Raw genomic sequence first — 144,179 nt, 5'->3', positions numbered from 1 at the left:
GCAGCTATCCAAAAACATCTGCAGTATTCCTGCTCTGGAAAACAAAACAAAACAAAACAACAACAACAACAAAACAATAACAAAAACACATTTCCAGACTGAGAAAGACTGGTAATCATATGTTACCAATTCTTACCATTTGCAACTGATGCCACAACCCAGACCGTATATTTGGCAAAGTCTGATCAATGCATATTGAGTAGTATCAAAAATGTCTCGATTATTTGTCAGTAAGGATGTAACGTGACATGCAATTCAGTGTCACTAAAGACTTGTCACATAGGGCTGTTCCTGTTTCGGGATCCTTCTGGACCAACCACTGTGGTGCACTATTTACTTTGCAGAGAGAGATTTTTCATTTCCCTGGCAAACCACATGGGATAAAGATGCTGTTGTTCACAGGGAAATTTTCATATGCGAATTCCAGTTAATTGTGTTGTTTTCTATAGATATTAAAAATAAATAAATAAATAAATAAAATAAATCAGAATGAAGAACATTTCCAGCCTCCATCAGTAGCTTCTGTTTGATTTTGCACAGTTACCTTAATTAAAAAAAGAACAGATTCTGGTATTTTTGTTTCATCTACAGTAGGTCTGAAGATCCAAGCACTGTCACATTCAGCATATGTCCCACCTGAAGGACTTGCAGCTGAGTTTAAGACAGCATGCAGGCAGGAGCAAATAACAGGGAAGAGTAAAGATGTAGAGATAGCAGTCAGACTGCACAGGGAGTGCACATTCTAGAAAGCTAAACTGTTGAATACGTTACTCAGAGAATAGTCAAGCTGCAGGAATAGTAGGAGTATTTGTTATGTTTGCTATGTTAATGTATTTATAGACAAGATCTGGCATTTGAGGAAAGCTGAAGATGCTGTAGGTGTACATGGAACAGTTGTGTATTGTCTGACTGAGAACTAGAATAGTGTAGGAATGGAGGCTGTAGGAGTTATTCAACCTGGGAGTAGTCCTCAAAGGGATTGTAGTTCTTGTAGGTCTTCCAGTACCTAAAGGAGGCCTACAAAAAAGCAATAGAGGGACTGTTTGTCAGAGACTATAGTGATATGACAAGGATTAAAGTTTTTAAAATAAAAAAGGTTAGATTTAGATTAGATATTTGGAAATAATTCTTTACTGTGAGGGTGGTGAGTCAGTGGAAAAGGTTGCCCAGAGAAGCTATGGATGCCCCATCCCTGGAGGTGTTCAAGGTCAGGTTAGGTGGGGCTTTGAGCAACCTGGTCTGGTGGAAGGTGTCCCTGCCCATGGCAGGGGGATGATCTTTAAGGTCCCTTCCAACCCAAACCATTCTGTGATTCTATGAAATACTTTCCAAGGTTAAAATCTTTGCCAAATCTTCCTGGCATCAGGGAATAACCACTTCCCTCAATGGGAATGTAGCATCTCCCCCAAGTATCTGGGAAGCTGTTCCAGGCATGCCTCCTCCCATCTGCACCATTGTTTGGCTTGCTACTTTCTAGTCATAGAATTATATGGAATCATAGAATCATAGAATGGCTTAGGTTGGAAGGGATGTTAAAGATCATCCAGTTCCAACCCCCTGCCATGGGCAGGGATGTCACCCCCTAGATCAGGACCCCATCCAACCTGGTCTTGAACACCTCCAGGGATGGGACTTCCACAGCTTCTATGGACAACCTGTTCCAGTGTCTCACCACCCTCTGAGTGAAGAATTTAATCTAAATCTCCCCTCTTTTATTTCAAAACCATTCCACCTTGTTCTATCATTACCTGCCCAAGTAAAAAGTCACTCTCCATCCTTTTTATAAGCCCCCTTCAAGTACTGAAAGGCTGCAATGAGGTCTTTCTGGAGCCTTCTCTTCTCCAGGCTGAACATCCCCAGCTCTCTCATAGGAAAGGTGCTCTGACCCGCTGATCCACTTTGTAGCCCTCCTCTGGACCAGGATACCCTGGTCCTGGTATACCCTCACTATACCAGGTCCACATCCCTCTTGTGCTGGGGGCAGGCAGAGAACAGCCTCTGCCCTCCAAATTATATTTGAACCCAAAATAGGCAAAATTAATGTTTTCTACTAGTAAGACATAACACATTACTGAATTTCTCTTTTGTTTTCAGTTTCAAAAGAACCATGGGGCGAGGTCTAGGTTTAGGAAGCCTAAACCTCATACCAATGAATGAATCCTGAAAGTGTCTTCTAGTGACTGGAGTTCAACTAAATGTTAGCCTGTCTTGTTCTGCCACATAAGCATGTGTTTGGGATTAAAAAAAAAAAAAAAAAAGCAAGGAAAATAACTCCACATATTCAGCTTAATCCAGGAAAGCATTAAATTAACTCTTCTGCTGAATACATCTAAGCTTAACCTTGATTTAGAAATGGGCTTTTATATAGTTCTACAAAATATTCTCCAGCTGACTACTAAATATTTACAGCATCAGCTAACACTTTTTGTAAATCATAACCCATTTCTAAAGGTAGTGCTTCCATATGGCAGGCTGTTATTACTGGCTTTAATAAACTTCAAACAGAAAGGTGTTTTTTTTGTTCCCCCCACACACATCCCCAGGACAAGTCCTGACAGGCATCAATGGCCCATGACTTGCAGAGTGGTATGCAGCAACTGGCATTTGGGCTATTTTGTTAAAAACATATCAGAGATGCTACCACTCTTCATTATATACACAACAAATACTCTTACAATATTTTGCCTTGTGCTTCATGCTTTTGTGAGGCAGATTGTTTTAAATATAAAGTACGTATTCATATCTGTTGCATATATATGTCATATACATATATGAGATAGATATTTCTGAGAAATGTTGTATTCTTGGCACATAAACATGAAGTTCTCCGATTAAAACTCATACACTTTTTATGCTATCCAAACCTACATCTGAGCAGAACTTGACATAATATTTGTGCATTATTTTTACAGCTATCTGGTACTCTAACTTCTCTCGTGAATTTTATTTTCTGCTTGCCATCACTAGCACATCTATTTTTCTGTTATTTCCACATTTTCATCTTATACTGTAAGACCTGGATATAAAAATGTTTGTACGCATGTACAAATACTTAAACAGATTCCCCAGTATTTTCAGGATAAGGACGGCAAATTTTTTAGAGTTTACTTATAAGGGACAGTGACTGGTATTATGAGCTTCTATGCACTTTTGGAGTTACTGGAAACCAATGCAACCTGTGAACAACAAAGGAGGAAAATCTGAGAATATATGGACTTGAAATGTTTGTTTTCCTCCTTTAAAAAAAAAAAAAAAAAAAAAGTGAGCTCCCTTGAGAATGAGATGTCCTCCTTAAAGAGCTTAGATTAAAAAATAAAAAATAAAAAATGAAAGAAAAAAAAAAGTGCTGATCCTACTAAAGGTATCAGAGTGCAGGCTGTACCTCTTAATCCTACTCCCCATGTTGCCAGTGTTGAAATTCCGACCAAGAGAATGAATACTACTGGCACAACTCTTTTTAGCTGGTATATACTCTAGGGTGAACAGGCAGTTTGTACGTCACTTTATCCTCCAAATTCAATCAAACATCTCATACAGAGCATCTAGAAAGATTTTTTGAGAGCTTAAGATGTTTTTTCCACATCTCACTTTTGGGTGCAGGTCAAAGGAAAAAAGGTATCGTTCACCTTTGAAAGAGCTCTATTTGCTCAGAACCACCAAGCTACATCCTGTGATTTTAAAATCCCAACCTTGATTTCAGAATGCCCTCTGTTTAAATAACAGCTACTGAAAAAAATATATATATATATACACATATATATTATTTTAAGCAACTCCACTTGTCTTCACCAATCTAAGGATGATAACTTACTATGGAAACTCTTTGCTGTTTGTTGGAGTATTCTCTTCACACAGAAGGAAAAGTTTGGCTTAGTTTTTCCTGAGGAAAGCAGTGGGGTTTTCATGAGATCAGTTCCAAACAGAAATGTCCGTACATTGTGTTTGAATAGCAGCATATGAGCAGGTGCCAGACATGGCAGTAAATGTTTGTAAAATGTAGAAAAAATCTATATGGATTTGATTTAAAAGTTTTTTGTTTTCTTTTTCTCTCTAAGGAAGATGGTTTCTTAGCTGGAAATCATATGGAAATTGAATTATCTAAAGTCTTATTAAACTCCTTTTTAGCCCAGTAAATTCAATAAATACAAATTACAAGACATGAAAAGACATATAGAGAATGCTTTACAAAGAGCATAATGAAATAAATGTAAAGGTTTGTTGGCTGTTTTTTGCTTTCTTCTTCCTTTTGTGCGTGTGTATGTGCATGCTGGCAAAAATACAGAACACAATGAAGCTATTCAACATTGTGCTTTGAGATGATAATGGTGCATTTTAAAACAGAATGTGTTATGGGATAGGTTCCAGCCAATTTTGGACGAACAAAATGCTTGCTGACTTTAGCAGAGTCCTGTAACTTCTATGACATATCCCACTCCACTTTGGAAATATTGATGATGCTACTGGGAAAGTATGGAAGGTGCAGAAGCGTTTTACAAAATTACATTCACACAATTTTAAAACTTCTCCTTTCTAGCCCAAGCTTTTCTACATTCTATTTATCTAAATTACCTTACCCCATTCACCACAACATTTTATAGTAGCTCTGTAAAGCAAGGAAAAGCAGTCTTTTCTGTTTTATAGATAAAGAATGGAAACCCAGGTAGACTAGCGAAGTGAAGGTCACATAGGAGATCCCTGGCCAATAAAGTGTTTAAACCAGGACTCTCAGATCTGAAAGCAATTGCTTCAGTTTCACAGCCACTCATTCTTCATTCCAGTGAAGTAATAGCCAGGGACCCTTTATGAAGAAAATAAACTTAAAATATTTATTTATTTATTTTAAAGTTAATCTATCAAGATTTTTCTGAGTATAATATCCTAAGCACAATATGTTTAAGCATACATACCTTCCCTGGGACAAGGTGGGGCACCCAGTCCTGGAGATGTGGGCATAATTTTGGTACTTGAGCCCCACTGTAGTTTTGAAATGAGCAAGGAGAAAACAAAAACCCATCTAATCCCCTGTTAGGCGTACTCCGATTATACATGATTTCCCTGGACAGTTTTGAGGTTTCCTCCAGAGACAGTTCCATGTTGAAATAGAGGTGGTGCCATGCACTTCTTGCAAACTACGTTAGCAAAAGTATCTTGACATTAAGAGCAAAGTGTAAACCTGAAGATACATACTTTGAACATGAGAATATGGATGTAGCCCCATAAATGATTCTGTGTAGGGGAGGGAGCATATACACAAGTCCCTACTTATTTCTCAGAAGGTCTGGACTGTATATGCAGGAAATCTCCAGAATGAGTCGGATGCTCCATCCTTTTCATATCTGGCTCTCCTGTTTCATTCTTTGGTGGCAATTTTGGACTAACTAGCACCTTCCTCCTACCACAGTTATGATCCCTGTACAGACACAAGTGGACTTCTTATGAACCATATGTAATTCAGGAACTACACACTCGCCTTCCCCAATGACAGCCTAAGAAATACACAAGTAACAAAGAAATGAAACTTGAGAAATACACAAACACCTTTCCTCCTAGAATAACTACTGTAGGAACTCTTAACTCTTAGAGCAGGTTAAAAAAAAAAAAAAAAAAAAAAAGCAAGCACCACCACCAAGTGCTTTTTTTTTTATTTTTTATTTTTTTTGTACATAAGGGAGTAGTTACTTCCACATAGAGGCAAGATGCTAGATGCTTTTATAGTTCAGTTAAAGTTTTGTTTTTCCTGATGCTCCAGCATTTGAGGAAGGTATCCCAACGTATTATATCTTCTATTAGGCACCTGCCCACAAAGGATTATCAATATTCCCTTTTCTCCTAACCAACATCCACACAGACATTCCTTTTGTTAGATCTCAAAAGTGAACTGAAATTCAGGCTGCAACTAAAGGAAATGTTGTATTCAGAAGTCTAGAAATGTTTCTAAAAACTGCTAAATCATCTAGCCATAATGGGTTTGTACTGGTTTTAGGTGTCAAGGTTTTGGCAGCAGGGGGGCTGCAGGGGTGGCCTCTGTGAGCAGAGCCCAGCAGCTGCCCCATGTCAGATCAGAGCCAGCTCCAGATGGCACCAAAAGGGACCCTCCGCTGGCCAGAGCCGAGCCATGAGTAACACTGGTTGGGCCTCTGGGAGAGAAGAGTTAAGGAAGAGGAAAAAAATCCTGCTGTGCTACAGCAGCTGGCAGAGAGGGGTGAGAACTGAGAGAGAAGCAGCCCTGCAGCCCCCAAGGTGAGTGCAGCAGGAGGGCAGGAGGTGCTCCAGGCACGCAGCACAGGTTCCCCTGCGGCCCCCGGAGAGACCCCTGGTGGAGCAGGCTGTCCCCCTGCTGCCCATGGGTCCCACATGGAGCAGATCTCCACGCTGCAGCCCATGGAGAGCCCCCGCAGGAGCATGCCCCAGGCCGGAGCTTCGGCCCATGGAGAGGAACCCACGCAGGAGCAAGGGACCTGGGGGGTGCTGCGACCCGTGGGGGACCCGTGCTGGAGCATTTTGCTCCTGACGGATGGACCCCGTGGTATGGAGCCACCTGCACTCTGTCACTCAACTAAGAGTAACATAGCCTGTAAGTATCAGTTGCAATCAGTTTTATCCCTCTGAATGACTCAACACCTATTTTCCTTGTGTATCCTGATTGATATTCAAACGGCACATAGCTTTGCTAGAGATATCAAAGCACAGTCTGGATTTCTAAAGATCGAGCTATGATTTGATTCAACTTCCTTCAAAACATGCCCTGTCCCCAGTTCTGTAGGTGCAATTTTTCAAGTATTGTATATGCCGTGAGGAACTTTGAAGTTAATAAATATTATTTTGTTAAATAAAATAAAATAAAGCCTTCTCAGTGAGACAAAAATCAACTTCAGTACTATATAATATATGGCTTTAGCCCCTGGCAGTGAGTTCTGGGAGTTACAGGAGTTTAAAGAAATTTCAGAGCACAGCAGTGGTTTTGGATTATAGAGTAGCTAAGCTACAAGATAAAATTATCTTTAAAAAAAATGGTTATGAGGTGAAACAGTTATGTAAATGATTAAAACTCTTAAGAATAAAAAGTTGTAGTGCATCAGAAGTCTTGGATACATGGAGGGACAATTTTTTGTGTATATATGTTTTAGAATTTTAATTGTAAACATTTACTTTTCTGACCAGTAAAGTGTGTAAAACACAGAAAAGCTTTAATTCCAGATTATATGTTATAAGCTTGCATCAAATTCAGAGTCCTCTTTTTGCTGTCTACCTTTATAACAGTGAAAGCTGGCAACCTCATCTTTCACACCATAACCTTTCTCAAGATGAGAAAGGAATATTCCCAAGGAAAATGCAGCTGCTTTGGAGGTGACATAGCTCCATGTAAAGCAACAGCTGAGAAAAGCAACACACTTGAACATCTTCAGGAAGGGTACTGAGAAAAGAGAAGAAAGTTTGCGTTTGCAACTGCATAAAACCTTAGCTATTGTGCATGGTTCATCCTTCTAGCACAGGAATGACATATCAGAGTTAAAGAGGGTACAAAGACCTACCAAAATGACAGTGGGGACAGAACCAAAGCTTTATGAGGAGAGACTAAAGAAGTTAAGACTCCCCAGTTTAAAACAGCTAAGGGAGATACTTCAAGTTTTAGCTCCTGAAGGTGGGCATCACTACCCACATATAGTCTAGGGACACTGTGAAACTCACTCACAGGTAAAAGTAGCCTTCTGGAGCTTTTGGAATCTGTTGCCACAAAAGACTGTGATACAAACAACATCAGCAGGTTTAAAAGAATGAACAACTAATGAACTACATGTCCATAAGCAGTTATTAAAGAGGATAGGCAGACATTTCCCTTCTAATATTGCTATTCTGATGACTGGTGAAAAATGTGTCTATAGGTTTCACATGCTTTTCCTAAAAAGACTGTCTTCTATTGCCTTTTAGGCTGGAGGAACTATTGGTCTGATAAAGTAGGTCAGTTTTTTGTATTCTCTTCTTCTAGTAGAAAGTCAGGAATTTGTCTCCTGATTCCTAAAAACGCATCCTAAAGAGAATTGTAAGAAAGTCATGGTTCCCGTTGGAGTAAGAGTAAGACATATATACTGGACAGTGTGCATGGGAGATGTTGAGCATTCGAGTGCTCCACGTCTCCTAACTGTAACAGCGATCCATATGAAGAAAGTGAACAGATTGTCAGTGAAACAAACATGCCTCTCTTCTGTGTGGTTTTAAATTAGTAGAATAAATTACAGCAATTCAGGGAGAGCCTATAAGCTCTCCTGTGAGTGCAATGAAAGAGCCAGGAAATACCTACAAAGCAAAATACTACACTAAGTACGTTTTCCAACTAGGGGTGGGATGAAATAAATGAATTTAACTTTCAATTACTGTACCTATCTCAAAATGTTTTGCAGTAATGATTTCTGACATACATTACAAGTGTTAATGTGTTACATGAAAATGATTCCTCGGTGGGCTGAAACCTCTCATTGTGACTGATATCAGCTCAGTTGAAGTCATATCTTTTAGCTATAGAAACACTGCTCTCCTGCAAGATGCCCAGATTCTACAGAGCTGCATGCAAAGAAGGCAAATAGAGAACAACTGGGTAAGATAGTTTTTCATAAAATAGAGCAAGGGTGATGGAATAGTGGTCAAATTATTTGAATAATTTAGTAAGAGCATGACATCTTACATAGAAAGGATGATGGAAGGTCTTATAAGAAATTTTGTTTTATTTCAGTTTATATGAGTTTGTCTGGAGGAGAGGCAACACATGGAAAGGCAAGGAGAGGAGATGTGTCTTTGGAGAATCTTGTGTCTCTCTCTAAAACCTTTCAGCTTGCTTCCCTGCCCAGGTCCCTGTACAAGTTTCTGAGTGCCGTCTTCCAAGGAACTTCCCACCTCTAGCTGACCTCAGCTCATGCAAGAGGATTGCCTCTGTTACGCCCTTGTCTGACTGAATTTCCTTTGGAAACCTGATGGGGAAATGATCATTTAGATGAAAACAAAAAAACAACTATGATTCAGAAATCATGGAAAAGATTTCTTCTCTTTGTCTTAGCACCTATATCTCAGTTTGGCAGGTGGTGACATAGAATGGTCATTATTTTCTGTATTCTTTCAGAGAACAATCTTGTTTGGACAAAGTGTAAAGTAAAAAGAAGTACCTCTTATTAATGACCAGCTTTTATTTCAATCTAAGACTTCTTTTACCATTAGTGAAGCATTAATCAGTATACTATTCTTTAGGAAGAAAAAAAAAAAAGGCAAAAATCAACAAGCAAGGCATAATCAACAAAAAAGGCATAATCGTGAATATTGTGTGTGTAAGGAAGGGAAGGCAAAAAGAACATATTAAGGCCTTTTATGTTTCCATGCAGTGTCAGACCTCTCAGTAAATCAGATTTCTCTCTGCATGTGTATCACATGCATGTGTACTCTACCATTTAACACAACTTCAGTGCTAACCTGTATACCACTGATACACTGCCCATTGAAATTAATGAAACCTTTAATAGGATTCAGAACTAGTTAAGAGACATATCTTTCTCCTAAACTTGAGGTATCTAGTAAATGGGTCTAAACTCCTTCACCAGATAGTGCCCTTGCATTCTGTGGTTCATGCTCTTAATCAGAAAAAATTCTCTGATCCTCTGTGATTCAACATCATTTATTTGATGGCCTCGTTATTATCTTTATGATAAGGTTTTTGTTTTAACTGCAGTTCCACAAACTGATTTTCAAACTTCGAAAGTGCAATAAAATGCAGGGTTAAAAAAACATGAATTTTTGTTTCTGACCTATAACACTTTCAAGTATTTTCTAGGGATTCAAGTTAATACATAATGTACCTAAGCACATATCAGACATTAATCTCAGTAAACCTTTGTATGTTTCTCCTATTGAAATGTTTAGATAAATAAACATCTTTCTTTAGCTTTGAAAAAAAAAAAAGTAATTCTTTCAGACATGCAATGTTATTAAATGTTATTAAAATAAAAAAAAAAAGTTCAGAATTCATTAGCATTTTTAAAAGTTCAGATACAATAATTTCCATATTTTCACAAGAGACTAATTTCTAACTGTCTCTAAAGTTGTTGGTAGTGGTGGTTTGCTTTTCAAAAAATCACATAGTTCACCTGTTAAGTTCACCCCAAATTTATGTATTATTTATGGTCTCTTTTCAGATGAATTCTTACATGAATGTTTGGATGGCTTACTGTGGTATTCATTAGGATGGATTTTTTCCAATAAAATCCAGTTCTCCAGTTGTCTCCTTAAAAAGATTTATTGAAAATATTTCCAAACGGCAATTCAAATATATTGAGAGGCATTCAATATTTGTTCAAGGTGAACACCACAAACAAAATCTGAACCAAATGAATTCAGCTCAGCAAAGCTCTCCCTCCAATATTCATTCAAGTGATTTAAGTCCATCTCCCTGAAGACTTGTAACAAAGTGAAGCATACATGTGTGAGCCTTCTAAATTGGCATTGGAGAGATTAATCATATTTGATATAAACTGGGAGACTCTTTGACACAGGAAGGGCAAAATGTTCTCCAAACCCTTTGCCATATTTTTTTCATGTGAATAATTAAACAAGTGTTGGTGATACTCCTGCAGTGGATTTGTCTAAATGCTGGTTGATAGATTTTATGCTAAATTAAGGTTCAACATACTTATGTTTAGCTAAGGTCTCTGTTGAGCAGAAATATTTCTTTCTTATCTTCAGGAATTATACCCTCAGTAACTTCAAAATCTCTTTATGATTACAAAAAGATTGCTCTAATCTAACAAAGTAAAAGGGATAGATTCAATTGCGTACTTATCAGTGGTTTTTAGGTTTTGAGCAAGTTTCAAACATTGTCAAAGGATATTCAAAAACAATATTTAACCCTTTTAACCAAGTGTTACATATATAGAGGTAGAGATATAAGCTGTGTATAATGCAAATTATATGTTCTCCAACTTTGTGATCTCTGTTCTGTTGTGTAACAAATCCTTTTATTATAATACCTGGGCAGTTTATAAGACTAGGGAAAATATGAATCAACAGAAACGGAATATACATACAGTATCTGCTTTTGAAATAGATGCTCACTGTATCTTTTTTAATACGTTCCTTGAAAACACTGTATGCTACCAGATTAGCATGTGTCATTAGTTAACTATCATCTCTTTCACATGTACTGACCATTTACTTTACGAAAAGTCAGATGGGCTTACTCATGAAATAGTTTGAGAAATGCATTAGAATTTTATATGTTTATGAAAATATTTTTTTAACGGGAAACAGAAAGAAATAAATCAGGGCTATGCTATATCAGCCCCTGCTCCACAGGTAAATCAGTGTGGGAAGCAATCAAGTCTGATAGAAACAGAATATCTAGCCACAGATGAAGGAAAAATAAAAAGACAAGCAATGTTTTTAACAGCAATCATTGAGATAGAACTCTTTCTGAAATTCAGTCAATTGTCATTTCAAACATGAGAATATTATAAATGGTTATAGAGTCTACATCAGTATAGCCTATATACTCTGAGGCTCAGATGATTTACAAGGGGAGGATCCATGGATTTCTGATTATTTCATTCTGTTTCTGCATTCACTTGCTTATTAGAATGAGAGCAAGCATTGATTTATTTAATAATTCCTTACCTTCAAATATCATTGCTGAATTTTAAAGCATTTTCTGATAATTAACCATTATAATAGTTCTGTTTGGTCATGTATGGAAAAGAATTTGATGTCAATATCAAATAACTGACAGAATCAGTAAGAAAATGGAGACTCCAACTTCCAGTTATGCCTCTATTCCAAAAACATTTCCTCTCTTTTATAACAATAATAATAACTTAATAACTAAAAAAAAAAAAAAAGTTAATTAAAAAAATAAAATCTTGCTGTTTTTGTAAACCAGTTAATGACAGAACAGTGCCAACTCTCAATTATTTTGGAATTTATAATTAGACTTACAGGGGAGCCATCACCATATTTTACTGAATAAGAAAAATCAAGTTGCTTGAAAGGCAAGACTGATGCAGTCAGAGACATAATCTTTTCTTCTTTTGTAGCTAGTGCTACAATGAGAGTTACATTGTTGACTGTCATAAAGCAGACTGAATTAAATGTCAACCAGAGTTTAAAACACAAGTTCCTTCCAGACTGGATTGCATAACCAACTATACTGGTAAATTACTATGTAGATAAAATAGAATAATTAGGAATAGAATCATAGAATTATAGAATATCCCGAGTTGGAAGGGACCCATAAGGATCATCAAGTCCAACTCCTGGCACCGCACAGGTCTGCCCAAAAGTTTAGACCATGTGACTAAGTGCACAGTCCAATCGCTTCTTAAATTCAGACAGGCTTGGTGCAGTGACTGCTTCACTGGGGAGCCTGTTCCTGTGTGCGAACAACATATGACAGATGTTTCTCAGTAAATATGTATTGAAAAAGAGAAGTAATAATGTAGTCATAAGACATAAAGGTAGTGAAACACTATTGACCCCAAACATAACTAGTAATAATAATATTGACTATCAGTTACAAAAGCTGAGGATTTTATGATGAGCAAATCCAGATAATTCATTTAAACATACGGCCAAAAACCACAAATGCTGATTTTCAGATATATTTTGGAGCTTTAGAGATGTTCCAGAATAAAGCTGTTTTAAAAATATTTTTTAGAAGGATATATCTCTTTTAATAAAGAAATTCATAGATTTTTTGATGCAACATTTTCCTGGATGAAATCATAGAACAGTTAAAATGAAATCATATCAATAATTAAAATAATGCTCTACAAGTAATAATATTATGCATTTGTAGAAAATTAAACTATATTGGTAACATTTTGATATGTTTACAACTTTGCGTTATGAAAATAATGATGTTGCTGAAATAGATTTCTGCAATATGCTTGAGACCACATGATACCTTGATTGACTTGAACAATTTAGCATTCATATATTAAAACAATTAAAAAGTTGTTATATAATAAGATTCAGAACACAATCCTAAATCAGAATCATTGTCAAACATCTGCATTTCAAGTAGACACACACTTGAGATTTTTTCATTGTGTTTGGTTCTGTATTTCTTAATCTTTTTATCAATTGTTTAGGAATAAAACCAAAATAAAACCATGTAAACAAAAGATACCAAATTTGTTTATGACCAAATGTGTAGGGAGAAGTAAATAAAGGAGGAGGACAAGTCATCCCTATAGTCTGTAAGCAAACCGCATGTGTTTGAAATATAAAAGCACACATCAAAGGCAAAAATGTAGGTCATGATAATGCAATGGCAGCTTCTGTCTTGAAAGCTGCGGTTTTGTAATGGTCTTATCATGACAAAGGGTAACAAAAAAAATATCAGAGTAACTTCCTACTACTACATTGTTACCAAAAAGATTAATATGATCTTATGATTATAAACATGGGAATACTCCACAAGATTAAAACAACAAACAAACAAACAAAAAAAACCTAACAACAACAAAACACCCATGTTTGCCAAGGTTATAAAACCTGCTGTGATTCTGTGCACAGTTCTGGCCTCCATTTATTAAGAAGGATACTGAAACCCTCAGAAAAGATTCAGAAAAGTATCACTGTATGACTGATGGACTGGAAAACATGCGTAACAATGAAAAAAAGGATGAAATCAATCCAGTTAGCTTATCATTCAGACCACAAGGAAGAGTCTCAATCACATGCCATAAGAACCTAAAGGAGAAACAGAACTTTGACAATAGATAACCCCTCAGTCTAGAAGATAAACATATTAAAAAGATCGCTTAGAAACTAGAAAAATTCAGACTAGGAATAAACTATAATTTTTTAACTAGGCAAATATCACAGATGATGAGGGGTTAATTGTCACAAAAACTAATTACAATTGCAGTGTTTATTCAGTGATTTTTTAAGACAAAATATTCCTGATATTGCATCTAGAAAGATGGGAATTATTGGTGTTAGCAGCATTATGCATCTGAAAAATATAAGTCCCATAATAATATAACTTCCAGTGGATTTCTTTATTCCCTTTGTTACAGCATGTGCTATTTCTAGACAATTATTAGACTTCAGAACCCACAGAGACTCCTGGAACTGTCTTTTCCCATTCTTTACCAAAGGATTTTTCAATACAGATCCCTATTTTATCCTTTTTTATGCTTTTCTATGTCTAAATAGTCTGACGTGTCATGAATACACAAGGTTATTTAGCCACATTTGACTGTCCTGAATAAGGACATCTTTTCTTATCTGTCACCCTTATGATTACTGCAGAACTTACCAGTATGATCAAAATAACGTAATTTAGAGAAAAACTGTCACTCCCACAGCTCACTGATTCTGAGGATTTTGCAAGGGGATATAGTATATAAAGTAAGACAATTTGGTATATCTGGCAGTGTAAACTATGTCTATTAAAAAAAATAATGAAATCTTCAGTTTGAATTCATACAACTTCATGTAACTTATCAATATATTTACCATTATCAAGTCTACAATGTCAGAAAGTGAGTACTGATCATTGGCTCTTATATAATAAGACCTGTTTTCTGATGATTGCTCAAGACACTCTAAATTTCCAGAGTATTCCAAATGTGTAAAAGACCAGATCTATTCTAGCCATTATTTTGCATTCAGTCTTCTGGCAAATGGATCCAGCTGTGCACAACTGCAGGTTGGAAAGTTGTTGCCAGTTAGTTCCAATTTCCTGATCTACAAAAGAACTAAGATGAATATAAAACCTGTCAGAAGAAGGTTTGTGATGGGCAACATTATGTCAAACCTTTTAGAGTACTTAATCCTGGAAAATGCTTTTGGATAAACTTTTACAATGAAAAAAAAAAAAAAGTATTTTACACTGTGTGTCATTAATCTTTTACATGTGTGAATCTGAAACTCCACACTCAACCAATCCATGTAAAACACCAATTGGCTGAGAAGATTCCAGCAAGAAAGATGGTATTTCACTTAATTATTCCAGACTATATATGCCATAAAACATAGTCACAAAGGATATAATCTACATCAGAAACAGAAAATTAAGACAGTGGTTCTTGAGCTTCCCTCCAACATTCTATAAATGCAGATAGATCCCTTTTGTTCCTCTCCCAGATCATAATGGAATAATGGAACTGGTGGCATCACCATCCCTGGGGGTGTTCAAGGAAAGGTTGGGCCTTGTGCTTAGAAACATGGTTTAATGGGTGACATTGGTAGTAGGGTGGTGGTTGGACCAGATGATCTTGAAGGTCTTTTCCAATCTTAATGATTCTGTGATTCTAATGTTATCTTTCACTTAAAGACCTTATACAGCTAAAAGCAAATCAAAATTCCTGATGGACAAAGGCTGTGTAGGACCTCTTAACTAAAATTGGATATGCAGTAACTTTCCTGATATCTCTAAAACTAAACTTCCCATCTGCTCAACAATTAAGCTCTAATTACAGCAAATTTATACTTGAATACTTAAAAGTGTATGTACTACTTTGCCCTGAGCATCACGAAAATGAAATGAACCAATTTTTGTTTGTTTGCTACTCTTAAGGAGGATTTTTCTGAAACTGATATTGTAGTTTCCAATTTTTACTTTTCATCATATAGAGGGATCATATTTTCAAGCTTTGCCTCAATGCTCTAAAGGCTGCAAGTATTTTTCCCCAATGAAGCTTGTGATTTATATGTAATGACTTTCCTCCAGGAGTAAATGCTTTAAGTACATGCTCATAGATCATGAAACATGGAGTGTCTGATAAGTTAACTCTTGGGAGAAGGGATGTTGACTGTTCTTATGCCTGGAAATGAGATTCATGGAATCCCCACTTGGTTTCAAATGGCTTGGAGAATTGAATGTATTGAGAATAGTCAATAACCACCAGTTCTTTACTTACACTTTTTAGCTCTTTCTGAATATTAGTGTTATTTCTTAGTGCCCAGGATCAGTCCCCATAGATATTATACACATTACCAAAAGCACACTCTTTGGTTCCTGTGCAAAACCACGCATAGGCCAAATGATGCTTCACTGTCATTCCACCCCCAGGTTTAGCAAAAGCAGTGCTGTAATGTCATTACCTGGAACAAAACACAGATAAGAACTCAGCATCCTACCTCCAAGAAAAGTTGCTGTTTCTGAGAACCCTGATCAGAATGATCAATTCTAGTTGTCTACATATGCTTGCTTTCCAGTGTTTGAACAGCTGCAGCTATGACTACAACTGTAACTGGTCATATAAATGTAATTTTAGGTACCTCTGGATCGATTTGGATACTTAATTAAAAAAGGTAAAGGTTCCTAAGTAGATATAGCAGCAAATTAACATCCAGCCCTTTTGGATCCTCCTCCTCTTTGTGCCACAAGCACATGGGGTTTCTTTGCAAATTCTCTCACCCCACCACTGAGTTTGCTTTGATGTAAAATGGAGTTATTAGGAGTGTTTTCTCCTGTAACACAACATGAGAACTCTCAGTAAGTATCAAAGCAGAAGTTCTATATATTCATTATTTTTTTAGATACCCAAAAGTAAACATATAGGTTTAAACTGGCAAGTCTATGAGGTGAGGGTAATGAAAATAGTAGAGTGGGATATAGATTTTCAGAAAACATCTAGTTTATACCTGGGATAAGATCCAAGTTCATTGAAATGAACAGATAGCGTAGTGCCTCCATCACACATTTCTACTACAATGACTGCACAGAGAAAGCTAACAGGCATTATTTCCTCAGCAACAGCTTAAGTGCAGACCCAGCTTCATCCAATACTAGATTTGCCTGATTTTCTCTCTCTTTGGGATGTCATCATGGAAATAGTCTTGATTACTTAATGTTTCTTAAAATGGTACTAGCTTAGCTAATCAATGTTATTCTGTTGTTAAGCAGGATATTTTTTCCTTTCTAAAACAATATTGATTACCTAATTATTGCCATTAAAAGCACCCAAAACCAGCACACATTTAAGCCACTGATAGCATGGTTGTTATTGAAACTCTCACCAGTAATACTATTCCATTTCTACTCAGTTTGCAAAGCTTATCTATTTTTAAACAGCTTAAACTTACTCTCCGTCTTAATATTTTGCAACTTCCCCCCCCAGCTTCCACCAGCAGGCAGTGCAAAATTAATAACAAGCAACAGGATCAAAGAGCTTGTTCCAGAATGCAGTGATACAAGACACAAAGAAAGGGATGTGGCAGTGGATATAGACACAGCACCTGTTTCGATTTTTTTTTTTTAATTTAAAACTTAATTCAATCTCATTCAAACTTATTTTAGAAAGCAATTGACAACAGGAAAAAATATAAAATTGGCAGGAAACTGAGACTTCGGTGTTGAGAATTAAGAACTTCAAACTGCGATTTAGAATATATATGTGTATCTATATATATATATATATTGCTGTTGCATCGTTAGGAGAATTTGGCTCTACAGCTGTATTTATGATTATTGAAGGATTCTTATGTTTATATTTAGCCATAAAATTATACATACTTAAAAGCTCTGATACATCCTTAAAAAGGCAACAGCCAACCTGTCTCTGTAGTCATCTGTTTTAACCTAATATTCAACGTACTTCTTGGGTTTGGCCTAGGTGACAAATCATTGTCTTTTTCTAACTTTTCATTGTTATAAGTGACTTGTATCATGCATTGTACATATGATTGTGTATATGCTTCTATGTATGCATTTTTGTGCATGTGTACCCTAGTGAATAAGTATTATACATTTATGTACCCCTTTTGAAATATCTATATATAGATAATAGGGGTATAGTATCCTTTTAGTTTGTGCATAACATTTATTATAATCAGAGAATTCAAATTGCAGATATAGTATGCATAAAACATACACTGTGTAACACCAGACAAGCTTTTTAAGACCCAGCTGCACAAATGATGTGATACCTATAAGTCCCATATCAGCCTCATGAAAGCCTAATAACTTTTAGAAAATGGAATGGTGATGCTCTGCAAAGAAACTAAAGAAGAAAGGTCCTTAAGCTGCAACATCTCTCGAAAATATAAGTAGACATGGTCTGATACTTTCTTGGTGAGGTTTAACATTCTTTCAAAAGTGAGCACCTTCATTGTTAGATATATCAGAAAGGTCTTTAAATTAACAAAACTACAGTCTCAAACAGTTTTTCCTTGTAAGGGGCACAAGATGTAGAAGGTGGAGTGATAATTCATGAAAGCACTTGAGATCATGTCAGCTAGGGTCTCAGCTGTTCAAATATACATACAGCAATGGATGTTTTTTGCCTATGCAGCTAAGCCTAAGAGCCTCACTATGTTTTTGTGCCTTCAGCTTTCTGTTGGCCTCTGAGGCCGACAGAAAGCCCTGCCTCTGTGGCTTATGCTTTGCTGCCTCGGCATCACACTGTCAAGCAGGAGGGACAGATGAACCAGACATCCCTTGTAAGCATCCTGAATACAACCCTGAAGGACAAGATGGAGCACAAAAATATAGCAAGATAGTTGAGAAAAAGAGAATAAAATTGGAAGGATTTGCAGCTGGACCATGCTTAATTATGCAACTCCTCCTGTCCAGCCTCAGCAATGGCTTTTAGTGGGAACCGTTGGTCGATAAGAAACATGAAAGTCAGTAAATCGACTTGAATTTGATATAAATTGATTTAAGCTCAAATCAAATCTTTTGATTTTTGAGTTTTGTTTTTGCTGAAAGAACAAATTAAGCAAAACCATTAATCTGCCATAACATGACAGTCTTCTCCTATGATAATCATAAAAACACCCATATTGCTGTCACCAGACAACCCACAAAACAACCATCAGGGTACCAGAAAAGGGCACGGTGGGAAAGGTAGGCAAAGAAAGAGGAAACTGTTATGTTTCTTTCTCCTTGGTACAATTTTTCTGGCCAAGAATGGACTTAAGCTCAAGTCACTTCTTGCTATGGGACCTGGCATGCTGCCACATATGTTCCTGCTCACAAGCAGCATCAGTGTGCTGGCTGCAATCTACTTCAAAAACAAATGAGGTCCAAAAATATCATCCTCTTAAACAGGTTGTGTGTGTGTGTGTGTGTGTGCATGCTTGCATGTGTGATTTATGCAAAAATTCAGAAGTCTAATTTACATATAGTTTTTGGACACTGTAGAGGCTGATTAACATGATGTATCGCAATTCAGAAGGAATGTTGACTGAAGCATTTTAGGAGCCTGGGATGCAGGAACATGAGTTAGATAAGCATATGGAGCTCAGTGAATGAAACAGGAGGCTGCCTATCCTGCTATGATTTATGTTCCTCAACTTGTGAGAACTTGATGGCTTTCAGATAACAATTTGGTTTAGAAAAATCTAGTACAATGAAAAAAATGTTAGAGAGCTTTCTTTATTCATTTTTGATATGCCCAACTACATCTTCCATCTTCTTTCATAAACATGAGGTTTTAATGTCTTTCTTTTTAAAAGAGTAATAACTAGCACTATAAACTCATTTACAAATAGTAAGCTAAAATAGTCAATTGAAAACATTTAGAAATTATTTTTAATCACCTGAATTTAAAGAAACCATTGCAACATTCATCTTGCAAAGTAAAATTGAAAGGTGTTTTATATTAGGTCTTTAAAATGTAAGCAATAACTTACCCATGCACCTGAAACTAGATTAATGTTACATTTTCTCATCATTTATTTAATTCATTTTATTTAATTGGATACTGACATTTCTCCAGAGTCATACAATATGAGAGAATCACATAATTGTTCCCTAACTGCTTTCTGTATCACCAAAACAATGTAAATACCACTCTCTTGCCAAGTCCAAATCTCCAACTAGTGGAAATGTTTGCTAGTAGCTTTCCTGAAAGGAAATCACCTCATGCATTATTCACGCTGCCATAGCTCTGCTTAGTAACTTTCCAGCAAGGAAACAGTATTTCCCTGCAATGAGTTACTCCTCCTCACCCTCAGCAATGTCCACTACAGTTAATTATTGGTTTGCAAGGGCTGATAGTCCAGAGCACAGGAGACAAAGAGGAAAGTACTCACCATCACAGTGTCAAATGATCAGCTGATGGGAGACCAAATTTCCCATTATGACATATGGGGGTGCTTATTGTTTTATGAACAGCATATTTATGCTGTTGTGTTTTTTTGTTTTGTTTTGTTTTGTTTTGTTTGTTTTGGTGGTGTTTGTTTTCTGTTTGTTTTCTCAGTTTAGTACTAATATTTAAAACCTGACGATATCCAGCCATCCTTCTGGGGAACAATAACTGGTACATTACTGGAATAGTTCCAACAGGACAGAAAAAGGATCACTGGATCGGTTAAGAGCTACTACTGCTCAGGGAATCTCTGGGACACCTTTCTTTCTAAATTTCTTCTCTTCTGTCAGGATATAATTTAACTATGACCTTTTAACCCCTTGTTACATGTACAAGCCTTTGGAGTGTCTGCAGGCAGAGGCTTTTTACCCTTGCACTCACTTCAGCCATTCATAAATTTGGGGGTTCAGAAGCCAGGTAGTTTTTGCAGCATTTCAAGGACTGTGATGGCCCTAACATTGACACTTGATTTAGACATCTAAAGCAAGCACTAAGTTTCCTTATAAGTCAGTGGGGAGAGACAATATTTTCTAACAGGGTGTAAGGGAAGAAGTATTCATCTTAACCCAGCCTTCATGTCTAATGTAAAAGAGCTGAATCTTTCCAAGAAGCAGTTGGTGACAACGGGAACTCTCCCCACTTATACATGGTAGACCATTAGGGCTCATTTTTGTTGTTAAATATAGAATGTAGTGCTAAGATGCTGCAGGATGCCCTCTTCACTCTCAAGCTTTCACTGCAGGAAGACTCACATCTTCCATAGGTGTTTTCATCGGCCCCGTGTCTATCTTATACCAGAAGAATAAGCGCCCATTTGAGGTAATAATGATTTGGTCAATACAGTCAGCAGAGCCTAGAAAGCTATTTAGCTGACCAGACAGATATCTATTTTTAGGATTAATCTGGAGCTGAATACTACAATTGGCTTCTGGCTGGAAGTTACCGCTGACATATAAGAATACTCTCAATGGGTTTTAGCTGTCCAAACAGAATTTTCTAGCTCCATTAGGACACCTAGAGGTTATTTGAAACATTTTCATAACATTGCCAAGTACTACACAGGACTTGCAGGAGACTCCTGCCCTCTCATATGACAGCTGGAGGCCAGGTGGATTTCTTAAAACATTTCAGATATTACCAGACAATTATAATTAGAATCACATAATCATAGAATATCCTGAGTTTGAAGGGACCCACAAGGATCATGGAGTCCAATTCCTGGTTCCACACAGGAATACCCCCAAGTCAGACCCTATGTCTGAGAGCATTGTCCAAACGCTTCTTAAATTCCGCCCAGCTTGGTGCTGTGACCACTGCCCTGGGGAGCCTGTTCCAGTGCCCAACCGCCCTCTCGGTGAAGAACTTTCTCCTGATATCCAACCTGAACCTGAATTAGGCACCCGAATCACGTCCTATACCTAACAGATCTAAGGTTTTCTGGAAGGGTAGCCCCTACAGTACAATAAAGTGTCTCAGAATGCAGGACTAGAAAAAAATCAGACGCAGGGGAGCCTGAGTTCAACCAGAAAGAGTCCCAGTCTCCTATTCCTACTCTTTGGGATATGATATATGTATACTTCAGAACAGTACATGATAAAAATTAGCAGCAATCATAGGAATGGAAATTAAACACCAGAAAAATGAAAACACCACTAATGAAAATACTAGAGTCAAATTTCCTATTCCCTTCTCTCCTTCTATGCTGGGCTTTTATACACAAGATTGCAGAACCTAACCAAAAAAAGGATTCAACTTCCTTCTTCTCCAGAGTACTCCTTAGCTTGGTAGTAGACTACACTCATGGGAGAGGGGAGTCTAAATGCCCAGTCTGAAGTGGAATTAAAACTCAGGTCTTCCACCCTCTGGAAAAGCATGCTGATTATTTGCCATTATGGAAAAAATGGACATGACAACATCACAGTGACAGCTACAAATGAGTTACTATAGTACTGACCAAATCTGAGGCTTTAGGATTCCCCGAGGTGTTGACTGCAGTCAAATGGCTATTAAGCCTGGATAATTAAGCTCTAAATGTGCTATCCATGTAGCCTAGAAGAGCATGTGTTCAAAGTGGGCATCTACCGATAGCAAACACCTAGAGATAGCCAAAAGGAACTTCCACGCTAAGCAGAGAGACGTATAATGTGCTTAGTTATCAGTTTAGGCAGCACTAGGAAGCAGAAGAACTGTATCACATTCTAGGACTTGGATGTGTGCTTTTTCATGCTGATTTTAACATGATTTAGAAATATCTTACACATGAGAGACAGAAGAAAAGGAGAGGGGCTTGCTGATCTTCATGTTTGAAGATGTACATGTTTTAAGCCCACTGACCAGCTTACAAAAATGTTATAATCTAGGCCAAAATAATTGAGATGTTCTGGAGACTCTTCATTTAATATTTTTTTTCAGCATTTTTTTATTCAATCTGTGTCAAGTAGTGACAGAATTTGAGAATAAAATAAGAGTCATAAGCATTGCATTGCCTGAAGCTGGCTTTCTGACAATACTTCTGCTGAGAAAGAAGTAAAGCTCTATTTGCTAAAGCATACTATTGTGGCTAGTCTGTAGACGTGATATGAGCTTAATGCTGCTAGCAGCTGCTGGAGTGTTTCTTTAGACTATGCAGTAGCTGTATTTCTCCACAAATACAAGCCTCCATGTCTCCATCAACAGAAGCATAACAAGGATGAATACAGGTTGGGAAGGGCTCTCATGGCAGACAGATGGCAGCACTTTTGGCGTCTAGGGTAGACAGGGGATGAGGGTTCATGATGAATTATTAAGCTCACAGGCTGGCACTCTAATTTAAGCCTGCAGTGTGCAGAAGGCACCCAGCGGGTCCCACCAGCCAGCTCACCAGTGCTCACTGTCACCACTGGGTGTCTCACCGACCAACTTTTCAGGAAGGTTAAGACAGCGATGATCGTTGCTGCACAAGGATGGAAGAACAAACTCAAGCACCAATTGGAGTTTACAAGAAGATATCGCTGGATCTGCAAGTTACAGGGAGAAACACGACTACCCAACCTCCAGCCCCAGAAAAGACTGACAGGGGGACAACACTGAACAGGGGGGTGAAATTTCTCTGCAGATAATTTCAGCCATTATTGCAGCTGCATTGTCAAAAATAATTTCTAGCTAGAGGTACAGCTCAGCATAGTGAAAACCTGTTCTTCCCCAAAGAGGTTATTTCTCTTCCTTTGTATGTAAATCATCTGGTTTGGTTTCATGCTGTGCATGGCGCTGTGAATGCAAGTGGAATGTTCCCTGTTCAACTTTGATGAGTTCACATTGATGCTACTGATAGTGAAATCAGTTAATTAGCTCTGAAGGTGTTAACAGAGGAGGAAAGTTCTTCTGAAAGCAGACTGTGCCTGAAACCACACATTTCTACGGCATTACTCTGAAAAAAAAAAAAAAAAAAAAAAATTCATCATACCAAAATAGCATTAAGGAAAGACACATTAAACAGGAGAGTAGTAGCCAGGGGAATCTTAAAGTTAATCCAGCATATTGCTGTAAAAAGGCTTGCCATCTGGATCCTAGTTTGCTACAATATTGAAGCTTCATGGCATTTTCTTCCCTTCATCTTCATTTTCAGCTATCATTCATTAGAGAGCTGAAAAAGCTGTGCAGCACTCCAGTGCTGCAGCACGCTTGTGATAGAAGACACTTTCCGAAATCCCTGTTGAAGCGTGTAAATACTTAACTATCTTCTACAACTCTGCAGTCTCTGTGTAACCAGCCTCTGACAGACTCACAGCCATGTAGCAGTAATAATTATATAAGTGTTGGTGTGCAAAGTACACAAAAGAAGGCTGTTTTTCCAGGTGGAAGTGCGGATGCTCTGTCACCTTCACCAATCACTCCAGATCTTAATAACTTCACTAATCTGTCATGAGCCATTTCAAAATCCCCCTCTTTGCCTCCGGTATTGCAGGCAGCAGCAAAAGGGACCCCTTTGCATAAAACACCTCAAGACACTAGAGGGCTTGGTAAACGTAGTGCTGCGAGACTGTAACTTAACAAAATGCATGAGTCTCCGGATGCCGGTTTTGACTAGCAAGCCAGCACAGAAACGCATCAGCGATTGCATTTTATATGATCGACAAATCTGCTTTGAAGAAGGGCAGGGGTGAGATGGCCAAGAGGGCAAGCAGAATTACCTCTTGCTTCTTCAGAAGCGGTGGTGGAGGACAGGAAGGAGGCAGCATGAGACTGCCATGGCACAGAGCCTGGCACACATTAAAGCAGCCGACAGGACTTTATGTGTCTTAAAGGCAATTAAATAGAGAAGGTTTGGGAGGGTGCTGGGGGGTTGGTGCTCACTTGTTGGGTTTTTGTTTGTTGCTGATTTGTTTGTTTGGTTTTGTCTCCCTAGGCTTTGGTGAAAGGAAAGATAAAAGGAGGTTGTTCTGATACCTGCAGTTATTGCACACAGGCAGTTTTTTGTGCCCAGTGACTGAAAAGACAAATTCTCCATTTTGGCTATTTTTCCTGGAATAAAACCAAGCTTTAAAGGAATGGATCCAGGTCCTCGGGTCACAGAAATTCAAACAGCACCAAGGGAAAGTGAGATTTTACACCAGTTCAGACACATGTAAACAACTTCTGGTCACGTAAACAACTTCCTACTGATTTCAGGAGGGTAATCTGATTTCCTCTCCCTGGAAACAGAATCTGACCCATCAAGTTGTTTTTCTCACGTGTATTTAAATGCACTTTTTTGCCTGCAGCCCCCATCATGAGCCACAGCACACTACAACTACAGAAGGAAAAAAAAAAAAAAAAACACACCAGAAAGTTTGTGCCTAAGCACCAGGCTGATTCAGATGGCATTAAAAATGAAGACATGAAAAGGACAAACAGTTTTTCCCTGTCCCCGCTCCGAGTAGGACACAGTGAGTGACAGCCCACCATGGGCTGAGGGCTGGAGCATCCCTGATGCCACCACGCTGACCTTGGCACCAGAGAACAGCATGGTCCAGGCTGAGTGAGGACTGCCAAGGATGTGCCCCTGGACAATAGGAAGCTTAAATTCACTTTGAGCATGCATGAATATCTCCACTCATCACACTTTGGAGATACAGGTGTGCTGCAGCTCCTGCCGCTTCCCAGGGACTGGGAGGATTTTTAAAGAAGTAATCACTACCAGCCTCAGGAGGGTTTCCAATGAGTTTTTATATGACAAAATTCCTGCCTGGATGTTTTATTTTGTTGTGCAGTTACTGAAATCTGCAGTGTGTCACATTAATAAGATGTTTTTAATTATACAGAAGTCATTGAGCTACAAGCAGCTAGGATTATTTAGCTTCCTTTAGTAACTTACTGCTAGACACACACATACATGCACACGTGCTTCCTCTGTATTTTCAAGAGGATTCTATCTGCAGGGGAGGACCATCTCTGTTCATTGTAAAATTCTGATAAATGGGAAATTTCTTAAGGGGAGAGTAATCAAATCACTTTCCATCCTTTAAAGTAGACCGAGTACAATGGGCTTCTCTAACCTTAGCAACATCCCCAAATAAGTATTCAGTCATTATAAATACCAGATGTACCAAGTTAACATTTTATCATAACAGCATTAACAATGTCATAAACTCAGAAGAAACTGTATAGCATTAGGGCAATAAAGTTGCATGAGAAGCAGTGTATAAACTGCACTTCATTTTCATTGCTGTTGACCTGTTAGCAAAAGAATCCACAAGTATAAGCAACAGATCAAGTTGGCTGCAAGTAAATAAGATGTGCAGACATCTATTTACTGCTTTACATCCTTGTCTGTATTATGTTTATTTGAGGAAACACTCATACATTGCTAATCAAAATATCTCAACCTGCCAAACACTTTTATCTAAGTTCCCATCCCCTTGAAAAGTCAGAATTATCATAAAAAAGTCTTTGGAGGAAAAATCCAAACAGGATGAATATTCATGCTTTTCACAGCTGTTACATTTATGGAAATGCAATAACAGCAAACTTCTTGGATTTGGCAAAGAGTTTTTTACCAGATGAATACATGCCAGTAGAAGAACTTAAGTGAAATGAAAAGCCTGCCTCACTTCTCTTTTCTAAGGAGGTATGCTGCAGTCCAGAGCATTTTGAAAGTTAATGAGAGAGTCTTTTTTTTCTTTTCTTCAAATTTCAGAACTTGTATGCAAATTTCAGCTGGCAGTGCATGCACAGACCATATTTAATAAACACATCAATTTGAAAGCAATGTTCCATGTCCACAGTTAAACAGCTGATGACTGGAAATTTTGCTCTGATAGAAATAATAGTATTTTATTTGCATGTGATACGAAATGCAGCCAGAGTTGTCATCTTCCCTGAAAGTTTAATCCAATCATACAATTTTAGCCCTTAACAAACAATCTGGATTGTTTACTGAGGGGAAAGAAAATAAAACAAGAACAACAAAATAAGGTACCTGGCCATTTCTTTCTATTGATATGCTTTGCTAAAGCCATGCTCCAGCAGCCCACAGTGTAAAACTGCATAGACCAGGAATGTCTGCAAGTGAGATGCACAGATAGAAACATTCAGCACAAGATGTAAGGCAAAGAAGACTGCAACATACCTTCAGCAGTGTGCTCCTTCCTTCCCAGCCAGCCAGTTCTCAAGGATATACACTACTGATGAGACTAGGAAAGTAATTGTAAATGGACTACTAATAAGTAGATTCATGAAACCAGATGTGACAGCAGGGTGTCACTAGGTCCTTTTTAAACTTGCCTCCAGTGCTGTCTCCTAGTTCCTCCAGACAGAATTAGACAGTTGATGCTAGGATCAGAGCTGAAGAAGCAAGGGTGCTTTTTGACTGCAGTTGCTAATGCTCCACTTTCAGGGAAAGCGCAGAAGTATGTGTGTGCCTGCACTAACTGCACACACTCATCAGCCTGCTACAAGCAGGGAGATGTGATATGCATACTGAAAGAGCTGTGCAGGGAGGAGTAGTTCAGAAGCACACCCAAGCCTGTTCTGCTTGTAATTGCACCCTACTGACCTCCCTGGGCTGGATCACTGCTGGATAATTCATCAATAAGTCTATCAGTCAATAAGCAATAGATCCAAAATAGTGCATTAGGGGAGGGGAGAGGAGGGGACAAATGCAGATCTAAACCTTCATGCAGCAAACTTTCGAGACAGCTGTTTTACATTTCTCTGCCCTTAACATTCCCACTGCAAATGTCATGGTCCATAGGTGAAGGCAATTGGATTTCATTTCAATTAATAATCTGAAAGAGGATTTCTTTAGCCATGATAAAGCACGTTTTTTTAACTAGAGTCCTTAATGAGAACTGCTATTATCCCAGGGGTTACAAGAGTACCAACAGATCCCAGCTGTGACGATGGCCCCACAGAGTGAGGTGTTGTACAGACTTACTAAAAAAAACACAAACACCACAGAACTTACAGTCAGATTGGATCTGACAAACACTAGAAATATCAGTATCTTTACTTTTCAGGGGAAAAAAAAATAGCTTCAGAGAGGGAAAAGATATGGCCAAGGTCACACGTACACAATTTGAATCCAGATCTCCCACATCCTGTTTCAGTTTCTTATAAATAAAAACAGACTGCTTCTGTAAATGTGAATTACCAACTTGTGGTAACAGGCTGCTGTCATCAACAAGCTTTGGTATGAGCCAAAGTGGCAACTGTCCATCTTGCCACCTTCTATCTTTATGTCTTCAGGTCAATTCGTTTTTAATAGCAATATCATAATAAGACAGCGCTGTTAAAATGCGATGTTTTCAAATGAATTTGACAGTGCAGGCTTGACAGGTGATTCTTCTGCTGGAATGTGCTCCAGTCTTCTCCTAGAAAAGTCAGCTGTATTGTCAGCTCACACATTTGTTTAAACGAAGCTGTAGCATTAAAATTGTTTCACCTGGTCACCCTCTGCTTTCTACATATCAGTCCTCCTCTAGATCCCACAGGGGGGCATTGGTTTCAGAATGACTTGATGGGGAAGAAAAATGTACAAGGAGTCATCAGCAGCAGGGTCTGGCAGCCTTGGGGTAGTTCTGCAGATCATCCATCCCAGTACTACCCATATCCTTCTTTAATTATGAGGTGTGATCTTATCAGATCTGATCTTTTTACAGCTGCGGGCCATAAAAAAAGTCTTCAGAGACATGAAAAATCTTCAGAGACTCCCTGTAGTAGCAGTATGTCTGTACGGAATATTACCTCAGTTAAGGGAAGAGTTTCTTTTTGGCTACTGTTGTTTACAGACTACTGGACAGAACAAACAGCCTCAAGTTCATTGTGTTTGGAGTCTTAATGAACAAAAAATACGAGACAGACACACTGTAGCAGAGCTTGCAAAATGCAGTAATACTGAAAAAATACAGGATCAAACCTACGTCTCTCTTCTATAAATGTATTATTATTAACTGCTATTATATGATGTCAGTAAAATCACTCAGAACTATCTTAGTTCACGTCTACATTGACATTAATGAGAATTTTCCTACAGGGAGAAGAATTTGGTCCCTGAAAAACAGTTTTGGAAATCCAACAGGAATAGTTTTTTGGAACGTTTTCAGAGATGTTAAATATGGCTAATTTAATTTGATTACCTATCACATTTAGCTGCAAGCAAACACTTAAGCTCCTATCCTGTATCACATCTGGTAATTTGGGGCAGTTCTATTGTGTTTTTTTCTTCTTTTTTTTTCTTTTTTTTTTCATTTTTTTTTTTCTTCCTACTCCAGAAAAAGAAGATCCTAAGAAAACTGCAAACCTGCAAACATTTAATCAAAGAGGAAATGCAGAAAACCAGGCAGCCCAAGAGGACTAGTTCTGGGAGCAAAATTATTGCTCAGAAGGCATAAGCTTTTCCAGATATCTCTGAAATGCTGGCATCATATAGGGTTGTCCTGATCTTAAGACTGGCATGTACTGTAGGCTCTGGAGACGGAAATAAGTGTTGGAAAGAGTGAAATGTGGTGGGAAAAGATCTGTGCAGAAGCATTTGGGGCACTTGTGAATGATGCAAGGGGTTAGGATCAGAAGTAATGGGAATGTGGGTGGGATGAGAGATGCTGATAGCTTCTTTGGCACGTGCTACGTTTATGGGAGCACATCGACATGGAGTACAGCGACCAAACATGGATCTCCTTGTCCTCCACCTTGACCAGAAGTGACATAAAAGATGAAAGTCCTGTCCTCCCTCTCAGCTGGTTGGCATCTCTATGAAAATAAGTTCCCATTTAGTGTTGACAGTCCTGCCTGAACTCATAGCTGACAATTTTCTGTGAATGTTGTTAGCATGGCACCATGCTCAGGACAGTTATTGCTGTCTCCCAGTGGTGTAGACTTACATAGGCTCAGTGCCAGGCTAATCACGTCATGGGTCATTGTTGTTCTGGTTATTGTTACATCTTTATTGTTGCAGCGTAAAATACAATACAATACAATACAACACAGTACAATACAATAGAAAGAATAGAGGGGAAAAACGTTCCAAGAATGGATTTTATTGCATGTTAACCTGGGTTCAGAACAGATTCTAGGAGTTCTGGGATTTTTTTCAGATCTTTAAGAGTCTGACAAAATGTACAAGCCACATTAAACACTAAATAAACTACTAGTGATTTGAAAAAAAAAATACACACACAAATTTAAATATTCATTGAATCAATATTTCTCTACAGAGAAAACAACACCCCTTACAAAAAAAAATCTTTTTTCCTGCAAGATAGGATCTCTTAACGAAAATATCCTCTCACTCTAGAACACAGCCTTGGAATATGCAGTAAACCAGGGACAACAACAACTACCTACTTCCTTCAAAGGACATTTTTCCCTGTGAACAAATTACTTGAGTCAAATAAAAGAAAATGAGTTTGTTCTCATTGTTTTTAAAATGAAAAAAAAAAAAGAAAAAAAAAAGCACATCAAAAGGCTTAAGCTAGCTTTTCTTTTTTAACACTTGTTTCTTATGAGAATTTAAAAGGGGTGATTTTAAACAATCTTTTAAAACATTTATAGAAACAACACCTGCCCTGGGAATCAAAGTTTCAACATGGTGAAAGTAGGACAGCCAAAAGACAATAGTGGTGTTGTAAAATTTTAACTTTTAGAGTTGTTATGCTGGACAATTTCAAAACATTTAAGAAGATAAACACCATTAATACTGGCTTTTCCTGATCTCTTTAATAAAAGTCTGGAATTTTCATAGAAAACAAGATGACGTATCTTCACTCCTCATTTTTCACTAAAATTTGGCTAAATCAGTCCTCAAGAGAGAGGTCTAGCTAATATGCTTGAGCATAAAGTAAAATTAAGAATAAATTAATAAATAAAAGGATGGGTTAAAGCTGACTTGTACTGTTTAATTCCCGACCTAGATTTAAATATATTTACAGGGGGAAACCAAGAAAAGACAGAAAATGATTGTTAAACAGGGCTTAATTTATTTCATTTGGAAGACTCAAGGTTAAAGTAGACTTGGAAGACTGTACAAAAACAAACCATTGTCCAAAGACTGAAGAAGAAATAAGACCCATGAAGCTGTAAGGAACTGGAAGTAGAGCTCATATAAACTTATTGTAGGACTCATGAAATCCAGGGAGAAAGACAGATGTGATTGCATCTATTTTCAATGAATTCATTATGTCTCTACATAACTTTCTTGCTTTCTGGGTGCACAGAGCCCTTAGGTCATTTACAGATACATAGAAGTCAAAAGAATGCTGCCCTTATGGATAGCCTTGAAGCTATCAAGGTGCTGGTGTACTCCCAGGAAACTGGCTCTCTAGAAAATAGCATTTGCATTAGGAATTGAAGGAATTATTAAAAAAAAAAAAAAAAAAGAGAGAGAGAGAGAGAGAGGAAATTAGGAATTGACCTTTTACAGGCAAACATTACAGCTCTAAAGAGACAGGAAGCCTCCTCTTTTAACAACAAATCTACCTGTGTGTATACAAGCAAATTTTACTTTACTTGACAAACATATAAAGACGGATAAAGGCGGTTCCTGATATCTACCTTCCCTAGGTCATAGATACAGCTCATGACAACAGCAATCACTTCAGGTGGATTTAGTGGTAAAGCACCTGGAAATCACATCTGCTATCTTGAGGGTAAGAGGCAAACTGATCTATATAGTGCACACAATATGTGTGCATATATAGGTATTCATAATATTGATGATCCAATAAAAAACTTTCTAACTGTGGAAGACAAGGAATGAGTGTATATGACTATATATGCACATATATATAGCATATTATATATATATTGTATATGAACAACATCCCATATACAATGTTTCTGTATGTACATATGTGCATGTATATATGTTTGACTGTATGTATTCAAATAAACTCCTGTACCGACTTTCTGATATTTGTTAACTTACCTGACAGCAATATGAAAGTATTACTGCCTGAAAATAGATGGTATTCAGGAACCTAAAGCCCATATCCTGATACCATATTGCTGTTAGCATTCCGCGTTTCACATTCTAAAGATATTGACTTTTTTCTTCTTATACTTTCAGTGCGAGGGTATATGAATGTCATTCCAGAAAGACTGTGTATTTAACCTAGAAAACACATTTTTTCTTTAACACTGAACATTAATAATTTACCCTCTAAGATATTAGAATAGTATCAAATTCCACTCATATTTTTACAAGATTTGTATGTGACACCTAGTCTTCCAGGTTCTTTCCATGAGCAAAGGTCCTTGGATGTGGTCTATACATAAGAAACTGTGCTTTCTTAAGTTATGAATAATAAGTGATTTTAATACTGTATTTGAATTTTCAGTAACATTTGTATTTATGAAAAATAGCGGCTGACAAAGACCTGTGAATTGGATTTCACACCAAAAGTCAAACATTAAAAAAATAAAAATAATAATAATAAAAAAAAGATGTCAGGAGACTGATGTGACTGCTTGATTTCTTTTTAATTTTTTTTTTCTCTATGCTCTTATGATCTATTTTGCAGTCTCCATTTTAAAGTCAAGATGAAAGTAAATTTAGACTGAAGTCATAAGGATAAAATCTGTAGTTTAGAGGTCTGATTCTGATCTCATTCACAGCCAGCTTCACAGATGTATAATTCTTCAGTATTACTATATGACACCATGTCTTCTCCAACGAGAAATGGTGAAAGTTCAGGCCCCATCGATTAGTAACAAGATGTATCATAATCTTAAAGTAGCAGTCCATTCATGACTATCTTCTACATATTCTTATTTCTGATTTAAAGTGATGTGTCTGAAATACCAACTGCACTGGGTCTTGTTTTCTCCATGTGCCCTAGCTAACATGTGCATCAACATATGTTCTCCTTAGTAAGGCGACCATTAAAGGCATAGATGTCAGACATGAAGAAGATACTAGGTCACACATTCTCTTCAGCAACAATGTGTACATCCATCTGCCCATTAAAACTCTTTGTGAACCTGTTACTGTGCTTTTGAGAAGTTAAACTGGACTGCATTGTTATTGAAGCATTACTGTACTGAGCTATAAAATCTCATGTGTCCCTATATTTAGGAGACAGCTACATAGAGCTAGGAAGGATATGAAAATTATTGGTGTATGTGCAAACATTCAAAATACTTTCAAAAAGCTTCATTGATTTTGGAGCAAAGATCCTACTGACGTGTAAGGAGATGTGCTCCTAAGTCATTTGGGTTTTATAATATGCACGGATTTGTTACCCATGCTTAAACTAATACTTGATCTGAGATTAAATTTGGACCCTGACCAAAGTACTCCATCTTTCAAAAAGATTATCTTCCTGTTGTGGTTTAACCCAGTAGGCAACTCAGCACCACACAACTGTTTGCTCACACCCCTCTCTCCCAGTGGGATGAGGGAGAGAATCAGAAGAAGAAAAAAAAAAAAAAAAAAAAAAAACAACTTTGTGGTTTGAGATAAAGACAGTTTAATAGGACAGAAGAAGAGGGGAAATGGGGAAATAATACTATTAACAATGATAATACTAATAATGTTAATAGAATATACAGTGCAAGTTCTTCAGCACAGAGCAGAGCAGACTGAGGGGAGGCCTCATGTCAGCCTGCAGCTCCCTCACAAGGGGAGCGGATGGGCAGGTGCTGAGCTCTGCTCTCTAGGGACAGCGAAAGGACCAAGGGAACAGCATGGGGCTGGGACAGGGGAAAGTCAAGCTGGATGTTAGGGACAGGTTCTTCACCAAGAGGGTGGTCAGACACTGGGACAGGCTCCCCAGGGCAGGGATCATGGCACCAACCTGCCAGAGTTTAAGAAGTGTTTGGACAATGCTCTCAGACAAAGGGTCTGATTTTTGAGTGGTGCTGTGTGGAGCTAGGAGTTGGACTTGATGAACCTTTTGGGTCCCTTCCAGCTCAGGAGGTTCTATGATTCTATTATGCACAATGAAGTTGCTCAATATCCACTGACCAATACCCACCAGACCCTGAGGAGCACCAACACTTTCAATTTTTCTGTTCAGCATGACACCACATGGTATGGGACATCCCTGTGGCAAGTTGGGGTCAGCTCCTGGCTGTGTCCCCTCCCAGTTCCTTGTGCACACCCAGGCACCTCGCTGGTGGGGCAGCACCAGAAGCTGAAAGTCCTTGGCTCTGCAACAGCCAAAACATCATTGTGTTATCAGCATTATCCTCATCCTAACTCCAAAACACAGGACCATACCTGCTACTAGGAAGAAAATTAACTCCATCCCAACTGAAACCAGGACACTTCCATATGAATCATTCAAACAACAAATTTTAAAGCTTTTCTCTCAAATACTTTTATGAGAAGGAAAATGCAAGCAAAACTTACCTCCTTATCCTTAATAGTGACATAACACTGAGGTCTCCAGCCACACTAATTCCAATAAAAACAAGCAGCTTTTGACAAACAACAGCCTTTACTGCCAATTCTAACTTTTTACTGGAGGTGTATGTCTGTGTTTGGAGCGGGGAGGGTCTCCTGATCTGATTTAACTTAGAAAAGTTGGATGAGATCACAACCCCAGACTTTAAGTAATTCAATAAATTACAGAGCTAAAACCACTTGATCAGTGTCTGTCTCGAACTATAAATAACAGGTTCACCATATTTATTCTCTAATTTTGTTTCTTGAAATAGTAGAGTCCCATGACTGCTTAATCTAATGGGCATTTTTATCCAAAAACAAACAAACAAACAAACAAACAGGACTGCCTGTTAAAAAGCAGTAACCAAACTCATAGAAACTGTTGTTGGAACAGAAATATGGAAATCATGGCATTCAAGCTCAGGGTATGAAACATATCCATCCCACTGCTGCAGTCCAAAAAGCAGTAGCAGAATATTTCATGTACTGAGAATTTACTATATTAAGAAGAATCGGTAAGGCTACTTACCATATCGTAAGAATCGGTACTGTAAACTATGTTAATTCATTTTAATGCAAAGAATAAAAAGTCCTTTCATATTCACCATTGCCTATGCAATCAGTACAAATATGTCCAGCACCAATGGATACCCTTAGTGCACTTTCATACTGCTGGACATTTTAGACTTGGATTCAACAAAAACAATTTATACACTTGCTTTCCTTTAAGAAAACAATTATTCCCTTTGCCTTAAGTGGATGAGGGGAGTATTGATAGGAAACATAATGGAGCTGGTGTAAATACTGCTGGGTCAGAGGAAAGAGGCTGCCACAGCATAGTTAGTGAGGTGCTAATTGGATAATGTGGTGAGAAACAGAGCTAAGTACAGAGGAAGGGCAGGAAGCCCTTAGCTAACTAGAACAAATGTGAGAGCTGAGCTCTAGGAACAGATATAAGAGGAAAAAAAATGGACTCAATTTTTATTTGATGTAGTAAATCATTACACTGGAAGAGTCAAAGGAAACAGAAAAAGCTGAGTGTAGTAGGTTGGTGCAGAAACTCCTGAAGTGGACTCAGCTGATGACTCCTTCATTAAAGCCCAGAGAACAACAACTCCACTGCTCTTCCAAAAAACAAGCCAAGAAAACCACGTCTGTTTTGTTGTAATTGTTGCCTAAATATGAGACTCATATTTGAACTGTTTGGTGGTTCTTGCTAAAATAATGCCCTTTTGATGTGTCATTGATATCAATAAAAGCTATTATAAACATACCTGAGCCAGCCTAGTCCCTGCTCTTTAAATGCATTGCTCAGCCTCCCTGGGTGGGGTCCAGACCCTCCTCTATCAGGAAACTGGGCACTCACAGCAGTATCACGCAGATCACAAAGCCATTCCCAGTGGGCCAATGGTTCACACCCAAGCAGGTGGGAAGCAGACTTGGGAAATAGCTTTTTTTGGTGTTAAAAGTCTCAGAAGTGGCTCATGATGGGTCTCATAGTCCATGTTATGCAGGCATTTCTTTTTCCTTTCCTTTCTGTTTGGAATACAAATGCAGATCTCAGTCAAAACACTTAAAAAATAAAGGAAAATATTGTGTAAAAGCTTTATATAGAGAGAACATGGCAAGAAACATGGAGACTTGAGTGGGCTGAGACACTTCAAACAGAGCTGGAGAGGCATGACTGGGAATGTTTCTCCAGCCTCGGGAGGGAGGACTGGCTAAATGGGTAGGTACTGCCAATCTCCAGTCCCAGTAAGTTAATTTGAAAATATCATTGCTCATGAAAATTTGTGCCGAGTTTCTAAGCAGCAAATCTGCACATTCTTCGTTCACCCTTGTCTCAGGAAGGACCAGAGTGATGCCTTGTTTGCCATCAAAGAACCCCAGAGATCAATTACCCTTCCGGGTTGCCCTAGGTGTAACTCTACAGTTCTCAAAGTTCCAAGCATATCCATGAAATCAGACACTTGTTCCTGTTTATTTCTACTTGGCAAACAGAGCTTGTCTGAGGAATGAAAAACGTGATAGAGAAGTGCTGACATGGGAGGGTTCTTATTCTTCAAGATGTTACAGTATCTGTACCTTGGATTTTTTTTCCTATGTGAACTGTAAAAGGAAGTTGATGAAAGCTATTCTGTAAGTAGGAAGTCCCCTGCTGAATGCACTTTGGAGTTGGAGCAAAAGTAATGTAAGATGAAGATTTCTTCTGGCAAGAAGGCAAAAGGAGCAGCCAGGTTCCTATCCCATTTCCACAGTGAGCAGAGGATAAATGCTGACTCTGCCAGACAGAACCCATCACCAGCCTCTTATGTGTCAGGTCCTTACCATTTCATCTGAGATTGCTTCTTCAAGGTAAAATTGTTAAGATTTTTCCTCAAAAGCTACATTGCAAATGGAGAGTGCTTTGTCAGCTTTTTTGGAGGCACAGCCAAACCAGTATCTTCTTTTCTAAAAAAAAAAAAAAAAAAATGTTCACAAAAAGCACAAGTACTCCACAACATGGAAATACTCCTGGCCCACAAATTCAACTCTCTGGGACCAGGATTCAGTCTCTGCATGGCTTCTCATGAAGATGTCCTCTGGGACGTTTAATGCTCAACGTATTTGTCTGAGAACAGGAGAAAGGAAAGAAACAAGGTAACTTGCAGAAGAAAGAAAATAATCCTATATATTTCTAAATATAGACAGCCTGGTCTGAAGCTCCCAGAAATTGTTGTTAGGTCAGTGCTCACAAATAGTGGCATTTACATCAGTAAAAAAAAAAAAAAAAAAAAAAAAAAAACTTAAAACTTTCAAAAGGAATAAGGAGAAATCTTATAGTTTTTTTTGTTTGTTTTTGTTTTTTTTTTTTGTTCTTACAAGTACAGGAACTAATGAAGTCTTGTTTTCCACAATTTGTATCTGTTGGTGAATTGTGAGATTCAGTTGGAGGGTATTTTCCATGGTTGATCCTTTACTGGGTCTATCACTTGTCTTGATATCTGCAGCATGAGCTGATGCTGAAAGCTTTCATTCAGCCAGGTAAACAGGAGCAAAATTTCTCGACCCATACCTATTTTTACAAAATTTGTAATGACTTCATGATCTTTGATCCCTTCTAAGACAATATCATTTCTGGCTAAAAATAAGCCAATGAACCACAGCCAATGAACTAGGTTGAGTCTGGTCATACAAGAGACTGAGGATCCATCAGGCTATGCAGGGACTAGAAGATACTGTTTTCAGAAATAGTGGTGGGGATTACAGAAAACAGGAATTCTCAACAACACTTCCTACCAAAACAAAACAAAACAAACAAACAAAAAAAACTTTATGGCCCTGACTTATATATTGTCCTGGTTTCAGGTAGGACAGAGTTAATTTTCCTCCTAGTAGCTGGCAGGGTGTTATGTTTTGGATTAGGATGAGAAGAGCGCTGATAACATGCTGATGTTTTAATTGTTGCAGAGCAATGCTTACACCAAGCCAAGGACTTTTCAGCTTCTCGCTCTGTCCTGCTAGCGAGCAGGCTGGGGGTGCAGCAGGAGCTGGGAGGGGACAGACCCAGGACAGCTGACCCAAACTGGCCAAAGGGGTATTCCATACCATCTGACGTCATGCTGAACAATATATAGGGGTGGCTAGCCGGGGTGGGGGGGCCGGCTGCTCGGGGATAGGCTGGGCATCGGTCAACGGGTGGTGAACAATTGCATTGTGCATCACTTATTTTGTACACATTATTACTATTATTATTATTATTATTATTATTATTGTTATTATTTTTCCTGTCTTAATAAACTGTCTTTATCTCAACTCACAGGCTTCACTTTCCCGTTTCTCTCCCCCATCCCGGAGAGGGAGGGGGGAGGGTGAGCGAACGGCTGTGTGGTGTTTGGCTGCCAGCCGGGCTAAACCACAACATATATACACAGCAGAAGTCCATAAACCTTGTCCTAGAAAGCAGTGTTTAAAAACAAAATGAAAAGATTTTAACCATACCCAGAAATTTTATATTACCTACCTGTATATGGTACAAAGAGGAGACTCAGACACCTACAGTTCCTATTTGTCTTGTAATAAGTTATGTCCTAAAAGTTTGAGTGTTTTTTGTTATTGGTGGTGGTTTTGTTGTTGTTGTTCCAGGAGAGAAAAATTAACTAGAGCCCCCAAAAGGCAAAAATCCCAAGTTGTACTTGAGCCAGTGGAATCACATCACCTACAGAATAATCAAAACTAAGGAAACTGTACTACCACCCACTCCTAGACTTGGATGTTGGGCCACTGCTATACGTTGTTGGTGCATCTGTTTATGCTTAAAGCACTGGAGGGGTGCAGAAAGCATGCATTTTTCCAGTCAGGAGGATAAATCCAATCAGTGGTATTTGCCTCATGGCTTTCAAGTGTGGTTAGGAGTGTGGACCAATCATGTAGCTGTTCCTCCCCTGGGGAGATGGAAGGCTTCCGAGGACTTGGGAGTGATATAATAAAAAAAGCATTGGACCACAGGGAGATATGCTAAATCCAGGTTACTGGAAATGGAGGTTTTGGCTACACCATGCCAGTGTGTGCTATATTACCTCACACTCTGGCTGGCTACACCATGAACTTAGGGTTGAAGCTTCTTGCAATCCCATGGGCTCACTTGCCTATGCAGATGGGGCAGTTATTTTAGATAACCTTATCAGTATTGTTTATTGAAAGGATTTTACTCGGCATGAGGGATGTTCATAAACATTGTGCAACACAGCAGCATTTCCTTTTGTGCTATATTTGTGTTTGGTAAGGGGCTAAATCTCTATGGCTTCACTTGAGAGCCTAGTTTGGTGTTACTACTACATTAATGCCTAAAGATCTCGCCCATGGTGTGCAGACTTGTAGTAGGATATGCATATCATTTATTTTAATTAACTAAGGTGCTTAGGAGCTCTCAAATCTCCATTTGTTACCTCTATAACCAATGGAGAGAGATAGGTACCTTCAGAGGCTAATTCAGAGCAAATAAATCACACATTATACAGGACTTCAGCTGGAGTCCTCTGAACTCTTTCCTGAGAGAAAAGAAGTTTCTGAAAATATTTGAGACATGTCAGAAGAGAAGGTAACGGGCTCCAAACTCCACTGCCTGCCTGAGAGGAACAGGTAAAATAAAACAAAATAAAACAAAAATATATCTTTCATAAGCATGGAATTTCAATAGCAAACCAAATTATTTTAGTTCAACCCCCTGAATGTTTTGACTCCAAACAAACTTATTTACTTCTAAACTATGCATTTTCAGGGTCTTACAGCAGCCATGGTTCAGGCCCTTTACATCCCTAATTTCATTTTGGGGATGAATTTCCTGATATAATGCATGATAGTTCTCAGTCTTGGTCAGAGGAGGTAATGCATCAAATATGAGCTGAACATCTATCATGCATGAGGGGAGATGAAGTCCTGGAGATTTTCCTGGCTGTATAATAGAAGGAGACCAAAAGTCACAGGAACTATGTTCCTATGACAGATAGGGCTGGATTCATTTAGCCTAACTTTAGACATCTGCAGTGTAAATGGCCACATTTGAAATAGTTATCTAGACTCTATTTATAGTAAATGGGACGAAACAGGCACTTTTAGAGTGACATTCACTTCATCGTAGACATCTACAGCTGGTCAATTGATTCCTCTATTTCTCTTCACTGACTGCAAGGAAAAGCAAGAGGACTTTGGAGTAAATGACTACACCATGGAGATAATTAGGTGAAGTGACTCTTGCTCATAGGGACAATATTTGCAGGAGATTTTCTTCTCTTTTTTAGAATTGTGCAGTCTGGGAGTAATTTTGTAAAGGAAAAACATAAACTTTCTATGAGAACAACTTTTTTTTTTTTTTTCAGGAAGAAATTAATCTTATCATAGAATTTTTTTTCATCAGAAGGACTTTCTTTTAACAGAAAACTTCCAGCCACCCTATTTTCTTAGTCCCATACAAGTGAAAAGAGGGCTTTTTTTATTTTTTTTCCCCTAACTGCCAAGCCTACAAACACATACCAGGGTATGAGAGTCATGCTGTTTTCTTTCCAGATTGTGCAATATTATTAGAAATAAAGGGGATTCTGTTTAAATGAGACAAATATTCTCACTGTAGGGCAGAATTAGAAGAATCTGTGCCAATGTTTAGCAGTTCAATTGTCTGCTTATCCCTACCCCATTGCAAGGACAATGTGAAATGAGCCTTTTCTTCCATGTATGGTTTGCCTCCATACTTCCCTAATTTCTGATACAGGAGATACTTTCTAAGTCTTATATAGGTTCTGTGATCTTAAATAAATCATTTATTTTTCTTTATGGTTTATTGTTTATGCCCAAAGAATGTTAGCTGTCCAAAGACTAATTTAAGGATAAATCTAACAATATTTGAAGGCAGACCTTGAGATTTTACGAGAAAAACATCTCCTATACAGATACAGACCTGCAATACAGACCCAAAACAAAATATCCCAAGATTTACTGCCAGTTTTTCTGCGAAAAACTCCATTTATACATGTTCCTCATTGTAAATTCTCTGAAACCTTAAAGTTATTCAAATTCAAGTCGAACAAGATCCAGGGCATTACTATTTAAGAGAAGAGATGTATTCTGTGTAACCTGCCTCTTCTTACATTTATTTACTATTTATACAACTATTTATACAATGTCAGAACCCCAGAACCTTTTCTGGGACAAGGAGCTTCCCTTGCATTAGGTCACATACACTGCAGCATTGTCTTTTGCCAGGATTTTAAAGTCTCAGCATGTGATGAGAAGCAGTAGAAGGCAAAATAATCTTAAGAGCTGGACTGAAATGCTATGAGTCCACTCAACATTTGCTATCAGAAGTCCCTGTTTAGAATAAATACAAATTCACTGAATCATGACTGTACCAGAAAGCAACTTTTTGCTCAGTCATATAATGACAGAACAAGGAGGAATGGTTTTAAACTAAAAGAGGGGAGATTTCAATGAGAGGTTAGGAAGAAATTCTTCACTCAGAGGGTGATGAGACACTGGAACAGGTTGCCCAGAGAAGTTGTAGATGCCCCAAACCCAGAGGTGTTCAAGACCAGGTTGGACAAGGCCCTGGGCAGCCTGATCTAGTGGGTAGCATCCCTGCCCATGGCAGGGAGGGGTGGATCTCGATGATCTTTAAGGTCTCTTCCAATCCAAGCCATAACAATCCTCATGTTGGAGATCTCAAAATACCTGAACCTCTCTGCTTCTGCAATGTTGAGGTTTTGTTTGTTTGTTTGTTTGTTTTACTTCTCTCTCTCTCTCTTTCTTTTTTTTTTTTCCATACATTGATTTTGGTTTAAAGCACTAAACAAATCCTGAAAGAATCACTAAATAAATCTGACATTAGACTTTTCTTTATTAATATATAAATCAATAAGCATAAAGGAAGACATTCAATAAGAACAGGAAAAGCCTTATAAAGCAGATATCTTAATTACGACCTCAATTCATCCTTCAGCTCTGGATGACCTCTTGCATTGTAAATCACTAGATAAACTCTATCCTTCTGTAACTCAGAAAGAACACAAACCCTTAAAATTACCAGTAATGAGACTGGTATTTTTCATAATCTCTCTGACATGTTATCTAGAAGGGAGGTCCATAGCACTGGAAGGGATATTTAATCCATTATGTTCAGCCTCTTGATATTGCAGTAGCCAAGCTATACTAAACTTTCATAAAATTATTAAGATCTGTCATAAAACTATCTAGGTTTTGCCCATATTGGAAAGCTGTTTCAGGCTTTAACTACTCTGTTTCATGTAAGGCTATATCTATTTATTCTTGTTTCAGACCAGTATCAAGACCTTGATCTTAACTCATTCTCCTTTCCTTGTTCTTATTCCAATGATTTTTCCAACCTGAAATCAGTCAAAGCAGCTGATATCAAGTATTTCTGCCTTTCTCCTGTGATATTAATTTTATCATGTTGGAGACTTGTAAGAGCAGGCTTTTCTCTTCGTTGAGGCCCTCTCTACAGGGTTGGCTTTCATTTTCTTGTTGTTAGTTGGTATCCTTCCATCACTCATTCACAGTCAGATGCAAAACTAGTCAAGGCTTGGTCTGTTTTATATTCTTCCCTTCATTAATCTTTAGTGGGATATTTATTTGGACATGTTGATCCAGGTGTTGCAATAAACACTTTTTATAGAATACTCACAGTGAATAAATGATTAGAGCTCTGTGGTTACAGGCATGGTAGCATGTTATTAACCCTGCAAGTATAGAAAACCACATAACCAGCTGTAAAGGCCTCTTCCTCTTCCCAGAGCTCAAAAATATTCAGTGCACCTGCAGACTGCCAGGTTGAAAGTAATATACTGCTGATTTGTGCCACTTAAACTTTATTTCATGTTTGGTAATGAATTGTATGCGTGCATGTAGGAGATAAGCTAAGCTTCAGAATACAAACATATTATTTATAGGCAGTAGTATCTCAGAACTCCAGTGTTTTTCTTTCTGTATATCCAAGTATGGCAATCACAAAGAGTGGTAAAGCAGATTCAAGCACTATGTGTGGCTGTGGGCTCTGCTCATCTGCTCTCTAATAGATCTCAAGCTTGGTGTAGATATCATTCTAAAAACAAGCTTGAAGGAGCATAATAAAAGGGTGAGTGTATGGGAGAAAGCACAAGACTATTTTTGGAGAAGCAGGGTTGCTTTTCCCCAGATTCACAAGTCCAGGGGCTGGAATTTGGTTACCTCCCTACACTGTGCTCATTGCAACATGACAATCATGCACAGACTTGTGTATTATATACAAGTCCTTTAAATTGAAAGTGCAATTGTATATACATTGTACATCCCTATCATCTATTAATGTTTGATGTAACCCTCTGGGAGCTCTCAGGGCTCAGTGTTGCTTGTATTATTATGTAGTCTTCTTTATGCAACTGCTTTTTTTCCTTGTTTTTTGACTTTTCTCATCATTCTTGTAATTAAAATCTCTTCTCATGCCATTTGGCATTTCACCATCTGCACACAAGGAAATACGTTGGAACTGGTCTGCCTTTGACTTCACACTGTCCACTAATTAAAGTGGGTTTTAATCGGAGATTCTTAATCACCCTTAATTTTCAGGCTACAAGGTGGTTGTGTTTGCACTCATTTCCCCAGTGACTTCTTAAAGGATGGCTGTACAAATGAAGACTGACTGTACAAATGAGATTGCAGGGTTCCATATTTATTCCTTCACAATGATTCCTGATCAGATTTGCTCTGTTTAGAAGAAAATTCATTATCTTTGTACCTGTTACTTGGGCAGATTTTATCTTGAATCCAGAAGCTGTGTCCTTTGCACCTGTACTTTCCAATACCAGTAGGAAACAAGCAAGCAAACAAACAAAAACTCTCCAAGAGAGATTATGGAAAAAAGAAACAATAGCAAACAAACAAACAAACGAACAAACCAATCTTGTTCCAGCTTTTTTGGTAATATGGATGTTTTTGACAAAAACATTCTGGATTTCATCAGAGACACCCTGTAATTTTTGTCTTTTGGGGACTTAAAATTGTAAAAACAAAAGAAAAGAAAAGTGACACTAGAAAAGGCTGTCATAAAAGCTTTTTTTTTTTTCTTCACCAATTGGTCAACTGAAAAATAGTGTTTTTTTTTTTTTTTTTTCCTTTAATATCTCCTTTTCATTTGCAAGATACAGTATTTAATCCACTGAAGTGAGAGTAATTTTATATTGAATTAAGAAGGCTCCTTGACAGACAATTTGATCAGGGTGGAATCTTACTGCAGTTGTTTTAATGTCACAGACAAGGGAAAACTGTAAAAGGAATAGTACATTGGGTGTGTTCATGGTTGAGGTGCATGAGTATCCAGAGAAAACCCTGCACACTTGGGTTGCCTTTTCAAATGTATGATGCCGAATGAATTCTTTCTATTGTATTCCCTTCTAACCTGTCTTCATCTTGTATTTCAGATTGTGAACTCCTCAATGTGAGCAGACTATTTTAGCTTGTTTACACTTTGGGTTATCATAATGAGACACAATTCATTATTCAAGTTGTTAGTAACTGCTGTATTATAAATCACATTTTCAGTTCCTATTTCTTTCTACAACTGCATTTTAAAGGACAGTAATTCTTAAAATGCCTAAGCCACTCTATAATTTTTTATATTGTCTGTCTATACTCTTCTGGCTCATTTGCCCATACAAGAGAGGGCATATTGCCCATATCAAAGAGTGACTTTTTTCAAGGGCAAGTAGTGATAGGTAATGGTTTTAAATTGAAAGAGGGTAGATATAGGTTAGATATAAGGAATAAATTCTTCACTGTAAGTGTGGTGAGGCACTGGAACAGGTTGCCCAGAGAAGCTGTGGATGCCCCACCCCTGGAAGTGTTCAAGTCCAGGTTGGATGGGGCCCTGGTCTTGTGTAATGCGAAAAGATCATAAAATCATAAAATCATAGAATCATAGAATCATACAATGGCTCGGGTTGGAAGGGACCTTAAAGATCATCTAACTCCAACCCCCCTGCCATAGACAGGGATGCTACCCAGTAGATCAGGTTGTCCAAGGCGCCATCCAGCCTGGCCTTGATGAGAGAAATGCATTTCCTTCACCTGACCATTCCTTCATGTCTGGGATACTGGCTATTACATTCCACAGAATTACAGAATCACAGAATGGCTGAGCTTTGAATGACCTCTGAAGATCACTCAGTTCAACCCTCCGATGAGCAGAATCACCTACAGCACGTTACACAGGATGGCATCCAGGTGGGTTTGGAATATCTCCAGAGGAGGAGACTCCACAACCTTTCTGGGCAACTTGTTCCAGTGCTCTGTCACCCTCACAGTAAAGTGCCCCCTCATATTCAGCTGAAAATTCCTGTGCTTCTGTTTGTGCCCATTGCCTCTCATCTTATCTCTGTGCACAACTGAAAAGAGACTGGCTCCATCCCCTTGACACCCTCCCCTCAGATATTTATACCCATTGATGACGTCTACCCTCAGTCTTCTCTTTTCCAGGCTAAACAGGCCCAGTTCTCTCAGCCTGTCCTCATATGACAGGTGCTCCAGTTCTCTAATCATCTTCGTAGCCCTCCTCTGGACTCACTCCAGTAGTTCTATGTCCGTCTTGTACTGGGGAGCCCAGAACTGGACACAGTATTCCAGGTGTGATCTCACCAGGGCTGAGTAGAGGCTCACCTCCCTTGACCTGCTGGCAACACTCTTACGAATGCAGCCCAGGATACCATTGGCCTTCTTGGCCATGAGGGCTCATGGTCAGCCTTCTGTCCACCAGGACTCCCAGGTCCCGCTCTGAAGAGCTGCTCTCCAGCAGGTCAGCCCCCAGCCTGTACTGGTGAAACTTTCCAGCTATCATTCCAGCTAATTCTTGTTCTCATTGCAGTCACCAGTGGGAAAACTCTGAAATCCACCACTTCTCCCTGATACACAACGTGATATTAAAGACACAGTAAATGCCAGCAATCTGATCACTGGGGTTCATCTTCTCTCTTTCAGTCCCAAAGCGCCTGCATTTGGGACTCTAGCAGTGGTAGTATAAAATCTTCAAGTGATAAATTTGAACAACACAGACTCAAGGATAGGAAAGAGATAATGGTCTTAGGGTTTCAGAGACTTGGATTCAGTGTCTTACCCTGCCACAGGCTTCATTTGTGAGACTGGGCAAGTCGACATGTATCTTTGTGTTACTCACTTCTCAGTCTTTGCAAGGAAGCTGTAGGACTAAATACATTCCTAATAACAAAGTGCTTGGATACTACCCTAGAAATTACAAGATGAAAGAGCTCAGCTGAACTGCAGTCCTAACTGCTGCATCTAGCAAGATGCTTGCACAACACGGCAGCCTTGCACATCAGCTCTATCTGGGGTACCTCTACCTTCATCACTCTCCATCCCAGTGTATTTCCCAGGTTTATTAATTATTGATTATGGATTAACATTTGGAGGTCAGGAGCCTGATAATACGGGGCAAGAACTTTAACAACTGCCTCCTATGGTGCTCCAGGTAGCCAGGATGAAGGAAAGTGTTTAAGAAATGCTCATATCACCATCACATTGCTGTAGGTGGTGGGGTAAAACACATGCACAGATACAGCCTCATATCACCACATTTAATGGGGGGGAGGGGCGCACAACACATCGGACACGTCTGGGGAAAAAAATGTAAGTTCAAAAATGGCTGGAATTTTATGGATGTCAGAAAAATCTGTCCTCACACTTTTCACGGATAGGAGGAGATGTGAAACATTGGTAACAGCTTACTGCACATGTCAGCAGCAGAATTAATGCTGAACTGCACATCATAAAGATACTGATCATTGGCAGGATACTCAAAGAATACTGGTGACTTTATTGATGTCATTGTTCTCCTCCTCCTATTTCCCCAATGTCTAAACCCAGGAATATCTCATTAAACCAAGTCTTTTTAGGGAACACTGGGGAGTATGGGAGTACAAAAAAATGTTAGTAAAACAAGAACTTCCAACTGAAACCATCAAGATCATTATCAAGAAAGGCTTCAAATGCTGCAAGTGTAACAGGAACAGTTCTGAGTGCTAATGAGCATCCAGATAGGAAAAGAATTTTTCTCACCCCCTGAGGAAGGGTCAAAACCAGTCTGACAAACTCGGTGTGCCTCAGCATTGGAGGAAGAATACTCATGAAAAGGTCCACAGGTGTCAGAGAAAGAAGATCTTTAAAGGCATGCTTAGAACAACAAAATCAGATAAAAACAGGCCTGGGGCGAAGATACATAAATATATGTACATATATGTGTATATATTCATGCATATATATGTATATATACATATAAAAATGAATTATAAATTTGCACTGTTTTTGTTATACACATGAAAAGACCACACTTCAAAATACAAGAATGTAAGGGGATTATATGAAAATAGAAAAAATGAAAAAGTTTCCTTCCCACTAATGGTAGCCTATTTGTTCATTTTTCTTCCATGTAATCAGTCTTTACTGATTGCATTATCTTACAATGAGAATCATCTGCCCAAATGTGGCTGTTCTCTATACTTGTGTCTTTTTAGCCATCCCAATCATCAGACCCCCAGCTCCTTTGCAGGACCTTCCCACTTTCTTAATGTAGCAGCTTCCCTGTGGCAGGACTCAGCTCAGCAAAACAAACACCCGTGGAGAGTCATCTCCCACTACAGCAAAGGCTTTCCTCTCTCTTTTATGACCTGTTTCATATCTGTTCAGTGTCCTGCTGCTCTGGCTGTTGCTATTTAATGCTCCAACATGGTAACTGAAGCTGTTGACTTCTGGCCATCTTTTCGCAAGGTGGTCCATCATGAAGCCAGAAGGCCTGTATCTCCTTAGCAAAGTCTTCTGGATGCTGTGCCCTAAGAAAACTCTCATGGGCGGCTGTGTCTTAGCACTGCCTTCTTTTCACCTTCCCACATCTCTGCGCCAGAATACACATACTTTCATACACTTCTGATACACTATTCATAGTGGAGTGGACTACAATAAAACATCTCTAAATATCTTTCACCCTGTTCATCCTATTTCATCATCCTCCATTTCCATCCCTGCAGTTCACACAGACTGGCACCTGCAGTGACTTACCTACATTGAAATCACAAGTGCTCTCACTATCTTTGTACCCCAGTCCTCTTGAGTTCTCCCATCCAAATCATAAAGATACGAAGAAAATGTATAGACATATGATTGACCTAGGACTTCACCAGGAACATGCACCATTACTTAAGTGCACTGACAGTGACCCACAGGCTTCTAAGTACCAAATACTCCTGTCCAAGTCAAAATGATCGTGTTCCTGATTTGGGTGACTTAAAAAGCAGCTTCTCCCCATATTTTATGGCACGCTAAAATCATTTGCTTATGTGAGGAGGAAAAAAATAAAAGTAAAAGCCAAACAAGATTTGGGAACTGAATGCAGTGAACATGTTCTTGAATACATTTATCCAGTATTCACCCAGTTCCCATACCAACAGGGAAAAATAGCTACTTCCATTACAAAATGTAGTATATAAACACCAGCTCTCTTAGTATTTGAAGAACAGACTTTATTTCAGAGAATAAAGGAGCTCCGTTAGAACTATTAGTTATAGTTGAGCCTACTTTTCTCAAATACTACTATAGATAAAAGGATAACTTATAATAGTATATCCTTTTCTTATGCAGTATCTCCCCAGCAGATAATTCACACAAATCTGCTTGTCAAAGCTGCCATAACTTCACTTCATCCAAAGAGTAATGGTATAAATGCCAGCATCATACCCCTCAAAACCTCTGCTTTTACCATCCACTTTATTATCATCATTTATAAAAAATAAGTGTAATTCCTGTAATTCCTTTTAAGATACTCTTCCCATTTGCAGGAGAATGTGTGGTCTCTTTGAAAATTTTTGCTCTATGTGCTTGTGCAAATATTAAATTATTTTGGAAACATGTTTCTTTGTGATTTTCTTGTATGTTTGGCAATTATAATACAAATGTTTTCTACACTTGCCTTACTAAGAAGTAAGATGTGGATGAACTGGGTATAATTTCCAGTGTTTCCTTGTTAAGCCCAAATCATTCTTAATGTAAAATAAAAAACTGTTCATGTTTTTATGAGAGCAAATTTTAAGTTGAAATCAGAGGATGTTTTTCCAAGGAGTGAGTTTTCTCAGAAGGGTTACTCAAATGTTAATTCTGATGAATTTTTGTCTCAAAATAGCAAGCAAAGATGCATTTGCTTTCAATTTTATACTGAAATCATAGACTGAAATGAGTTCCTCATGTTGCTTATGATAGTCAACATTTAGTTACCACGAACAACTGGGATTGGCAGATTAGCACAACACAGGAACTGAAAACGTGTTGACAAAGTGAAGTTTTCCATTTTTTGACTTGAAAGTGCACTGCAACAACTGCAGCCGCCAGGCAGAAATTTTGTGCAATCCTCTCTAAGTGTTCATGTATTATTTGTGCCTGTCATGTTCCATCAGACTTTTTATCTGATGTTGTTGATGCACCAAATGTTGTGTACCTAAGTTTGGGCTTGTGTCTTTCTATGTCTCCTGCTCTGTTTATTAGCACATCTTAACACATGCAGAACTCCATGAGTCTATTCTGTCATGTAACTCCTTGATTATTACTAAATTTGTCTTCCCACGCAGAAGTTCTGATATACGTTTGTCTCCAGGCATGAAGGTCAATGTTGTTCTCCCTTAAGATATCGTTCATAACACTTTTTTAAGCATACGTCTTCTTTCATTCAAAAAAGGCTGGCTACTTGATTTTGACAAACCTATCCCTGCATTTAAGAATGTCAAAAAAGTGAAAGAGTACTCCTGCCAATGACATAAAATCAGGATGCAGTCTTCCAAACTCTAGAAAAGACAGACAGTGCATAATAAACAAAATTGGAGAATACTTCGATGTCACTTCCAAGAGTGCAGTTTGCTGGGGTCAGTCAGATTTCCCTCAGCCCACAAAGCCCTATCAGTGATAAATAAACACATGCCCCTGTGCTGTGAGAAAGAGAAGCTAAGAGCAATTAAGTAGCAGCACAGGAGCTCTGCATCAGGCTTTAAAATTGAAGTTGTGTTTTCCACATGACAGTCAATGCCTTCGAGAGTATGAGGTGGTTTTCTTCTCCTTTACAGCAGGATAAAGTGCTTTATCTGACATGTTTGCCAGGTGGGTGTCACATAGAATTAAAAAGACTAGTAGAAAGGTATAAAATTACCTTCTTGGGAATTCTGATTACTTCTCCACTTCTTGACAGTTTTGGGGAGCAGAGGAAACAAGGAATCAGAGGGAATTTTAGTGGATGATACTGAGAGAACCCACTCAAGGGGGAGACAATGTTTTCAATTTGGATGTCAAATGAGAGTAAAGCAGCCTTGGTATCAAGTGATAGACAAACTGGAGTGGGGCAAACGTGACATGAGAACAAAATTTGCTTGTTTAGTAAGTGATCTCATTGAGAGGCACATGGTTATACTGTGACAACATGGCTGGGATTTCTTAATCTCTCTTTTCCCGTTTCTCCTTCTTCTTTATTTCTCATCTCAAAACTCAAAACTGTTTTGGTGTTGGTTTCTGGTTTTATATGTGTGTTTCATTTCTTCTTCCCCTACCTCAAGGAAAAACAAACAAACAAACAAAAAAAAAACTTGGAAAATGCAAATGTGTAAATTAGGAGAAACTCTGAGTCTTAAAAAGAATTATAGATATAAAATATTTACTTTCCAATCATAACTTCAATTTTTTTCTGTTTTTTTTTTTTTTTTTTTTTTAATAATTGAATTTGAAGCAACAATATTTACCCAGAAAGAGTGGTGAGGAAGAGGAAGTTGAAAGCAGAAACCTAGTTGAGCTGACTTTTCACATGTGAGAAACTGCAGGTATTCCTGTCTGTACCATATAGGGAACTGGACCCCTTCCAGTATCATTCTTCATTAAGTGCTGTTATGATGCAAAGCAACCACCTTGGAGGAGATGCCAATACTGCTTCTAAAGCCACAAATGCCACCAGAAGCAATAAAGCAGCATTGTGCCAGAACTGCATGAACCTAGCACAATGTAAAAGGTGTTCAAAGATCACAACAGTCCAAGCAAATTTCATTAAATTATGAAAACGCCAGTCTGATCCAGACCCGTTTGAAGTCAATACAAATCTCTGTGGTGACTTGAAAGGGCTGAGGACAAAGCCCTCAATGTACAATTTCTGTTGGAGGTATTTGAAGATTTAGGATGTCTGTAGGGAAGACAAGACTGAAAAGGATCTCTTAGGTCATCAAGTCCAGTCACTTGTTATTTCTGGTATCTCGTCACATACTCCCTTTCATTACCATAAAAGTCTCTGTCTGTGAATGTCAGAACAAAGTGCAGCAGCCCAATATTTCTCTGATGAAGAGGATAAGGCACAAGAGATAATCAAAGTGGTTTCTTTAATATCTGAAGTAAAATATTTAACCTACAGTGAAAATGAAAACAAGATGCTTGAGATCACTCCTATGAGGCTCATTGTAGTCATAGTAAGCCTCTAATGGCAGCTGTGAAACCTGGAAAAGGAAGACATTTGCACTGAACTTACTGATTGAAACTTAGTAAATAGTTACACAACTCATGATGCAAAAGATGGAAGATATGGAAGATCAATTTTTCTTAGATATGTCAGTGCTGCACAGGAAAAAGACATGAAAAACAGGGCAAAAAAGTGTCCAAAGTCAGCTGATTTGACTCTGAACCCAGAAAAGGGAATAGGACTGCTAAGAAAGAGCTGTTTTAACAGTGTACCTGTTTTTTCAGTGTAGAACATAATTTAAAGGACTCTAACAAAGGTTATATCCCTAGAAGTGTGATTTTGCAGCTTAGTTTTCTCTCATTAAAGAAAATATAAAGCAATGGCTAATTTATGTTATTTGATGTAATTATTGGTAGAGAAAACTAGATCCCATTCTAAGAACAGAGATAAAATTTAACACACCTTAAATCAAAAAAATATATTCTGTATGGAGTTATATTTTTATAAAACCTCTTTTTCTCCAGTAGGATTCTTTTTTTTCTTTTTTTTTTTCCTTTTTTTTTTTTTCTGTAATTCTCGTCTGTTCTTTGGATAGATATTACATGTCTTAAAAGAAAGTGAATGAAAGATTCATAATGGATCATTTATAGAACCACTTTTTCTTCTTTTTCTCTTTGCAGTTAATTGTGGATCTTCATTTTCTCATTTTCATGGAAAATTCTTGTAAAGGTATTTTGTTCATTTGTCAGCTTTATCATGCAGATATTTGGCACTTAAAATTCATGTTCTGATGGTGTGAGTTACAAGACTGTATCCTATCACTGAAGAAATGAAGTCCTGAGAGTTAGGTTTTCCATGCACAATTACTAATTCAAAATTTGCCCATTACCAATATATTTATATTATCCAGGCATTTTGGCAAATGTTCTTGTAACATTTTGGGGAGTCACCAGATGGCACTAAAACATTGCTAGGTGCCAAAAATCATTACATTTTCTTGCCAACAAATGCATTACTTTGTAATAATATAATTTATCTCCACTTCAGCTGCAGCTTGGACTGACACCTCCTTTAAATTCCATTGAACTGGAGGCATTGGCACATGCTCCTTGAGCCAGAGAGGAGCAGAATGAACTTAAAGACATAGATACATAATCCAAAATCACTACAACATTGTGAATATTTTTATCATAATTTTAACCTTATTTACCTTTCTCAAAATCAAAAAAAAATTTTACTGTGCCTGCTTACTCCATTAGTACAGCTTCAACTTCTTCCCAAGAAAGCAGTAGTCCTTTCCCTGTTGACATCAACTTCAAATCAATCTTTTCTTATCTCCACTGTGCAATGGCAACATTGAGTACTTGAGATACTGCTATCGTGTCTAACGTGAATCCATATTCTGCTTTACATACATTGTTCACACTAATCATAGCATCATAGAATCACAGACTCACAGAACGACTTGTGTTGGAAGGGACCTTAAAGCCCATCCAGTTCCAGCCCCTGGCCATGGGCAGGGACACCTCCCACCAGACTAGGTTGCTCAAAGCCCCATCCCGACTGGCCTTGAACACCTCCAGGGATGGGGCATCCACAGCTTCTCTGGGCAACCTGTGCCAGGGCCTCACCAGCCTGAGTGAAGAATTTCCTCTTAACATCTAATCTAAATTCTCCATCTTTTAGTTTAAAACCATCACCCCTTGTCCTACCATTATCTGCCCATGTAAAAGTTGCTCTTCATCTCTTTTATAAGCCCTCTTCAAGTATTGAAAGGCTGTAATGAGGTCTCCCCAGAATCTTCTCTTCTTCAGGTTGAACATCACCAGCTCTCTCAGCCTTTCTTCACAGGAAAGGTGCTTCAGCCCTCTCATCATCCTCATGGCCCTCCTCTGGACCCGCTCTGACAGATTCACATCTTTCTTGTGCTGGGGGCCCCAGAGTTGAACACAACGCTCCAGGTGGGACCTCACAAGGGCAGAGCACAGAGGGACAATCACCTCCCTCCACCTGCTAGACACACCTCTGTTGATGAGATTTTCATCTCTCACAAATTTCTCTATCCCAGATTCTTGTGTTCAGCTGTGTCCAAAATACCCTATTTAAAGATGGGTATAAGAAGAATGAAAACAATTCAAATTCTATTTAGAGATCTTGGAATATTCCAGAAGTCTTTTCTAAAATGCTACATATCACATTTATCTAATGTAATTTGGTATATCTATCCTGTAACTTATTTGTTGTTTTTCTGAGCCTTCTCAATATGTGTTGTGGTTGTTTGGGAAGACAGATGTCTTCATAACGAGAGCACCCCTCTCCTTCCCCTTTCCCACCTTTTCTTGCTGAGTGTGACATCACATGGTATTGAATAACCCTTTGGTTGGTTTAGGTCAGCTGCCCTGGCGTTGTTGCCTCCTCACCTCTTGCCCACCCCCAAGTCTGATGGCTCTGGAGGGGGTTGCAGGGAGTCCTGATGCGGTGCCAGTATTGTGCAGCAATAGACACTGGTGTGATACCAATGCTGTTCTAGCTTCAAATGCAGAGCACAGCACTGTATAGGCTGCTGCAGGGAAAATTAACTCCATCCAACCAGACCCAGTTCAACCATGCAGTACTTTGAGTTTCCTTTACACACAAGTACAGAAATTCACATTACAGACAGCTGGATCTATTAAGTGGGAAGGATAAAGGAAAGAGTAGGCCAAGCACTGCAGTTTGCAATAGACTCCCCACTTAGGGAATCTAAAATGGGGAAGAGAAGGATCTCTAAGTTAATGACCTTTTTTTTTTTTTTTTTTTTTTTCACTGAAACCTGCCTGAAAACAATTTCTCTTTGGAGATTTTTCAAGATGCAAGGAGAGTAGTTGGAGTAGTATTGCTGCAATCACTGCTTTTGACTCCATGTGATAGACACTGCAAAATTCAGGGGACATGCCTGAAATAATGGCCCGGGGAAGAGTAACAGTGCCCCTGAAACAAACAAAAGAAGCAGGTAAAGAGTGGTTATCTATAAAGAAATTTAATCTTTATGATGCAGGCCACTGTGGGACCTGCCCTGGAGCTCACATCTGCATTTGCTCAGAAGCTGTCCCACAAAGCCAAAATATCCAAGAGCTGTCTCTTGATCCCCCTGCTCTCATTTCAGGGTGATTACAAGGCTATAATCTGGGCACGCTCTGATATCCATTCATCACATTCTGAATTTCTGTACTACCTTATGAGCAAAATAAGAGGCAATATATTTTTCTCCAGAGAAAATCCACTGTATGATAGATGAAACTTCACAAATACATGCTCCAGAAAGCATCCAATCATTTAAAGAACTCCCACAACCAAACACTGTAACCTTGAAATATTTTGGAAGATTTGATAAATCTTTTCAACACTAAGCTTATTTCTTTTTCATGAAAAAGCATCATTAAACACTTTGGTTAAAGTGAGGTAAATGCTTTGCAGACCTTCCATCAGGCATTTCAAAGTTTGTATTCACCTGGATTTCTCTAGAGAAGAGATTGCCTTTGAAGGGCTGTCATTTCCCATGATGTTTTTGCAGTGTGGAAAAATACCTCTTAGGAGAGACCCACTCTGTGGCCTTCTGTTTCATCTTCCCATTTCTACTTTGTATTGCAGGTGGAATTACTGACTGCGGTTTTGCTCCTACAGATGCAACTTTAACAGTCTAAATATGGCAGCACTGAAGCAGTTCATAAACATTAATTAATGTATCCTCATTACATCCCTCTGAGGAGAATGATGATAGAGCAGTGAAGGTGTCTTGGTATGGATCCAGAGGTGTGAGTTCATGCCTTTCCCTGGACTCATTCCAAGCATCACTCCCAGTCAACTTGGCTATAAATGAGTACCACAGCACTGGGGATGAGATCAAATGCAGCTGGATGGGATATTAGCCATATCACTCCCCTGTGGAAAGTTAGCAACAGAAACTTGTCTTTCCTCAGACTAGCAAAATTAGCCTTTGCGATAGTTTGCTTCCACTACATACAGAGGGTGCTGCTACCACCCCTCTGATGACAGCACAGGGAGCAGAGAGAGATGAAGAACCAGATCCTCAAAGACATTTCAAGTTCTAAATCCCTGTAAACTCAGTGGCAGTTAGGTACACAGATAGAGTAGCTGAGTCGAAGTGATTTGTCTCAGTTCTGCAGCAGAACAAAAAATTGACCCTGACTCATAAGTCAAGGCAACTGGGATATTTGTTTTCTCTTCTGCAAATCTTTGCTGGTAAAAGTAATAATTACTCAAGAGAGTCACCCCGCTGCATTAAAGAATGTCTTGAAAATACATATGCATTGTCACACAAGTGGGAATAAAGTTTGTTTAGTCATATGAGATGAAAGCTAATAAATACTGCTTTGCATTCACTGTCTGTTGTACTCATTATTCTTATTAAAAGATCCAACATTGTTTTCAGCATGGAACAAGACAATCACTGCCTTGGAGAGTTTATATAAACTTTTCATCCAAGAAACTCACATGGCATTTATAAATAGTAATTAATTAAACCATTGGAAATTATAATATATCTTTATAGATGGGAATCTGAGGTTCAGAATTCACTATATCACTCAGAGTATCACTTAACTGATGTCCAAATGGAAATAAAAAGCAGTAACAATGATTTCTTGTCCTGTACTCTAATCACCAAACCCATTTCCTCCTAATAAATAATGTAAGTTGTTTTTATTTTAATGATCTATAAAGAAATGAGAATTTGTTTGGATTGCCCTAAGGTGAGTGAAGACAAAAAGGTAATGTAGATACATGGTATCTTGCTTTTCCTCTAAGCACTTCACTGTATTGTACAGACAATACAGTGAAAGTTTTGAAAATTAAATGCTCCATCATTAACTAAATAGGCAGAAGTAACTGTCTAAGTGATAAATAACGGATGCATGTAGCATCATTTAGAGACCATACTACACTGAAAAGTAACCCATTTTATCAGATATTTTTTGGACTCTGTTAGATGCACTGGAACCAGTGAAGCAATAAATACATCAAAACACGGAGGTAAACAAAATCATAAAACATCCAACGTGACAACTGAAACACCCATGAATACATAAATATTTATGAAGCAATAGGTACTTCTGAAACACCCAGAAGGTTTTCATTGGATTGAACAGTCCAATCAAAGCATTGTGTCTTCATATGATGGAGAAAATAGGAATTACATGGCAGGGAAAGGAAATAGTGGCTTGTCCACATATAGCTTAATTGTGTTTAAATTGTCCAATACCAAAAAAAAGTAAAAAAAAAAAAAAAAAGATTGCCTTCAGTGTGATCTGAGCCCTGAGTTACCAGTTTCCAGATACTGATTATTCCAAAGGAAATTTCAAGCAACTCAGTATACTTCTTTGTATGTCATCTGAAATGTGGTTTGTTTGTTGTTTTTTTTTTCAAATTCTCTTTTTTTTTTTTTTTCTAGCACACACTTCTTAGACAAACTTGTGCTTTGAAGCTACAGCTCTGGACATGAGGTTTTGAATGGCAGCAGCAGAAACCTTCAAATACACTGTAACTCAAATGAACCCTTCTGAGATCATCTTTTTTTACATTTGGTTAAAAAAAAAAAAAAAAGAATCATCCATAACTTTTTCCATAGATTGGATGGACATATTCTACCCCTTCTCTGTACCTGATGTTTGTGTATGTGGTCCAAACATATAGAACTGGGAACTCTTGTCCTTGTTCTGCTATATAAAATAAGCCAACAACAGCAGTTCATAAACTTTTAAAGGCTTTATATAATTAGACTCCTATGGGATAAACATGAAAGCTGCATAAAATAGGCTAGAACTGTATGCTTTCTTCCTTTCATCATTTTCTAAAAATTTTCTATATTTTTCCTAATTTAAGGATCAGAATGGTCATTAAATGTGATTATCTGGTAGAACTTGTATACCTCACACACCATGTCCTGTAAAGACCCCAACAACTTATATCTAAAACACATTTTTCGGAAAGTTTATCTAGCCTTATTTAAAAATATTTAAGATGAATAATTCAGTACTTTCCCTTGTAGCCTGATGTCATCAAACTAAAATTAGTCATCTTTCTACACTCCCTCAGAAGCAGTAACAATGAATGCCGTTGAGGGCAACATAAGGAACAGAACAAAGTGAATAAAGCAGTGAAAAACATACATGCTTCCTGTATTTTTTATTTTTGTTTTTTTTACATTTTCTACTTAGCCTTCCTAAAATCTATTTTTTAGTGCTCGTAATACTGTTTTTTCTTAGAAACTAGACCCCTTTTACTAAGAATATAGGCCCAGGCGTTTTGGTAGAGATCTGTATCTTCAGGGCTAGAAAATTTTTGCACGTAACAAGTATTGTGATAAAGGCATGAAAAGCTGGTTGGGCTACCCAGGTTGAGATCTTTTCATCTTTCCTTCTCCTCAGAACCACCTTGACCAGGCATTAAAGATTTTTAATTCCTGTATTTATGTACACACCTGAACTACTTTTTACATACCCTGTTCCAGCCAGGGATCTCAAAGGAAACATTGCTCCTAAAATTAGCAGTACTAAATGCACGTCATGGCATCTTATAAACATCTAATGCATTCCTGCCAATGTGGCACGAATTTAGATTTACACACGAAGTTTTCATTCAGAATTCATTTCTACCATAAGAGTGAGCTAAGTACAGTGGGAGATTTCCTTGTGTGGAATGACAAGTTGTATCTATTTTTTGATGAATATTAATTCCATTTGCTAAATAAAACACACAACAGATAACTGCTGTTGTTACATTCTGCCTGAATGGACAAATTACTTGATGAATAACAGCAAAATTCATAGATTACTTTCCTCTGGTATTAAGCCATCCCTTTCTTGTGAGTTTTGAATATAAGTTTTGGGACAGAGTCTGCAGCCCTTATTTATATCATACAGTTTCTGTAGAACTGGTATTGGCATCATGTCTTTTTATGATGTCCCAAAGTCCTTATCTATAAACTCATTCCTTACAATTTGGGAATTATTTCAATGAAATCAAGGAAATGAATCTATTGGGCTTGTTATAGTTCCTCGCCTGAATTAATACAGAACATCATCAGTAAGGTTGGCAGGTTCTGGTACTTTTAGATTTCAGAATTTGGACCAAAATTATGGACCACACTGTATCATCATATGAAATTAATCCTCCCCAAGGCCACTTTGTCTCTGCATGTTGGTTCTGAGCTTTTGTTCTCTCCACACACTCTGCAGGATGCTTCACCTCAGGTCAATTTGTTCTGAAGGACTCTAGTTTCTATATCACCATGGGGTTAGCTAAACACTATCTTTAGCCCTGTAGATCACTTGCAGCAGCAGGAGGCCTCCATGCTCCCCAGCCTGGCTGAATACAGTATTTTTAACATTTCAGCAAGCACTTCAAGGAGACTTGCAAAGACAAACGAACTAGTGTGGGAGATGAGAGCACTAAATGCAAGGGTCTGTAGCAATAAACTATGCTTCGGTGGGACTGATCCTGCCTGGAACAAAGCATCTGAAAATATATTTTGTGAGTGTTTAGGCAGATCACAGTGTGTCTCTGTACAGAATCTAAAAGGCAAATTACTAGCATAAGATATGGCTCTAATTATAATTATCCCTTTAAGTATTGCCTAAGACACTCAGCATTTCTGCTAGCTCCTCTGAACTTCACAAAACAACGTGCAGATTAGATTCAGGACCTGCACATATATATTTACTGTTAGGTAAATTAGACAGTCAGGTGTTGCTGGTCTCTTTCTAGGATGTGTATCCATCAAGAAAAAAAAAACTTGTTTCTAACTCAGTTCTACAGCTGCTAGTATGTAGATCAGCAGAGCTGTAGGTCTTTTTGAGCTGACCTTGGCTGACACAATGGCAGAAACTAAATTCTCCAGAAGGAGGACAGAGGGAACAAATTACTTCCTGCATGCTTGCATTGCTCAGCACGTTTGCCTGGGCTGCAGGGACAAGTGGTCTGCTCACAGGCTGCATTTTCCAAAAAAAACCAAACATCAGCAGTGCTGTACTTCTAGGAGCACAATGGTGTCTGATGGTCCTGCTATATATGACATGGCCCATATATGTCTTCACTTTAAAAAGCTTTCCTTAATAATTTTTTCTTCTTCCTAGAGAAAATGACAAGAAAATCATCTTCTGTTTCAGATATAAGAATGAAATATTTCAAGGCGCTAAAATCTGGCTGCCTTACCATGGCTCTTGTCTAACCCATTTACAGCTCTGATCTCTTTCTGCACAGCAGCTCCTCTGTGTGAAACTCAGGATGTTGGCTTGTGAGAGTGGTGTCATAAAAAAAATCGGCATTCTTTGTATTTGTTACTGTTGCCTTTATATAGATATATATGTATTTATCCTTTTTGTGTGTGTATATATGTGTATTGCAATGCTAGGAATGACATCTGGCCAAATATCGAATGAAGCATCCAGGGATACAAATTGTTTGCAAGTGGTTTTTGTTTGTTTGTTTTTGTTTGTTTGTTTGTTTGTTTGGGGGGGGGGGGGGGCAGAAAGGAGTCCACAGAGACCAGCTTGTTTATATAAGCAGTGACTGCTCTAAGTCAGTGTCATCTCAGCCACAGAATTTAAAATGGAAGTGCTGTTTCACGGTTATATATACTGCTTTAATGTCACCTTTTATTCATCATGCTTATTTTACATCTAAACTAGCACTAGATCTTCTGAATAAAGGAAAAAAAAATCATTTAAAAAAGGAAAGTTTGGGGCTATGTGTTGACAGATTACATGGAGAATGAGTAAACATTCTTTGCCAGAGTATGTACTTGATCATACTAGAATCTTAACAGTAATAAAGCCTTATTATTCTGGGAGCTCCTTAAACATCCTTTATCTAGAAAGAAGGTTAAATTCTAGTACACAGAAGCTGCAACTGAGAAGGCAAGATAAATGCATAGTTGCTTCAGGATTAATGCATCTTTTAAAACAATTTACAGCCCAAGAAACTATTAGCACACACTAAATATTCTATTAAAATTAAACATGACTCATATGGATATGGACACATATCATATGGAGTGCGAAGGAAATTGAGAGCTTTGAAGAGAAAATTAGATTTTGGATTTTAATAAAAATTTCTCTGATGTTTTGGAGCTGTGATTCCCAGATTATTGACACTTTTGTAAGATCATCATCTATACAGTCATGCTTAAGACCTCCTTGGTTTCCTCAGTCATCAGTATAAGCAGAAATAGTTTAATGTAGTTGTCTCCTTCACAACAATTAGGATCTCTGCTGGACCACAGAAGACCCCAAACAGTATGTGTTTAATCTAGGAATTATGGTTTATTGACCTCCAAATCAAAAAACCATTATTCTGACACAAAACTGAAGGCAACCACTACAAAATATCCTTTACTCTTTACTTAATAGGTATATTCTGATTGACAAGTAGAGAAAAGGAAACTTTCATTGGTGTCCATATCACCTAAGTATGAGACTAATGTAGTGCAGGCATCCAGATGTGAGTCAGTTGGTCTCACCTCTCTTTGCTTTCAGAGAAAAGAAACATGAACAAATGGAATGGCCCACTTGGATATCCATTTTTGGATGAGATTGAAAGTGTTTTAGGGATCCCCCACGAAACATATTGGACATCCAGACAACTAACTCAGCTGTAGACTTTCCAATGTAAGTGTATTTGCAAAGACTATAAAAGTTTTCTAAACCCTCTACTGCACCTCATTAACCAGCCTGCTGTCCCATTATCTGCCTATATTACATAAAGATTTTTTTTACAGTGCTGCAAGGAAGACACCTCTATCCCCTATGACATCAAATATCTCATTCATAATATTCAAATTATTAATTTCAGATAACAATAAAGCACTGGGGGAAAACCTATGAAATTGATGGAATTCTATTAAATATATGACATAATAAAGAACATTGTGTATTTCCCTCATTAAAATTTTTATCTGTAGTTACAAAATGAGACAGTTCTTTAATATTTAATTAAATACATTACTGATCATTCATTTGCACAAGCTGGAAGATACTGGTCATGTTTCTTAATCATAATATAGTTTGTACCAGTCTGTCTGCAATAGTTAGCACTCGGAAGTTCAGAAAAATAAAAAATGAAAAATCCAACCTACGGCTGAACAAACAGCCAAAACGTCTAATGATTCAGCCCAGGCCATTACTGCTGCTGTAGCTTTACACCCTATTACACAGATGGTTAATTGGCTAACAACAGGGAACAGAGTAGAAGTGAGCACTTTTCTATGTGGCTCACAATCCCATCTGAGCAAAGCCTGGTCCAGTGCAGTGATTGATCTAGGACATCTAGCTGCAGGTGTCAACACATCCAAAGGACTCTTCCCATTCTGCCAACAGATTTCATTTCCCTTTGCAGTAGGTTGGGTCAAAGCCAACACAGCTAGGAAGTGCTCCACAGCTGATAGTTCCACCCTGTGTTGGTGACATGACAATTCTACAAGGGTAGACGTGTCACAGCAACTGCAGGGCTGGTCATGCCATGCCTGACTTGTCTTCAGTGCTGATAGGTACATGCTTGGGTCCTCTCTCAGAGGTCATTTGGATCCACACTTCTAATAGATTACTCAAATAATCTCAATATCCTATTCAAGACACTTGAATTTGCAGTGTTGAAACTATTTTACATAATGGAATAGAATCCCCTAGTCAAGACCTCATAACTGAACCTTTGGCCATTTATCTTCACCTCATTTCACTCAGTTAAATTTAGGACCAGTTTCATATTGCTTCTGCTGTCTTTGATATACATAATACAATATTGTGCACATTTTCCCTTTAGTGTGTGTTTCTGTGAGTTTCATTGTAACTATAGTCCGGTATACAAGAATTGGCTCAGACATTTATTTGATAAAGTCTTTTCTCTCCGAGGTATTTAATTCAATAATTTCATTGGCACTTTCATGCTACACATTTATTAGGATTTTATTCCCCCCAAGAACACAGGCTCTTGTCTAAACAGTAATTCGTTGCTGTAGTAGTTTATCAGAGAGATATGTCTAAAGGTTTCTGTTAACAGTGCATATTTTGTAAGGTAGTACCATTCAGAGACTCACTAACGAGGAACAAGCAAGGAGAACTTAGCTATACATGAGAAAAATGAGTGGACTAATGGAAGAGAATTATACCTGCTACATTTCCACCCATTCTTTGTAGCTTAATGAAAAGGTTTAATAAGGAACCAAAGTGTGTGGAGAAGCTCCATCTCATCTAATATCTCATTCAGGCTGATCCATGGTTCCAAGTGGAGCTTGGAGCGAACGGTTAATGGTTACCAAAGGATGCAGACCTTTACGCACTTATGTAGCCATGTTACAAACAGGGGGCTCGTACTGCCAAAGCTGAGAGAAAAAAATCAAATGTTCTTGAAGAAAAATTCTCACAGGTCTGAGGATAATCATAGGACCTATTTGCTCCAAAGGGTCCTGACCACAGATATTTTCTCTGTATTTGTCCCTCTCTTTGTCTTTATCTCTGTGGATTTTCTTTCACAATTTTACACAGTTGTTTTCCAACCCTCTCAATCTCTCAGCTTCACCAACATGCTGCGAGAAGGATTTCCACAGCTCGATTCCAAGCTCTGCAAGGAACTACCTGCTTGCATCCGTTTCTAACTTGCCACTTGTTAGCTTAATTTGATGTCCCAAGTTCTTACAGTGGAAAAGACAATGAGAAATCATTTCCCTCATAACTGTTCATGATTCTGTATAACTCTGCCATATTCTCTCAGTCAGCTGTTTCCCAGGCTGAAGAGCCTAAGTATACTTGATCATCCCCAAAACTGTTTCACTTCTTTGATAATCTGAGAAGGAAACTCTTTCTTAAAGCTTTTTATCAGTTTTACCAAATCCTTGGCAAAATATTTTTCATTTATCCTTTTTGAAAATGACAAAAGGGAAAGTGGAAGGAATAACTTCACATGGTGGTTCATACACAAATGCATCATGGATTTCCTCATTTGTCTTGTTCCCTGACCCTTTCCAAGAGTTTGGTTTGACTGTTAACAGCTGATATTTGCACAGCAATACTTCTCTGTTATACCTCCAAGATCTTCTAGCCCACTACCATGGGTGTAAAGTTTGGACAATTTTTGTTGGCTGCTTTGATTTATATCTACCTAAATTGAAATGTATCTACCACTCCTGCAGCACTTAACAGTTGGCCCTGAATAAAGTGCAATTGCCTGCAACCTTTCTTACCTCACCCTTCACCGTTTTCCAAGTCAGTCACTAATGACCTTTGAACAGCAGGGTCCCCACACAGCGTCTTCCAACAGCCTGCTCCCATCTTCTTTGCCCTTTTAACCATTTCTTTATTCATGTGTTTCTTTGTTCATGTGTTTAACCCATCAGGCAGCTAAGAACCCCAAAGTCACTCCCTCATTCCCCTTTCCCTGCAGAGAGAGATGGGGGAGAGAAATGAAAAAGGTAGAAGTACATGAGATAAATATCTTTATTCCAACCCATGAGGAAAAAAAAAAAAAAAAGAGAGGAAAAAAAATAACAAAACAAGTTATGCACAATAAAATTGCTCACCACCAGTCAACCAATGTCCAAACTGCCCCTGAGCAATGGGGTAACTGCCAACTTGCTACCAACTTCCCCCATTTTTTTTTTTTTTTGACTTGACATCATATAGGATGGGATATCTCTTTGGTCACTTTGGGACAGCTGTCCTCGTTGTGTCCCCTTCCAGCTTCTGGTGTAACCCCGGCTTCCTCATGGGCAGGGCAATATAAGAAACCAAAAAATCCTTTTGAAACTAAAACATTAGTGTGTTATCAACATTATTCTCATCCTAAATCCTAAACACAATAGCATACTTGCTACTAGGAATCATGCAAGGCCTTCTCTGTCTCCCTGGTTTCTCTAACACCTCTGGCAAACTGAACTCATTGTCAGATTTCTGGAAAGCCACTCAAGCTTCAGGCAGCATATTAGTAGGATTTAATTGATGTTCAGGACTTGAAATTACTCCAAGTCATAGGGGATGCTGAGTTCACAACCACTACCCGTATAGGATAATGTTCATATCACACTGTGTTCTAGCAATACTTTGTCATAGCAACTTGCAATTGTATTTATGTTAAAGAATACAAAGCACCAATTTCAGTGAATTCATTCCTAATATGTATGCTGACCCTGCACAGATGTTGACAAGTAACTTCATTTACTTTTTAGAGTATTCTTAAGTTACAGCATTCACAAAATACAATTATAGTTTTAAAAGCTATAAATGTAATGGATTGACTGGAGCTCACCTCAGGTGGAAACAGTCCCTGATCTGAATATGCCCCCCTATGTTCTGCAGGGCAGTATGCTTTGAAGGGTAAAAGAGGAGGCTGGGAATTGAAAGTGAAGAGATGAGAAGGGAAAACATAAGTTTTTCAATGTCCTGCTGCTCTGATCTTCAGACCCCAATAAGGACTTGTGTGATAAAGGGCCAGCTCACATCTGCTGAGGCAAGTCCTCACCACAATCTTTGGGTGATCTGGCTACACACCAGTGCCAGCTGGGAAGGGAGAAAGACCTAACTTTGTGACATCCACCTGGCTGTCAAGTTCCTTCTTGTCATTGCAAGGCTGAACTGCAGTATTTTACGACAAGAAAAAAATACAACATGTAGTTCTCTCTGCCCCACTCACTTGTGGAATGTTAAAAAATAAAATATGTATATTTCAATACTATGTGAAAAAAAAAACAAGGCTCTGCATTATGTATTCCTCTGACAGACTAGAATGAATGTTTTGAAATGGCGATCAACAATTTTTATTTCAATTCTCATGCTTAAAAATCCCATCAGTTTTGCAAATACAGAAGGTAGAGGGGAATGCTAATCAATAAACTTAAATGCAATAAACAAACAAAACAAAACAAAACAAAGGGAAAAACAAAACACAGGAATCCCTGCAAGTACATTGATTTTACAATAGCAGGGAAAAAAAAAAAAAAGAAAAAAAAAGAAAAAAAGAAGAAAAAAAAAGTGCAGTATTTGCTGGAGCTAGATTCCCAGTACTGGATCCAGACAACCCCAGTCTCTCTCCTTTCTCAATTTTGTCCAGTTGTCTGCTCACTATTATTGTGGACTCTTCAATGTGGTCACTCTGTCTTATCCAGATGATCAACACATATTCTGTTCATATTCTGTTCTTATATATCATAAAGATCTTCATGAGAAAAGAGCTCACTTAATGTTATGTACAAAATAAAGGGAACTCTTCTCACCCTTTCAATGTCCTCCCACCATTTAAAGGAAAAGTAAAAATAAATCACAAAAATCTTTTTTGCTTTTATTTCTCCTTCTGTAATGCAAGAATAAAATATGCCCTTTGGTGTCTGTGTTTTTTTGTTTTATTTTCATTTTATTGTAAAGAGAAATTTCTCATGATTCAAACTGGGATCAAGATAAGTTTGGATCAGAATTTCAACCTCAGAGAAATGAACTGGAAATGGAAAATAATTAGAGGTAACCTAACATATGTTATTCTCCCAGTCTGGCTTAAAACTAAAAAAAAAAAAAAATTTTAAAAATCTGATCAGTATGGAGGTGTAACTTGTCATTCATGTCTGGTTTAGGCACACTGTAAGTGGAGTATGAAATCACTCCTGATTGATACAGATTTTTATAGGGTATATATTTCAGACTGGTGGGGTTTGGTTGGCTTTTTGATGGCTCATGAATATGGATTAGCCCTAAAACCTGTAGAATCTTAGGAGTTAGGTGTACTATTTTGCCACTATATTAAGCAAAAGGTCATTAGCCTTCTTATGAGAAGGTGGGCAATAAACTGAGAGATTTGGTGGTAATCTCACAGGAAAAAGATAGAATCTGAAGAGGAAGAAACAGGGCAGGAGAGCATTTAGAAGGTAAATGTTAACTGAGAAGATTTTGCACAGGAGAAGACAGTATAAGATGAACAGAAGGTCTACAGTCCTCTTGGTGCATGTTACCAGAAAAACTTGGAGTTATGCCCAGGAATCCTGAATCTTTCCCATTTTTTCATGAAATAAAACTGAGATCATGAAGGAGAAGACAATATGTGATCTGGAAATTAAAATTGTACCAAAGCATGTATATATGCATACAAGTTTGCAATATATATTTATGGATTTTGCTTGTATTTCAGCTTTCTTGAAAGGAAGCAAGAAGAAAGATAACAAAAGCATAAACAATTATGAATGATTTACAGAAGTTTCTGTTCTGATCTGTAGAAAAATAGGGAGATATCTGATAATAGCATTGCAAGAAGATATCTACTCAACACAGTCTTTGACTACAGAAGTTGCATCTACAACACATTGCAGATGCCAAGGCTTTAGTAAGTCCCAGAGGAAGATGGATTTTTCAATAGATTTTGGAAGAATACTCAAGCACTAAAAAAGAAACAACAAAACACATACACAAGAAATAAATATTTCTCAAGTAATCCTTCCACATCTTAGATCTTGTTATAAAATTAATCTCATTTCTGCTTCCTGTGGAATTCCTACATCTTTCTTTGTTTCCTCCCTTTGATTATGACCACTACCAATAGGAAATAGTTCATCTTATAAAAAATTAGTCAAATTATTTTTCTAGTTAACCAGCTGATACAACTGGAAAATTGTACCAAAACTAGCAGAATGAGTCAAAACTCAAAATTTCCCATTCAAAGGAATTTCTGAACTTTCCTTTTTTTTTTTTTTTTTTAATTAACATTTTGAATGATAACAAACAGAAAACCTGAAATAAAAATTGCTTGTGGAAAAAAATATCAAGAAATGAGGAATAATTTGGTTGGATTCTCTTATTGTAAATTGTATCTTAGCTTGTAATTTATGAAAGATAAAAACATTTAAATGTTTTTATCATTATGTCACTGCATGATTTGCATAACTGGATATGACATCTCATATCCACTGTGTTAATAATTGCTACTCTAAATGATAATTAGTTTTGAAATTGGTATTCTAGCTGATAAATTGGTGTTCTAACTGACCATTTGTCATTGATTTTAGTATCCAGTGGTTCCCTATCATGAGCAGTACAAAAACATACCACAAGAAAATAATATATTTTGGAACTCAAGGAATGAAAACTTTTAATTTTTTTTCTGGTATAACTAATTTTTTTAAAATGAAATTTTAGTGAAATCAATCTGTGAGTGATTTCTAGATAGAAATTTCTAGTTAGAAAATTGTTCTATTGGCCAGTTTATCTGCAGTTACCAAGTTACAGAACATTGAAATAATTTTTGCTTTCACAAAAACAGTACTGAAGAGAAGTTTAAATTGGAAGTGTTTGTTAATGATAATAAAAGTGGAATAATAAAAGTCTGCATTTTATAAAATGGTATATGTAGTAATATAAGTCTACGATTACTTTGCCAATTTTTTTCTCCAAAACTTCTCCTTTAGGTGGACTGATAATTACCAGAATACAAATTGCAGTATCATAATTAGCAACAGCAGCAGGACTAAACACCTGTATTAAAGAAGGCTTTACTGTAACAGACACTGAAACCCTCAGCTTAGAATACTTTTGTGCAAATGAGCAATAGTTAGACATCATGTCAAAGGACAGGTAACTGAACAACCCTTTGTCATATGTTCCAACTGTAAACTGAATAACGGACATTTATAGAGAAGCTGGAGGAAAAATACTGAAATTGAAAAATATTGTGCATACAAAGTTATCACAGCATATGGGATAATCACAGTAGCTACAGTGCTCATTAATTTAAATTAGTGTTCCAGTCAAGATGGCAGAGCATCTAAGATGGAGATAGATATATGACAAAGTATAACAGAGGAAATGCTTCAGTGTTGTTATATACAGGGTATCACAGACACATTTTATGAGAACAAATGTGACAGGTTAGCAATATGGGAATTTGGGAAAGGAAAGCCCTGAAATCAACACAAATTCTTGCTGTCTTGACTACTCTTATCTTCCCAAAAGAGATCATGTAAGTATTGCAGACTTTCTGTTGTTTCTCTACTTTTGTCAGATCAACTATTTTGTTGTTCTGCATGATTTTGAAATCAAAAGAATGTATATTTATCAAAGTATATTATCAAGGTTTTGCTGATACAATAACACTGCTACAAGCCATAATAAGAAAGTTGAACCGAACAAATGGCTATGTATTAATTCTACTACATTGTCTAATTTATGCATATGTCAGATTAGACTGCAGAAACACGCACCTTTTCAATTTAAGAAGCTTGTATCTTTTTGGTTTAAATGGTGTCATCATCACTTATTAAAAAAAAAAAAAAACTTACCTTGTTTCTCAGTTTAGTATGGTACAATCTCCATATAAAGATATTTAAAAGATATTTCATATCGTATACTAGAAATTAATTCTCTCATCCTCACCACCCACAGTAGACAGATCAGAAATTCACACCAGCATACAGCAATACAAATCCTCAGATGTGTATACCATCCCATCAGAGATGGATTCAGTTATTACCTACCAGTAATTCATTCATTCTGTATTATCTACATGCATTAACATAGTAGATCCCCTTCTGACAAAAGGCCACATATGGTCCAACTTTCCGGTTCCATCTTTCTCCCATTTCCTGTGATCTGCTTATTAAAGCATCATGATCTTCACCCACATGGCCAAGCTTAGCTTTTTTTCCCAGCTCTTATTACGTTAGGAGGCGGAAATTGCTTTCTACCCCACATTTGTTTCTACACAATTCTTTCCTACAATTGGGATAATATTCTACATCAATAGCTTGTATTAACATTTGAGAAGTACTAGGTCTGATGTTGCATCTCCTGTGGAAAGTATAGACTTAAGATAATTCTTATACCACTGTGTAGGTCCACTGACTTCCATGCAGATATATAAAATTGACATCATTGCTACAACTTTGGGTCGTGCAAAGTAGCAAGCCCAAGGGATTAATTATAGGGAAGAAGTAGACTGCTACACAGAAACACAGAGTTAAACAAGCTTACACTGCTAAGACTCGGGTGAGATAATGTCCTATAACAAAAAAGTTTAACAGGAATTAACCTGATTCATCTCCTTTCAAGTTAAAAATTCTGCCTCTAAACAAATAATAGCAAATAAGGTCCTGCAATGTCCTCATCTTACCCTCACACACTTATTTCTCACAGTTTCTATTTCACGTTCTTTAAAATGAAATAGAAAGAAAAAGGAAGTAGAAGCTCTCAAATTTTCTTTGTTGTGTACACATAATCTTTAGAGTAGCTGCATTGGTATTGTTCATGCTGAAACAGAAAAAGGAGACAATGTGTTTGTGATGTTTCTATTTTTAAACCTTACAAGTGTTTCAGATAGTCACTGACAAGCAGAACAAGAATTAATCTGTTGCGTTAATAGGATTAAATGAAGTATGATGGGACAAAATGGTCAAATTGCTCTTCACAAAAATATATACTTTTATTGTACTTCAATCTTTACCAAAAACTGTTCTCTCCAGAAATCAAGGTCCATGCAAATGCTCAGAAAAGTAAAAGGAGATGTATAATGGAATACAAAAGTACTTCAGTATAAAACTTAGTAGGGCGACAGTAATACGTGTGCTAAATTTTGAATGCTATTTATGTTACTTATGATGTTAAAGAGAGATCCACACAGATCCCCTCACTGAACTGCATATTAGCATTGCATTTATAAATTCTGATGATATGGACTCTGGTTCATATCCCTAAAGAGAATGCATAAAGATTCAAAATACAGTGATTGCTGGAGCATTTCGGTTAAAACCAGCAGTCGGAGTTAGAGTGTATGAACTTCCCAAGAATGAGTTGTTGCATAAGCCCCTTTTCTATTCTCAGTTCATTAATCTTTGTCAGTCTACCTGATCTACAGAAGTCTTACTCAAAATTTTAGGGTCCTGTCTCCTTGTTGCCTACAATCTCCACTGAAGAGAGGACCTTTAAAATTGTCCCAAATTGTCCTGAGATTCTCCAGCAAATGCCACCCTCCATTTCCCATTGTTTCTGGACCCTTTCCCTTACCATGGGACCAGAGACTGCAGTTAAAATAAGGTCCTTGCTAATTCCTCTTCCTTTTCCCTCTTTCAAGTAAATTAAATATTACCATTCAGGGTATGCCATTACCCATTACACCATAACACAAGCCCTACGTGGACAGAACAGGGTTCTATTTAACAGGAATAACTAAGCTATATATAAGATCCTAGGCATGTCTTACATATGTAACTGAATTCTGCATTATCATTTAGAACTTAATTTTAATATTTCCAGAGTTATATCCTGTTTTCTCCTGGTTAATAAAAAACACGGAGTCTTTCCTTGTGGCTGAGCGAGAGTTACTCATAATCATCAGAGTTTTACATAGAGCAACTGTGAGGCTTAGTGCAGTGTGAAAACTTGGGACAACACAAAACCTTGCTTGCACAAAAATTTACATGGAGTACCAGGAGTGTTTTGTGGAGTACTTGAAGTGTTTGAGAGGTATAACTAACATTGTCTTGGCATATTCTCAGACCCAAACAGCAAGCACTTGCAACCCCAGTCAGAACAGAGTGTAATCTGGTAGGGTTGCTAGTGATCCACATAATTCAGCATAACTTTAGTCTTCATCAGAAAGCAGTATCTCACTTTGTTCTTCTGCCCCCACCTGCAGGTTGTGTGGGATTTAATAGCTGTTCAGCTGCAAGGTGAGTCAGTTGAGTTTGATGTTCAAACACAAAACCTATTTTTGGTTAGTTATTTTTTCATCATATCAGAGTTGAAGAAACTCTTTGCAGGATTGCTAAATGTAGTGCCAGAGAAATGGCTGAAACGTGCACAGCGGAGAATGAATAGAAGGGGGTTAGAAGAAACACGCCTCTGAAGTGCAGCAGATTTAGTACACCGCAAACCTTCCCCCTTAGTGATGTTCATCAGCTGCTAGCCTGTGCAGGGCAGAGCCAGAGCCCTACAGAACTTTGTATCTGCTTGTCCTCAAATGCCTTCCTGTATGATTTCTCTGAACAGTCGTCTTTTCATTTTATATATTCCCAGTATTTTGAGCCACCAGTATTCAAAATCTGCATTCATAGGCAGCTTATGGCATGTCACCTTACGTTAGTCACCCAGAAACTCAGTCATGAGTCACTGCTGTGGAGTCTGGTGTGTTCGATCTTAAGCTGTTTCCCTTTTGTGCTAAGAGAGGGACCTCAGCGTTAAGAAGCAAAATTCATCTTTTGCATAATTCTGCCTCTCAATGACCTGAAAAAAAAATGAGTTTCTACATTTTTTTGTATTCTTTACATTTTCTTTCTCTTTGTAGCTGCTTTGCTGTCTTGCACATTTTTTTTTCACTCAATATTTAACTCCCGTGTGGGATGGATCTTACTTCTATGCTAAAACTAGAAATTGTGGTCTTAAGCAAGAGGACATAACCTGAGCATGTAAAGTTGAAAGAGATTTCTTGTGATTGGCTGTAAAACCTTTGTTGTTGTTCCACTGATATTTAGTTTTATCACCGAATTAACCTTAATGAAAAGGGGGATACTTTGATAAAGATGCATCTGCCTTAGTATCACAAATGCTAGGAGAAATGAGATACACTGTTTTGATATCTATGAAATCAATAAATTCTTCATTTTTAGAGGCAGTTAGGCATCTAGACAAGAAAACTGTTGCTCGTGAGGCCAGCTCTTAGGTACTGAAGCAGTTAACTTTCTTCGATTAAGTGGCAGTTAAGGACCAAGCTGTCAGCATCTTTTATTTCCAATATATCTGACAAATTAAAAAGAAAAAAAAAAAAAAAAGAAGAAGAAGAAGAAGAAAAAAGTTTATATCGAACCAAATTTTAGACAATTTTAGGAAAAAAAAAAAAGATTTCTTTTGTGGTTTTGGCACTTGGAGGAGGGGGGAGAAGAGGGAAAAAGAGACATCTATGGTATGAGAATCCTAAATTCTCAAGTGGTTTCCTTGTCTGACTGAGTTTTTGTACATACAACCCCACACCTGGCTGAATCATCTCATCATTCTAAACCTTTCAGCAATTGTTTTCCTTAATCCCTCCTTTTGGAGCATTTACATTTGACATGGAATATGCAAAGTTACCTGAGTTAAATGGCAAGGTAATTCACCAGCTCAGACATCAAAGCTTACACCTAGTGAAAGAAATGCCTGTATTCTCATCTCTGCTTGGTGATAACCTGTTCAAAGAACTGCAACAATGAGAGGATAAAATTTTCCACCCTTCTCCTTTCCCAAAAGCTAGCCTGCTACTCCAGAACCGTTTGCTGGGATACAGGAGATAACAATCTTTTCCTACAGAGATAGAAACAGATTCAAGGTTTTCCACAGGCCAGTCTTTGAATCATGGAATGTACTGTTAATGCTTCATTTATTGCATTTTTGTTAATTTAGACCTCCATTTCAATAAATAAATAAATAAAATGGTTTAATCGATCAGTCCCATCCTGTTCAACAGGAGTCCCAGAGCAGCCTTAATTAGTGGGCTAGGCTGATCAAGACAATTTCTCTCTGGAGGTAAATAAAGGTCTTATTTCCCTGTCTTTAAACATAGAAGGATCACAATGCTGGCACATCTGAAATGTCACTGCAAAGCAAAAATCAAGTTGGTAAAAAATTTGAAAGCACTGCATTTCACTTTATTTACTTTGCCTACAGCTCTGCTTATGTCTCCCACAGCAGGACTCAGGAGTACAGCAAACCCAGAAGATCCCAGCTGTCTTGAAAATCTGTCCTTTGTCTGTTTGACTTCAAGGTCTTGCTTTCAGTTCCAATAATTGTTAGCAAAATTTGCCTCTGATTCCCTGAAATAATTGCTAATAGATAAAAGTTTATTTTTTCCCCCTCAAATCACATGAAGAACTTGCATAAGAGAAAGATGGAAGTTTTCAAAGAATGAGAAAATAAAGGGCTTAAAAGCAAGGCAGGAGATGGCAAGGTGAAGCAAGAGAATTTTCCCTGATCCATTTGTATTAAATCCCCTAATTCCTTCAAGCTACTTGGAGCTCTCTTCTTGAGGCAATCTTTGCAAGAACTGGTGAGCCTAAATTCATTCACTCTTTGTTTCTCTGTTTCTTTTGCTTCTTATTGTTAAACTTAAATTTAAATTAAACAACAACAACAAGAATTGATTTTTTTATTTTTTTTAATGGGGGTCTAGGTTAACAAAATGCAGTAGATGAGACATCAACTGTACATTTTGACTGACATCTCATGATTCGAAGACTGGCCAGGGCAGTGGAAAACTTCAATTTTGTTTCCACCACTGTATGAAGAGATCTGAGAAATCGGTACCTCTTGCATCCCAGATGGGTCTAGAGAAGCAGGCTAGCTTTTGAGAAAGGAGAAGGGTGAAGAATTTCAGCCTCAACCTGACAGTAACGTCAAATTAGTTCAGTATTTAGAACTTCACATCTAGGTACTTTGGCAAAGCCTTCAAGGCCTCTACCTGCACCTTCAAGCACCCAACTACCTATAATGTTCAGACTCTGTTGGGCTTTGGTGGCCAGTAAAAATCACTTCAAGTACTGATCAAACCTTGGAAGATTCAAGATGACACTCTTAATATTTCTAAGATAGCACAAAAAGAAGAAAATCATTCTGATTTTTCAAATACATCAGAAAAGTATGATACATGTAAATTGTATTCAATGTGAAGTTGTCACCAACAGCAGTGAGGGCAAATGACCTAGAAAGTTTACACATATAAGCAGGAAACCTCTAAATGAAATGTCTGGAGGAAATGTAAGTTAAATGCAGAAGGGAAGTAAAATAATAATGGAGAACACACATTCAATAGAAAGAAGAAAAGTCCAGAGCTGTAGTGTTAAAAGTGACTTATTGGAAACAGCAATTTAGCCAGTAAGTTTTGAAACTGCAGTGTGATATGACAGCAAAAGGCCATTACAGTTTCAGTCTCAGATGCAGAGCTATTCTTTAATGGGGCAAAGATGTGATGATCCATCTCTGTACAACAATGGAAAATCTGCATGGGCAGACCTTTCCTCAAAAAAAAAAAAAATGGAAGGAAAATGAAAATTTGTTTTATTTTTAATCTTAAATAAGACTTTAAATCAGACTTGATATACACTATCAGGAAAGTTATGCAGATTGACTAACAATAATTTATTTTCATTAAAGAACAGTGGAGAAAAATGTAAACGTTTTTGGACCCAGGAAAAGATAAGGACTGCTAATCGAAAACTCCAAAACTCATATTGCCACTGGACCAGGTACACTGGGAGTAACTTGGTTGATGAGTCTTGGACTCAATAAATTATTTGGGGTCTCTGATGCTCCAGAAAGTTGCATAAGTGAACATACATCCCACTGAAACATCACCTGGGGATTACTTCAGGGAATTCCCTTCCTTGAATTTTGTGAATTTTGTGAATAATCTATATCTTTATGGCCTCATTTCATGAGCCCTAATTATTGTGCTGGAGGACAGAGCAAAGAGCTGTTCTTTATATAACCTCCTTGTGCCATTCATCATTTTGTAGAACTCTGGATCAACCTGAATCATTTCCTTTTCATGTTGAAGAGAGCAGGCATTGCTTGTATGAACAGCACGAAAGCTTTGATCATCTTTGTTTCTCTTCTCCGAATATTTTCCAGTTCTAATATATGACTTTTTTTTTTCTTTTTTTTTTTCTTTTTTAAAATTTATGAAGAAACTATAAAAGCCCCTCAGTGTTCAACTCGTGGCAGACCAAGGTTTTGTATAACTAGCTTCTGTTTTGTTCTGTTTTCCTTTCTCTCCAAGTCCTAAGGTTTTCTTTTAAATTTTACTGATGATGAACTGATGTTTTGCTTATCCCAGTACCAAGGTCTCAATCCCCAGTGGCTGGAGAGAGCTCAGGATCTATCATTTTGTATGTGAAGCTATGATTTTTTGTTCACACCACACATACATTGTTTTATATTTATCTACATTTAATTTCATCTGCCATATTCAGCCACTGAGTCTTGTAAGGACCTTCTGGTCCTTTCATAACTGTTCTTCACCAGTTTTACCTTAAGTAACTGTATCATCAGCAAACTTTGTCATAACACAGCATCCCCTTTTCCAGGACATTTATGAATACGTTAAAAGGCAGGTCCAAGCACAGACTCCTGCATGACTTCACTGCTGATCTTTCTCCACTGAAACTGTTGAATGCTTCTTGATGCCTGTGCAGTTTTCCAGAGCTTACGATCCATTCTATTTTCTTCATTTGGATGCAACTTTTACATTATCGACTGATACCATCTTAATTTAATAAATAAATAAAATCTGTTTTCTGCTTAGCAGTTCCTACTTTTTAGTAGGTGGTGTACACCTATTGTGATGCACTTGGAAAAAAAGATGAGCTTTCCATGAGGCTGTTATACAACCTCAGCTGTCTGTATAACACCTGCTAAATTTTAATTCTCTTACCTTCATTTTTTATCTTCTTTTTAACAAAGTGCCTCATTTTTATATATATCCATTTTTTGAAGCTTAGTACATGATTTGGTCTTTGTAGTTTATCTGGGGAGTCCTGACTTTTCTGAAAGACAGTGTTTTTGTTTTTCTAGAAAATAATTTGATTGTTGTTTAATAATAACAATAATCTGCCTGACAAAGCTCAGGGGGAACTGACAACAACAGACCTCAGCAAGCTGATGAGGGAAGGGGAGCAGTGAAGGAGGATTAAAAAGTATGCAAACACACACAACAGGCAAGGAGGGATGGAGATACCTGCAGCACCCTGTGACCCAGAAGATGATTACAACAGGTGTTCCTACCCTTCAAGCATCAAGGCTGGAAACTCAACTATTGCACTGGTACTATACAATAGAGAGAGTGAGAGAGAACAGTCCTGTAGAAACAAGATCCTGAGAGAGTCCTATTGCCCCACAGAAACCACACTTTTTATCATTCAGTCCTATTTTTCCCTTCCACAGAGAAGTATTTTTTAGAATGTTGAATCTATAATATTTTGATGCTGATCAATATTCTGCGAATAATGTAAGTTATTAACTATAGGGAAAATCTTGACTTCATGCCACCTATATCTCCTCTACTTGAATAAAAGTGGAACAAATGTTATTAAAAGTTGTATTACCATAATACACAGTCATGGTACTAAGTTACCATTCCTTCCATTTTGGTAAGCCAAAATCATTTATGCTCCAGATGTGTTCCCATTTGGAAAAATGTAATGGACTCCAATTCCATCTGTTCCTGTTACTGTGGATATAAAACCCATTTTAGTGATAAAAACATAGCCCAAAATGAAAAGCAAAACATGGAGTACAAAATAAATTTGTTTGGCATTAAAGAAACTGTCTCTTTTTGAAAACCTCATACTGAGCAAACAAAAGCAAAAGTATCTGTTGATGTAATATTTATCAATCAAATCAGTAATGTTTCAATGATCAAAGGAAATATATTTACCAGTAGGGTGCTGGGTATAGCTGTTGTTTGAGTTTGAAAGTAGGAACAGTAGAATATCAAATCCTGAATACAATTTTAATACATTATACTCTATTGACAACAGCTCTGCCCTGTTATAATTCTAGTAGAAATGAAAATATTAACTTAAGGACCAAAAAATAACTTCTAAAAGATTACTATTTTCTAAAAATGAGCAGATAAAGCTTTGCAATATTATGCTTTCATGACAATTCAACAATTCCTGTGTTATGATAAAACAACAACAAAAAATAGAAATTTATTTTCTTTGAACATTTGCTTTCATTTTATGCAATCGAAATGAATCAACATTTAGTAAAGAACAAGGAGATCCTTCTGAAGGACACAGTTTTTGACTCACTATGGTAAATATGCCTCAACCAACTCTTCATTTTGTTTCTTCTCTGCTTCAAACACCTTTTCCAGAGATGATAAGTGTACATTCATTTATTGCGACATTTAAAAACATCGTTTAATATGAGGCCTGGTACAGAAAAGTTGACGAGTCAAGGAGAAGTAGCAGTTTTGCATCAATTCATCTCAAAACATTAGAGCTTTTTTTTTTTTTTTCCCAAACCTACGTTATCAGTTATGTCATTTTGTTTGTTTGTTTTTCAGCTAGACTGCTTATAATGTTAAATCTGGCATCCTGTAAGAGCAAGAAGCTGTGAATGAGAAACTGAAACTGCTCTGAGTGATATTTATTGTTCTTATTTCCTAGCAATAAATATATTTTCTAGGTAGTCCTACTATCTTGACTAATTTACGTCTCTACTTAAACCCCAATCATAAACTGTGAATGAATCCTCTGGATTATCTTCAAGTTCTTGCTACCTCTTTTTCCACCTCAATATTTTGCAGTCAGTGTGCTTTTATCTTTTCAGAGGTCTTAGCCCTGTAAACATAGTGAGATTCTCTTCTTTCAGCCTTCTTATTGCCATTGTTTTGGTCTTCTCTCTTCTGGTTCTTTGAGTTTTAACATTGAATGGAAAAAATGTTAGCTTTATTTGAGAAAGATTATTAATGTTGTTGTTATTTTTAACAATACATTTATGTCCTAGAACCATAAACCTACAGAGCATATTTGAGCAGAGATTTGGCCCTCAGGGTATCAGTCACAAATAGAAAATATTGAGGCAGCTTCTTTGGAAATACACAGAGGTCCTAACAGTGAAATGTGTATTTTTTGTAGATCTACCAGGACTTACAGATGCTTATTATTTATTTGCAAGGATGAATGACCCAACAACTCAATCTAGAAACAATCTTAGTGCTGCAAAGACCTCAACCTATATCCCAGGAATTTCTTAATCTGAGAATGATGTATAATCATACACCTCATGTTTTTTTCCTAGTTCCACTAAGTCAATAATTTATTGCTGTATTTCACTAGCAGCAAAGTATAATCTAGTTTTATTGTTTATGATACTTATACCATTTAATCCAGATAGTTGGAGGATTTCGGGGATTTCATCATACTTCTGTCTCCTCTTGTTCTCATTTCAGATGAAGAGTAAGGATGCTGGTACACTTGTCAAACAACGAAACAAGACTCATGTAAGAATTTTACAAAGAGTTCTCATTCCCTCTGATTTCAATGACAGAATTTAATTTCTCCAGTCACAAGCAAGCCCAGAGTATTCAAGTATCCAAGAATCAATGCAACATTCCCATAGTTCATTCATTCCATCATTACCGAGAAAGTTATATGACTTCCAATAAAAATGCCATAACAATCCAAAGGATTTGAAACATCTCCCAGTATAACAGAAATTCAACTAATTTTGCCCATTTTTATGTTTAATATGACTTTCTCTTTTACCCTTATCATTGTATCTAGATGTTGTCACCTCTCTTTGAATGAATCAGAGCCTTTTTTTGATTTTTTTCAAAGCACATCTTCGTCTTGTAATAGTTCCATAATCTCAATTCTTCTATGCTTTTTGTCTGTCTTCCAGATAATTCCATCATCTAATATTTGACCATGCATCAGTTGTACATAGAAGATTAATTTCTCACAGACATGATGAGAGTAAAACATTCTTATTTTTTACTTCAGTTGATTTCACACCCCTTTGCTTGAGCAGAAAATCTATCATTGACTTCATACACTGCAATTACATGAAAATACAGTAATAGCCATATTACTATAGTTGTGGTATATTTTTTTGTTTGTTTGTTTTATTTGTCTTTGAAATACTCCTAAGGAGCAGCATTCCCTTCAGTTTATGGAGAGATAAGTTCTGAAAAGTTACTCTCCCAACAATACACAGGAAGCCTGTGGTACAGCATGTTCTTTATCCTTTAAATCCTAAACCTACATTAGAAACCTTACCATCCTTTCTACCATAGCTGTATACATGGCATGAATAAGGAAAACAGACTGTCATGAAATTTCCAGATGTACAGCAAATAATTTAACAATTAAATACGTATGTGTATATGTAAATATGAAAAATACTTTAATATATTCCTCACGACTAAGACTGTAAGACCCTTAGTCTTAATAAGGAATGGATAAGTAGATGATCCACAAGATATGAAAGAGATAGAAGAGCATTATTGGTCATGCCAGGATCAGTCTTCCCCCTTTATAGTAAAGTAGAGAGTGAGCCAAGCCTATTTGGCCCTCTGTAGCACTTGAGGATACTGCATCCACCGCTACAATTGCAGCAGGAATGCAGGGCATTGCTTGTAGCTGGCATCAAATCCTCCTCAGTTTGTTGCCTTCTTAAAGGAAGGTCTCCCTTCATTCAAGCAAACCTTTGCACATAGTGTTGAGATCGTGGCTGTTGCTGTGTCTCTAGTAAAAGCATTTAAAAGATCCCTCTTTATCTGAATACCTCCTAATGTCACAGCACTGACACTGAGGATATGATTAGATACCTTCTGTTCACCCCCCCAGGAATGACAGGAAGGCTCACACTATCTTCTCATAACAGCCGTTGTGGCATTTCTTCCTCAATGTACAGTAGATGCTGCCTTGCCCAGCACCTAGATGATGTGATTGCTGTTTAATATGGCAGCCTACTGTGGACTACCCCCATTATTGCCTTGGCTGAAGTCTATGAAGAATACTTTTTGTCAAAGTAGAGAAAGTGGCAATCTCAGCCTCAGAGATCGGACTCATCTCCAATCGCTATCACAGTGGTTAAACAAACTACCATGACTTCTTTTTTTCTATTTAAAAAAAGAAAGTATATATTAAGAGGTTCATGCTGTTAGACTGAACACAAAATTTCAATGAGATGTTCAAAGGCAGAATACACGGTTTGCTCTTCTAGCTCTTACTGTTTTAAAAATAAAATGTGTTCTCAGGTATAACATGTTTTAAGTTATGTTAAACCTAACATCACTTCTAAGTGTCAGCTTGCCTAAACCATACAAACTTTTAAAATAAAATCAGAGTGGAACTGAGCAGGAGCATAATCTTACCAGATTTATTTTTAAACACAACTTCTCTATTATTTTCCAGTGCTAGATGGTAGCCATTTCAATCACAAAGATGAAACGGCATTTGTTATTCTGTTATCTTCTGTTATTCTGTAACACTCCAAATCTAGTAAAGAGTTCTGAGCATTTTAAAGTAGTTTGTTTTCCACATTTTCACATTGTACCCACAGTAGGTCTTCAAAAGCTTGTGGCCAACACAGGCTTGCCTTCAGCTCCTGCTGTTATTACTGCTTACATAGATGGAACCACAGTTTTTAGAAGAAGCTACAGTGAAAAAAACCAAATGCAAACAGAGTTCGCATGGAGATAACCCTGAAGTGCAACACCTGATGTTACAATTTCACATTATCTGCTGAGGAACCAGAGAATACCCACATTCTTCTGGAAAGAAGGAACACACTAATAGGTATCATACTAAGTACAGGCACACAGTTTTGCCATTGCTTTTTTTTTTTTTTTTAAATCACAACAATATTCATGGGTTTTGCTTTCTAAGTTGTTGGAATTGTTTTATTTCTTCTTTATGTTATCATGAGTTTGTTAAAAGTTGGTTGTGAAATTCATTTTTATTTATGGTATGAATTTTCAGTGCTTTAAGATAATTAGCAAAAGAGCATCCAGACAAGTTCTGAAGCAATGCCTGCATATAGAGCTTCTTGTTTTTCTTTTTGTTTGTTTGTTTGTTTGTTTGCTTTTCATAGCTCATTCTAAAATGTTGCTAAATGAAAGAACTGGCAGTCTAAGCGTGAGAATCTGAAAAACTCAAACACAATCAATAACATTTAGCTAATCTCTTCAAAAGAGAAGGACAAGGCAATGAAGAAAGAATTGACATACTGGACTGTCCTTTGAGCAGGATCTCAGTAACTTCTTTCTCAACCAATTGACGGAAAGGAGTTTTAAGAATGTATCATAATGCACATACACGATGGGATAAGTACTCTTCAATGACCTATAGTAGTGACAAATTATTTCATCCTATGCTTCAATTCAAATTTAGCAGTCACTGCACTGGAGAATATCATCAAAGCTTCAGGCATTTCATGATACACACTTCACCGCTGAGGAAGCAGTGGCCTTTTGAAAGCCATTTTCCCCCCTTGATCTCTGATATCTAAAAAGGGAACATTTTATAAATCTCTGAATGGGGATTAGAATCAGGTATTGGAAGAATAAAAATTAGAAGTCTATCACTGTATTCTGAAAAAAATGTATTTTAAGATTGAATAGGACTTGTTGCAAATACCAAATTTTAGTGATGAGATGCAAACAATTACAGAAGGTTCACTTGGAATATTTTTAAAGAGAAAAAAATCAAACTGAACTCATTTATTGTACATGATGCAAAGAGAATGAAAAAAAAAAAACTTGAATTTTCATGAACTTAACTGAATAAAAAATAATTTGGGGTCAACTAAAAATAAATTTAAATGTTTTGGTAAGTTCCCCATCTCTAATAAACTCAAAAGACAAATGAGATCAATGTTTTATGTTGCATTGATTCATCCTCTTCTTTACTCACCCCCCAATTTCATTTTATTTACTTCCATTTTTCTCCATTTCTTCCAAATTTGTCCCTTTTGCTTTTTTTCCTGCCTCCTCACACTTAGTCTTGCAGCTTTTTGAAAGTAAGTGGAAACTAAGAAATGCCTCAGTCCTATTTTTTGAAGTCTCAGTTCAAACTAGGCTAGATATCAGGAAAAATAAGCTCTTCACCCCAACTCTTTTCAAGCACTGCATTGGTGCTGCAGTACAATTACATTATGTAACTGCAGTTGGTAAAAAGCAGTTAACACTGGAAAAGAAGTTTCTGAATAATAACACAGACACAATAACATTGTACTGACAGATCCTGATTGACAGAAAGAGACAAGTCTTTCCATTAAGAGAAAACATGAAAGCTAGTGAGGATGACAGTGGTAATAATAACGTAAAGCTCAGTTTCTGGCCCTTTGCAATTTGAAGATGAAAAAATCAGTCTTTTTTTTATTTTTCATAATATATATATATTCTTCTCAGAATTGAAACAATCTAATTAACTGCTTACCCTCAAAGGAACTCACTAAGAATTTGTGTTAAAGCTTTTTCACTCTGTTTTCACCTGCTTTTTTTTCGAGTTTCAGAAGATTTTGGGAAAAGGAGAGGAACAAGAAAGCCAGACAATACCTTGACAGTCTTCCAGGATCAAAACAGGACTTTCTCCCTGGCCTGAGAAGAAATCCAACAGGGCAAACATTTAGAATCCCAAACTAAGACCACTGCAAAATACTTTAACTAGTTTTTTATATATTGAATATCTATAGACATATACACACATAAGAAGTAATACAACATAAATGAACATCATGTCTCTGTTCAGTTATATGCTTATATTTGCATGCAAATTCTTGTCTCTATGTACTCACATCTGCTGATTATGGGCGGAAATGGTTAGCTGCTGGAAAAATGTCATTTTCACACTTCCTAAATGAAATGTTTTGATTTTTCATGTTGAGACAACACTTCATTTCTAAATTGAGCTAATTTTGGACAACCAATTGACAAATTGGATGCCCTATGCACTCTATTGACAAGTCATATTCACACCTGCCCACATTTTATTCACAGTATTATTTCCGTCACAACATGAAGGCATCACATTATATTAAATAGCATCTTTAGGTTGATTGTAGGAACACTGGGGTCTACTCCTGATTCTATCCTTAACAGAATGATAATGTTATTCCTTTCTGTCTCAGTTTCCCCTTTCCATATTTAAAGTACTTTCTTGAGAGTGTAGATTAACTCTCAATATATATTTGAATAACAAGTATCTTCAGAATAGCTCACTTTTGTCTAACCCGTTACTTTCTGATGTTCTCAGAATAACAATCAAATGTTCTGAATCTCCAAAATGGAACCATCAGCAACAGGGCTCCAAATACTTTCACCACAAATCAAAATAATATCATAAGTAAAGGGCTTGTAATAAATATACTCATCTCTGCTTCCCTCCTTCCTTGACAACAAAAGAGAGGAGAAAAGATTGTCTTTGTGGTATGTTCAGAGTGCCAATAAATCTGGGTTATGCAGCTCCAGCTGGTGTCTGAATTACAAACCTGACAATGCCCCCTCCAACAGCTGCATCTTGTTAGTATTGATGGAGCATCAACATTTCCTTGATCTTAGCTGGCCCATCATACAACTGCAGCTGGGTACCCCTCCTGCTGTGATACTTCCAATTATATTTGCAGAACTTGCTTGAGTGAGGTAGAGTCCCCCATTTTTCTGCAGAAGATCTAAAAAAGAAAAAAGAAAAATTAGTTTCAAAACTGGCTTGCAGAGTGGATCTGGTGCTTTGTGTTAGTGCTTAGTGATTCACACCACCCAGAATTTACCCTCAGATTGTTTCTGAGCACGTTTGAAGCTCAGCCCCCCTCCTGGAAGGGCTATTGACATCTCTGAGGGCATTCAGGGAACAGTCTAAAGGCCAAGTTCTTCTCTCTAGTGATACCTAAGTGCATCAGTTAGACATCTGTGTGGAAGTGCAGCTGCTCCACCCTTGGACAGTAGATGGTCTCTGGGAGTGAACCCTCCAACATCCTGTGAAAAGGCCTATGGAAGTAGCACGTGGAGAGATACAGACTTTCAATGCTCTCTTCATGTATCTTGATTATGAATCTTTATACATTTTTATTAGTCATAAGATATAATCAGAAGATTAGAGGTGACCCTCCATCCTCAGAGGTACTCAAAAGCCATCTGTACATGGCCTTGGGCAACTGGCTCTACATGGCCGTGCTTGAGCAGAAAGGTTGGACCAAATGATTTCCAGAGGACCCTTCCAACCTCAACCATTCTGTGAAGAAAGCAAAGCCAGAACAAGGGTTTATTTTCTTTATACAGGAGTACCCAGAGCACAGAACTAGAATCGGTCTCTTTTACCTCCTGTCCTTCTGCATCCCAGAATTGCTAGGTGCAATTCTTCAGCATAAAATCATAAAATAAAATAAAATAAAATAATAAAATAAAATAAAAATGAAAAGGGTTTCTCAAGACAAACAAACAAACAAAAAAAGAACCATGATTAGGAAGATCTCTCAGGACAGGGAGCTCTAGATTCAAAAGAGGGGAACCTGCATCATTAGCAGTTCAGGATTTAACTATAAGCAGATACCAAATGAGAAGTAATGAGAAGCCTCTCTCTTATGACTCCACACACCAAAAGGGAACACAGTGAGCCCTCATCAGAGATGTTCACAGACTCTTTTTCTCAAACAAACATGGCTTGCTGTTTGCTTTTAAAGGATGACTAGAATAATCAGAGCTATAAGACCTTCGTAGCTGGTTCTGACCCGAAGAGATAAACATGGTTCTCCAGACAGATGATCAGAGGGCTGGAGCATCTCCCCTGTGAAGACAGGCTGAGAGAGTTGGGGTTTTTCAGTCTGGAGAAGAGGTTTCAAGGAGATGTTATAGTGGCTTTCCAATATTTAAGGGGGTCCTACAGAAAAGATGGGGAGGAACTCTTTGTCAGGGACTGTAGTGATAGGACAAGGGGTATTGGTTCTAAACTGAAAAAGGGGAGATTTAAATTAGATATTAGGAAGAAATTATTATGAGGGTAGTGAGGCACTGGAACGAAGCTGTGGATGTCCCATCCCTGGAGGTGTTCAAGACTGGATAGTTGGGGCTTTGAGCAACCTGATTCCCCTCACCTATGGTGGGGGGTGAGGGAAGAACAAGGTGGTCTTCAAGGTCCCTTCCAACCCAAAGCCACTCTGATTCTATGATTTTATAACACTGAGAGCAGCTTGGATCCCTCATTGAATGACTGACTGAAGACATTCTAGCTAAAAAGACTAGTAGAGACAAGGCCTGACCCTACAAATAGCAGACAGCATATAAAATACACATGGCATAGTTATATGTGCTTGATTTGTAATATCTGTGGTACTTCCCTTTGAGACTATGTATCTGAGTTGTTAAAGAAATCATATATTTTCTCTAAATATTAGGGAAGCTTATCCCTCAGATGTCTACCTCAGAGTGGAAAGAAGTGTTTGCCACCCACAAGTGTCTTCAAAACCAGATCTACTAGACAGTTTTCCCTCTCTTTTCAGTTTAGTCTGTATCAGCTTAAAGGAGGGGAAAAACACTCTACTCCTGTGGTGGTTTTATTTAGCTGGGCAGCTGAGCTCCACCACAACTGCTCTCTCACTCCCCCCCATCAAAAGGAAAGGGGCAGAAAATAAGATAACAAGGGCTTAAGGGCTGAGATGAGGACAGGGAGATAATCATTACCATCACGGGCAAAACAGCATGGGGATATTAATAACATTTATTAAATATTACTAACAAACTAAAGCAGTGAGAAACAAACAAAAACAACAAACAAAAACTAAAAACACCTTCTCCCCCATCCACCTTCTTCTACCTCCTCCCTCCGAGTGGCGCAGGGGAACGGGGAATGGGGGCAGCGGTCCATTCCCGACACTTCATCTCCACTGCTCCTTCATGGTCACTCTCTGCCCCTGCTCCACGTGGGGTCCCTCCCACGGGATGCCGTCCTTCCCAAACTGAGCCTGCGGGGGCTGCCCACAGGCTGCAGCTCTTCACGAACTGCTCCCACATGGCTCCGTACCACGGCGTCAATCCCCCAGGAGCAAACTGGACGAGCACAGGTCCCCCACTGGCAGCTGCTCCCCCCAGACCCCCTGCTCCTGCGTGGGCTCCTCTCCACTGGCTGCAGCTCCCGCCCGGGGCCTGCTCCTGTGGGGACTCTCCATGGGCCACAGCCTCCTCCAGGCCACATCCACCTGCTCCACCAGGAGCTCCTCCACGGGCTGCAGCGTGGAGATCTGCTCCATGTGGGACCCATGGGCTGCAGGGGGACAACCTGCTCCACCAGGGGCCGCTCCACGGGCTGCAGGGGAACTTCCTCTGCATGCTTGGAGCACCTCCTGCCCTCTTTCTGCACTCACCTTGGGGGCTGCAGGGCTGCTTCTCACTCCTCGCTCTCCCAGATGCTATTATGCAGCAGGTTTTTTTCCCTTTCTTAATTCTGCTCTCACAGAAGCACAAACAACATCACTTATTGGCTTGGCTCTGGCCATCAATGGGTCCCTTTGGAGCTGGATGAAACTAGCCCCTATAGGGCAGCTGATGGATTCTTCTCACAGAAGCTACCCCTGCAGTCCCTTGCTACCAAAACCTCGCCAGATAAACCCAGTACAACTACTTGTTGCAGCAGGAGTCACTAAAACTAAAGAACACATTTTAACTCCCTCTCTTGTGTTTATTTCAGGGATGGATTGGCAGCAAATAATTGATAGCTACTGGTACTAGTAGAGCTATGGTTTCTAATCAGGAACTTGAAGTTCCTCCAGGAACTTGTGCTAGATTCCTGGCAATTAATTTGTTACTCTGTGATAAATTTGGGATAAAAGAAAAATGAACATATAAAATGGTTTTTTTTTGGAATTTACCTCATCCCGTTCTCCACTGTCATCAAAATGTTGCTTCATCTGTTCAGGTCCATACACTTCTCAGTTTGGGGAGTTGAAGGACTGTAGTGCTGGCTCCCAAATTCAAAGGATTAAACGTGTCAGAATCTTTCAGGGAGGCTGAACATCTTGAATACGAAACATAGTTAAGTATGTTTCACAAGAGTAATATGAATTTAATTGAACCACCACAAGATATGGCAGAAGAATATTGCACAGAATGGCACAGCTGGTAATTCTTACTCTTCTGTATCTGATCCAATTCTCACTCAAAAGGAGTCTTTCCAATTAGTTTAACAGAAGATGGATTGGACCCACAGGGTAGACCTAAATTGCAATGAAATGCCCAGGAAACCTTTGCTAATTTCTGTAAGCAGTAAATAAGCTCCTTATTTAGTATAAATAAAATTGATATTGAAATGGATTGAAGTGGTGGACAGGCTATCTGCTGGTCTTTGGAGAAAAATGAATTCTATTCTAGATTTCTTTTTCCAGACTGATCAGAGTTACATGAAAACAAGCATGATTATTCAGGCATCAATTCATTTTATAGCAAAATCCAGGGGAAAAAAAAAAATCAGTTTTCCATATTTGAAAGGAAAAAAAAAAAAAGTGCCAATAATTGATGAAAATATAAATAAAAATTTTCATTGGATTTTCCCTAACATAACCGTCAGTCTAAAATTAATTAGAAAAACTATTTTTGCCTCTCTACATTCTACCTAGCATAATCTGGAATAATTGATTTTATCAGAAACGTGAAAGAAGATGATGCTGGTTGGATCAGTGGATAGAGAGCTGGACTCTGATCTTATCCCTGTCTTTGACTGATAAAGCCTTGAGCAACAATCAGTCAGTAGCAGACTTAGATCTCTACAGTATTTGTGTCTTCATGGTTCTATTTACATAGTTTCTCTTTAGAGGAAGTGGAAAGAGAGAAATTTGTAGAACATTGGCTATTTTACTTATTTTTGACATTTACATTAGAAAGGGCTGAGCCATATCTCCAAAGTCACTAAATCTCTATAATGATTACAAAATATTTTAGACCAGTAACTTAGTTTTAGACATCCATATTTGTATGTGTAGACCCTACTCAAGGTAGACTTGCAGGGTAGACTCCTCCATTTATTTTTCTGTCTCTTTGTTTACTTTTCCATCTACTGTGAATTTCATCTCTTCAAGACAAGAATACACTTTGTTGAAGAGAAATTTTGTCTCGCTGAACATTACAGAGACAGTATCTACATACCCCACGCTGTGAAATGGATGCAGAATGATTCAGTGGACATGTTTTGTTTTGTTTTGTTTTGTTTTGTTTTGTTTCTGGGGCCATTCCAGGGAAAGGTTCCAGCTGTGTCACTAGGATACAGCCATTGCTGAATTTTAAGCTTTTCTCTAACCTTACTATGGCCAGAGAACTATGCTGCTTTTCCTCGGGATTCAGTCACACTGAGGTTATTCATCTTTACTCTGTTGCCTTCTAGAGATTCTATAGCTGAGCTCTGCTCCTAAATTATTGCCAAGCTATTGACAAGCATATAACCTCTCACGGTCAGTGCATTTGTCCTTTTGCTCCACTTTCTAGAATGCTCACATCAGCTGAGTTCTTCTGCTGGTGGAAAGATAGTGCTATTCAGATGCTTGCTTACCTCTGCCTCTGTTGGCCTACATTGCAATTGGTTTTGCTCACCCAAGAATTTACCAAAACAGTCCCAGCAATTTCTAAAAAACGAGTGCTAATGTACATGAAGAATATCTCATTAAAGATCCTGAAACATTCCTATTTCTTATCTCTGTGTGGTTGCAGCATGCTAAGTACCCTATACTGTGTCAGTATAGAGCAAAAGACCTCTTCATTGAGAATTATGGCTGAATCAGTGATATTGCCTACAAGTTAGAGATAGCAGTGATATAGATTGTGCAGGTGTTTTCTTCTGTTGTATCTGTGATTAACTGCTATTGGAGATGGAAGGAGGTATTCTTATATCTCCTTTCCTATCAAACCATTTTATAGGAACAGAATGTATTTCTTCAGCCTCTTTCACACCACATCAGCTTTAGCTTTCCCTGACTACCTAATAGATCTTTTCCACCTCTAATTTCTGAGATTTATTTACTGATGCCTATGGAAGAGGAGGAGTACAACAGTAAGAACAATATACGACTGTTAAATAGCTGGATTTCGATGCTAGTCACATTTGAGCATTTTATTGCTGGATAGTAATAACTTTTTTAATGAATGTTTGGAGATAATATATGTCTCATCACCTTAGTCTTCATGGGGTGGAACTGTAAACAAAATATTTTATATGAGTGCTTTCTATAAAATTTAAAATAAATCAAGTTCCTCTCATCCTGGTTAAGCATACACATGCCAAAATGTTGGTTCCAGTTTTCCAGGATAAGGATCCCAAATCACTGCCAGTTCCATATGCTTCACACACAGTTTTGTTTTTTATATGTGATCAATGGTTCTACATCCAGGTGGAGGTCAGTGACGAGCGCTGTCCCTCAGGGGTCTGTTCCAGGACTCGTGCTGTTTAACATCTTTATCAACGACATAGACAATGGGATTGAGTGCACCCTCAGCAAGTTTGCAGACCACACCAAGCTGAGTGGTGCAGTCGATACAACAGAAGGAAGGGATGCCATCAAAAGAGACCTGGACAGGCTGGAGAAATGGGCCCATGTGAAGTGCATGAGGTTCAACAAGTCCAAGTGCAAGGTGCTGCACCTGGGTTGGGGCATTCCCAGACAGGAGGACAGACTGGGAGGAAAGTTCATTGAGAGCTGCCATGCAGAGAAAGTCTTGTGTGTTCTGGTGGACAAAAACCTTGACATGAGCCAACTGTGCACACTTCCAGCCCAGAAGACCAAATGCATCCCGGGCTACATCAACAGACGAGTGGACAGCAGGTGGAGGGAGGTGATTGTCAACCTCTACTCTGCCCTTGTGAGGCACCCAGAGTACTACATCCAGGTCTGGGGTCCCCAGCACAAGAAGGATGTGGACCTGTTAAAGCAAGTCCAGAGGAGGGCCATGAAGATGATCAGAGGGCTGGAGCACCTCTCCTATGAAGAAAGACTGAGAGAGCTGGGCATGTTCATCCTGCAGAAGAGAAAGTTCTGGGGAGACTTTATAATGGTTTTTCAGTACATAAAGTGGGATTATAAAAAATATGGAGAGCAACTCTTTGCTAGGGCAGATAGTGATAAGACAAGGGGGAATGGTTTTAAAGAGATTTAGATTAGAGGTTAGGAGGAAATTCTTCAGGCAGAGAGTGGTGCAGGCACTGGCACAGTTTGCCCAGAGAATTCTGGATGCCCCATTCCTGGAAATGTTCAAGGCCAGATTGAATGGGGCTTTGAGCAACCTGGTCTAGTGGGAGGTGTCCCTGCTCATGGCAGAAGGTTGGAACTGAATGGTCTTTAAGGTCCCTTTCAACCCAAGCAGTTCATTCTATGATTTTATGATATTGTAAAAAGGGAGAGGCCTTAAAACTTCTGAAAGTTGCCTGGGAAAGTAGGGTTTATTAATGCAGGCACAGAAATATACTAACATACTGCTCTTGCACAGGAGATGTCTTACAGTGTGGTCAAAGGAGCCCTTATCTGTTTTCACCTGCCTGAGCAGCTATATGTGATCAGAATTCATTTTCTGGCCTTGCCATCAGTCAGTGAAGCAAAGCAAATTCTGTCTTAAGGCAATTATAAGGTTCCAGTGTAGCCAAAAGATCCTGATCCAAAGCTCTTTGAAGTCCAAATTCAGCCGCCCGTGGCTTTGATGGCATCTTAATCAAAGCTCTAAGTCTTTCACTGTTTTTACTCACCCTGAGTCCCCTTGGATCTTCAGTTTAACTCTGTGAAAATGCAGACCTAGACTGAAGAATGATTCACCTCCACCATGGCAAACTCTCTTTGGTTACTACTTAGAAACACATCTAAGTGATTTTGACTGACTACTCTCAGCTGGAACGGGAAAAGAGTTGACTTTGAGAGCTGCCACATGGGCCCCAAGGCCACTGGGACAGTTGTGCCTTGACTGAGTTTATGCAAAGTCAATAACCGAAAGTTCTTAAAGTTTTTGCTGGCTCAGATTTGGACCATTTAACTTTGGCATTTATCTAAGGAGCCTAACTGCTATAGGTTTCACCTATAAGCAACTAATAAAAACAGGTCTTTCCAGAGGGCAAAGAAGACCATTTAAGATATTAATGTTGAAGATACCAATCTGTCTGCTTTAACTGTATGAGATTAGTAGAGTGACACTTCTGATGTAAGCACTTCAAACTCTTGTCATGGTTTTGGCTGGGATAGCATTAATTTACTTTGTAGAGTTTCACACGATGTTGTGTTTTGGGTTTTTGATAAAAATAGTAGTGATAATGCACAAATGTTTTCAGCTGTTGTTAAGCAGTGCTTACATAGAGCCTTTCATTTTCTGGTGCTGCCCTGCCAACGAGGTACTTGGGGGTGCACAAGGAGCTGGGAGGGGGCAGAGCCAGGAGTTGACCCAGACTGGCCACAGGGATGTGGCATCATGCTCAGAAATAACAGCTGGGGTAAAGGAGGAAGAAGGGAGGGATGTTTGGAGTACTGGTGTTTGTCTTCCCAAGGAACCATTAGGAGCAATGAGCGCTGCATTGCTGGAGGTGACTGAGCACCTGCCTGCGGATGGGAAGCAGCAAACGTATTCCTTCTTCTGCTTTGCTTGCATACACTCAGCTTTTCCTTACCTAGTAAGCTGTCTTTATCTCAACCCACGAGTTCTCACACTTTGACCTTTCCGATTCTCCCCCCGTCCCACCTGGGGAGAGCAAGCGAGCAGCTGGGTGATGCAGATGCTGGGTTAGACCACAGCAGCTGGTGCCCAAAACTTTGTACGAGAATCCTGGCCCTATCTTTAGACTTGTCATTAGCAAACATTAGTCACTAATTCAGACTGCTCCTGTTCAGAAGTAACAAAGGGTTGGAGGAAAAAAAAAAAAAAAAAAAAAAAAAAAAGTAACATTTGAGATTTTCCTTCAATATACTAGAAAACTGAGTTTCTGACTAAATATTTTCTCTCCTAAAACAGACACCCAGGGATCCCCACAACCAGGGTCTCTTACATGGTATCCTGAACTGTCAGTAGTGAAAGTGAAAGCAGAGCATCACAGTGCCCATACCACTGGAGAACAGAACTTGTAGAAAAGAAGAGGAAAAGACACCCTGGCTACAGTTCACAAGGAGTTTAGTAGGACAACTTAACATTGATTTTTTTTTCATTTTTCATATCTTGTATTTGACTATATCTCTTGAACGTGAAATATTCTGCCACTCTTTCATTTTATTTTCTTTCTTGCTGTGTGTCAGCAGCTTTGTGCCTATGCTGAGAGAATCCTTGCTGTTGCTTTGGTCAAAAGGATTTCTGTAGCCAAAAAAACATATCTGTTGTTCCCTATTCCTACTCAGGTCATTAACAAGGATAGGATAATGAATTCCTATCTATGTGCATTCTTCCTATAAAAATGTGCATACAGTACAGTGTTTCTAGTTTGCTAACAGCTACAAACTGTTTCTATATTGATATCCTAATATATTATCAGCATTTTTTATCAGATCTCAACAACAACCTGTGTCTTAGACTGATGTTATGCTTTAATCTCCACTGGGAGCACAGTAATATGGTGTGCAAAGATGTAAAGCCTCTGCTCTGTCCATTTTCAAATTAAAATCCCATTCCAACACTGTTGAATATCTAAGAAAATCATGGGAAGCTAACTACTGAAGGACTGAAAATTTGAGACAGAAGAATGAGAAAGAAGAGCAACTTTGTTTACTGGACTTCATTTTTAGCTCTATTTCTTAATCATGCCAAGAACTGTGGTATTTGTGATGTTTTGATGTTGTATGAAAGTTAATCATAGGAGATTCAAGACCATGTTTATCAGAATAAGAATATGTAGATACACTCTTTATTTAAGGCTCAACTGTGCAATTTGGAATCAGTAACACATTCAAAAATACCTATCAAAATTAATATCAGTTCACTAATGTGAAGTAAAGATGACAAAATCTGCAATTCATTTTCTTTTCTCACTATATACAATATCATAAAGCCAGGTAAGTTAGAGTGAGGTAACACAGAAGATGTCTTCCCAGTTATTTCCTATATCTTATGTAAGCATCCTACACTTACTAAAGGTTTCTAAAGCCAGCATGTTCTATATATCTGAAACAAAAGACTTATACACCACCACCACCACCCCCTCAGGTAGACTACTCTGTGGTCAACTGTGGTCCTGTCCTGGGTAACAGCTGAGATATTCTGAGAACCTTTGAATTTTTCCATTTGTCCAAAGCTTCCTTGTTTTCACCCTCACCTAATTATTATAATGAAGATAGTGAAAGGAACTCATGCCCTTATGTATTTGTCTGAGATATTTACCCCATTTCTTCCAAAAATTTTGAAATCTCTTTTCTTGATGGGCATGTACATCTCTTCAGAATGCTGCTAAGAATACTTTATTGGGCTGCAAAATTCATTAAAAATTATACCTAAACAGTGGAACTGTGTTGATTTATATCAGCTAAGGGATTGGACCAATAATTTAAGTCCAATCATGACACAAATTCAATGTGTATGTGGTCAAAACAATAAATATCCTGTACCACTACAGTGCTAGTACTCTAGCATATACATACACAGTTTCTGTTTGATTGCAGAACTGTCATACCAACTTACAATTTTTCAACAGACTTTATTGTTTGATGCTTAGCATGCATTTGAAACTATATGCAGTATGTTTCCATTACAAGTTGCTGATGATTCAGCTCAGGTTTTCTATTTCTAATGCCATTGCCAAGGGAATGACAGAAAAATCAACTGAGCTTATTTCAGTAGGAAACAAAAATATCTTTACTGCTCACTAAACTGTGCTTATATGAACTGTCTGGTAAAGCTGTGGAAGCTTATAAGTGATCATAGTAAGCAACCTTTGTTGCTAGAATTCTGTATCAAAGTCAAATAATAGGATTCATGAAGCTAACAGTTTTCAGATCACTCCATCCTCTCTTGGAAGAACAGTATAAATGACCTTTCAGGGAGACTGGTGTGACTCCGTGACAATCACATCAGCCAGAGAACATTTCTCCTGTATTTGAGTTGAGCAATATCAGGTTACTGCCTAATCCTGACCTATCATTAATCACCGCAGAGCCAGCCACAGAAAAAATATTAGCAAACGGATAGAAAGGTCTGGAAGGAAAGAGGTACCATTGCCTGACAGAAGCAGAAATAAGTGCTCTGGCAGGCTGTTCAGATTTGGAAAGCCCTCTTTGTCTAGCCATGCTCTCACAGCAAAGAGGATCAATAGACAAAAATCAAATGCATTATCTTTGTTTACATCCTAGGCACAACAGTGTGAAAATCCTCGCCAGGCTAAGGAGCCTGACGGTGTGTGATGGATGCCCTGTTTAAATGATGCCTTTGAAAGCTTTCACAATGCTCTGACAGAGGACTCACTGGAGAATAAATGACTTTCCTTTAAATTACAAGAGCCTAGGTTGAGAAGACAGACAGTGTGAATGTCGCACTATAAATTCAATATATTCAACTGCTTCTGGTGCTAAAGAGCAATTGTTAGTGGTGAAAACACATCCAAGATTGTCTTTGACTCAAGGAAGTTTTGGTTATCAGTAATGAGAAAGCTATGACATTTTATTTTGAATTATTTTTTTCTACTTACAGAATATTCTTGCAATAAACTAAAAGAAATGTGCTTCAGGCTTGAATTTGCTATGCTGGCAATCCATGTAAAAATAATACATTAAAATCCAATGGAAGCACTCAAGTGTGCATTGTGTATTATTCTTAAATGCAGACTGAGAGCGTGCAAGTATAGCCATTAAGTACACTGAGAGCATACCAGTATAGCTGTTAAGTCTGTTATGAAGTCTTGGAGTAATTGGCAAAATATCTGGAGATGGCAATATTACATAAACAGAACTTTTCTTTAAATGAAGTACCTATATTTCATGGAAAACATATAGGGTTATTGGTAAAGAAAAGTTAAATCTGTGTAAAATGTGCACACTCATGTGCTTCCCCATATTCTCTTCTCCAAGAATAAAGCAAACGTCTTTGTAATAAAGTAGTTAGGCTGGAAGGAACTCTTGCTCTTGAAGATCTCCAGTGGATAAGTAGAATCACAGAATCATAGAATATCCTGAGCTGGAAGGCACCTACAAGGATCATCGAGTCCAACTCCTGGCTCCACACAGGTCTACCCAAAAATTCAGACCATATGACTAAGAGCACAGTCCAAACACTTCTTAAACTCTGACAGGCTTGGTGCTGTGACTACTTCCCTAGGGAGCCTGTAGTGTGCAACAACCCTCTCAGTGAAGAACCTCTTCCTGATATCCAGCCTGAATCTCCCCTGTCGCAGCTTGACACCATTCCCTCAGGTCTTATCGCTGGTCACCAGAGAGAAAGATCAGTGCCTGCCCCTCCACTCCCCCTCATGAGGAAGCTGTAGGCCACAATGAGGTCTCCCCTCAGCCTCCTCTTTTCCAGGATGAATAGGCCAAGTGATCTCAGCCACTCATTGTACATCTTCTCTTTTAGGCCCTCTACCATCTTAGTAGATCTTCTCTGGACACTCTCCAATAGCTTCACGTCCTTTTTGTACTGTAATGCCCAGAACTGCACACAGTACTCGTGGTGAGGCCGCACCAGCACAGAGTAGAGCAGGGCAATCACTTCCCTTGACCGTGCTTGATGCACCCCAGGATACAGTTGGCCCTCCTGGATTCCAAGGCACACTGCTGGCTCATATTCAGCTTGCTGTCAACCAAAACCCCCAGGTCCCTCTCTGCGGGGCTGCTCTCCAGTGTCTCATCGCCCAGTCTGTATGTATAGTCAGGCTTGCCCCTTCGCAGGTGCAGGACCCAGTATTTGCTCAAAGAAACCCAAGCAGGGTTCATTCCCCTCCAGGCTGGACCTAGATGAACCTGCATTCTGATTACCAGATGCCAGACATAGAAACCAAATTTCAGGAGATTTCAGCTACCAAATAGATGAAGTAAACAGCCTGCTTAGGAGCTAAGTCCTAAACAAGAAGCTTTTGTAACATATTTATACTCCTTGCAGAGGTGGCTTCATATGTCTTAAAGACTCTATGCTGGAAAAACACAGTGAAAACAATGCCTTTTGCTACAGTGACCTTCCACAGACCAGACGGTAAATGACTGCAAAGGACTTCATTAAGGAGAAGACAGCAAGCCAGACGGAAATTACTTACTTTCACAACTCCCAGAACTCTCTAGGAGCTCCTAAGCGTTTGTTTGTTTGTTTGTTTCTTTGTCATTAAGACAATCCATATCTTCAAAATCATAGGATTTTGTTTGTTTGTTTGTTTGTTTTTTGCTAAAAGTAGCTTGCTAGTATCTTCTCTAATTTAAAGATTTAGAAGTTCTGCTACTGCAACATAATCTGTGAGATGAACATCTACATGCCATATCTGTCATGTATCACTCTGGTTGCCATTTTATACAAGGTAACTGAGTAAGAAAGCAAGACAATAGGAACCCATAGGCATTACACCAAAACAGAAAATACTAGCTTCAAATATGAGACAAAAAAATAATTACATCTGTGGATAATGTCATTCACCATTAATGTGAATTTACACCCTTGTAATGTGCTAGATAAAGGAGCAAACTATAATGACTTGAAGTTGTTTTAGTGCTGAATTACAGTTTCCAAATCCAGATTTCTGTTTTCTCTTTTTGTTGGATTTTCCCTGATTGTCCAAACGAGCTAAAAAAAAAAAAAAAGTGTCTAGTTTTCTTTTTCTTATATATATATATTTTTTTTTTTTTCACTCAGTGTCATGGAGTTTGACTAAAAAATACTTTGTTCAAAATTTGCTGTCTGTGCAATCTCCCTTCTCTACATAGACATGTGCTCTGACTAGACTGGGTGACACTAACTCATCTCATACTTCTGTACTGCTTTTAAGTAATCTGTAGTTTTGAACAATGGTTCCAAAAAGTAACTGAATTTAATTCAGCTTGCACAGTCTTTGGTCAGTAAACAATTTTGCCCTGAGAAAAAGACTGAGTAAATGAGATTTTTTTTCTCTAATCACTTTCTACCATGCCTGAAACAACATGAACAAGACGAAAAATGCTTAATGAATTTTGGAGAGACTATGAGTATACCCCAAAATCTGTGACTCTTTTTGAAAATATTAATCTAAGTGAGTAAAACCACAGATCACATAAAGCTCAGAAGCAATGATCAGCCATTAACTTCATAGATATTAATAATCTAATCTTTTTGCTCAGCTGTGCTTGTTTATGTGCACACAACTTTAATTATACTCAGTAATTCGTGTCAGCCAAGCACATGCCCTGATGACTGGAAATGTTTTTTCCAAACTTCAGTTTTTCAGTTTTCCAAACTTAGGTCACAGGATGGACCAGAACTCTGACCCCAGATTTTAATGTCATTATTGGACCTCACCATCCACTTTAGAGTTGACAACAGCATCTTAAACATAGGAGTAAGCCAAAGTACATGATATGCTGACTCTGGCAACCCTTTATACCTTGCTATTCCGATAGTTATTGAAAATGGAATTGGGCTGTCTCCACTTTAATCAAGGGAGAAAGCAAGACAAGTTAGAAAGGAGTGGGAATGAGCTGTGCAATTTGTTGACTACTGCAAATCCCGCTCCATAATTATATTTCTTTCTATGGCAGTTATTTGAATTCACTTAATAGTCAGAGCACATAATTAAAAAAAAAAAAAAATTACAATTGAAGGTAATGGGGTGTTAATAAAATATAAATCTGCTGGCTGTTGAGGCTCATGGATAGTAAAACAGACAGTTATTGCTCTGGATGTTCCACTGAAAAATAAAAAGCTGTTGTCTTTGGAAGTATTTGCTTAAACCAGATTAGTTGGTTTACTCAAAATTTGCAGAGCTGCATTATTGTAAAAGTTTTGGGGTGGTTTTTTTTTTCCATTTTTGTTTTTGTTTTGTTCTTGTTGTTTTCAGCAGCAGAGAGTTAAAAAGGTTTGAGCCCTAAATTATGGGAAAGAAGGGAAAAAAAAAATGATCTTAGGTGATAGTCTGCCTGTTTTTTTCTAGCTCTTTGTGTTGTTGTGATCATAGTCTTAGCCTGTAAGTACCTTTGCAAACTACTTTATGAAAAATTAAGTGTGAGATTAATAAAAAGTGAGGAGATGAAGGTCACTGATAAGGCTTTTTTTATTATTTATTTTTATTTCTATTTTTTTTTTATTTCTCAGCAATTGTCCAGAACAATGCTAGCAGGGCACATGGTGATTAAGACTGAGAAATCAAGTGATGTTTGAATCTGAGGATTTTGCCCATGAGCTCCGTCCCACCCATCAGGAAGCCCTTGTGTGTTTTTAATTAACTTTTCAGTCCCTCTTTCTACCACAATAACAACTTGAATTTTCACTGAGACTTGTTTCAAAGTATGTTAAAGCCACCATAAATTGAAAAAGAAAATGTTTTCCTTCATGTGTAATGGGTAGCCCTAGTTTGCTTAAAATAATCTCAAAATAATTTTTTCAAACTCAATATTTGAGAAACAGGACCTGTGCCAAAAGTATTTCCACCCTGAGAATACTTGTGTTTCTGTGTATATTAACAAGTATAACAGAAAGGATTTTTCATACAAGTGTGTAAAAATGCTTCATTGTCAACTGTTTTATGGAGTATGAAATTACAAGTGTCAACACAATAATAGTAAGAAGGGGATTGCAATATAGTTAAGAGTGATCAAAATCAATAAATACACACAATTGTCTGGATGTACCATAAAAGCAGAGAGTTCATAATGGTTGGCTGTCCCTGCCAAAATGAAAATAAACCAGAGAACAGAAGATGAACAGCTATGATACTTCCAGGTCTAGTATCCATGTCCAAGGGATGTGCCTCACTGAAATTGGAAGTTACCTACAACATAGCCCCAATTTAAAAACAATAGCATTCCTTCTTCTTTGGCCTACATGATTAAAAAGAGAATCAAAATATGAGAAAGTCTACAACAATTTCATCCACAAGACAGTCTTAAAATTCAAAGTCTCATTGTAATGTTACATTAACAAGTCTAAAGAGGCAGTGGGGCCAAAACAAGTCTATGTGTTTCTTCCCTAATTAAATACTGTTTGTGTCTATGTCACTGCAGTTCTTTGTCATGGGATAGAGCTTTAACTTTGTAAAGTGGAACTATTCAAAATATTTCATGATTATCCTTTTATTTATTGCATGACAAGGGTGTTTAAAAAAAAAGGTGATTTAGAATTCCACGAAGATAAATTTGCATCATTTTGAGTCTAGACTTCAGCAACTGTGAAGTAAGTGTTAAAAAGGCCCTCACAAGCGCGACAGCATATATAATATTTTTGTGCAATGCTTGTAGCATTTGTATATGCCATACGTTATATGCAATACACATGTGATTTTTATTATTATTATTATTTTGTGAAACAAGAACTGGTATTACATGGTTCTATTTTTTTCATGCCTAGTTGCAGATAGCCAAAATACAGGCCTTCACATTCAATGACTTCTTGTGAAAATGTTTTTCACTAAGAACCTAAGAACCCTACCAACAACACTTCTGAGCAAAACATAACTCAGATAGCAGGAGCAACACCACTGCTTGCTGATTCAAAGTTGGATATATGCACAAATCCTTTCCTGAGTATATACCACTTTCTTTAGCTCTCCACCAGAGCTCTAACGTACATTCAGAGAACAGAATATTCTAACATGGGCAACAGTCCAAAATTTTCATTTTACCGGGGTATATTTATGCACTTAATTTCAATTAAATCTCACATCATGACTGGATGTATTAAAAATGACTTCAGTGGGTTAAACTTGGAATTATAGGAAATAAAGATATCCTCAATGTGTAGAGGCCCATTTTTTAATGTGGGATGGTTGTAATTCAACTTCCATAGGCAAATGTTTCATTCCATTTCCTCCATCTCACTACTGCCCTTAAATAAATTGAAGGTCACTTTACATATAAGTTTAAAATTCAAACATAGTGTAAGCCAAGAAATCTTCTTTCACCTCTGGTGCATAGCAATGGAGGAATGAAATTCATCCATTGTCTTCAACAGAATTAATTTTAGGATGAATTTAGAACACAGAAACTCAAATCTATTTTTTCCATATATGCCACATTCTTGAATCCGTTTTCCTAAAATCTGTGCAGAAAAGTTCTTCTTACACAGAACTGTTGCAAAAAAATCACATTCACAGCTATTTCACTTTCAGTGCCAAAATAAATAACAAATATTTTCCTTATTAAAGAATTCAAACTGGAATTGCAAATATCTTGTATAGAACTCCACAAATGAAACTGCTCAGTTCAGAGTCTTTCACTGGTGATTTCTGTCTTTGCATCTGGGCAGGAGCTGTTAAGGTTTGTTTAATTATTACTTACACTATAATATAGTCCACAGAGAAAAATTAATTGCAAATTGTATCCATCTTACAGGGAAAGTAATATCAGTTAGGATAAAAGCTGAAGCTTTTCCAATTAAAGCTGCTGTCAGTAAAGTGCAGAATGTGATTGCAAATGCAAAAAAGCAGTTTAACTTTAGCTCTCCTGCAAATACACCATGGATTGGGTATGTGAACACCATCTGTCCAAATACTGGCCAAACTGATCTTTTTAATAATTATATAGATTCAAACACAGCCACTATGACACGCAGTGTAATCTTGCTTCAAGGTTCTTTGAAGACAAGCAAAATCTCTGTTTATCCATGGAAGACGAAGTCATGAGTCATTTTCTGAGTATTTATTCAACCCACTTTCATTTCACTCCTTGGTTGCATGTCTGAGTATGTATTCAATAGAGCCCAGGTCAGAAGAGCAGCAGAATTATATCCAAAGTTTTGTCAAAATGTAATCCCAGTTGAGTCCCCCCAAAAGAATAGGCTCCATTCTCACCTGGTATTAATTGCCCTACATCCCATATTACCATTTTCACATTATAAATATTTCATGATGAATTAGTAAGCACTTTTTTTTTTTAATTAATTATCTCCTAAAAAAAGCAACCTCCTGGACCATATGGAAATTCATTCTTTCTTTTAACCTGAAATTATTCAGGAAAAGGATATAAAAAGTAGTACCTTTTCTAGAAAAGTAACAAGCAGATTCCTAATATTGCTTTTAAATATCCTCTGTTGTTGCTTAAGGAAAGCATTTTAAAGACAAGATTCTGGAGAGAATATAGGTATGTGCATAATTGCTTTTCTGAATAAGGACCTCATGTACATTAAAAGATGGAAGTACTTCTTCAGAATACACTCTTAGGCTCAACAAGCTGTGTTTCAAGGAAGTCCTGATCCAGAGGTAATATTTCCCTACTCAATACTTTTTGTCAGATTTTTCTTGTATGAGTCCCTCCAGAGAGTTTTTGAACTCATATAAACTTAATACCCACAAACAAGAATTTTACAGCCCATCTTCATGCTGTATATAAACAGTTTTTTTCTTCCTAACTTGCCTATTATCTATTGATAATGAATGCTTAAAGCTTGATAACATAACTTTTATTAGGCTTCTTTTGAGAAGTCAATACTTAAGAGAAGTAGAAGGAGAAGACATCTCTTCATGGAGCTCCAATTAAATAATTGCAATTAAAAGACACCTGCACAATACCTCGATCATCTTTGCAAACTCTGTGGTAAAATTTTGAAGCAAATGCATATTAATGAAGTGGAGACTTTTCAGACACACAGCTGATTCATGCATATTATATTTGGGCAGCAAGGAGAAAAATGGTTGATAAATCTCTCTAAGGTGGCAGCAACAACTTTGGATTAAGATAGTCTTTACTTAAAGCATCATTTTGAAAAGGAAAACAGGAAAAAAGAGTGAAAAAAAAATGAAGTTGTCGCTAACCTGCCTGCTGCCTTCACATATCTTTTAATGAGAAAACTATAAAGCTGTAGCAGTAAGAAACATTCTTTTGCTGATGCTGCAAATCCAAAAAAAATGTACTTGTTAAAACAGGTTGCTTTTGTATAAAATCAAGGAAAAGTAAGTAATATGACATGATCATTTACCTGGAGAGGCCATTAGCCAGTTGTGAAAAGAAGTTGTGTTACCTCTGGATTATTGTGCTGTATAATAAAGAAGGAAAAGTTTTCTGAAGGACTTCACACATTTCACTACTTGCTGGTCATCCAGTGTCTTGATTATGTTATTAAAATGATCCTGATGTAATGCTGAAATTGCTTTTTTTTCACCAAAAGTTTAAGGCTTATAGTATGTACATTGTTCCTCTATATTATCATAGTGGTTAAGTAGTATCACACATCTTTCTTCTCAATACCACTCTGCTATTTTTGTGGAAATAAATTAGCAAAAATGGCCTGGGCATAACCTCCATTTCTATGTATGATTTATATGGTCCCATAAAATAGCTGTGTCTGAGACACAAATTAGTCATTCTAAGTAATGAGGCTTTTCTTAGGAAAAATGTGCTTCATCTCTTACCAACGCACAGGTTATTTGGAGGTATTTATACCTTTTAAATGGCCAGTATGTAAAAATATTTCATAAACACCATCATTTTATTATCCCTTTAAGATTGTTTTTATATACTTGTTTTCTTGTGTGATGGTTCCATTTTTCTTTTGTTGGTCATTTTCTCTTTTATTGCAAATAAAAATATGTTTGGATAAATTGCACATAAAGTTGTTTATTGCTGCTTAAATCTGCTAGAGGTTTAAAAAGAACATACCCTGCAGCAATTCTCCTTCAATTTGGGTGAAGATCCCACCTCTTGTTAAATATCTTGCTTTATCCTTTCCACAGCAGCATTCCGCATCATAGATAATAAACAGAATGACCCTGGTACTCAGGAGAGGTTTTGCTGTATTCTAGCTCATGTTCATTGACATAGATCCAGCAAGCATGAAACTTTATTTACTTACAGATCATGAAGACTGAAGACACTGCTGAATTCTTTATTTTTATCTCCTTATTTCATTTACAATTCTTGATATGAAAATGCCCACTTTGGTGCATGCCACAGACACAGGGACTAGTAAATAAAACAAGCTGTAGACAGTCCTTTGACCTGAGGCCACTTGATGTGATATGCACAGCTATCTGAAAACAAGGCAACCTCTTTCCTTGCTTATGGGAAAAGCTGTTGACCCTGGATTGTGCTTGAAGAAGCAATGAGAGACTTTTAGCATCAATTAAAACCATACCATACCACAGCGTAGAGAGAATGCCAATAATTAAACAATATGGACAATGGCAGGTCAGGGATCACACTACCTTCCTGCTCATGTTTTGTTAATTAGTACAGAAGTTAATCAAAGATTCTGAATTAGGATCCTGACTGACATGGTAGGGTAGCAAAAACAGTGACTCCTGCCCCAAAGAGCACAAGGCTGAATGTGGATGCAGTTGGTTTCCCAGTGAAGGAGCTGCAGACCCTTCTTTCCTTGTAGGAAAGGGATGGAACTTGCCATCTACTAAGGAAAGTTAAACCCCATGTCTCCAAATGGGAGGTAATTACATATTCTTTTAACAGAACCATTTAGTTAAGGCAAATTTTCTTTTATGAGAATTGGATTATATACACATTGTATATTTTTTCACCCCCAAAGGCATGTCTGAGAAAGTTTTTCTGCTCTGAAAGAAGTGTAACTACAGTTAGGGCGAAAAGATCTCAGGTCTCACCACTTACAAAATACTGTTTTATCTCATATGAAATAGCAAAGTTTTATGACTAATGGTCAGGGTCAGTTTCTGGGTGTGTACCACAACTACATGAACATTTAAACATTTTCTGAAAAGTAAGTCATGCCCAGGGGAAGAGGCTGACCTGAATCACTGAAATTACCATTCACCTTGGAAAATTTCAGGCAATAAGTAGAGCAAACACAAAATATTGTAGATAATTATTTGATGATCCATTATCTTCTAAATACCTTGTTCTGCAGCTGCTGACTGGTAAAAAATCAGCAACACCAAATTAACAAAGTAACTTCTTTCAAGAGGTTTTTCCATAGTACATGATTTTTCCCATTGAAGTCAATTGCAAAATTATCTTAGATTTAAAGGGCAGAGGATTAGGTCATTAGTGTCTCCTAATCCATTTGTCCTAAACCTCCTAGAGAGAGACAGGCGCTGTAACTGTAGAAGAGAAGGCATTTGTTTTAATTTTGCTTATTTGAGGTAACAAAATCTGGCACCAAATGCATTTGTGTGTCTGGGTGTAATTATTCTCCTTTCAAAGAACTGCTATTTCTCTCTCGCCTCAGGACCATTAAGGTGTTAAGTACAAAGACACCACTTGATGGAAGTAGGCTCCAGACAGTCTGAGATGTGAAGAATCAGTGTTAGGAGAGTTACCACATCAGATTGTTGATTAAACAAAGGTAACTCAGTACCATATCACCAACAGGGAGTGCGAGGAGGGGTGGGGGCAGAGGAAAAAAAAAACGGTGAGAAGAGTGGAAAGAGACAGAACATCCTACCCATCGTATTATTCACAAAATTATTTCCCATTCATTTTTTATCTCCCTTAACCTTACTTAATTCTCAAATTTAATATTTCTATTGAATGTAATTATGCTTCATTACTTGCAGCAATTTATAGGAGAGAGATAGGCAAAGACAGAAGTTAGCTGTGAAAGTTTCTGTGTCAACAGCTGGTCTATAAGTATGATCGTGGGTTTGCAGCACTGCTGCCCACTCCCTCCACCTACTTCCCTTTTAGTCGACAAGAACAATCAGTCATCTCATCACAGAATCACACATGCAAGAAAGATGCACAATATCTTCACAAGAAATTGACCTGGATATTAAAATGCAAATCCATCATTGCAAAACCTCTGGAAATTCACTTGGATAATAACAACAGATTTGAAGCTAGCTTTAGGCTTTAAATAATTAATTTGAAAATAACCTAGAATAAAAGCTTTTTCCTCCCTCTTGTTTACCTGCTTTCCACTAATTTCATGAACCCAAATATTTTCTATATTCTTTAACAACATCTGCAGACCAACATGTGGCAAGGGGATAGGGAAATAAAGAAAAGAAAGTCAGATGCTCTGGAGTTGTAAATTAGCATAGTACTAGATGGTTGCTATTAGAGCAGTGTAACTTGACTTTCCAACTTGTACTGGACATTTGCACTGTCGTGTCCAGTGGCATCTTACTTGGAGTAGTATATGCTTGAACATGGCAGTATGCACAACTGGACATGCATGATGCCTGATACAACATAGATATCAGCTCTGGAAAGGTCTCAGGCAGTCTGTGCAGAAGGCTGAAAGAAAAGTGAAATGAAAGGAAAATTGTAAGTTTCCCCTGGGCCCTCAGTTTTAGAAAGAAAATTACATATTATGAAAAGACAAGCTTTTTAATTCTATACATCTCTGCTGACCAGGACTCATACTGATTTTGAGACATTATGTTAAGACTAATATAGCTTTTTCTCAAATGCATGCTGCAGGGGACTCAGTCATCTTTTGTGTTGGAGTTTGTTTGCTATGTTGTGTGATTGGTTGCAAAAGGTGACTTTTGGTTTAAATATGACTGTGGTTGTGAGCTGGTGGTAAGCTGGTGGGCTGGTGGTAAGTATCTGTCTGCACTTTCATGGTGTACTCAGAAAGAGAAAGCACATATCAGTGGAGGTCACAAGACTATTGCCAAGACCATGCTAGATCTACTATTAAAAAGTTTATAAACCTGAGAAATATTTTTAATATGATAAAACTCACTCTATGCAGATTTCATACCTACAGTTCTGTCCTGAAAACTCTTAGAGATAGCTGCCCATTTTGAACACTTTCAGCAGACACTGAATACTGCAAGAATCCTTATTAATGGGGTGGGGTTTTTTTTAGGATCTGTCTCTAAATCAGGGAAAATCTTTTGATTCCTTCTCTCTTTCACTGGAAACTATTGCAGGGAACAAAACAATAAATTCTGAAGTCATATCTAGAGATAAGGAATCTCTCACTAGTTGTTCTTCACAACAATACTGTAGATCTTCAATTTCTCATTAATTATGATACCTAGAAGCCCCAACAGTAATGGTGCAAGATGTCATGCAAACAAACTGCATTCCAACAATATAAGAGTCTATCATTCACTGTCACAACCCCCACCTTTGTATCATCAGATTATAAATTCTCTCATGTACCAGGGTCTCTCTTAGAAATAAGCAAATAAGAGAATAACCCAGGCATAACATAGAGCCTGTGAAAAATATCCACTGTGACAATGTAAGCAGGACAGATCCTCCAATGTCACCTGTGCCACCCATCAGTCTCTGCCTTTCTAATTGATCCCAATGAGCCTCCAAAAATGTCTAAGGTCTTCTTTGTAGTTATGAAGTTCACTTGCCAAAGGAAGCAAAGAGGGAGTTTATGGGACAAATATGGAGTTGGAGGAACGTGAAATCATGACGGCAGGAGAAAGGAAGCAAAGACGAAGTCAGTGAGGGAGCTCTGGCATGTAAGCATTGTTTCAGAAATCTTGGCTTCCACTTTGTTTGGCAGCAATAGATAGATATTATCATTCTAAACCAGCAGCTCCCTATCCTTTTTAACAGCAAATCTGGAATAAGGAAAACAATAAAGATTTTAGTTACAAAATTTTATTCTCTTTGATTCCCCAGGAAATCAACTCTACAGTTTTCTTGGTTTCCTAGATGAAAATAAGTCTCTGCAGGATTTTATCAAGTAAAAGTCATCTTTTCTCCTTAGCATTCTACATCATTAAATCGTCAGCCCATCATTGCAAGGACAATGTGATGTGCTGGGATGATGGAATGCAGGCAGGGATCCCACAAACAAGAAGGGTATTCTCAATGTGCTGTTGGGTGAACCAGTGGAGCAAAGACTGGCAGTGTACCTGTCCTGCTGAAAGCTGATTGATAACAGGGTAGATTATTTATAGCAAGCCTTATGATATGACTTTTTATAGAATTTCATGCAGGAGAGTTTGAACTTAGCTCATTATTTTTTCTCATCCTGAACCAAGGCTCCACATCTAAAATGCTATTGTTAGTGCAGATAAAGAACCTATTCTGAAGAAGTAGCATCCTCTAGCAAACCAGTTTCTCCCTCTGCAGGTGAGATCTTATTTCATTTGACTTGTGAAGAGTCATCACTGCCCAAACTGATATTTTAAACTTGATAAGGACACACAGCTCTAACAATCCAGCAATTGTACATAATTTGACCAAGCATAAATAGAACAGCTGCCATTTTAGGTGACATCCTGGAGACTTAAGGGCTGGAGAAAAGGTGAATTTCTATAGCCTACACTAAACAAAAAAGATAATTAGGTAAAGTTTCACAAAGGTTGGAAAGAGTAGTCAGAAGGCTATTTTATTATTCCTTGATTGCTAATATTATCTCCTGAGGTGCTTGTGAAAATATTTGAAGAGATTTAAGCAATTTTATCTGGAGCAGGTTTTTATGCACTTACGAATTTATTTATACATTTATTTATTTTTTCAGAAGCTTGTAAATAGGGTAGAGATCAAACAATTTGGAAAATTCTCTCCAACTCATAAACCCCATCCACTGTTGCCCAGGGGAGCAGTGGCTTGACTTTACCTCCAGGGGCACCTGGGACCATGATCACATGGCCAGAGTTGATATACTCAGCACCTTGTTCCTCCCAAACTCCAAAAGCCATTACTCCAGCAAACAAGGCAAAGAGAAGTAGAGATAATCACTTTTCTACAGCTTTACATTATTATACATATTTATAATTACATTTTAACAGAGACAATAAATACTCAAAAACTTCTTCACACAGATTCTGTTATTGCATAGTAATTTATGCATGTGTTTAGTGTGTCCTGACCTAACACCTGACAAAAGCATGTCTCATCAAAATTTTGACTGGTTAAGTCAGCATTCTTCACCAAAGATAGAAAAAATATTTAATTAAATATTGAAATTAAATTAATTAATTAAAACATATCCACCTGAGGAACATGCCATCAATCAGAAAAAAAATATATTTTGGAAAAAAAAAAATAATAACTATAGCCCCATAAAAACTGCAAGTCAAAGTCACTAATACCTTTTGTAGACAAAAAAAAAAGTCAGCACGTTTTGTCATGTGCTTTAGACTACATGTGTTTTTCTTGAACTTATATAATCAGACTTATCCAGATATCCATGCACATCAATTAAATCTACAATGGCTCAAGAACAGAGTAATGTTCTATAGAAGCTGCTCTATAGCACTCACAAACCAAAAGTATTTTGACCATTATTTTTTCTTCCAGTATTGTCCAATATTTTATGGCACACAATTTTGATAATCTAGAGAAAAGCTTGGTGCTTTTTTGGTAGTAGAATTGGTCTTACTCTCACAGGTGAAACACCAAATGAGAAAAAAACAGCAAGAGGCTTTCTCTGCAGTGAGGCCCCAATTTGAATAAACCTGGATAATGAATCAACCTTTCTCACTTCAGGAGATTCTACTCTGAAAGCTGCCTGTTCAAATATGGTACCTTCTGATTCATCTGGAAGATGCTCTCTATATTCACATAAAATTATCCAAGACTGAAATTTCACCTAAATTTAGATACTCGAGGGTTAAGTGGTAAGAGTAAGGCAAGGAGCTAAGCTCTTCCAAAAGTCAGCAGCAAGGCTGAGGCACTTCTGAAGGATGCTTCACCCCTTGCTAAAACAGGTATTCAAGGCTGGAAGTACTTTCATTGACTAAGTACTACTCAATGGACCTATCTCAGTAGAAAACCCACAGCTGAAGTCCCATATAACAATTCTACACTTAAAAAGATTTTAAAACCCTGCCTGCAGATTTCTGTTGCTGGGGATAAAAACAATTCTCAGGATCTCTGACTGTGTCTTCAGAGCTGCCATTTGGAAAACTAACAAGCATCTTCCTTGAAAACTGAATGTGTTTGATATGTAAATTATTGACAACAGACTTTCTCATTGCCATTTTTACAGGACAAAATTCTTAAAGTGGAGCCAGTCTTCAGCATTATTTTCTCTAAATAAATAGATTAGAGGCTGAAATTAAAGATGTTGCAGATATATTTCTACATGAAAAAGTCTGATAACCCCAAAGATACAGGTTTGGGGGCCCGCAGGTATTTTGATATGCATATCTTTTCCTTCACAAAACAGCATCAACTTGCTTTTCTAGTTAATTCTAGCAAATATTGCCTTTCCTGTTTAGAAATAATATTCTGCCAGTACAATAGCCTTATTAAAAGAACTGCAAAGAAAATAATTCTTATTACTAGGAAATCAGCCCAAACAATGCTGAGTACTGAATCATCAATTTCTTCTGCAGTCTGCAAAAACTGAAGGCACTTTCCAGTGTTTAAATTCTCTTTACAACTGAAAACTTCATCAGTGTCGTGAATTCAGCTGCTTCATGTGTGAATATTGGTCATGTGCACAAGAGTTTACCAAGATAACAACTAGCTCAAGACCTCTCAAAGAGTCAGGTAAAGACACTTGTTGCCCTAAGAACAGGGCATAGTTAATAATTAGATAGATAATTAGCTGACTTAAGGTACTCTTTAGACTTCCAAGACATCTAATTGGAGGAGATCTAGTTGGACCATTTGTTTACAGGTTTGGACATCTTTCAGGTAATCTCTGATATTGAATTTTCTCAAAAGTAGGAGAAAATAAATGTCTTCTGGAAGGTTCTTGTGTGGGCATGGAGAGGTGCTCTCAGACTCTTTGGAATCTAGTCTTTTCTGGCTCCTCCACAACTTTTAAAAATAAAATTGTATGAACAGAGACTGCATAAATACCCTAAGTAAGTATCAAGCACAATACTGCCCAAAATCTCATTCCGTGAAAATACCTGTATTTGAATGGATCAGAAAATGTATTAGCTTGCTGTGCTTGTGAGCTAAGTAAAAGAAATCCCTTTTAAATATATGGAATTTCAAATATATGGCTATAAGACACAGATGATGTTCAGTAGTCATTTTTTAAGAAATGACTTGGTTTTGTTATTAACAGACTTCGGTTAAGTTGTGAATATTTGTAGGCATTTGTGGGTTTCTTTTCGGTTTTGTTTTTGTTTGTTTGGTTGGTTGGTTGGGTTTTTTTTTAAGTTTGAGATTACAAACATCTTTATAACTTTTTAAAAGTTCACTCACGGGCTTATCAAATTTGCTGGTCTTAACCCCCAAGGTTCTACAGAAATTCCTGCCATAGGTTAATACAAAATCAGTATAATTAAAGATAAGTAAGTAGAATTTTAACACAATCACACAAGCACTAAGTCTGATAGACATTCAATACTAATTACATTGGTAGAAATAAAAATCTACAGATTACAAGTGATGAAAACAACTGAAGGGGTTTATGTTCTTTTGCTTTCCATATAAATCAAGATGATACATGACAATAAATCTAACAGCACCACCTCATTTTTCATATCCAAATTAGAGTTAATGTAATGTAATATGTAGATATGCAAATCTGAGCTCCTATAAATGAAATAATACATTATAATCTTTATTTAAACAAGTTTTTTAAAAAAAAAAGTCACACTGCTTTCCTACACACAACATTTTGATGAAAGTAAAATTTGACAAGGAAGATGTTTCCACTAGCACTACATTTTATAGATAATTTATTTTCTAAGTGTTAAAACCAGGCACCAGCAAGATTCCATATCTTATATGTGTTATCCATGAACATTTCTATTCAGGCTTCTTTTCTCACACTGCAAGTATCTTAATCATGAAGAATGTTCTTTCTAATTTTATTTTTTTTAATTTTTTTTTCCCTGAATTTTTACAGAAACTGTATCTAAATCTTTCAAAGTATTTATTCAATCATATATGAGCTGTCATTTTAATATTTACCACAGTTTCATGTCCTTATTGGTCTCTTATAATGATAGCAATGTATTTATGCCCTTACCTCCTCTATTTCCTCAGTATTCACAGTACATACTCATTATCTAACTCATCATTTGGGAATATCAAACTATCAATAATACCAAACCCACGTCAAGTAATGACAAAACAGACCAGAAAAAAAAAAGAAAAAAAAAAAAAACTAGAAAGTGTCATTGAGATGAAGGAGTAAAGCTTTCCAGACATTTTTCAATTAAACAATACAAAACAAAGCAAAACAAATAAATGCCCATTTGTTGAACCCAAAAAATTTAATTTCATTTGACATGTTTATATTTTGACAGATTTTCATTGAGTTCCAAGTAGTGTGGGGAGGGACTTCTTTCTGCCGTCCCAGTGAACCAGTTCCAGCACTTGAAGACCTTGAAACTCTTTAACTATGATACATTTGTCAATTGCTCAAGCTATGAAAATTGTGATGGTAAATATATGTATATATTTAAATAAAGAAATAAATCTGAAGTGCTGCAGGAAAGAGAAATTTCTAATTCACTATAAATTGGTATAAATAAATAAATAATCATATCCAGAATGAACTGAACCCAACCTAAATATATATGGCAAACTGGAAATCTAGATCCTCACCCCATTCTTTGAGAAGAAAAGGAATTGTAAAGAAAAAAAAAAAAAAAGAAAGTTCATTTGAAGAAAATGGAAATCTTAGTGTAGTTTTTGGAAACGTAGCATTTGATAGAGACTGCAGAGAAATAAATAGGTGGAAAGGAAGAAAGTTGAGGAGATGGTTTTATTGATTTCATACCGAAAGATTTTTCCATAGCTCTTTAAACAGAAACACATGCAGAGGTGCTACCAGGAGAAACATTCTACTAGATTATAAAAGAAGGAAAGGCTGCAGATGGAAAATTAGGGTTTGACACAAAAAGTGATAGGTGGGCCTGATGTAAATGATGAGAGACTTTAAAAGTAAAGACAAAAGACACAACAAATATAGGTGTAATAAAGTAATAATAAACAAAGACAAGAACATACTCTGTAGTGATGAGAGAGGAAATGTTGAAAAGAACAAATTCCAGGAGTTGATCCATTCTACAAAAGTAGATTATAGCACAGTAGCAGTAAGATAAGAAAGTTTTTTTATGAAAAAGGTGAAAAGCAGACATAAAGAAAGAGATTTGATTTCATTTTCAAAACCTTGTGACTATATGAAGAACGCTAATATGAAGTTTCAGAAACACAGCTCTGAAATGTACTTCAAGGTGTGAAAGAACAGTCTCAAAAACAGAATACTTTTACATATGATCAAAGAGAAGCTGTGTGTGAGCTAATAGTATTCTTGCAACTAAGAAACAGAGTATCTGAGCTCACTCAGTCAAAATCCTGGCCCAGATTGTGCAGTCACATAGATAGGTCTCGCCAAGGAGGATGAAATTGCTCACCCTTTTCAGGTCACTCATCCATTCCGGTAAGAAGTTAAGAAGTGGAAGAACATAAGAAATGTATATGTGTGAAATGCCTTAAAAGATTCAAAGTACTCTTTCACATCTTTCATACGTGTTCCAGTTACATTATCCATTTAAATATTAATATTGGCAGTGAGTATGAGATATAGAATGCAGGAAAATCGTCTTAATTATAAGACTTCGGAAATATTTTATGAGATAGTCCCATGAACCATTGCTGAAATGTTGGCTTCACTGTATTTAATGAGGTTGGGTTATTTTTCTGGTGTGAGATAGGAAGTGTTGTCTAAGGAAAGAAGAAAAAATCTCTCGCATATTTTAAATGAAAGACATCAGGATATGGAGAAAATGATAGAGAAATGGTGGCTTATTAAGTTTACACTTGGCACTTGAGCTTCTGTTACTCATGGCATACACTGTCATGGCCTTTTCCAGTGCTGAGACAGAGAGTTTTAAGTTCATGTATTTTTCCTGCAATTGAGTTTCATTAAGTATAAAGATAATTACAGTGATTCATCCAATAAGGGATAATGTAGCATGTCACCATAGCTTTATCAGTTTAGATTTACATATGATTTCATAAGTATTCCTGCAAAGAAAGCAAAAATAAACAGGTAAATAACCTGCTATTCCATAGATTCATGTTGTTCTAGTTCCAGGGAAGGAATTATAGTTTGAAGTCTTGTGTAATAAATCATAGCAGCTCAACTAATGAACTAGAATAGAATAGAATAGAATAGAATAGAATAGAATAGAATAGAATAGAATACTAGTTCATGACCTCTTCAGGGCTAGCGTAAAATTAAAGCATACTAATGAAGGCGTTGTCCAAACATCTCTTGAACACTGACAGGCATGGGACATCAACCACCTCACTAGGAAGCCTATTTCAATGTTCGACCACCCTCACAGTAAAGAAATTCTTCCTAATGTCCAATCTGAACCTCCCTTTGTGGAGCTTTATGCTGTTCCAACATGTCCTGTCATCAATTACGAGGTAGAAGAGGCCAGCACCTCCCTCTCCACTTCCACTCTTCAGGAAGTTGAAGAAAGCAGTGAGGTCACCTCTCAGCTTCCTCTTCTCCAGACTAGATAACCCAAGTACCCTCAGGCTCTTTTCATAAAACATGCCTTCTAGACTTTTTAACAGCTTTGTTGACCTCCTGTAGATGCTCTCACGGGCCTTAATATCATATTTTATATTGTGGAGCCCAAACTGCAAACAATATTCAAGGTGAGGACACGCCAATGCTAAATATGCTGGGAGAATCACCATTTTTGACTGGCTGGCCATGCTGTGTTTAATGCACCCCAAAATGCAGTTTACCCTCTTGGCTGACAGAGCACACTGCTGGCTCATGCCAAGCCTGCTGTCACCAAAACCTCCAGACCCCTTTCTGCTGAGCTGCCCTCCAGCCATTCATCTCCAAGTCTGTGCCTGTGTCCAGCATTGCTCCATCCAAGGTGTAAAACCCAGCATTTTTCTTTGTTGATCTTCATGCTGTTGAAGATTGTCCAGTGCTCTGTTACATCTAGATCCCTCTGCAAGGCCTCTTGTCTCTCCAGGGAGTCAACAGAAACTCCCAGTTTAGCATCATAAGCAAACTTGCTGAGGATGTGTTCAACTCTTGTATCCAGATCACTGATAAAAATGTTGAATAATACTGGCCCTAGAAATGAGCTCTGGGAAACACCACTTGTGACTGGCCGCCAGCCATTTGTAGCCCCATTCACTACAATCCTTTGAGTTCTACTGTCAAGACAGTTCAACTCTCACCATAGTGTGGACCTGTTTATCTCACAGTTGGACTGTTTGTCCAGAAAAATGCCATGAGGGACAGTATCAAAGGCCTTACTAAAATCCAGAAAGATTATGTCCGCCACCTTCCCTTCATTCACTAAGGGGGTGAACTTATCATAGAAGTAGGTCAAATTACTAAGGTAGTACTTTCCTATGTTGACTACATCTGATAATAGCCTTATTCTTTAAGTGTTTATCAATATCCCTCAGGATGATATTCTCCATAACTTTCCCAGAGACTGAGGTTAGACCAGCAGATCTGTAGTTTCTTGAGTTTACTCTCATGCACTTTTGGTAGATGGGTATAATGTTGGCTAGCTTCCAGTCAGAAGGGACCTCCCCAGAATCCTGTGACCTTTAGTAAATTGTTTCAAGGGGTCCAGCTATAATGCCTGTTAATTCCTTCACTGCTCCGGGGTGAATCCCGTCTGGCCCCATGGACTTAGAATGTTCAGCTGATGCAGCTGTTCCCTTATAACTTCAGTGACCACACATGGAAAATCAGTGCTTCCCTTGTCATGATCCTCCACCTCCAAGGTCCAGGCAGCCCAAGATCCGTCATTATTCTTAAATACTGAGGTACTAAGGCAAAAGAGGCCTTAAATTTCTTTGCCTTTTCCTTCTCCTTACTTATTAGGTGACAATCTGCTCTGTGTATCAGCCCAATGTTTTCCTTTAACCTCCCTGAAGTGGACTTGAAGTGGTCTTTTTACCTCTTTGAAGTGGCCAAAGACAGACTGGTGAACTTCACCTCTGTGCCTGCCAAGATCATGAAACAAATCCTCCTGGAGGCAATGTCAAGGCACATGCAGGACAAGGAGGAGATCCGGGACAGCCAGCATGGGTAAATCATGCCTGACCAATCTGTTGGCCTTCTATGATGGAGTAACTGCATCAGTTGACAAGGGAGGACCGACCAATGTCATCTACTTGGACTTCTGTAAGGCCTTTGACACGGTCCCACATGACTTCCTAATCTCTAAATTGGAAAGATACAGATTTGAAGGATGAACCATCCAGTGGATAAGGAATTAACTTAATGGCCGCACCCAGAGAGTAGTGGTCAATTGTTCTATGTCCAGGTGGAGAACAGTGATGAGCGGTGTCCCTCAGGGGTCTGTCTTGGGACCAGTGCTTTTCAATGTCTTCATCAATGACATAGACGTTGGGATTGAATACACTCTCAGCAAGTTTGCAGATGACACCAAGCAGAGTGGTGTGGTTGATACCAAAGAAGGAAGAGATGCCATCCAAAGGGACCTGGACAGGCTGGAGGAGTGGGCCCACATGAACCTAATGAGGTTCAACAAGTCCAAATGTGAACTTAATGAGGTTCAACAAATCCATGTGCAAGGTTTTGCACCTGGGTCAGGGCAATCCCAGGCAGGAGGACAGACTGGGAGAAGAACTCATTGAAAGCAGCCATGCAGAGAAGGACTTGGGGGTTCTGGTAGACGAAAGTCTCAACATGAGCCAGCAGTGCACGCTTGAAGCCCAGAAGGCCAACTGCATCCTGGGCTGCATTAAAAGAGGTGTGACCAGCAGATCGAGGGAGGTGATTGTCCCCTTCTACTCTGCCCTTGTGAGGCCCCACCTGGAGTACTACATCCAGGTTTGGGGCCCCCAGCACAAGAAAGATGTGGACCTGTTAGAGTCCACAGGAGGGCTACAAAGATGATCAGAGGGCTGGAGCACCTCTGCTGCAAAGAAAGGCTGAGAGAGGTGGGCACATTCAGCCTGGAGGGGAGAAGGCTCCAGGGAGACCTTATTGTGGCCTTTCAATACTTAAAGGGGTCTTAGAAAAAATATGTAAATGGACTCTTTACCCGGATAGATAATGATAGGACAAGGGGGAATGGTCTTAAACTAAAAGAGGATAGATTTAGACTAGATATTAGGAGGAAATTCTTCACTGTAAGTGTAGTGAGGCACTGGAACATGTTGCCAAGAGAAGCTGTGGATGCCCCATCCCTAGAACACCTAGAACACCTAGAACACCTAGAGGTGTTCAAGGCCAGACTGGATGGGGCCTTGGCCAACCTGATCCAGTGGGTGGCATCCCTGCCTATGGCAGGGTGGCTGGAGTTAGATGATCTTTAAGGTCTCTTCCAATCTGATCCATTCTATGATTCTATGACAGTAAATAGTGGAACTATTTACTTTAAAATCCATTTGACCATTCTCATCTTTTTATTGGCTCCAACATAATTTGTTGGTCCATTTGCATTGTCAGCTTCTGTAATTTTAAATTCTTCTAGTTAATTCCTCTTTCCATCTTTAGAGCTTTCTCCATAAGTTGACAGCAAGGAAACAAGCATAAAATTAGGGTAGCAAATTAGAGAATTAAAACACACTCACCGAAAATCAGTTCAAGACCGTTTATATACATTTTTTACTACGCTGAACTTTTGTGACAAAAAATGGAAAATCAGTCCATTTTCCTGGAAGACACTTTATTATACACAGTAAATAAGAAAGTTCTGATTATTATGTTTGGATAGGATTTTCACGTACATTTTCCATATATTACTACTCAAAGCTTCATCTAGCAAAGGAACATAATTATATTCAACAGGCATCTGTAAAATATATATAGGAGTTAAAGTTTGTCTAAGTGAAAAAATGATTATTCTTGCCAGAAGTTTTTGCTTTTTTTTTCTTTGTCTTCATAGTAAAATCTCACAGGAGAGCTGATAAAAAGAACTTAGAGTGTCTAATCTATAGACCTATAAAGAACTGTAAATAACCTGCACAAGAAGCCATAACTCACAGAAAGAAAATGGTCTATGTTTAGAGTCAGGAATCGTGCTCTTTTTTTTTTTTTAATTATTATTATTTTATTTAAGTTTGCCAGTTTTACAGAGTTTTGAAACATTGTAAAAAATGATTTGGTCGTTTTACTTTACTATTTTTTTTTTTATTTATTTTTTTAATTGTGATTTAGTCTAATACATTGTCATGATCTCCAGGAAGATGATGTATGTCCTGTACTGTTTCTCCATAATGTTCAGCAGTGGGAGCTATTTATCTTCAAGAGATGACATAACATGTTGCAGAAAGGAAGTAGAGTCTCTTCCATTCCAAGCTGAGATTTTATCCAATATTTCAAATCACTATGTTTTCTTTAGGCTTCCTCTCTCCTGTTCAAGGCATTGACTTTGCACACAGATAGATATTCTTCCAGTCACCAAAAACATTTATTTTCAGGGTTCCATAGAATTCATTTTGAGTAGCTTACAGCGTCAGTTCTCTCAGGCACTGTGAAAATCAGCATTGCCATACAAGATTTCAGACACTCATCTCTGGAAATGGAACTCTTAATCTCCAGTGTAGACCTCAGCTCCTTATATAAAGGAGTCAAGTAGAGTTCAGTGCTTAGGTTCACAATCCTCTATGCACTGAACCAGGTGCCAACACCCAGCAGTCAATATTAAAAGGAAGGTTTTGCTTGGTAGTCAATTCTACTCCCACCTTGGTGGCTCAGGTGAGAACCATTATTCCATTTCTTTTTGCACAAATGACTGACTCAGGTCATAATCAGTTCCATAACCACCTCTTCCTATAATAGGCTAAAGATTAGCCCTGTTACTCTGGAGATGGAAACATAGATGCAGTTTTCTCCTAGCCTGAGAAGGTTTGAACCATTCAAACTCTCTTTGTACAAGAGTTTCAGTCAGACACAGCTAGATCACACTGTGACAGTGAAATATATATCCTTCATGACATTCTAAAAATGAAATTTGACCAAATTACAGATAGGTAACAAAACATTCACCATTTAGCTACCAGTAAAACATCAGATACTGGGATGTAGGTCCATCATTCCTTGTATTCATTTGGCCTATGCTGGAAACAAACAAACAAACAAAACACAGCATAGCCTAATAAGAAACTTTATATTCATATATCCAAATATATGTCTTTAGTTTGAATCTATATATTCTGAATGTGATCCAATGCCTTGTACATGGCTTTTTATACTGATTGTATGTCAAGATCCCAACTTTTAGATTTTACAGCTTCTAGTGCCATCAAAACCAAATTCAGAATGGTTCCAGCATTCATCTTTCAAACCCAATACATTCTCTTTACATTTGGGGGAGATATGGTAGTTAAGATTTCTTTTTGCTTACATCTGCAATATGAATTTGCTGGCATCCTGCAGGCTCATCTCAAATAGTTAACTCCTAGTCAAATAATATCCTTCTCTGAAAGCCTTTGATATGCTAATACAGCAATGTAAATTTCAGACTTGTATTCAGATTAATGTACAGTAATTACTCACAAACACGGGTGAGGCTCTTTCAGTTTTACTGCCCCTATTTACAGATCAAAGACATGGCTCAGCCCTGACATCAAAGATGTGATTTAACCTTTTGAATTTTATCACAAAGAACAAACCTGAGTTACAATTAAAATCATTTTTAATTGTCAATTTAAAAAAAAAAAAAATCATGTTCAAGCAGTCAAAAGCAGCAACTCTGCAGAAGAGCTTAATGAGAAGTATCATACGTGAACTGCAGAGGTTTGAGACTATTAAATATTAGAAGTAAATCCTGGTCTGCAAGGACACAAACTAGATTCTTAGCAGGGCGGGCCAAAAGCTCCAGCATGGGTGGTGGGCTAAATTCTCAAGCCTCTATCATCACTAGTACCCCACTACATGAACACACTGATATAAAGAGTACCCACTTCAGAGAAAAGAACTTTCTACTACTATATTGTCAGAACCCCATCTAGAATTTATTATTTTATGATATGACCTTAAGGAGTTGTATAGATATGTATCAATATGTTAAAGAGTAATTTCACAGAAATCATTGCATATTACTCATGTGAGTAATACTGTAGAATGTGTAAATACAAGACAGAGATTAGTTCCAAATTCAGGACAATAAGAAATTCAAGAACAAATCCTATATTCTGTACATATGTTAACCAATCTTCAGTACTGTCTAAATATTCTCAAGAAATAATCCTCTTTGTTTCTCCTTCAATTCTTCATTTAAAATGTTCAGCACTTATATTCAGGTTGCATACAGTCACACACCAACAACATATTGTTTCTATTCCTTAGTCAGATCTCAAAGGTTTTAAAAATAAAAGCAATGAATTGTCAGTAAAAATTACTAATTTGAATCAGGCTTCATACACATTTGAATAAATATTTGAAAAAAAATATATTAAGATAAAAAACTATTGCCTCAGTCGTGAACAGCAAATAATATACTACAATGGAATTACTCATCTTTTATAGGTCATTCTGTCTTTAAAAATAGGCCATTTTATTCTACATTTGGTGTCTTGGTTATTCTATCTAATTTGTGTGAAATTTTTGCAGATTTTTCTTCATGGCATGGAGTTTGGGTGTGCAAAAAAGTACACAGAGCATCTCCTCTCTTCTACCCCATCAGCCAGTAATACCCAATCCAGCATGTACACACCAAGTTGCATGGCTGGGTTGCAATCAAGTGTCTTCAAGCTATCTATCCATCTGCATCTGTGTCCTGTAACACCTCTAGGCCTTGAATTTTCCCATCCTAATCACATTAATCACATTCAGCAAGTTACCATTAAGACAGTGTGATCGTTGCAACCTCCTTTCTCTGGCCCTGACATAGCATTGCTCTACTCACGACTTTTAAGAATGCTGAAAAAAAGGTTATTTTTCTTAGCCTTTTTCTTTGATGAAGCAGACCCTTTACACAACTCTCAGTTTCCACTTTCCATCACAGAGAACAAAAATTATTTTCATCCCATTCAAAGTTTCTCATCTTTAGCTCACTCTTGCTTTCGTTCTGCAGGTGTATTGCAGAGTCAGCTTCCAGCACTGACTGGCTAATGAAGCCTGCCTCTGCCATTTGCTCTGTGTGTTTTTGTCCTGTTACTCTCTTATCTTTCCAATCAATTCACCCTGTTGCCTTCAAAATGCTTCCAGATAATATTTAACCCTATATGTCTTAGTGAACAATTGCACTGTTTCTGTGCATGTTACCCCATCTCTGTGCACCCATGTGTTTTCTTCTACTTGTGAAGAGAAGTTGCTTGATATTTTTCTTCAACCACACTTAATGAAGTGAGGTCCTGATCAATGACTAAGACTGTGGCACACTACTGTATTAACTATAACACATTCTACTAACCTCCTCACATTCTGAAGCTATTAGAGAGCTGTACTTTATTTTCAAAGCCAGAGGACTAAATTCTGCTTCCATCCCAGTCAGTAGCTTTGGGTGTTGAATGACAGATCTGTTTGCCTCATCTGAGTCATTTTCCTTTCCTGCTTTGGGAATTTCACACCTAATATGAGCATTTCTTCACAGTCTTATTGCCTTGCAAAAGCTCTCATTGGCTGGCAAGGAAATAGTTGTTAAATATTTCTTTTCCAGGACAAATGTTTACTTCTTTATTCCACCCTAGAAACATATAGTAAATAGCATGCCCAAGTTGTCTAGGAAAGGCATCCTTTTTACCATTGTCATTCAGCAAGGAGCTAGAAAGCCAGTACATATTTCCATTCAGTTTGTGTCAAAGATATTGGCATTGCTATATAAGATGCCAGCTGTTATTTGTTGCTTTGGCATTCAGAGTAATAACAATGGTTGTGACGATCTCAGTTTGTACTGAAATGGCCATATTATCCTCTATATGCACTTTACTCGGAATTTTTGTACAGTAATAATATCTGTCATATTCCCCATTTCTGGCTACAGTTAATATCAACAAACAAGAACACTGCAACTTAAACTCAGCAAGTAAGAAAAGATACCAAGACTATTTAGGTTTATACTTCCTAAGTACTTCAAAACTTGCTAGATGAATTTCTATCTTTTATTCAAAAGAAATATCTTAACTCCTAAGAAACTTGAATGGGATATTTAGGTGCTGACACAGACATATTTTCTGTAGAGCTTCAAAGTAACTGTCTCCTGTCACCTATGGACTCTTTGTACAGAGTCTTTGGAAAAGGCAACTAATGGGTCTAGACTGAAGTTTCTCTCTGAATTGTAGGACAAGTTTCTAAATGCCAACACAAAACCCTCTTCTAACATGAGGACATTGACATTACACTGCCAAAGTGTGTACCAAACCAGTGAAAACTGATGTAGGGCTGAAAACAAAAGGGTAAGCTCAGAAAACACATGGCAAACAAATCTGCTCAGGCAAGAGTCTTTACAAGGGTGTCAACAGGAGTTCACCACTGACAAAAATAGAAGGAGGGTTAAGCCTTCCTTATATAAGGGCCAACTGAACTCCTGGTCATCCAAACCTGTACAGTAAGGAGCACTGAAACATCTCTATATTTCTTGGCATGTTTTCCAGGAGAGGGAGATGGTTAATACTGGTAATTCCAGTGTTTCCCTATGCCAGATCATGCTGGTATGACTTAAAAACCATCAGTCCCTCATTTCGTTTTGAGTACTCACAGGCTGCAAGAATGTTTGCTGAAAGTATAAAGTTTGGTTAGCACTCCGAAGCAAACCGCAGCAGAGAAACAATCTGATAAAGGTTATTCAGATTCCATGCAAGCACTAGGAGGTACCATCTAAAACAACAATAACAATAAAAGAAACACTTTACTTCCAAGGAGGAGCACAATCTTCTAGGCCGGATATTACTCTTTAGTTGTACTAGGCTTATAGACAAGAAAAAAATATAATTACCTGTCAATGGGCATAAAAATAGTGGGAAAATCTTTCCATAAAGTTGAGTTTTTCTGCAAAAGAAATGCCAAGAACTCCTTGGGGACATGTTATAGGATGATTTCTTCCTCGGAAGGGGATTGGAGACATAGAACATGATTGATTTGAATAAGAAATTATCTTCTGTGCTAAGGAAGCCAAACCATGAAAGTAATTATGGGTTTGACTTTTTTTTCAGACCTCTTTTGTGGTCCAGTTACCTTTAATGTAAAACATGCATGTTATTAATTCTTATTTTCTTGTCCAATTGTTGGAATGTTGATCTTATCAGGAAAAGGCTAATAAAAACACATTCTTACTACTGCACATTTGTTAAAGGTAATCTAATTTGTCAGATTTAGAGATTTAGAAGAAGACCATAGAAATAATCAATTTTTCTTCATATGCTTCTAAAATACCAAGATTTCATACTCGTGAGACTTCAGAAGAATACTTATGGCCATTTTCAAACAGTATTTATACTAATGTTTAGATCCAAAATTGTGGTGTTTGGTTTTTTTTAGTGAAATTTTCTAAAAGACAACAATATCCCATCTGAATAAATAAATAAATAAATAAATAATGTTAATAGCCCATAATGGGTTGGTAGGAGAAATCTCTTCAAATAAACAAAATTCCAGGTTATGTATCAAGTCTGGTTTCTAGTTTTAGGTTACAGTACCTGTGATTTGTATTTGTCAAACGGAGTTTGTACAAAATATAATACTTATCAACATAAAGAACCAATCATAGCAAAGAAAATGCTATCATCTCACCAAGTATGAAAACTGTCTCCATCATAACATGTGATATACCCACACAGCCATCAAGGAGACTGCAATTTAAGTCTACAACACTGGCTACTCACAAGAGAGTTTGACTTTTTAAACTGGATCTTGAGAGCACATTATGTTTAGACCACACGTCAAATCAGCCAGCTCCAATACAGTGGAGGCATAGCACTGGCAAGGATCCAAACCTAAATCAATTGTTCAGTGATTAATATCACTTAACCTATGTGCCTCTTCTCTCCTAAATGAATGTGAACAAGCTTATCTTCCTATTTCTGTTTCTAAACCAGTTCTACACAAAGCTGTAGTACGCAGGTTACCAACAACACTGTTCACTCCTACCTCAACCCCACCAGCCTTGGATGCCTGTAGGAAACTACCCCATCCTTTCTGTGAGCTAGACTATGCTCTATACATCCTATAGAAATACTTTTGTCCACAGCAAAGGCAAGGTCATTTGACTTAACCCAGGAGACTTAACCTAAATTTGTATGATACAAGATGTATAATGTTAATCAGGTATCTATATTGCTGTCACATATGGCCTTCTGTGAGATTTCGCACTTATTCCTATGGAACGCAGAAGACTGGAATACGTCCAACAGCTCTCAACAGAACAGTGAGAAGGGAGAAGAAAAGGATTTTTCCGATTCTTTCACATGAGTTTAGGTACAATTTAGCACATTTTAACAAACAAACAAACAAATAAAACCGGGTAGAAAAATAAATGAAATAATAATAATAATAATAATAATAATGATAATAATAAAGACACTGTTACATTTCTCATTTTGTTTCCAGTTTGTTGTGTGACCTTCAGCAATTTTAACCTTCTTTTTTTTGTTTTCTTCCCAAATTCACCTCAGTTTTCATGAGTAAAAATAACATTAAATCATTTTCTTCGTAGGGGCATGGTGACACTTCTAAAGTAGACAGAAAGCATTAATACACTTAGATAAAAGGTGGCAGAGACATGCAAATTGCTGTTAGCAGAAATGTTTTCCCTTCTAGTTCCCTTCCCCTTCACTGTTTCTGCCATTGTTTTCTGTTTTCCATATCAGAATGAAACAAACTATGCAGCACATGAAATCTTCCCTCACAGGTTACACCTCATGACTTTGGAGAGTTTTATTTCTTTGTTTATTCACTTGGGCAGACTCTTTCTGATGGAAATCAAGTCCAGGCTTTTCCTCCTTGACAAGGTAGCTCTGCAATGCATTTTTTAGCATCTTTGTTATGCAAGAAATGTGGGCTTGAAAAGAGCTGCCATTGGGCTGATTGAATTGTCTGGGATAGAGTTAAAGTGTGCCCTGAGCTGATTAGGCCAGCCAGTGTCAATGACAGAGTAAGAGCAAAAGATTTAGCATGAGAGAAATTGCAAGGTTTATCTAGGTGGAGAAGTAGAGTGCTCAGCATTATTTGCTTTTAGGCAACAAATATTTTGCTGTAAGACTGCTGAGCACATCATACATTTACTGTTGTACTATGCTGGGGCATGCACATGTATTTTTCATGCTGCACGCTCTGACTGACTTGCAATGTTTGTAATAACCTGAATTTTCTGGCTAGATTGAAACAAAGCCACCAGATTGAAAACTAGACAGCCCATCAAAAGAATAGCATATGAAGCAATTCTGGAATAGGATCTGTCCTCACAGAGGTCACCAGTCTCAAAGGACACAACCTCAGAGCATCCCTTGGGCAGAACATAGTAAGAAACCCTATGACAATAAAGAAAAACATACTTATGTTATACTGCAATTACAGCTCAGACAAATGCCCCTGAATCTGCAAAGTTCACTCAAAACTTTAACGCTAAGCAGAAAGCAGACACAGCAAGGGGTGTTATCACTGTCAACTTTAGGTTCCTGCAGTCACTGGGGAAGGTTAGACTCCTCATCTATGTGCTCTGAACCATTCTCTGAAGGACAGTATTGTTGGCACTTGAGGGATTATGGAATATCTTCTTGGATATTTTGCTATGATGGACATTTTTAACGGATTTGGTATCCACGAAACAGATGTCAATAACTTACCACAGAAATACTTGATTTTTTTGGCATCTAATGGTTACGACAGAGTCAGCCACAGGCATGTCAGCTCTGCACCACTGGAGAGGCATCGTGACAGGCTGACTGTGAAGACACAGGACCCAGTAACAGGAGCCAAGAGGTCTGTGGGGCAGGACGCTCAATCACAAAATGTCCAATACTGGGTCAATGACAGAGACATCCTTAGGATTCCCAAGGTTCTGGCCTCTCTTCTCTCAGGCACCTCCTTTTCCAGATCCTGTTTGACGCTTTTTTACACACAGAGGCAAAAGCAAATTTCAGGACCTTAGGACAGCTGAGGAAGGTGGCTGGATGTAGCACTTACCAACCAAAGGGGAAGACTTCTGAGAGGACTAGTCATACAGCCTACTGCCACAGTATGATGCCATTTGCCAGTAAATCAAAGAGGGATGAGCACTTAGAGTCACTGTTAGCAGTCACAAGAAGTCTGTGTGTGGTCAGTGACCAGAATCACTTTATGGTATTGTGGGCAAGCAAGAAGGCAGAGAATCATAAAGACAATGTCACTCTGATGAAGAAAGAAGCATTTGCAGGTGCAGGTTTACTGTTAACTCAGACTCCTTCAGCCTATCTCCTATTTTAGCTTTAGGAACACTCTATTGCACATGTGGTGCAATTATTCCACTAGCATTGAAGTTGGGAGATAGGTTTTGGTCAATAATCATGTTCTTTCATTACGTAGTGATCTTCCCTGTGATGGATTGTACTATTTGTTGTTATTACAAAAATAATTTGAAAGACTCCACACTCCTCTTCCTTTAATCATACACCATTTCTGTTTCTTGTTTTTCTCAGGACTCAAATTTCATAATAGCTAAGGCGGAAAAAATGATTTTTGAGGGCAAAGTTGATAGAGACACGAGTCCCTTAATAGAACCGTTTTGTTATTGCAGGGATTGAATACAATGGTGTTGTTCTCAATCCTGCTCTTATCTTGTGGTACCCTCTAGGTTGTGGGTTTTGGTGCTTTGGTCAGCTTAAAGTTTTGCATTTTCTGGTGTGGAACAGGCATCCTTCAACTCCACCTAGACTAACCATTTGCTACTTGTTTGCATATAGTTTTGACGACTGGTACCTCCCAGTCCTTTGAGATACTGTGTCTGTCTGCTTAGATGTGACACACTGACCAGGGCTGAAATATAAACAAAACCACTTCAGAAGTATGCACAGATCTCATATATTTAGGAAATATCATATGTATGTTCAAGAACACTTAAATGAAGACAACTTACATTATCAGAGCATTCCTGACTGTAAGTACAGACAGACCACATAATTTCTAATTACTGCCACAATTAAAGGTATGTGTACCTGTGACATACTTTTAATGTTATTGCATTGATACACAGCAAGAGGACAGCATACTTCACTTCTGCAAGCTTTACATTTAAAAAATAAAAAAGTAAAAATAAAAATCTGAAACTGATAGACAGGCTGAGGATTGAAATTCATTAGTTATGGTGTAAATTTATAATATCCTGGATAGTTAACAGTCTAAATGGACAGGACAGACCAAGGATAGGAGAACAGCTATCACAGAGAGGTGAAATGTGCTGTTCAAAATGATGCATAAGGTGAGTTGTTGAGCCAGAAATAGAACTCAGGTGCCGACTTGCTTGAAGAAAGCCATGGGATGACAGAGCCTATAACCCCCCTTCTCCCGGCTGCCTTTAGTTCAGCACAACTTACTATATTAGCTTCCCAGCTTCCCTTCACCCCAAATTCACATTAAAATCAATGTCTTACATGCCCTCAAATCAATCTCATGTTTTATATATATATATTATATATATTATATATATATATACACATTATCCCCCATGTTGCAGCCCATATCAGCGTAATTACGTAGTATAAATAAACAGAAAGAAGACAAGTCACAGAGTTGCAGGTCTGTGAAACCAGCTAGACTTACAGACCAAATGTTTATTGCTCCATTTCTGTAACAGCCTGCATGGGAGTATCATAAAAGTATCTAGGATGATACTTGGGTCAGGGTATTGTATTAAGACTTTAGGACTCTTCCTCAGTACCTGAGCTACCTTGTGAAAACTACACAGCACTGCCACTATGTTGCACACATATCCTAAATAACAACACCGAGATGTGCTGGAAATTAAGAGTGACAGAATAATTTAGTAGCAATGTGGGATGCGATTAACTGTAATGAGATGACACTGACCAAAATGAAATTCTGAATTGAATGATTTCCTGATAACAGCAAGGCTATTGGAATGCAGGGCAAACCCTCCATATGAAATGCTTCACTCATGGCAATCACCTAAGTGCAAGTTGGGGCAGGACCAGAAATTGCAAAAGGAAAGAGTTTTTGGTAGTGTGTAGATGGCTGGTATTCATCATGGAGAGTCTGAATGTATTAAATATTTTTTTGGACAAATAACCAGTATGTGCTTAATAATGTTGGTGCCCTATTACCCAGCCACACAATTTGTAAAACATCCAGTCTAGGGAGAGTCGCAGGAAGTAAGTGAGAAGAGACAAAAGCAGCAGCAAACAAAAACTGCTCAGATAGAGAGAATCCAAGGATTGGTACCTAGATTTATTTTCAAAATGGATCAGTAATCATAGACAGGAATTAAAGAGAGTGAATGGAATGGTACTTCCTGCAAAATACAGTAAAATTCCTAGAACAGTAGTGAGGAGTGTCCAGTGGCTTCCATGTTTGACTCCGAGATTTCAAAGAGTTATACTGGGTTTATTTATTCCAGAACTAAAAGCAAACAAAGGAAATTGAAACTCCAGAATCTAGATGTAAATTTGGAAACGTTAGAGATTCTCCATTAATTGACAGGATGGGCTGTGGGATGTCGGAACTTACATGACTGGAGAGACAGCTGAAAGAAAGATTTCAACCTGGAGAAATGCATCGTAGTAGTGAGAACAGTAAAACTGCCTAAGGAAAGTTTCTAAACAGTGCCAATCAGTAGTTCAGAACAAATATGGTCAAGCAAAAGGTTGGAGACAAATTAATAAGCAGAAACAGCCTCACCAAGAAGACAGAAGCTGATGTTCAGTTTCTGTCTAATGGAATGCAATGCAGAAGGAAAATGTCCAGTTGGAGAGCAGCCCTGGGAAGGGGACGGACCACAGAAGCCTGGTCAAAGGAATCAGAATATGTCACAGTTCAAAATGAAAAACTTGCTGGGGAAGAGGAAGATGGTGTTAATGTATCATGGGGTGTTATTATGCATGAAGTGAGTGGCTAGTTTGATTCAGGCTAGGTATTGAAAGTGAGAGCAACATCAAAGATGGAAGTGCATCAGTACTTGTTAAGAGAAATCTGACCAGCTGTTAACGACCAATTGAAAAGCTTTCTGAGAAAACACGCAAATCTGAAAACAGAAAAATCTAGTAAAACTAATTTGGTGGTTTTTTTTGTTTGTTTTTGTTTGTCTGTTTTAACAGCAATGGAGTAATGAAAGCTGATTCACAGTGTCTTCTGGGCAACATTAAAATATGCACATTCAGCTTCTTTTGACATAAAGAGGCTGATCTGATCCACTTTGAAATCCAAATGACCATTAAAAGTCGTTGAATTTGGATGAAAAGTGACGCGCTTGGTGGATGAGGGAAAGGCTGTGGATGTGGTTTACCTTGACCTCAGTAAGGCTTTTGACACCGTTCCCCACAACATTCTCCTCAAGAAACTGGCTGCTCGGGGCTTGGACTGGCGTACGCTTCGCTGGGTTAGAAACTGGCTGGATAGCCGGGCCCAAAGAGTTGTGGTGAATGGAGACAAATCTGGTTGGAGGCTGGTCACTAGTGGTGTCCCCCAGGGCTCGGTACTGGGGCCGGTCCTCTTTAATATCTTTATCGATGACCTGGATGAGGGCGTCCAGTGCACCCTCAGTAAGTTTGCAGATGACACCAAGCTAAGTGCGTGTGTCGATCTGCTCGAGGGAAGGAAGGCTCTGCAGGAGGATCTGGATAGGCTGGAGCGATGGGCTGAGGTCAACTGTATGAAGTTCAACAAGGCCAAGTGCCGGGTCCTGCACCTGGGGCGCAACAACCCCAAGCAGAGCTACAGGCTGGGAGATGAGTGGTTGGAAAGCTGCCTGGCAGAGAAGGACCTGGGAATACTGGTTGATAGGCAGCTGAATATGAGCCAGCAGTGTGCTCTGGTGGCCAAGAAGGCCAACAGCATCCTGGCCTGTATAAGAAGCAGTGTGGCCAGCAGGTCTAGGGAAGTGATTGTCCCCCTGTACTCGGCTCTGGTGAGGCTGCACCTTGAGTACTGTGTTCAGTTTTGGGCCCCTCGCTACAGGAAAGACATGGACGTGCTCGAGCAGAGAAGGGCGACCAAGCTGGTGAGGGGTCTGGAGAACAAGTCTTACGAGGAGCGGCTGAGGGAGCTGGGCTTGTTCAGCCTGGAGAAGAGGAGGCTCAGGGGAGACCTCATCGCTCTCTACAGTTACCTTAAAGGAGGCTGTAGAGAGGTGGGGGTTGGTCTGTTCTCCCACGTGCCTGGTGACAGGACGAGGGGGAATGGGCGAAAGTTGCGACAGGGGAGTTTTAGGTTGGATGTTAGGAAGTACTTCTTTACCGAAAGGGTTATTAAGCATTGGAACGGGCTGCCCAGGGAGGTGGTGGAGTCGCCATCCCTGGAGGTCTTTAAAAGACGTTTAGATGTAGAGCTTAGCGATATGGTTTAGTGGAGTACTTAGTGTTAGGTCGGAGGTTGGACTCGATGATCTTGAGGTCTCTTCCAACCTAGAAATCTGTGTCTGTGTCTGTGTCTGAATAATGCTAAACCAATTTTTTTTTTTCCTAGAAAACAAGGAAATAAATAGAAGAGTGAGTTTGGAAATGTGGGAAAAACTAGGAGGACATTCTTTTTCTTAGCACAGAAAACTGAAAAATTAATTAAAGCTTTTAAAAAAAAATCTGATCCCAGCATTTTATATACTTTTCTTAGACATAAATATATTTAGAGGGGCAACTGAAACTTCACCTGCTGTATTTTGCATTTGTTAAAATAAAAAAGGAAGCCATTTCTACTGTCAAGTAGAATGTGCAAAAAGAGAAAAAGAACAAAGAATGATGAAAGTATTTACTGATGAAACAAGCTCAGCTTAAACCTAAAAATGTCAGTACTCTGTGTTAATTAAATCCTTAAAAGTAATTTGTTTTTAAAGACAATATTAATTAGAGAACCCTCATGAGAGAAGTCACTAAGAGTCATACCTCAAATCAGAGTTTTTCATTTTACAGCTGATTCTCAGATCTCACTGACACAATGAAACTCAAGGCAAAACATTCTCAAAAACAGCCTTACTCCACAGATGATTAAAAACAGGGCCACAATATCTTAAAATACATACACAAAATTGGAGGAGTGGGAGAATAGGAAACGTGGAGAAAGTGACCATCGACCTGGCTTTCTAGGACTTTAAATGGACATAGGACAGGATTACCAAACTGCAACAGGCAACCAGCTGCTGTATGCTCCTGGCCACATCAATTGCATTTACATCTCTTTTTCTTGTTTCTCATTTTTCTTCTTTCATCTAACCTTTTGGAAGCAATTGTAACCTGCAGCTTTCTCAATCATAATATCCTTCCAACTAAATTACAATAATATCTGCTGCCTTGCATTTTTTTCCTACATAAGACTTTTTGACTCCAAGTGATGATATCCCAGGCTTCTTGCATTAGTAAATGTTGTACTGTGAGAGTGAGCTTTACATATTTGCTTATACACAGCCTTTACTATGTTTGACATCTTTAGCTGAGTAGGTGATATAGGTGAGAAATTTTACCATCACTGTCCTTCATGAATAGTTCAAAAACCTCCTGGGTGTTTTGATCTGTCTACTGTGAGAGGACACCCTTAGTACAAAACCTTTTGGAAATCACTCTGGATAAATCACTTTTGGATCAGGAAACCTTATATGTCCAGAATATGTCATTTAAACATATACAGAATTTCTGATTTATTTATTTCATATATATATATACATATAATTATATATATAAATTATTTTTTTCTGCAAGGTTAAGTCTGATTTTGGAGAGGACTTGGTATTCTTTCTCCTTTTTCTCTTTAGATTTTTCAGAAGATGGAAAACACTACCATATGGTACTATTGATGCTGATTGCTTGATGCTATTGATCAGTGGAATCTTTCTTACCAGCTTCAATACATTCCTTATTCCTGTGTTGATACATTTATTTTTACCCTTCATAATTCCTGTAAAACTGATCTTCAGTCTACTATAGCCTGCACTGTCCGGTCTCAATTGGTACCTGCAGTGAGAATTAGTTTAAAGGAAATCACCTGTATTCAATTCACAGACAATCTTTTGGTGCACAGGCATACTTCCTCTCACTTAGATTTAAATGACATTTTTTTTCCCCACATAATTATTGAGTGCAAGTGTATTGGGTTTATGTGACAAGGTTTTGGCAGCAGGGGCTGCAGGGGTGGCCTCTGTGAGCAGAGCCCAGCAGCTGCCCCATGCCAGATAAGAGCCAGCCCCAGACGGCTCCAAAAGGGACCTGCTGCTGGCCAGAGCTGAGCCAATGACAGTTACATGAAAAGTCACTACAAGTAGTAAGTGATGCAGGTTGTACCTTTGTGAGAGCAGAAGTTCCCCTGGTGGAGCAGGTGGATGTGGCCTGGAGGAGGCTGCGGCCCCTGGAGAGCCCCCACAGGAGCAGGCCCCGTGCCGGAGCTGCAGCCCGTGGAGAGGAGCCCACGCAGGAGCAGGGGGTCTGGGGGGAGCTGCCGCCCGTGGGGGACCCGTGCTGGAGCAGTTTGCTCCTGGGGGATGGACGCCGTGGTATGGAGCCATGTTGGGGCAGTTCCTGAAGAGCTGCAGCCTGTGGGCAGCCCCCACATGCTCAGTTTGGGAAGGACGGCATCCTGTGGGAGGGACCCCATGTGGAGCAAGGGCACAGAGGGACTGTGAAGACCCTCTCAGGCAGAGACGAAGTGTCAGGGACTGACCGCACCCCCCATTCCCTGTTCCCCTGCACCACTTGAGGGGAGGAGGTGGAAGGGGGTGGATGGTGGGAAGGTGTTTTTAGTTTGTTTTTAGTTCTCACTGCTATTGTCTGTTACCAGTAGGCAATAAATTACATCAAACTCCCTATCTTGAGTCTGTTTTGCCCATAGTAATTGGTAATTGGTGATGTGATCTCTCTATTGTTTTTTCAACCCCTTTTTTCATCATATTTTCTCCCCTTGTTCTTTTGAGGAGGGGGAGAGAGAGTGGCATAGTGGAATTTAGCTGTCTGTCAGGGTAAAACCACCACAGTAGGGTAACAATTCAGCATGTCTAGCCAGGATGAAATTACTCTTCATCCTTTTTTATATCTCATTAATGGCATTCGTATAAATTTTTGAATTAGCAATGTAAGACACCTTAATGCAAAGAAAATGCTTTGTTCCTGCTCCTCATGAAAACACATAGATTTTTAGATCTATATCTTCTATTTTTACTTATGCATACTAGAGATATTTTTAATTTTTAGTTTATCCACGTTATAAATCCTTAAACTTCAATGTTTATTTCAGAGAAACTGAGAGGCCTAAATGGTATGGGAGTACTTAGAGGTTTTGAGAACCCATAGATTCAACTTTGCTTCTCAGTTATCCATCTGTAAAATGGACATCATATTACCCTATTATAGTATGCTAACTGTATAGTATATGTATACTATAAATGACCTATATACTATATGAACTATATACTATATACTATAAATGAACTATATGAAGCTGTAACTATTCTATAGGTACATAAAATTTATGAGGTGCCCAGGTATAGCATTTACCAGAATCCAATAAATAAATGAGACTCATTCAAAGTCTTTAGATGGGATTCAGTAGACTTCAGCAGGGATTATATCTGTGAAAAGCATTTGTCTTCTGTGGAAGGGGGTTGAGGTCCTTAACAAAGGCTTACACTTGTTTACTGCCCATAAGGCATAATTTACGAATTGGGTGACTCATGTTACCTACTAACTGATTTGTACAAAATACTTGCACTTCTCAGGCTACTTCCTTTATGGTTCAAAAAGCCTTTGTCTGTAACACAGAACAAGAACAAGCAATTTTCAAAGGACCTTTTTCCCTTTTTTCACCCTGAGATTTTTGGAGATATTTAACAGAACTTAACATAAAATAATAATAATAATAATAATAATAATAATAATAATAATAATTAAAAAATCTGGAGATCATAGAATCATAAAAACATTTAGGTTGGAAAAGACCTTCAAGATGATCAGTTCCAATCATCAAACTTACCTACTAAGTCCCATCACTAAACAAAGTCCCGTAGTAACACATCCACACATCTCTTAATACTTAGAAGGATGGAGAATCCACTGTACCATCAACCTGGGCAGCCTGTTCCAATGCTTGGTGGATCAGATCAATCTGTCCAAGTAGACAGATTTTATGTAAAAAAAAAAAAAAAAAAAAAAAAAAAAAAAAAAAAAAGTCAAGAAATCATAGAAAGTATGTAAGATTTTGATGTGAAATCAGTTTAACTTGACTCAGAACCTTCAAAAAGAGGGTCTATAATTATATGATTGGCTGACCTTTAATGTGGCAAAGAAAATGGGTGTCACTGAAATAAATTTTTGCTTAGATGGAACGTAAGCTAGTCACAATTGTCTTCCAGTAGTCCCCTTATTTTTTGTATTTATTTACTACATTTTAATATTTCTAGTGTTTCATAGCTCTAATTTCACACTTGCCTCCATCAGCTTTGTGCTCTGCCTGTAACTTGAAATTCCAGTGATCTGTTTTTCTACTTCCTTGGGTACCAATAAAACCTCCATCTGTGTTAAAAAATTAATATTGATGTGCAGATTGAGTATAAAAATGTACCTAGACCAGCTTCAAACAAGTCCTGGTGATTTCATTAAATCTTTTTAATAGCCACTGTCAGTGGGAACTCTGTGTTCTCAGAGAAAATGAGTTGCTGTATTTCTTCCAAATCATTATTTGATTTTTTAAAGCAAAACAGCCCCAAGATAAAATAATAGACAATTAGTTTGCCCACAGTCAAATTAATTAAGTTTTGTCAGCTAAGATCCTTTATGGGGCAAGTGGTAGATGTAGCATGTTTTACTTTAAAACAAGAAAATCTGCTTTGTAAGTTAGTTTTACTGATTGTCCTATTACAAGAGGCTTGTACATTAACTGGTGCAGTTATTGCTTTAACAGTTTTATCTCAGAGTGGGAAAAGGATTATACTGGTCCAAGGGCTTTTATGGCTCGTTTTTTGTTTTTTTTTTTTTTTATTATTATTTTTAGATTATTAGGAATACTAAATGAATTGTAATTACAGCAATCAAACATTGAAAACACAATAACTGGGACAGCATAAAATGTGGTCTGGAAAACTCTCATGATTTATTCAGGGTGTTTTCCCCAATCTGTGCATCTGATCAGGAGATATATTCAGATTGCTTCCTCTCCATCTGAGGCTGGGAAATATATGTAATAGATTCCAGCAGAGAACTGAATAAGTAATATGTCAGACTGCAGGTCAGGTATCAAATTCGTAAAGTTTCCTCAGAAGTTTTCAGTATAACACGGATGCATTATTTTCCTCACTACAAATGGGGAAACTCTCTCTCAGCTAGAACTCTATACATAAGTTACCACGAAATGAAGCAGGGTGTGGATTTATAAGTACATCAGCTGCTGTGTGAGCAGCAACTCCCTGAAATCACGCTTTTAGCCTGGAACAAACCTATGCAGCTTGCCCCTCAGAGAAAGTGTGAAGTTGCTCACAGTCTATAATGTGAAGTAAATCACCTGGCTTTGTTCATGGAAACTTGTTTTGTTTGCTACATATCAAGTTACCAAGTAGAAACAGTAAACATATTTTTTCTATTTTTCTCTACTAATTTTATTTCAGGCCTTTAGTTCAATAAAGCCATTTTGGTAAATATATATCTCTTCTTTTTAACTGACTCATCACAGGCTTAATGACAAATCTATGTTTAGGCCTTGCTAAGCATTGGGCTGAATGGGTTACGAAAAGTAAAAATCATCTCACCTAATTGTATTTATGTACTGGTTAGTGACATTACTAGTAGGGTGATGGTTGGACCAGATGATCTTGAAGGTCTTTTCCAACCGTAATGATTCTGCGATCCTTGTATCATCAGTAGGCAGGTGAGACCACATAACAGGTCTTAACAAAAGTCCATCTCCTTTAATATCTCATCCTTACCAGTGCTTGCAGCAGAGTAATATGAATAGAGGGAACTTTTAATAATGTTTCCCCGAAATATTTTTCAGTTTCCAACCCTTTCTATCTCAATGGCTGACATCTGTATTTACATTCTTCATGGGTTTTTCTTCTGGGAATATGTCTCGTGTGTCATTGAACCCACATCAACTTTTAGCATCCCAAGTATCACACAGTGCAGAGTTCCTATGCATAACCACTTCTTGTGTGAAGAATCAATATTTCTATGGTATAAAAGACCTGCTGAGACAGCTCTTTTCCTGGCCTGATCTACTGGGCTGTTCCATAAGTGGGAGCTATTCACAACTCCATCCAACATCCAAATTGTCCTTCTCTGAACCTTACCCAGTTCTCTTACATTTGTTCTGAGACAAGAAACAAAACCACAAAGAAGATAGAGATGAACAGAGGATTCATACACTGAACATCTGAACCATCTCTCTGTCAAGACATTATCTCAGTCATTGCGTTTCCAAAGCATGTGATACGACCAGGCTCTGATCTACCTTCTGACTAGACATTATTGTAATATTAGCAATAATGAACTACAGCAAGGTTCTGATGATATACAGTGCTGTGACACTGAATTTAGGTTACTAAACATCAACAAAAATGTTAGATAGACATAATATGAAAGGCACATCCATTGTAATTAATATACATTGCAAGTGGTTAGGCCTTGTTTATGAATGCTGCTTTTATCATTTTCAAATGATTATTTTAAAGGAATTTCTACTACTAAAGGGAATATTTTTATTTGCTGTTCCTAAGTATAGAAGTGGCAGATGACTGACTCAGGACTGCAAACAAATTTTGCAGTCACCTCTCCAGTACAGGACCTGGTTATTCCTGAGTGCCCTCTACAGCAGTACAGCACAAATCACAACATGTCAATTATCATGGATAATGTATTGAATCCAAGGTAAGCCTGAAGGTTTTGTAACTTGCAAGAGCACAAGAAATTACTGTATGTGCACGAGTGCACCTGGCTTCTCTTAGACACATCACTGCACAAATTCCTAGTGAATTGGGATGATAATAGGACACATGGAACTGATACACAAAACCCACCAGTTCATTCATGAGTGTGCAAAAATGCTCTTGAAGATAAAGGAAAATGCTTAGTGTGTTCAGGAATGCTAAAATTACCAAGCTATGAAAATCTGAAGCATACATATACTGATAAACATGGCAGCTATAATAAAACTGTAAGTGGCATATTGGAAAGGAAAAAGATGGAAACAGAATCACAGAATCACAGAATCATCTAGGTTGGAAGAGACCTCCAAGATCATCTAGTCCAACCTCTGTCCTAACACTAACAAGACCTCCACTAAACCATATCACTAAGGGCTACATCTAAACGTCTCTTAAAGACCTCCAGGGATGGCGACTCAACCACTTCCCTGGGCAGTCCATTCCAATGCCTAACAACCCTTTCAGTAAAGAAGTTCTTCCTAATATCCAACCTAAACCTCCCCTGTCGCAACTTTAGCCCATTCCCCCTCGTCCTGTCACCAGGCACGTGGGAGAATAGACCAACCCCCACCTCTCTACAGCCTCTTTTAAGGTACCTATAGAAAGCAATGAGGTCTCCCCTGAGCCTCCTCTTCTCCAGGCTAAACAAGCCCAGCTCCCTCAGCCGCTCCTCGTAAGACTTGTTCTCCAGACCCCACACCAGCTTCGTTGCCCTTCTCTGGACTCGCTCGAGCACCTCCATGTCCTTCTTGTAGCAAGGGGCCCAAAACTGAACACAGTACTCAAGGTGCGGCCTCACCAGAGCCGAGAACAGGGGGACAATCACCTCCCTAGACCTGCTGGCCACACTGCTTCTTATACAAGCCAGGATGCTGTTGGCCTTCTTGGCCACCAGAGCACACTGCTGGCTCATATTCAGCCGACTATCAACCAGTATTCCCAGGTCCTTCTCGGCCAGGCAGCTTTCCAACCACTCATCTCCCAGCCTGTAGCGCTGCTTGGGGTTGTTGTGCCCCAGATGCAGGACCCGACACTTGGCCTTGTTTGAACTTCATACAGTTGGCCTCAGCCCATCGCTCCAGCCTATCCAGATCCTCCTGCAGAGCCTTCCTGCCCTCGAGCAGATCGACACACGCACCTAACTTGGTGTCATCTGCAAACTTACTGAGGGTGCACTGGACGCCCTCGTCCAGATCATCGATAAAGATATTAAAGAGGACTGGCCCCAGTACTGAGCCCTGGGGGACTCCACTAGTAACCGACCTCCAACTGGATTTGGCTCCATTCACCACAACTCTTTGGGCCCGGCCATCCAGCCAGTTTCTAACCCAGCGAAGCGTACACCAGTCCAAGCCACGAGCAGCCAGTTTCTTGAGGAGAATGTTGTAGGAAACGGTGTCAAAAGCCTTACTGAGGTCAAGGTAGATCACATCCACAGCCTTCCCCTCATCCACCAGGCGCGTCACTTTGTCATAGAAGGAGATCAGGTTCGTCAAGCAGGACCTACCTTTCATAAACCCATGCTGACTGGGCCTGATCGCCTGCTTGCCCTGTAAGTGCCGCGTGATGACATTCAAGATAATCTGCTCCATGAGCTTCCCTGGCACTGAGGTCAAACTAACAGGCCATAGTTCCCTGGGTCTACCCTCCGGCCCTTCTTGTAGATGGGCGTCATGTTTGCTAGCCGCCAGTCGACTGGGACCTCTCCTGATAGCCAGGACTGCCAATAAATGATGGAAAGCGGCTTGGCCAGCTCCTCAGCCTGTTCTCTCAATACCCTCGGGTGGATCCCATCCGGCCCCATCGACTTGCGTACATCCAAGTGCTGTAGCAGGTCGCCAACCATTTCCTCGTGGATAGTGAGGGCCACATCCTGTTCCCCATCCCCTTCCACCAGCTCAGGGTACCAGGTATCCAGAGAACGACTGGTCTTGCCACTAAAGACTGAGGCAAAGAAGGCATTGAGTACCTCAGCCTTTTCCTCATCTTTTGTAACTAAGTTTCCCCCCACATCCAGTAAAGGATGGAGATTCTCCTTAGTCCTCCTTTTTTTGTTGATGTATTTGTAAACACGTTTTTAGTTATCTTTAACAGCAGTAGCCAGATTGAGCTCCAGATGAGCTTTGACCTTTCTAATTTTGTCCCTGCACAGCCTCACAACATCCTTATAGTCCTCTTGAGTAGCCTGCCTTCTTTTCCAAAGATTATAAACCCTCCTTTTTCTCCTAAGCTCGAGCCACAACTCTCTGTTCAGCCAGGCCGGTCTAGAAAACTTTATATACACTGAAAACTTTATATACATTTCTGGCCAAGAACATTTCTATCATTTTTAAAGGTTGCTAAAGAATAAGTTTTAAACTGTATTTGCTCTATTTTAGCCAGCAAAAATGTCACTTTTAGAACAGTGAATACATTACTGAAACAGCAAAAACCTAATTTAAGTATTATCTAAGATTATATAAAACTTGAAAAGTGTACCTCTTTCAGATTTGACAGTCATAGCTAGAGGGACTCTCCAACAATATATTAGTAGAACAATTATTCACACATCTCGTGGCATAGCCGACAACTTTCTTTTTACTTAGGATGGTTACTGAAGTAACTTACTAAGCACAGTGGGTTGTTCTTCAACAGTGACAAGGTTATTGTACAGCTGAAAGGGTTAATTCCACTGGAACAAATGCCTGGAGAGGATATTTATTGTGCACTAACCAGTACTTTATTGTCTAGAGATGCTGGAGAAAACCTATCACTTAGGCAGCCAAGGGAGCTCCTGCATTGCCTTGAAAAAAAAAAAAAAGGCTCATATTTTATAACAAATATCCTAAAGACTATTCCATATTTTATCACTGCATTATACACCAGGGAGCATTCTGCTCCAAGCTATCAGATCTGCATCCTATGCTGTCTGTCCTTACTCATCAGGCTATATTCATCTACACGAGCTTGTTCTTTCCACAACATGCTTTTCAAGTCTTTCTTCAGGAGTTTGATGTCACCCATGAAGATCTTTTTCTACATGATAATATGAGATTATTGAGCAAAGAGGGAGTGCTAAAATGTTCCTCTGAGTTGGAGCACATGCTGAAGTGTTCTTGTCTAAATAACAACATACATTCACAAAGTAAACTGAATTATGCCAGTTCTACAGTCATGGAAGATAGTCCAAATTTTATGAAGTTCATGAGTTCTTATGAACCTGGAAAATTAGGAATAAGGTTTGCAAGAAAGTGTGGAAAACCTGGCTAGAATTGTCTTTCTTAAAAGTGTTGTGGTTTAACAACAGCAGGAAGCTAAGCCCCACACAGCCACTTGCTCACTGTCAAACAGTGGGATGGGGAGGGAATCAGAAAGGTAAAAGTATGAGAACTTGTGGCTTGAGATAAAGCCAGCTTACTAGGCAAAGCAGAAGCTTCACGTACAAGCAAAGCAAACCAGGAATTCATTCACTGCTTCCCATCGGCAGGCAGGTGCTCAGCCACTCTCAGGAAAGCAGGGTTCATCTGTAATAGTTCCTTGGGAAAACAAATGTCACCACTCCGAATGTCCCACCTTCTTCCTTCTTTCCCCCATCTGTTATTGCTGAGCATGATGCCACACACTGTGGGATGTCCCTTTGGCCGGTCTGGGTCAGCTTCTGGCTGTGTCCCCTCCCAGCTCCTTGTGCACCCCCAGGTACCTTGTTGGCAGGGCAAGACCAGAAGCTGAAAGTCCTTGGCTCTGTGTGAGCCCTACTCTACGACAGGTAAACATCGGTGTGCTATCAGCATTATTGTCATCAAAAATCCAAACCACAGCATCATAGGAGCTGCTATGAAGACAATTAACTCTACCTCATCCAAAGCCAGGAAAAAGAGTGAGCAGAATAAAGATGGAACTAGACAAAGAACTAGGACTAGAACTAGAACAAGGAACTAGACTTCCCCTGCATATATAAACTGTAAAATGCAGTTTGTGTTTGTGTGTTCTTGATTTTTTTTTTTTTTTTGAGTTGCCTAATAACTGCAAGAACTCATTAAGGAACAAGCTTTCGTGAGCTTTCTGCTAATCCAGAATATCAATTTTCTTATGAGATCTCTGAATTTGGAAAGGAAAAAAAAAAAAAAAAAAAAAAAAACCAAGCATTCAAAACTATGTTTAAAACACAAGAAACTGTTGAAATGAAATGTAACCCTAAGTTGGAGGGAAAAAAAATATGTAGGAGTCTTAAATAAAAAGCTTAATAAAAACTAAGATATAAACTTGTATTCTTTCAGTCATTTTTTGTATAGTTTGTAATCCACAAAAAAAAAAAAAAAGGGTAAATTCTATCATTTACAGTCACTAAAGCCTTCTTCCTAGACACATACTACAGCTAATTCAGCATACATTGAATCTCAGATACTCACAGAGTTCAGGTACAGCTCAAGTGTCCCTGAACTGGAATCTGGGACCACTCACTGCAATAATGAATTGTAATAATGAATGTAATGTTAAAGGAAACATGTCCATGCACTCACAATTTGTCAGTTCATACTTTTGATTATTTTATCACATTATAACCTCATTCTTTTATTAGCAGCAGCAAAGTAGGAAATTCAAAACTCTGTTGAAAGATGCTCTATTCTGACTATTCCATAGAGAATGAATATTGTTAGATGTCTTATATGAACTAGCTTCTATTAAAAGCAAATTGAAATTAAAAGCAAATTTTATTGCTTTATTGGAAGCAATTTTCTTCTCACAATAGCTGCCATATCCCCTACCAATGCAGTGCTGCACCCTCTTAGTATGTGACTTAGTATGTCTTACTGAACACAGTCTATCAGGAAATAAACATTGTTCCGCATAAAAGAGGTGAAAATTTATTACAGCTTTTCCATTCAGCAACACAGATTGTTAAATCTACTTGGCACAGCCAGAATGCAAATTACATGCTGCAACTCAACAAGATTAGTCCAAGTAGACATCTGGTAGATAGTTCTTTTTCAGTGTCTAGACATTTCTTTATTCATTTATTTATTTATTTAACAACAACAACAAAATCTTTAAACATCTTTTAGGAAAAACTCTTGTGATATTTTTGGATTGTTTAAATGTATATTGGACATGTATTTTTGCTCACAACATGGAGGACAGTTGTATAATCAAGAAATGTACTTCCTTACCTAGACTTCCAGTGAAAACAGTCAACAATAGACTTTAATTCTTATGCATGTGATTGAGAAGAAATCCATATGCAATTAAAGTTCATGGAGATTTTTTACTTCCCCTAATTCTAAAGAATGGATCAACCAGGAATCAGGAAGACTGTCCGCTGCAGGTGAAATCATAGAATCATAGAATCATAGAATATATGACATAGAAGAGTCAGCCAATTGCTCACCCATCATACGATGTTTTTGTTTAGCTGTATGCTGGACATTTTGTCCAGTAGAATCCTATGGGAAACCATGTCGAAAGCTTTGCTGAAGTCCAATTTCCAATTTTCCATTCAGCCATGCCTTCAGTCACCATAGGACGTAAGACCAAATTTGAAAGTCAAAGCAGCACTGAAGCAAGAATTTTCAGTATATGAAGGCAATGGATCTGTGTCAATAGGTACACTTAGAAGCTGTTGTGTAAATACAAAATTATCTAATGGGCACAAGGGCATCATTTATGTATTTGCTTAAAATTTCTTCCTTAGACTTTTGCTTTCACTAGGAAGCACAAAAGCTATTACAGGCAGTCTTCAGCTGATCATCAGTATCTCTTCAATTTCTTATTTCCATATTTATCCATTACGGAACCTATTCTAAAATCATATTTTTTTTTCTTATTTTTAATTTCAAAAATAAAGTAATTCTGCCTGCCTTCTATAATTGGGTTATTTTAGCCATCCCATCTGAGAGATTTTATTTTCCAGAGAGTAAAGTGTTTAATTTACCCGTAGCACAATTTAATTTCTTGTAAATCCTTGAGGATCTAGTGCTTTTATGAATCTTATCTGAAGAAGATACATCAATCAGTATGGCATCACTAACTAGACTATGATATTTTTGAAAAATTATTAGTGGTCAGGGAAATCAAATGCTTTCTAACTATCTTTCTGAAGGCATCCCATCTTCTATTAGGAATATCATTAGGTTTATTAAATGGCTTCTCCAAACTTTTGACGTGAAGAATGTCCTTCATTAAGAAAGGGTTAGAGTGTCCTTTATCAGGGGAAGCACAGTCTTGCAGATGATATGATAAAAATTGCATGTGATCTGGCCATGTTTAATGATCAAAACTTTCCTTGGTTTAAGAAAATGTCTTTTTTATAACTAAGGAATACTCAGTTCATAAGCAAACTTTAAGAGATTGATTCATTAGTTTTGCAAAGGAGTTACATTAGCATAAGACCAACACATAGAAATGGTGCTTCTACTCCCAAAATGGACACAACATGATAAACAAAATCAAGTCTTTAAGAAAATATCCATTAAATTTCAGTAAAGCTAGGTTTTGACTGACAGTGTGTCTTACTGAAGAGAGAAGTACAGCTTCTAATAAGGTTTATACAGAAGTAGTTTTTCCAAACTCCGGAAGAAAGTCTATTTCTGAATTATTATTTAGTAAATTCCATGTCTGTCTAATGACTTCTTAACATAAAAAGTATAATCATTTTGAAGAGTTTCTGGTCAGCATGTCCAAATACTTCACAGGCTCTCACCCAATATCGTTTGCTCTGTATCGTACAGAAAGGTCCCATTCAGGCAGCAGGGAATTAAGCTCAATTTCCAAACTCAAGACAAACATTTACATTATCAAACTAGCAACATGTTCCTCAAGATCAGGCTCCTTCAGGGAGATTTATCTCGGTAACTTTAGCAACTGGTGATTCAGATCTCTACATTTGAGACAGTCACTTTTTGCTCCTCCAGGAGAGGAAGAGAATTAAAATGCTTTAAAAACATGATTCACTTGAACCATTTTACACATTTTTGTTTGGGTAAGTGAAAACGTATTCTAGGGTGCTCATTTTTTCTCCATTGACTGTAAAGTAGTTCTACCAATTTCAGTTCTTGCAAGCTGAATAAACATCTAAAAACGGAAGCCTACATTTTCCCATGGGATTTACACAAAGAGCATCATCTTTTTTCATTCTCATATAGTGTTTGTTTGGTAGCAGGGCAGGTTTGCAATGCCATTTGCATAAATTCATATCTCACATTCTTGCTGGTAGACTTGTAATTTACAGAAATGTGTTAGGAAATTCTCAGCAGACAAATCCAGGAAAAGACTGTATGGACATCCCTATTCTAATTCAAAAAAAAAAAAAAACAGTGTTGCTACATCAGAAATTCATATCACAAGTTTTAAATTTCCAGTAATGTCACAGGAAGTGGGAAGGGAACAGCAGGAAGACAAATACAAAATTCCTATTTATCTTAATGTAGTTAACTAATTATCCAGGATATTTAATGCATTTTCCATGCAAATATGGATATTAATTAAATAGATACAGCAGATGAAATGCATGAATTAAGGATATATCTAAGTCTCAATTGTTTGCATCTGCCATAAATAAAGAATCTTTTTCATTATGTCATTAAAGAAGAATGAGGTCAGTATTAGATAGGCCCTGGTCTCATAGAGACCAGGTAGTCACAAAGAAAGATGCTCTTACTCTGTATTAAGTGGTCTTTTCATTTAGCCCATAGTGTCTCCCATCAAACCATATCTTTTAAACGAATTCATTGTCCCTGACTTTGATTTCTGCATGTTGAAGTTTTTGTTTTAATTTTTGTTTTCTCTGGAACACAAAATTTGCTATTCTTCCAGCAGTTAACAAGAAGCAGCTTTGAAACAATTGCACAACAAAGCCAGACTACTGAAAAGAAGCATCTTAAATGCAAAAGTTCTGCAAAGATGGCTCTCTGATAATGGAAACAAGCACTGCAAGCGATTAAAAGCTGAAAGCATCTGGGAAAAAGCAAATTAACTGAGCTTCTGGAGTGAACAGACGTGATCTTTGGAGTTGAGAAATATGATTTCCCCCTTCTCATTCCCTAATGAAACACAGAGGCAGGACTCTATAGCCTAATTTTTTCCACATCTTTTATTCTGAGGTACAATTGTTTCTCTGTGGGTTTACATCGAAGTTATGCAAAACTTTATCCAGGAAAAAAAAAAAAAAACTATTCTAAAATCCATTGACATGAACAGGAGTAAACCTCAAGAAAAAAAAAATATTTGTTTTTGAATTATTTTGATTGATTAAAAATGAAATATTAGAGAAAGTGTACAAAAGTGGAGAATGACATTAACTCAGTGAAAACATGTTCACTAACTGCTCAGCTCTAATCTTGTCATCAAACTACTTCATCAACAGAAATGTTTTAGCTGACTCATCTTTGTCAGCCTGACGCTATCTTGAGGACAGTATTTGAAGCCAAGGAGAGAAAGGGAAGGAACTCCTTAGCCTGGAGGTAGAGATTGCTTATATTACTGCCTTCAGTTAAGCCTGAGCAACTCACTGTGTAATACAAGCTCAGAGCAAAAGGGCATGTTAACCGTCAGATCTTACTAGCCTATATTTGCAAAGAGAGAAAAGTGAGCATTCATGGAGTTAGAAGTTCTAAAAACTAAGGTAGGTTAAGCTTATATGCTCAGTAGAATATAGCTTGAAATAAGTTTATATTTTATTATTCTCAGCCTAACTTATATATAACATAGCAGCACTGCTGAAAAGGACCTGGAAGTCTTGGAGAACAGGAGGCCAAACCCAAGCCATCCACGTGCCCTGGCTGTGAGGAGGGTCAACATCATCCTGGGCTGTAGCAGAAGAAACAGGGCCAGGAGTCTGAGTAAATCATTGTCCCCATTTTCTCAGCTCTTATTAGACCACAGCTAGATATTGAATGAAGCTTCAGACCTCCGGTACAAACAGCATGGTGGTAAACAAGACAACTGTGGAGGACTGCA

The sequence above is a fragment of the Cygnus atratus genome, chromosome 1 (genome assembly GCF_013377495.2).
Source record: "Cygnus atratus isolate AKBS03 ecotype Queensland, Australia chromosome 1, CAtr_DNAZoo_HiC_assembly, whole genome shotgun sequence".
NCBI lineage: Eukaryota > Metazoa > Chordata > Aves > Anseriformes > Anatidae > Cygnus > Cygnus atratus.
Note: the sequence above shows the minus strand (reverse complement) of the source record.